The following is a 107,794-nucleotide window of genomic DNA, read 5'->3' as shown; positions in this document are numbered from 1 at the left end:
GGTTAGCAATGACAGTCTGTAGAGCAACGTAAGTTTATTTGTCACGGGGCTCCAGCAAAGCAGCGTTTTTAGACTGCCGTCTGACAGGAGCAGGGCTGGGGGACAAAACCAATTGAGTTCACTTCTAAAGGCAACTCTACCTAATTTTCACTTTCCAGAAAAGCACACAAACCCTCCGTCCCTTGAAATTCACACTTCTGTGAATTTTGGAGTGTTCTCCAGTCAAGCAATGTGTACCAAAACACATGTTAAGTGTGCGTAAGAATGCATAAGTTGGTGAAAATAATCAATTTTGGTTATTTTAATACTTATTAAATTTGCATACCGCTCTTCATCTGAAGAACACAGGGTGGTTCGAAAGATAAAAATACAAAATGAGAACACAAAATAGATAATAAAAGCAATAACAAACTAATAATCCCGTTCCCACAAACACATTTAAAAGAAAAGATGCTTGGCAAAAATGTGGATATTGGGAGAAATTGCTTACAAAAATTTCCCTGAGGAGGAATTTGCACTAAAAATGCTGATGACTTATTGTGAGGTCGTTTTAAAACAACAGCAAAAAATAAACCCCACTAACTGTGGTGGAAATGTGGAGAAGGGAACTTAAGACCATAAGAATGAGAAACAATGAGAAGCCAAAATTGACAGATTTGCCTATCCCGGCTTGACAGACACTTCAATCATTTGCTTCTCACTATACATTGCTGGTGTGATGGAAAATCCTCCCCGCCCCCATGGATGGCCTCAAATACCCATAGCAATTGACCCACAGTGTCAGGTGGTCCAGATTTTCTGGAGGTGATGGGCTCAATACCTGTTCCCCAGGAACGAAAAGACTCAGAGAAGAGGGAGCTGGGAGCCTTCAGGTAGAATCCACAAACATTTCATCCCAGAGACAGCCAGTGGAGGATATTCAAGTAGGTTAAATGGGGGCACAGTCTCAGCAACCCACTGCGTCCTAGTCAGTCTTGCGCCCCTTATTTACATCCAGCCTAGTGGGTAGAACTGACTGCCACCTCCCTCCACCTTCCTGCCCTTGTAGAGTTCTGCAGGGTGGAAGATGGGTACGTAGGAAACAAGAATTTCTTGGCTCTGCCTATCACTGACTCTGGCTCCCCCTACTGTTCATAGAATCATAGAATCGTAGAGTTGGAAGAGAACACAAGGGCCATCCAGTCCAACCCCCTACCAAGCAGGAAACACCATCAAAGCATTCTTGACATATGCCTGTCAAGCCTCTGCTTAAAGACTTCCAGAGAAGGAGACTCCACCACACTCCTTGGTAGCAAATTCCACTGCCGAACAGCTCTTACTGTCAGGAAGTTCTTCCTAATGTTTAGGTGGAATCTTCTTTCTTGAAGTTTGAATCCATTGCTCCGTGTCCGCTTCTCTGGAGCAGCAGAAAACAATCTTTCTCCCTCATCCATATGACATCCTTTCATATATTTGAACATGGCTATCATATCACTCCTTAACCTTCTCTTCTCCAGGCTAAACATACCCAGCTCCCTAAGCCGTTCCTCATAAGGCATCATTTCCAGGCCTTTGACCATTTGGTTGCCCTCTTCTGGACACGTTCCAGCTTGTCAGTATCCTTCTTGAACTGTGGTGCCCAGAACTCCAGGTGAGGTCTGACCAGAGCAGAATACAGTGGTACTATTACTTCCCTTGATCATCATCTAGATGCTATACTCCTATTGATGCATCCCATTGAAGCTGTTCCTCATAAGGCATCGTTTCCAGGCCTTTGACCTCCCCGCTTTTCACCCTGCCAGTCCAGCACCACTGGAGACAGCAACCCTCCCATCGGTTCCTTTAGCTTCCTTCTCTCTCTTGACTGATCATCTATATGCAGTTGAACAGCCACCGCCAAGGGTCTCGATGATGGAAGAATGGAATGTGTTCTGCCTAAATGGGGGAAACGGACATCATTTATGATAGGAACGGAAGGAAGGAAGAGAAGAGGAAGGTAATTTTAAGGAGGAAAGTTGAATGCATTTGTGGGAGGGACTCTTTTGAACTGTAGGCCCAAAGGAGAGGTCATAGGAGCGATCAGGTGCAGGGATACCAAAGAAGGATGTCAAAAAACCACCGCTGATCAGTTCTAGTGCTTTAATAAAGAAAGCGGTAGACTTAGGGTGGATCTGCACTCGTGGTCTAATGTTAATAAGGCATTATTAAAATGTGCTGGAGGAGACTCTTGAGAGTCCCATGGACTGCAAGAAGATCAAACCTACCCATTCTTGAGGAAATCAGCCCCGAGTGCTCACTGGAAGGACAGATCGTGAAGCTGAGGCTCCAATACTTTGGCCACCTCAGGAGAAGAGAAGACTCCCTGGAAAAGACCCTGATGCTGGGAAAGATGGAGGGCACAAGGAGAAGGGGACGAAAGAGGACGAGATGGTTGGACAGTGTTCTGGAAGCTACCAACATGAGTTTGACCAAACTGCGGGAGGCAGTGCAAGACAGGAGTGCCTGGCGTGCTCTGGTCCATGGGGTCACAAAGAGTTGGACACAACTAAATGACTAAACAACAAGAACAAAATGTGACATCAAAAGGCGCCTCAGAGCAACGAGCCCCTGGCAACAGGGAAAATGTGTTAAAGGCAAGGTGACGTTATAGAACGATACATCTAATATCATTCTAATAATGATTAAAAGATCAATGTAGATCCAGCCTTACAGCAAATCAGCCTGCCAGGTTTCCAAGCCTTTACTGATGAGGGACGGACGGATACCGTAGCAACGAGATGACTTGTCCACACCGAATCAAAAGTTCATACATTCTTTGTAAACAACGCAGCACAGTCAATTTCCCATTGCTTCACCTGCCCAGGTGACGGCATAGGTGGCAAATGCCCAAGTATTACAGAGAGTTCCTCTCTCTGGGCTCAGAGCCCAGCGCCCCAAGTCCCCAGATAAGGATAGCAGCAAATCAAGCCATATCAAAGCAAGTGTATATAAATATATATGAGCTCATTGCTGCAACAACTATCAATTAATTGTGGAGTTATCTTGACTATATCACCCTCGAATTAATAGATATCATTACAGAGGTAGTTTTAAAGTATGTGAGGGCATGCGCATGGTGCGTGTGCATGTGTACACATGATGTGGCCGAATGTATATGTGTTTTGTATTTGAAACGCTTAATGTAGAAACAAAAGGATTTGTGGTGTAAACACTGGGGTTAGTATTCAATGTTAGCCATGTGCAGGGTAAACCCACAGAAATCAACGCTCAAACATTTCAATTGGTCTGCTCTGAGTATAACTTAGTTGGAGATCACCCGGTGTCATTAATTTTCTTCTTTATTGATTTAAGAAAGTCATTAGCCTGCCTTGATAATTGTCTTCATGCCTTCTTGCATAATCATATGTAATTTTATGTTTTCTTATGCCTAAAGACACAGTTTCTAAGTTTCCTGTAATTTATGGCTGCGACATACATAGTAATGATCTGCATAGCTGCCAAGTTTTCCCTTTTCTCGCGAGGAAGCCTATTCAGCATAAGGGAAAATCCCTTTAAAAAAGGGATAACTTGGCAGCTATGATGATCTGTCATCATAAAAAATTATAATGGAGGGGCGGTGGGGGGGGGACCCAACTTGGAAGCTGCCTAAGGAGGGCTGAGCATGCTCAGTGGGCCTGGAATGCAGATGGACTCTTAGGTGAATGGGAAACAGAGGGGATAGAATGGAGTGTCCTGCGAAAGGGGCATGGCTGGCTGGCTGGCTGGCTGGCTGGCTGGCTGGCTGGCTGGCTGTCAACTGGAAAGGAGAGCAAAGAATTATTTGGTTACAGATCTCACTTGTTTCTTTTCTATGCTGTAAGTTAGCTTTACATAATATAAACCTTTTAAATATACATTTATTTAAAAAAATAATTAAGATGTATTCAAATTTTCAAATCTTGAGCCATAAACAAAAGTACGATCACGTTAAAAATTGCAATGGCTTTGCTGACATTGCCTTCATCTTCCAGGAGAACATAGCAGGAATGGGACAATCATTAAGTCACGTTCTGATAAAACAGGCCTTTTGCAATCATACAGCCCAAATCCTTATACCGTGTTTCTCCAAAAATAAGACACCGTCTTATATTTATTTTTCCTCCAAAAAACACACACATGGTGGCTTATTTTCAGGGGATGTCTTTTTTTTAATTAAGTATGGTACAGTTTAACCTACAAGGTTAAACCGCCTATCACTATGACTTATTTTCGGGGTATGGCTTATTTTCGGAGAAACACGGCAGATACTTCTTGAAGCTTTGTGTTGTCGCTTGACTCGCTGTATATAGTAAAGCTGTACCAGTCCACAGTGAAAGCATGCATTTCTGTCCTTTCAAAGCTTTGGGGTGGGCTTTTTGTTTAAAAGCAGTTTCGCACAGGAATAATCTAAGTTAGCACCCTTGAGCTCCTTCCAATAATGTGCTGCTACGATTCTCGCTGCCACTAGCGTGCACGCTATTAAATTCTTGAAGAGTCAGAGCAAAGGGGCAGCAGCGCTAGAAAAAGCTATCATTACAGTGAAGAAACTATAATTTCACGTACAGATGGAAAGAAGAGGCATGTCATCGGATCCCGCTATGGTGTGCAAACATCAGCTCCAAAAGTCACTTTCCGCACATTGCATACTGTTTCACACCTTGAAATGTTCCAAAGGTGTGCTGCCCTGAATTTTAATTAATTTTATGCACACAAACACACACAATGAAACAGCTGTGATTGAATCTGCCTTTTTTATGCATGAAGTATTTCAGATTTAAAATGCTGGCGAGCTTGAGCACATGGAAGGGAGAGGGGGAGAGAAGGAGGAGGAGGAGGTGGAAGAATTTGTGCTCCACCATACAGCGACTTCAGCTACAATTGTTTTGGTTTGGTTTGTTTGGTTTGTATGCCACCCTTCACCCATAGATCTCAGGGCCGTTCACAACATAAAATGACAATATAGAAAACAAAAACAAAATGCATAATAAATGTTGGACTATGCTCTTGGGTCAGCGTGGTGCTGCTTCAGACCGTGGCCCCTAGATGGCAGTAGAGAGAGAGAGGGAAAAAAAGAGCATCGGGCAAGGATAATGGAAGCAGTCAATAAGAGGGCAAGTTCTGGAGCACCAAGAGAAAGGCAATTCCTGGTAGCTCCAAGTTGCCCCCATCCCAGGCTCATGTGTGGGCTGTTCCTCCACCCACTCACCACCTAGCAGCTAGGTAGAAGGACAATTGCTTGGATTACTGCAATGCGCTCTACGTGGAGCTACCTTTGAAGGTGACCCGCAAAACTGCAATTAATCCAGAATGCGGCAGCAAGACTGGTGACTGGGAGCGGCCGCCGAGACCATATAACACCAGTCCTGAGAGATCTACATTGGCTCCCAGTATGTTTCCGAGCACAATTCAAAGTGTTGGTGTTGACCTTTAAAGCCCTAAACGGCCTTGGCCCAGTATACCTGAAGGAGCATCTCCACCCCCATCATTCAGCCCGGACACTGAGATCCAGCGCCGAGGGCCTTCTGGTGGTTCCCTCATTGCGAGAAGTGAGGTTGCAGGGAACCAGATAGAGGGCCTTCTCGGTAGTGCACCCGCCCTGTGGAGCGCCCTTCCAACAGATGTCAAGGCAATAAGCGGCTATCCTATTTTAAAAGACATTTGAAGGCAGCCCTGTTTATGGAAGTTTTTAATATTTAATGCTGTATTGTTTTAATATTCTATTGGGAGCCACCCAGAGTGACTGGGGAGACTCAGCCAGATGGGCGGGGTACAAATAATAGATTATATTATTGTTATTATATAGCCGGAGAGGAGCTTGTGCGTGAGTTGGAAGCAGGCTGGAAGCTGGAGACCCAGAGACCTGCTTCCTCTGTGCTGGATCCAAAGCCGAGACTAATGGAGAAGCAATATCTTTCAGGGTGTGGATGCTGTCAGCCTTTCCACCTTACGCTCTGGTTGTATATATGTGTGAATAACACCATGTATCCTAAATACATTGCAGTCTCTGTTGACCTTCATTCCAAGGAAACCAAACCTGAGTAAGAGCTGCAACCCTTGGAATCTCTCGCTGCTTGGAGACTAGGATGCTGTGTCACAATACTGAGCTAGATAGCCCACTGGTCAGAGTCGGTATAAAGCAGCTTTCTGGGGTAGTGCTGTAACATGGAAGGGGGCACAGGGGCAGTTGCCCCAGGTGCAAAAAAAAAAATCAACACCTGTTCCTGCCTCAATACAGCTGTATGCTTCTGTTGCTGGGCTCCTTTGAAATTGGCTTCTCCATGTGAACGAGGAAGTGACTTCTCCAGACAATGAAACGACTCTTCTTTTCTTATCTCTTTGGCTGCAATCTCCCGGGTGACATGGACACTGTTAGGAGTTGAATGCACATGTGTACTCCATCCATTTCCCTCCCTTCCACCCATCCCTCTGCGCGGTTCCGGGCACTGGCAACCCACGCTACGCCCCTGCCCTGTGGTCTTAGCTCCTTGATTTGTATAGTGAAGAGAAATGGGACATGGGACCCAGGAGATTATGTGGGGGGGGGGGAATAAGGGAATGGTGAGAAAAAGGCAGCTGCCAAGAGATTGAAGATTAGTAGGCCAAGCAGGAGGAAACTTTGGTAGTTCAACTGGCTTTTCTAGAAGGACTTGTGAACCAGGTGCATAAAGCTTGGAGGAGCCACTGGGCGATGAAGTTCTCAGCCCTGGGTAGATGGCATTAGCTAGCTGTCAGTGGCACTTTCATCCCCTCCTTCATATAGAAAAGGAGAAGACACACCCAGACTTATGAATGTAATAAATGACCTTACCTGCATCTCACCTGTCTTGTATTTATCGGTGACAGTGTGACCCAGAAGATGGAGTGGCCCCCAAGGTCTCACCCATAAGGCGGTCATTCTCATTCATTCAAGTATAAAGCCCTGAGCTTAAGAGACCAGTTCCTTGGAGATAAATCCACTCCACTCTGTCATGTGGATGAGGGAATGCAAACAGAGGCCCTGCAAATTTGCTAGTTGATTGCCTTTGGGAAGGCAGTTTTTGGCAATTTGAGAGTGCAGCCCGTTCTCTCATAGTTTAATCATTTGCCAACATTAACGCTCAAAAGAACTGCCATGAACGCTATTGATCAGTTGCTATAATTAGCTTTGTTCCCCCTGGTAATTTGTTTAGCAATACATTTCTGAAGGGCATTGCATGTAACAGAGACTCAATAGCAGGAGGTTATTAGAAAGTAAAGTTTCCCCAAAGAGCATTGGATCACGTTCGGGTTTTCACTAGCTCTGCGAATTCAGCCAGTGATCAAGATGGAGCAGTTGAAGACATATGCCAATGGGGTGACTTCCATGCATTGTTGGACTACAACTCCCAGAAGCCCCAGCCAGTATGGCCAATGACCAACCCTGGGATTAAGAATCTCACACACTCTGCCAATGGAGCTACTCAGCCTCATCATTCTGCCTGCTTCTCAGCATAGAAACCAATCCCTTTTGTGTTCTGGTGGGGGGGGGGGCTGGTTTCACCAGACAATATGATAAACTGCAAGCTGAAAATTACTCACTTGTGGCTCTTTTAACTATCTGTTTCAGAGGAAGAATTAATGCTTGCAAAATGTCACGGTAGGAATCGCAGCATCCAAATCTGCATCGATTTACACTTCAGCAAAACAAGGTGCCTCTCAGCAGGCAGCAAATGCATAATTTCAATATGCACAATAACCAGTGATTTACGGTTGTTTCTGCCAGCTATCACAATGCTGGCTCTGGGATTTTGAGGCCCTCAAGGAACCTCCAGGTGGTTCCCTTAAACTGGAAGGAGATAGGATGTACCGGTATGCACCAAGGACTATTTCGTAACCCCTGATCAGATGCAACAGGAAACTACGTGAAGGAGCACCAGACTCATCCATTCCCCATTCTTCATATTTTCCCATTAAGAGAAGACTGAACGCTCTCACTTTTTTTTTTTTTGCAAACCAACCACAGTTCCCTGTGATATCAGAACTTGGGGAACTGTGGCTTAAACTGCTCTTCTTTACAGAGGGCAGTCTTCTATATGAAGGGCTGTCTGGTCCAACCCAGTTTTTAGATAAAGGATCGTAAGAAGGCAAGTACCACACTGGACGTTTGTACCCTCCCAGCTCAGGGCTCAGGGCCAGTGTCTTGAGATGGAAGGCTAAGGTGTTCATGTGTCCTACTTAACAGATGATGTTCCTCTGTTTGAGAGAGACCTCCCTTTGAAGAGCTGCCCAGTCTGTCTGGTTAAATGGTAAAAAGACCCTAAGAATACAGAACAGGGTCCTTGATATTGCCCACCTGGACAGAAAACCATGCGATAAGACAAGCTACCCAGCCATGGTCTTCCCCACTGTAGTTAGATATATTGCATTTCTATTTAAATGATTTGTTTAAACCACAGTTGGTGAGAACAAGCCAGGATCTAAAACCCTTTCTTAACCTTCTACCCCTTCTTCCACAACCCCCCACCGGCTTCCCTGCCTCTCTAGGACCACAAAACTTTAACCAGTGACAGCCTGAGATCCTCCTGCTTGCTCTGCTCCTCTGTGACATCACAGCAGCTCAGCCAATCACTGCCAGAGGTTCTGCCACTATGGACCCCCACAGAATCCTTCACTTCGTTGCAATATAGATATTCATGGGGTATTTGGGTTTCCCCCCCACAAAACATTTTCCCCGGCCTCTTAAATAACTGGAAAAACAGAACAACATCGTGAGAGGCTAAAAGTGTCCCCCATTCCTCCCCCCCAATTGTTCCCAGTGTCTGTTAGGCTGTTTTGTCATCAGGAAATGTGCATGGCAGCAAGATGCTTCACATTGTCTCGTTGATGACAAAGGGATTTGACACAACAGATGGTTACATCTCCTTGCGGTGTGTTTACTATCTCTTTCTTCTGTCCGGACAGACATTTAGACTCGGGCCAATGTAGGTTTTGGCATTCTGTGAGGTCCTATTTAGCTGATGGAACATAACGAAGCCCAAGGTGTCAGAACCCATCATGTACACAGTTGCCGGAGCAGCCTTGTTTTGGAGAAGAGTTTTCCGTTGCTCCATAGCATTGGTTTCAACTCATTTTATTCTCCATGCTTTTTTCCCTTTAGCTTTGTATGATGTTTTAACAGAGCTGTTGTTCTTATCTTTTTCTTTTTAAGTTGTAAAGTGGTTTGCAAACCTTTTTCTGGAAAACAAGCATAAAAACACCAAAATATAATGAATGAGAAAAGGAATCCAAATCTGATACAGCAGATGACTAATAACAGAACTCATCTTTCTTTCTTTCTTTCTTTTGTTTTGGTGAACATTCCATGGCTTCACAGCAGTTCAACCAATCAGCAGCAGAGGCACCTTTATCATCAGCATCACAAGTGCAGTAGAGACCATGTAGAAAAATCCCTTGGAGATGCTGTTAGCAACTAAATGCACTATGTAATTGCTTATTCTTACCTGGCTAATAGCAGAAAGGGGTTCTGTTGAATCTGCTGCATGGTGCAAACATTCCCCTTGTGGGGAAAATAAATTGATTGCCATATTAGAGTAAACCCATAACTGCTGTTGAAACCATGCAGAGCGTATATAACTTAATTGTTCAGCATACGAGACAATTAAATCAGAAAGGGCTACAAGACAAAAGGAAAAGCTGCAGAGGAAATAGCAACACACAAAGAGCAAGTAGCTTTGTGGTAGGGAGGGAGGCATGAATTTCTAGGTCCTTAGAGACACAGCCAAATCGGCTCCATTCATTCATTCATTCATTCATTCAATACATTTGTTCAGAACACATTTAATACAATATGTGGCATTCATACAACAACAAGCATAATTCAGAAGTGTCAGAAAGGGGTAGGGTATGAATAAAGTGGGAAGAAGCCAGTTAGGGAATTAATGAGCAAAGAAGATTAGACAGGAGAGAACTAGAGTATCAAAGGCACTTATGTCAAAGCATCTGTAACAGAATCTGTGTTTAGTTTATCGCTCATTTCAATTACTTTTTCAATTGTTGATAACCATTTTTACAGATAATTTCATTCTTAACTGTTTCTTTCTTTCATTCTTCAGGGTTTTCTTTTAAACAATCAAGCGACATATAAATTCTATGGATTAAATTAATAAAGGAAGAAAATGACCGTTGCTTAGCACAGAATTGCAAGCTAACCATGTTGAGAAAATCAAATTAGAAAAACCAGACTTTCAAGAGAAATGAACAGGAATTCTTAGGGATCTTGATACTTGTCACATGCCATTTCATGAGAGGGCGAGGGATCACATTCTTCTGGGCATAGGGTGCTATAGAGGACAAATGGACAAACAGACAGACAAACCCCTTTTCCAAGAACTGGATCATAACACATGAAGCTCAGGATCCAGGAGTTGGCTGCAGGATCAGACCATTTCACTGAGGGATTTTCAACAATCAGATCCTTCAAGCAGCCCAAATCTTAACATTAATGGGATTGTATGTGCTGCTTCTCTGAGCCCAAGGGAAGAGAATTATAGCAATGCATCCCTTCCTCCTGTTCCCATTGCAAGAGAAAATAACTGGTCCTTGTTCTCCATACAGCACTGGTTTGGGGTTTCGGGAAAAAAGCTTATGCTTGCCCCTGTCACTCTTCAAGTCACAGGGAATATGTTTTTCTACTCCCTCGAGGGAACCCATGTTGTATGATGTTCTGTTTGCTAATTATCTTCCCATTCTCTGTGCTCTCTCCCGCCTCCAAAAGAATCCAAGCTTACAGACTGAATGAAGCATTTAAACATTCCAGGTGATTCAGGACCAAGGATAGCAACCCACCATCTCCCTTGGTTCATTCATGATATTCAAACTAATAACAACACAACACAACATCCAATCTGCCTTTGTCTCGGCGTGACATCCTTGCCTTGACATTCATGTTGTCATCTCCCCTCTTACGATCGGTTTCTAATATGCACCTTCTTTTTGTTCTCCAAGCAGCTCACACGGCAACACGTGTTTACAAAGAGATGGCAAAATTGCGGTGATTAAGAGTATCAGATTGATGTGTACATGTAGCTGGTCTCATTTGCGATGCTCTGCCGGGTTTGCTTTGTCCTTGCCCCATTAGGTGCCTGGCTCACACCCCCTTAAAAAACAAAGTTATCTCCCCAATGAGACTCTCCAGGCTGTGGGACGGCTGCAGGCCAGTGGCACATAATGCCACTACGAATACTCCCAGGTTCAATCCTCTGTATTTCCAGGTAGCACTGGGCATGGAAAGGAGGCAGAAACCCTGTCTATAGTTTTGAAGAGCTGCTGCCAGCCTGAGGCCTACTCTACATGGCTGGAAGGCACTCTTTGGGGCTTCAGGTACATTTTCTTCCTGTCTGAACAAGTTGTGGCAGCCTTTGCACAATGAGTTAAATGAAGACTTGCAACAGGCTTTTGGGAACTGACTGCTTTTAATGAAAGGGCTGGTGCCATGCTGTTTCTGTTGCAATTATCTGTATGTTTCAATAGATCAGAGAGAGAGAGAGAGAGAGAGAGAGAGAGAGAGAGAGAGAGAGAGAGAGAGAGAGAGAGCACGTTAGCAGCACGGAAGTGACCTTCCCAGGGTGCAAGCCTGGGCAGTGTGTATGGAAGTCCTGGGCTGCCCAGATGACAAGACCCCTCTCTTGGCTCCACTAATGTAGTCCAAAAAAAGCAGAGTGATACATTTAGCACCAGCTTGGCTGTGGGAGTTGCCAGAGGGAGGGATAGAAGGTGCCACCCAACTGTCTTAGGGACTCCACTCCGGATTTGAGTAAGGTCTACTCCTGAGCCTTTTCTTCTCTATAAAGAAAGCAAAACAGCATAAAGGACAGTCACAGTAAAGCAACTGACCTACTTCAGCAGAGGTCCTGCCTAGCGCTGGTCCCTTCAGGGGTCAAGTATCCCAGATTTAAAAATGGATTTTGAAGGCAGTATCTGGGTCAAGGGATTATCTCAGAACTTTGTGGGAGCGAGAGCTTGACATTATAGTACGGTAGATCCAGAAGACTGGGATCTTTTATGGAACAAGCAACCCTTCAAGAACAGATCTGCAAGTGATAGGGAGATGTTGCCTAAAGTTATTCTCAAAGGGTACCTTACTCCCAGAAAATGGTCATCTATATGTCCCAGGTTCCTCTCCCACATGTGTTGGTGGGGGGTGCCATTCAGGGCCGTGAGCTTCTTCTTAGGATCTTCACTGGCCCTCCTTTGCACATTGAGTGCCTGGCTGGAATGTCCCTTCAGTTCTGAAAATGCTTCTTGCTTCCTTGGAAGGACAATGGAGAAGGGGTGTGGATATGGGTGTACATAAGCTAGCCTACAGGGACCCAGGTGGCGCTGTGGGCTAAGCCACTGAGCCTAGGGCTTGCTGATCAGAAGGTCGGTGGTTCGAATCCCTGTGACGGGGTGAGCTCCCGTTGCTTGGTCCCAGCTCCTGCCAACCTAGCAGTTCGAAAGCACATTAAAATGCAAGTAGATAAATAGGAACCGCTATAGCGGGGAGGTAAATGCCGTTTCCATGTGCTGCTCTGGTTTGCCAGAAGCGGCTTTGTCATGCTGTCCACATGACCTGGAAGCTATACGATGGCTCCCTCGGCCAATAATGTGAGATGAGCGCGCAACCCCAGAGTCGGTCACGACTGGACCTAATGGTCAGGGGTCCCTTTACCTTTAAGCTAACCTACAGAATAACAGTGAAATTGAACCTCCGTCGCTATGTCCACTTTTGCCTCTGTCATGCACACCACTCGCATGTGGCCCCCCAGAAGATTCACCAGAAGCAAATGCTGCCTTTGAGGTTCCCAACCCCTGAGATAGATTGCCAAGTAAACCGACATTGCTCAACAAGAAGTTTGGAAACAGATTGTCTTCTGACTCTGCCCCACACAATAGCAGCGTTGGTAGAGTGAGCTCTTTCCTGTTGCTCACCTCTAATCTGCTGTCACCATGAAAAGAAAAGAAGACAACTGCAAAATTGTCTCCGCTAACACTTCTGCATTAAGATCATGCTTTCTGCATGATAGCTGGCAGCGGAGAGCACCTGCCCTTGCGGATAAATGGCAGGAATGAGATTGAAGTGTTAACGCTCGCCACTTACATGTGCAAGAAACAGATGAGGCAAATGAGCCCATTGACTTTTTTTTGAGATGTTTCTCATCACTGTCAGAAAAGCAGCTCAGGAGAGGAGATGGGAAAATGAAGGAGGAGGATGGGGCACCCAATGACCTAAAACAGAGGGGGGTGGGTTTCTTCCTGCCTAAGTGTCCCTGTTGGAATTAGTTTTGGCCTAGTTCAAACGCAGCCCTCTGACTGGCAAAGATTACGCCACCCCCTACAGTGTAAGGGAGACAAAACAAAATGTTGAAAATTATATGGCGCGTGTGTGTGTTTTAGAGGCGAGGATTGTGCTTTCCCAGTAGTGATGTCCAACCAGGTGCCTGAGATGGGCTCTGGTTGGAGCAGGAAACAGATTTACTTAGCAACCATTTGTCTTTCATGAGCATTCTGGAGAAATTGACAATGGAATGCAAGGAAAGGCACTTGCAGGCTCTGGAAGCAATTAATCACAGAGACAGCCTTATTTTCTTTTTTTGAAAAGCAAAACAAAAATGTAGCTGGAATTTCCATTAGAGAGACCCACTTGCTCTTAAAATCAAGACGTTACTCCCTTTTCACAACAAAGGAATTGGGGGCACTATTCATATAGCTCTGCTGTACTTTCACATTGAATTATCACACATACTGCAGTATATTTCCCTTCAGGTTTTCTTTCAACTCTCCACGAACCCAAACTTTGCTTTTTTCTTAAGGCCGTACAATTTCATTTATTTATTTTGCAAAGTCCTGCTCACTCATCCCTAGGAATCCAAACCAAATGGTTTTTCTGGGGGCTTTCCGAGGCAGAAAACCTGAGCTTTTAATCAAAACGCAGAGAGGAGATTTGGAATTTCCGGTTCTGTTTCCAACTGGAAATCAGCAGGAGTCATTTCAATCTGTGTCGCTCGTTTCATGAGTGAGCGCTTATGTCACGAATGTTCAGGCTGGCCAAAGCTACAGGAGCCTAGGAAGAGCTCTGCTAAATCCGGCCATGGGGCCAAACTGCTCCAGCATCCTGTTCTCACAGTGGACAGCCACCTAGAGGTGGCGCTGTGGTCTAAACCACTGAGCCTCTTGGGCTTGCCAATCAGAAGGTTGGCGGTTCAAATCCCCGTGACGGGGTGAGCTCCCATTGCTCTGTCCCAGCTTTTGCCAACCTAGCAATTTGAAAGCATACCAACACAAGTAGATAAATAGATACTACTGTGGCGGGAAGGTAAACAGCGTTTCCGTGCACTCTGGCTTCCGTCACGGTGTCCCGTCGTGCCAGAAGTGGTTTAGTCCTGCTAGCCACATGACCCGGAAAGCTGTCTATGGCTTTCCCTTGGCGTGAAAGCGAGATGAGGGCTGCAACCCCATGGATTTAACCGTCCAGGGGTTCTTTACCTTAGGCTATGGACTTTCCCCTAGTTTTGCCCCAGTTGTGAAACTCCCTCCCGCTACAGAAAGGAGGGGGGACCTTTAAACAACAGGCCAGACTTAACTGACCAGACCTTCCGATTTGGCCCACAAGGCCATTTTGGGAATTATTATTTTATTTTTTATTATTTATACCCCGCCCATCTGGCTGGGTTTCCCCCACCACTCTGGGCGGCTTCCAACAAATAAAAAAATACATTAAAATATCACAGATTAAAAACTTCCCTAAACAGGGCTGCCTTTAGGTGTTTTCTAAATGTCAGGTAGTTGTTCATCTCCCTGACCTCCGATGGAAGGGCGTTCCACAGGGCAGGCGCCACTACCGAGAAGGCCCTCTGCCTGGTTCCCTGTAGCTTTGCTTCTCGCAGTGAGGGAACCGCCAGAAGGCCCTCGGTGCTGGATCTCAGTGTCCGGGCTGAACAATAGGGGTGGAGATGCTCCTTCAGGTATATAGGACCGAGGCCGTTTAGGGCCATTTAGGGAAAGCCACACCTGATGCAATATATGACAATGGTGATCGGTTGACAAGGATGAGGATTCAAAAGAATGTATATGCAAGGAATGATTGCTGGATAGTGGAAGGGTATGGGAATTGTTTCTTTATGTATTTCCAGAAGCTGAAAAACAAAATTAAACACACACACACACACACACACACACTCCTTTTCCTGGGGAATTCTGGGAATTGCAGCTATCTGAGGGGCTCGGGGGTTCCCCGACAACTCCCAACACCCTTTACAAATCACAGTTCCCAGGATTCCTTGAGGCTGGTCAAGTCTGTTGAAAATAGTATGATACTGCTATAAAAATTTATAGCACAAACAGGCCCCTAGAACCTGTGGTTGTGGGCTATGAAGACCCTTGTCCAAGTTCTGGTGTTGTTGACATCAACCTTTGCTTGGTGGTTTGAGTAAAATAATAATAATAATAATAATAATAATAATAATAATAATAATAATAATAATAATAATTCCAAAAAAAATTCCAAAAAAAAATAAAATTAAAGGGGGAAAAATCTTCCCTTAAAGCAGGGAGCGGGAAAACACCACTGCAAACTATTTTTATACCAGGAATGCGGAAGAAACTTTTGAGCTGATGGAGATTCTCGATTAACATCATGCCTAAAAATAAATGCGGATTGATAAAGTTACCGTATTACGCCGAACAACCAGCCAGCTTGCTGACAAGTCTAATTTGCTTCCTCCCCAAGAGGCTACTGATCTGTTGCTTATCGGGAATTGCAGGGAGGGCGGAGGGCAAGGAATACAACCGCAATGTTTGACTTTCCTCCTCAAGTGTCATGTCATATTACCTCATGGGCCCATTAATATTTCAAGATGGCCATTTGGCGCACCATAGAATGACTTGCTTCTGGCGAATTTCACTCATAATTAGTTAGGGGAAGGTTACAAAGTTTTCGTTTGAAAGGTTTGAGGTCAAACTTCACGGCCTCTGGATTGCCAGGGTCCCCATATTTTTAACAGCAAGGCCCAAGCCTAACATATTCTTTCAAATTTCAGACATGTGAGCTGTGAGAGACTCTCCAAGCGTCCGGACAGTCCTGGATTTACAGAAGCCATCCCCGTTTCTGATTTGAATCCAGAATGTCCTGCTTTTCCTTAGGATGTCCCTATTTTCATTGGAGAAATGTTGGAGGGTATGGAGTTATGTGACTTCCGAGCCAAGGAGGTATAACCATTAGAAGTCATCTCTAACTCCATTAGAAGTCATTTTTAAGTTTGTTTAATTGTCTTTGTATATGTTGGAAACAGCCCAAAGTGGCTGGGGCAACCCAGTCAGATGGATGGGGAATAATAATAATAATAATAATAATAATAATAATAATAATAATACCACCACCAATGATGATGGAATAGGACGTCCCTATTTTCATCAGAGAAATGGGGTGGGGGATATGCTGTGGTTTCTTACAGGTTTGATGAAGACACTCTGCAGATGTTCAGAGGCAATGTCAGAGCCACAATTTTGTACTTTCAAGCCACTGAGGGCCATGTCTTGGGAGGCCATGTGTCCAGGGCAGACTGTGGTTTGAAAGAGTCCTCTGTTGTTGTTGTTTAGTCGTTTAGTCGTGTCCGACTCTTCGTGACCCCATGGACCATAGCACGCCAGGCACTCCTGTCTTCCACTGCCTCCCACAGTTTGGTCAGACTCATGTTTGTAGCTTCGAGAACACTGTCCAACCATCTCGTCCTCTGTCGTCCTCTTCTCCTTGTGCCCTCCATCTTTCCCAACATCAGGGTCTTTTCCAGGGAGTCTTCTCTTCTCATGAGGTGGAGCCTCAGCTTCAGGATCTGTCCTTCCAGTGAGCACTCAGGGCTGATTTCCTTCAGAATGGATAGGTTTGATCTTCTTGCAGTCCATGGGACTCTCAAGAGTCTCCTCCAGCACCATACGAAAGAGTCCTCTAGTTTTGTACTTGATGGGCTGTCCAGTCCAAGTCTCTTTTAAAGGTCAAGAACATTAAGAGCAAAGAGCAAAAGGACCCCAGGAAGGGAGAGAAGGAGTGGTCCAGAAGTCTCCCATCAACTGAACACCAGGAGAGCAGACTGAACAGCAGGGCCGGCCCACCCAGGGAGCAAGGTGAGACGACTGCCTTAGGCAGCAGGATTCACTTGGGCCACAGATCACAATATCAATCTTTCTCCCACCCTTGTTCCTGATGTAGATCTTCCCTTTCCCCTTCTTCCCTAGTGGCAAGAGGGGAGCCATTTTTGGATCTGCCTCAGGTGCATGGCTGAGTGGAGAGAAAGCAAAAATGTTTGCATGTCTCAGCATTCTCACATAAAGAAAAATGGGAAGCAAAGTTTCCTGATTCCTCCTCAAGTGAAATATCTGTGGGAGTTCAAGGGCAGCCAAGCAGAGACTCTAGAAGAAGAATGTGACCTTTCCCCTGGGGCCACTGGCTGTCATAACGGTTTGCCTAAATTGAAACAGGAGCAGATGGGGAAGTTCCTCCCACAGCAGAACCTCTGAAGAATTTTGAGGGTAGCCAAAAGTATGTGTGTGTGCAGATAAAAATGCACATGTGTGCATTTTAAAGGAAACACTTCTGAATTCAGAAACAAGGAATTTGCTTTTTAAAAGGTAGGTAGAGAGGAAAGCGGGCAGTTTAAGGAAAATGAAAACCAAAAGGTAGAAGACAAGACTTGTTCACCTTCTCCAAGATGCCCTCTACTTGAATATTGCCATATACTGAGCGCCTGAGGAAAAGAGATGGAATGATCAGTCCATTTCAGTTACCTAAGTTTTTCATTATTCCAATCCTACATTTTCTCTACATTTCTGCACCAGTTTGAAACTAAGTTGTTTCTTATGCAATTTGTGTGTTGCTTCAAACTGTTTTTAATGTTGTGTTTCAGTTGTTGCAACCTGCCCTGGGACCACAGGTGAAGGTTGATAAATTAACAACAGGACATTACTGTGAATTTCCCCCAATAAAAACATTTTTGTATGCTGTTCTGAGCAATGTGCACATTTTTGCAAGCAGTTTGCCCTACAGAATGTTATTTTCTGTATGTTATTTTCCAGGAATAGATTCCTTTTTATGCACACATTTTCCCCAAATATACAGTTTGGTTGGGGAACGGCATTGCAAAATTCAGATAACTGTAAATTGTTTCCTTGTGCACATTTGATAGATTTATTTTTCGGGTGAAATGAATCGAATGTTCATCCATTTGCTTATATATCAGAGCTGATGGGAGATATAATCATTTCCTCACACTGGACACTTTTTAGGGTTTACAGAGAAATCCTAATGTCTACTGCAGAACAGAATTCAATGGGGCTTACGCCCAGTCAGTTCACTCATCCTCACTTCCCCTTTTGTGAAATGGAACCAAGAGGAATTTGGACAGGCTTTGCACAATAAAAAAAAAACACTGTGTAAAAGTAGTAGTATTTTATTAATAATGATACTCAATGGCCCCTGGCAGGCTCAAAGTTTTTTTTGTTTTAGAAGTTTCTCCTAAGGGACAGTTGAGTGATAAATTCAAATTGAACAAAGGTACATCCAGACAGAATGAAATCAACCAAGAAAGACTCTTACACCGACAACAAATTGGCTCGGCAAAAGACACTGCTGTGTATCCTTCGTTTAGATGGAAGTTATCACTTAGAATGGTAAGAGTTGGAAGGGACCCCAAGGGCCATCTAAGTCCAACCCCCTGCAATGCAACTTGCTTATAGAAAGGGCCCTACATTCAATTCTGATATAATTTTTGTTTTACGCTCCCATGGTCTGTTCCAGCAATTCCCTGCAGGCAAGGAGTTCTGATGCCCATGCGGAGCTCTTCAACTTGCCAGGGTTCTCTCAGTCATCTTTGTGGGGGAGCTACATGCACGCTAAAATACATGCATGCAAGCAGCGAGGATCCATGCACACGATCTGCTAGCCCAGACACCATTGTGGGCTCCCCTGAGTTGCTTCACCTGGATACATGGAGCGGCCTGTCGTTGTAGGAGGGATCAAGACAGGTACACGAAGCGCTGTCTCAAGAGACCAGCTCCTCCGTTAGACTGAGTAGGGACAGAACAGTGTTCGTGTGGAGAACCATAGAGACAGAAGGCCCAATGGCATGGTGGGAATTAATAGTCCTACTTCATCGAACCCCCTCTTGCTGTAGATCAAGAAATTATTGGCCAACAGAATGTTCATTGTGGGCTGGTTCTAGCTTAGCATTGCCGCTGGAGACAATACCCACAAAATGCTTAGAAGCTGGGTGAAAGTTATCAAAAGAACTAGTGGGAGGCTCCTAAGTTTGGTCTGTGCAGGCATGCTCAAGCGCTTTTGCGCATGCGGTGGGGGAGTGCAAATTCCCCCCTCCCAGCAGCAGTCCCTCGTACCACAGTGAACATTCAAGCACTCTTAACTGTCAAGAGTAATGAAGGCTTGCCTACCCGTTCAATCGTACCCCTTCCCCAGTGCACAGCACTTTTCCAAGCCAAGGGTCGCGTTGCTTTCTGGCTAACATGGCAGCGTCAGGCAGGGACAGAGGCACGGGTCACCCGGAGCAAATATCACCCTTGCGCAGTAGGCTGCTTTCTACGTCCATTCACACAAACAAGGAGCCCTCTCTCTGCACTCCATCCGAGCAAGGAAGCAACAGGCATTGCCAAGAGCTCGAGGACACATTCCAGCCAGGCCTAAAAAGCTTGACGGGGAAAAGCAGAGACAGCGAGAAGTGTGGCTGGGGAAGGTGTGTAGCCCGAGGCTCAGAGATTCCTCCGCAAAAGCTTTCATTTATTAGTCTCCTAGGACTATTCTGTGCCTGTGTAAGAGTCAAAAATAAAACAGCCCTGTAGGCACCACGAACATCAGAGCAGCCACGGAAGAGGGTTCCTTATATAATTTGTTGATTGCAAAGTGAAGGGCTAACATTATGTAAGCTGCCAACATTTCATTTCTACTTTATTTTTTACATTTCACTTGCCTTGTAATTATCCCCCCCCCCTTCAAAAGCAGCCCTTAAGGGCTGCTTTATTTCTCTAATACAGTTTGGGCTGAGGATGATCAAAGAAAGAAAAGCCAATGATGGCAGTCTACAAAGACCGCAGTAAACGAAAGCAAAAAAGGAAAGAGGTGTGCATGTTCCCGAGTGAGAGAGGAGAATAAAAAATCTTCTTGGCTTGGAACATCAAAAACGAGAAAAAAAGGCATTTGGTCACCAGTTAGCATACTACATCGTTTCTTGTGTTACATCGTGGCATTAGCTACATTCAACAACACAGCTATGTACAGCTCTGGAAAATTTGGCCCAGTTCTCTCCCGAACACCACACAAGGGTGACCCTAAACCATTCTCAGCCTTTTGTGGCATCATCCTGCTTTCATACACCAGCATCTCCCATTTGCAATTCCCTACTTCCAGACTCAACAAGATGGTATGGTGAGCTGTGATCTTAGGGATGTGTGCAAATTATGGGCGAGATCCAAAGACTCCCTTCCTCTGGTGGAAAGAGGCTTCCTCCCAACAGGAACCCTTCTCCGAGAACATCTCACTTTTCGTTGACAGACGTGCTGCTTCTGCTGGAAGGAGGGGACCTTTAGATGCAACCTCCAAGCATGGCCCACCCCCCACTGGTTGAAGCCTGAAGCCTTTGCTTTCATAGTGTGTACACAAAACAATAACCAGGGCCACCCTGCACAACACCTTTAGATTACGATGATGCCACTTTGTCATGGCTTCTTCCAAAGGATCCCGGGAACTGTAGTGTGTTAAGGGTGCTCCCCTCAAAGAACTACCATTCCCAGAATTGTTTAGCAATAATCCTTCTTCCCAGGGAACTCTGGGAATTGTAGCTTTGTGAGGGGAATAAGAGTCTCTTAACAACTCTCAGCACCCTTACTGTTTCATTTGACGTTTGGAGATATATTTGTCCCTACATTGTTGCTCCAGGAACCTGTACATTTGCTCATCCACACTAAACAATGGTTTGGCTTTGCATTCCTTGTGAACTGGGCTTTATTCATATGCAAATGTATGCAGATTTAGATCAAGTAAAACTAAATAAATGGTTGTTTAATTCTGCACATGAATAAAGCTATATTTTTATTGTGAGGGTGGGGAAGCATATGCTCTTTGTTTTTCTTTAACAGAGGCTAAATCCCTAATTAATATTCAGTGGCGATTCAGAAAAATATGTGAGCATTCAGAGAATATTGGAAAGTATTCAACAACATAATTTGCAGATGCAAAACTACTGGGAATTTTGGGGAGCAATTTTCTTGCCCTGCTGTGCACCTGACTTACATGCGTTTCTGGGAATAAGCCCTTAGCTTTGTCTAACCGTCCGTTCACGCTCAGGGTCTGATTGGTTTGACGAACCCTAGATGTGGCTGTTTTCCAGTATGAAGAAATCACCGAAACGCTTCCCCTTTGCAAGCGCTGCTGAAATGAATGGCAGGTATTCAAGGGCTGGAAAAATGTGGGTGACATCATCGGCAGCTTGCGCCCACCTGACACTTAGGCAAAGTGTTGCAATGAGAAAACCATCCGTTTTGGCTTACGGCTCCTCACTGCAGCTACAAAGTTCACATATATAGTTTCGAACTGAATTGATCAGCTCTTGTCATTTTGCTGGGGGTGGCCAGGGAGAAGGAATGAGATGGATAATGTTTGGGTTAAGCACAAACCGTGGTCAAAATAAGACAGCATTGACATGAATCAAAGAAAGTTGCAATTGCAAAATGAAGTTTGTAGGCATTATACATGGCCAGGCCACCATTGCGGGTTTCACGTAAGAAGGTCCTTTCCTACTGCAACCCAGGACCCTCTATTTTGGAGAGATTGATCCTGGGAGATTGAACCTATGGTTCCCCCCCCCCCCAAAGTCTGTACAGCAGCTCTGACTCTTAAGTGCAACGCACCACCTTCTTGGTGGGCCCGGAATGCAAAGGAATGTAGAATGAAGCCCATATTGGAAACCCACCACGCAACTTTCAGGCATTGCAAAATTGGCTTTCAGTTAAGTGTCTACAAAAAACAGGAACTGACTGCCCAGGGTCTATCCACCAGGCCAGATTCTTGCTTATCAAATGTGCAGGTACTCGGCATTTTTGACAATGCGAGGCCAGCTCAGAATTGTGCCCAGTTCTGCACCGCGGGATCAAGTAGGTTTGGGTTTTATGACCGAGAGCAATCTGGACTGCCCGACAGCAACTGTTACCCTACAGCAATAGGCCTGTGTGGAAAGACTGGGCGATTGTTTCATCAAAAAAATAAATATTTTGCTTAAAAAACATTCACATTTCTTTAAAAAAAAGTTTCCCAGTTTATGCTACAAGGACTGGAGAATACTGCTATTGAAAGGAGTAACCTGTCATTTTCTTTAGAAACGAAACAAAAACAAACAAAGGAGAGAGAAATTGGCACTGTCCTATGACTTGTTCAAAACTCCCTGAAAGAAACAGGAATGGGTGACTCCAGGCACCTTTCAAAATCCAGCTTTGGAAACAAAAAAACAAAAAAAAGGAAACTGAAAAGAAACCATATCCCCAATTGAATGGGTTGTCAGTCTTAAATCTGAGCAATATGAAATACTCAGCAAAAGCCCTTTGTAACCCCCTCCCCCTCTTCAAACCACTTGATGCTCTTGAATCGCAACATTGGCAACACCCAGTCAAATCCCGCCATTTTGCTGAGTTAACATCCGATCACCTCATGAAACACTGCACATGAGGACTCCGATTCCTCTGTCCATCTTGAAGTTATCAATGGAGCAACTGCTATTGTAGCATTCCATGCAAATCCCATTTTAAGGTTGGGTTTTGAGTCGCCGCCGTGTCCCCTCCCCGCAACCTTTCCCCAGTTTGTTCATTTGGCGAGACACACAAACTCCCTCAGACCTTCTCCCAGGTTCTCAGGCTTCGCAATGTTCCAGCTGCATTCGCAACACGCCACTTTTGTGGAGAAACCACAGCTGTAGGAATTCCTCCGGCATAGCGTGAAACCACGAATCCGGCAAGATGTTATCGTAGTAGTGGTGACTGATAAACTTCCCATGCAGGTCCATCGAAAAGGGCCAGAACCCATAAATCGTTACTTCTTCACACAAGCCCAGGGCTGCACTGACCAGGAAGAGGCCCGTCGACAGCCGCCTTCCATGGATTCCTTTGTTCTTCCAAAACTTTCCGATGTTGCGCAAGAAGTTTGGGTTGGCGAAAATCACCTTTTGCCTGGCGCCAACATCTGCTAGGGTGTAGTAGACCCTGAGAGAGGGCTCTGTCCCCGCTTTCATGGAGAAGGCTGGCATATAGATGTAGCTCTGGTTGTAGACTTTAACACTGTCCACAAAGGCTTTTCGGGACCAAAGGAGGTTCTGGAACCTGTTCAAAAACAGAAAGGGGGGGGGAGAGGAACAAGTCAATACCTTAAAATCATTTCAAAACAGTTTGAAAAGGCCCTGCGAGTACTGATGGCGAAGGCTTCTTGAGACCAAAGATGATTTTGGACAAAAATATAGTACTTTCAAAAAAGCAAATGGTTTTTAACCTTAGAAGGTTAGATTCAAATGCTGATTTGGAAAGAAATGGCACATACTGATAGTTATGACTGAAATGTTTCTGCTCTATAAAACAGGTTGGTGTTTCTGTTTTCCTTTTTAAAAAATATATATATATATTTTATTTTCAAATTTTATCATCACAATATGCAATACTTTTCATAAAAACCCAACAATATAGACTCCCCCCCTCCCCTCCCCTGGTGTTTCTGTTTTCCTATTTCATCATGCTTACTGGGGCTGGGCGAGATGTATCAATATTTCATCCCAAACCAGATTGAAATCCATATTGTGATATCAGTTTCGTAATTTTTGAGCTGGCAATATATCGTGAATAATGATGTGTAGGGTGTGTGTGTGTGTGTGTGTGCGCGCGCGCGAGCGCTATGCAAAAATCACAACATGGGTAAAATGGTGCAGCCAGCCAATGCCTCTACATAGCTCCATTCTGATATATCAGTATACAGTTTAAGTACGGTTTCGGTTTGAGTACTTTCAGTTTAAGTACTCCGCGGACCTGTCTGGAATGGATTAATCCACTTTCCATTACTTTCAATGGGAAAGTTCGCTTCAGGTTAAGTACGCTTCAGGTTAAGTACAGACTTCCAGAAGCAATTACACTCATACTTCGGGTTAAATACGCTTCAGGTTGAGTAATCCGCAGACCCGTCTGGAACGGATTAATCCATTTTCCATTACTCCCAATGGGAAAGTTCGCTTCAGGTTAAGTACGTTTCAGGTTAAGTACAAACTTCCGGAACCAATTGTGTTCTTAGACCGAGGTACCACTGTATTGCAATGTTTAGCCAGTGATATATCACGATGTTGAAAAGCAGACATCTCCCAATCCTAAAGTTTACCCTTTGCAGAAATGGAGAACGTGAGAACACAAGCAGAGCCCTGCTCAACAGGTCCAGCATCCTGTTCTCACAGTGGCCAACCAGATCTCTGTGGGAAGTCTGCAAAGAGCGCTTTCGCCTCTCCTCCAGTTCCCAGCACCTGGTATTCAGACACATGCTGCCTCCAACAGTGGAGGCAGAACATCACTACTCTGGCTAGGAGCCACGGATAACTTATTCCCCATGCATGCCTCTGATCTTCTTCTAAAGCCATCCAAGTTGGTGGTCACCACTGGCACCCGAGGGAGCAAATTCTGTAAGTTAACACAGGAAGCTGATCCTTTTGTTCTCTTTCTTCCCCTGGCATTGGGGCTTTGCGTACAGTGGTACCTCGGTTTGCAAATGCAATCCGTTCCGCGGAGGCATTCACTCACCAAAGGCATGCTTCTGTGCGTGCGCAAAGCACCAATAAGAGCGCTTCTGCGCATGCTACGCATATCGCTTCTGTGCATCCGAGCACAGCGGAACCCGGGTGTAAACACTTCCGGGTCCGCGCGGCGTTTGTAAACGGAGGCGTTCATAAACGGAGGTAGGCGTAAACAGAGGTTCCACTGTACGGACTTTTGGTGTGACGGACTTTGGCATGAGCTGAATGCCCAGTGGATTACCATGGATTCTTGTCCTCGTCTCTTCACATCATTTGCCATCCTGGCAGAGGAACTGCAGCAGATGCAACCGAGAGCAAAGCACGTGGAAGTGCCAGCAGGTCAGCAATGCCACACAGAAGGGGCGTTTGCAATTATCTTAGACAAAAATGCTGGGAGCCAACTTTTCAACAGGCACAGGACCCAGTTCAGCAGATGGGAAGAAACACAGGCAGCCAAGAGGCCCCAGGGCTATGGGCCATCAGAGACTAAAAAGCCATACAGTCTATTCTGTCCAAACAAGGAAACTTTAGCCGTCACTCGGTATTCTCATTTTGTATTTTTCTGTTGTGAACCACCCTGGGAATTTTAAATGAAGGGTGTTATACTACTACTACTGGAAGGACAGATCATGAAGCTGAGGCTCCAATACTTTAGCCACCTCATGAGAAGAGAAGACTCCCTGGAAAAGACCCTGATGTTGGGAAAGATGGAGGGCACTAGGAGAAGGGGTCGACAGAGGACGAGATGGTTGGACAGTGTTTTCGAAGCTACCAACATGAGTCTGACCAAACCACAGGAGGCAGTGGAAGACAGGAGTGCCTGGCGTGCTCTGGTCCATGGGGTCACGAAGAGTCGGGCACGACTAAATGACTAAACAACTAATAATAATAATAATAATAATAATAATAGGCCTTTTCACTTCATCCCTCTGATATAAAAAATCATGGTGTTAAATATGATAAAGAACTACTTAGTAATGTTGTAGGTATGGCAACAGTAGAGCGTGCACGGCCATGGAATTCCTCAAAGAGTTCCTTAAGTCAGTATCAGTTCCTGTAATTCCCCACCCCTGGATCAAGGAAACTTCATATAACATGAGGTTGCTGTTGTTTTTACAACGCCTTACTAGGGAGAGAGGAGGAGGAGGAGAGACAGTTTGACTTCTGCTCTTGCTGATAGCCCTGTCATTTCCAGTTTTGCTCTATGTTGTTACAGGTAGACCAATGGTTGTCTCCATGATTCACCCAGTTGAAGATTTAAATCCGAATAGAGAGGAAGACAGCAGTTGGGGTGGCAGTTTTGTCACAAAGTAATGTGGGGCAGCTCAATACAGTGGTACCTCTGGTTCTGAACGTAATTCGTTCCGGAGGTCCATTCTTAACCTGAAACCGTTCTTAACCTGACGTACCACTTTAACTAATTGGGCCTCCTGCTGCTGCTGCGGCGCCGGCTCACGATTTCTGTTCTCAGGGCCGTCTTGAGCATATCTGGCGCCGTGGTGCGAAGATCCCTCCTGCGCCACCCAGCCTTGCTGTAGGGCCGGCCCTGTCTGTTCTCATCCTGAGGTAAAGTTCTTAACCCGAGGTACTACTTCCGGGTTAGCGGAGTCTGTAACCCGAGGTGTTTGTAACCCGAGGTACCACTGTACAGGCTTTGCAAGAGATAATAACTGGCAGCAAATCTATGAACCTGACATCTCCTCTTTGTAAGCCAGTGGTAGCCAATGCAGCAGCTTCCAGATATTGCACACCTACTTCCATCAGCTGCAGACAGCATGGTCAATAGTCAGGGATGATGGAAGTTGTAGTCTATTGACATCTGGAGGGCGACCCGTCGGCTATCCCTGCTATAAGCAAGAGAAAGTTGGCCGCTTTCCAAATATCCATTTAGGTTTCAACAAAACCAGCTGCGGCTTGCTTTGAGGCTGCTCATAGCTACCCCTTTTCCTCCTACATCAACTCATCCTGTAATTAACTATATGAAATGCTGAAATAGCGACTTTGCAAGTCATGTGTGCCATCAGAGTCTGGGGAGGCATCATAAGCCATGACATAAACATTATGCGAGGAAGATAAAAGAGAAACTGAGCTTAATAAGAAAACATTGCTACTAATATCCAAACAAGTGAACCAGAATTAGAAACACAGCTGGCTCGGGAGGGTACATTCCTTGCTTCTATTAAAATGCAAATGTCATATTCTCGGAATAGCTGGGTTTAACACATAAGAAGTGGGATTGGACTAATGGTAAATCCCTTTTTTGCCAATTAATTTTTATTCATTTTTCAAATTTATAACACGTCAACTCCAATTAAAACTAATTTAATACACACACCCCCCCAAAAAAACACCTGGCTCCCCACTCTCTCAGGTATTTCCATTTCTTCCCATTTTACATGCTGCTTATTTTACAGATTTATCTCTGATCAGCATTGGGTGGGGGAAACTAATGGTAAATTCAATCTAGCGTAGTATCTGGCTAGGTACTTGTGGGTTCACAAATCAAACCTGGTAGAGATTGCCACCCTCAATGAACAGCTTCTGGATGTGGAGGCTGTGCTAAGTTGCCATGGCTGGTGGATCCTTCACCAAACCCAGTTTCTGGCACTCTCCAGTAGGTATCCAAACTTTTGGATCCCACACAAGCAAGTCATGTGCATGGATGCCTAATTTCTCCCCTTCCATGGGTTTAATTGACATGCCTATGGCTTTCAAAACCAAGAAGTGGTGTCTGCGATGGGTTCATGTTCAATCACACAGGCGTCGTTCAGCTGGGGATGTGAGAATGGGCCAATATCAACAGGCATTTCGTATCTCACCTCAAATGTAACACATTTCAGGGAAGTCTGTTTATTTCGTTCTCCTGGCATCCAGTGCTATATACGCATGTGGGGCTGAGGTTGTTGTAATACTCAAGGTATAGACCAGAGCCAGCCAATGGGGCGCCCTCCAGATCTTTTGGACTGGTTCCCCACATTTCTGCACTGCAACCTCAATTTGTTAGTTGCTGCTTTTCTTTTTAAAAGGGTGGAAAGGAAGGTGGAACACCATTATATCGTATCACATGTCTCCTTTACCAGGCATCCACTGGAGGAGACTCAAGTTGCTGTTGACTGTACATTCACCTAGGGTGCTGCCTTATTCCGAGGCAGACTGTTGGACCATATACCTCACTATCTGACACTAGCTGGCAGCAGCTTGCCAGACTTCACACAGAGTTCCCTGCCAGCCGTCCCACCTGGAGATGCTGGGGATTGAACCTGGGAGCTTCTGCATGCAAAGCAGATGCTCTACCCCTGAGCTACAGGAAGCCAGTGGGGGGGGGAAGGGAGAACGACCCCCCCCAGGCATAACTCAGGAATGTTTCCAGCCTGGCTGTCCTTGACGTATTCGTGATCCGTGCCTTGGAGACCCCGGGCACATATTCAGATATCTTGCAGAGTAAAATGCAGAAGGACTGAGGCAGAGGTGTGTGCTACAAGCTACTTTTATTACTAAGTATAAGGCAGAACAAAAGAAAGCATGTCCGAAGAAGAAAACAACAAACAGAAACAGAATACAGCTAACATCCGCTCCCGTGATTCCAATGATCTGTGGAATGCATAAACACAGTCTTGCGACTGCACAGTGAGAGGAATAGAAACCAACACTTTCCTCATCAAATCCACAATGGCCTCTGCTTGACAGCCATCAACCAGGGCCGGCCCTACGGCCAGGCTGGGTGGCGCAGGGCACCGGCCCGCCAGCAGGGCGCCGCGAGCTGCGCCCGCCCGCTGGCCGCCCGGTCCGCCGCGCAGCTGCGCCCACGGCAACCGCACTGTGCCTGCCCACCCGCCGCGCAGCAGCGCTTGTGGCAGCCGCACTGGGAAACGGGGCGGGCGGCGCCGGAGGGATCCGTCGCTCCACGGCGCCAGGGGCACTTAAGACGGCCCTGCCACCAACTGTGTTGGCCTAGGTGGGCCAATGGTCTAATGCAGCATAAGGCAAATCCTTTCCTTGGAAAGCATTTACGGTGCATTCAGTCTTCCCCACTCAGTTCATCCTTACGATCCTCTCCCTTTTCCTCACTGTAAACTAATTTACCCAAGTAAGCACAAACAGTAGTTTATCCGTTTATCCACCCACATCTAGGCTCCTGCCTCTCCCAGTTGCTCTGTCTCAGGCTATTATCCCAGAACACTTATTTACTACAAAAACAGATAGTGTTGCAGTTACGTGGGTTCAGTTTCCACTTGTTTTGTCTGAGAGGAGGAACTCTTTCACCAGAACCACCTCCTCACTATTCTAGCCTGCCTCTGTTCCTTTGGGCATCGCTAAGCACAGCAAAAACACTCCAGAGTTTCTTTCTATGCACTTAGTACCCTTCGCAGGACAGGAATCCAGCCCAGCTTTGCAGTTCCTCGGTGAAATGATGCTCTCTGGGGTGAGACGCATTTCATTTTCAATCAAAGTGTACCGAGTCCAGCGGCAGAACAAGAATGCAGTTAAAATAAAAAGCATCCAGGGAAATAGCATGAGAAATGCATACAGTGAGTGGGAACAGCAAAAGAAAAAGAGGAAAAAAGAAATTGTTGCAGTGTGCGGGGTGTGTCATTTTTAAGGGATGAAACTTGTCTTTGTTTGCAAATTTGTTTGCAAATTTCTTCAGTGAGTGGTCTGTTTCTGGGTGTGAGGAACCTAAATCTGTTATTATTTCCATGGCTGGACAAATATTTCACTTGGTAAGTCTTCACTACATCTGATGAAGAAGCACATAAACTGCTTTAGGAAAACCGAAGAATTTTAATTTTTCCGTCTGAAAATGTCAGGTAATGCTAATAATAAAAAACAGCAAATAATGATATTCATATATAACTGGAAGTACTTGGCAATCATGTTTAATGGTTTCTTTGCAATTTTACACACATTTCACTTGCCAAGCAAAACCAAATCATATTAATTTAGCCCAAACAATGTTTGAATTTCCAAGTCATGTTAAAACTTTTTGGCACCCCTCATTTTGGGAATTTGAAAATTGCATTCCTTTTCTGGGATACTGCCGTTCCATCCTCTGTGGCCTTCCATTCCCCCTCTCCTCCTAAAGCCAGTATTCCATGGCCCCTGAGGATGCTCAGTCTTCATTTGATACCCACCTTTTATGGCTCCCCTCTCCAAATATGTTTTTAGATAACTTAGGGTTTCCTCAAGCCTGCCGATACCTTCCTCTTGCGTGTCGGTGGTGCTGTTTGGCTATGCAAGTACTGGCACCGCAAGAACGGAGAACATTATTGCCGAATATTGGGGCAGCCAACTTGGTGATTTCAAGATGTCACAGGACTCCAACGTCAAATAGCCCCAGCCAGCATGGCCAATGATAGGGGATGATGAGAAATGTAGTCCAACACCATCTTGTTGGCTGCTCCAACAACGATGATGATGATTTTATTGTTTGTAGCAGTGATCAGGTGTAAGATACATGACTTTCCAGAGCGAGGGTGAAGAGGAGGGGGAGGAAGGAGGAGAATTGCGTCTTTCCCATCTCGACAGAGGTGGAAGCCCAAAGGGGCCCCTCCCCAGGAGACGAGGCTGTAAATAATCAGGACAGAGCAGATCACGCTGACACAAGCCAGGTTCCAGAGAGTTTGCAGCCTCCAGCCTTAGCACTGGGGAAGAGGGAGAGTGTTTCAGAAGAAGACAGGGAAGTAGCTCCCGAGTCTCCCAAAACACACCAAAGGGGCAGAGTCCAGGCTTGGCGTCAGGCCAACAAGAGGCAGGCTGAACAGTGCCGGATTTCCTGCTGGAGAAAATGCCCGCCCTTCAGTCGTTTCAACATCTTTGTCAAATGAGTAGGGCTCAATGAGAGCTCTCAATATGACTACAGTGGTACCTCTACTTACGAATTTAATGCGTTCCGAACGCACATTTGTAAGTCAAAAAAAATTGTAAGTCAAATCCCATAGGAATGCATTGGGAGAAAAAATTCGTAAGTAGAAGCAACCCTATCTAAAAATTCGTAAGTAGAAAAAATCCTATCTAAACCGCATCCAAGATGGCGGACAGAGCTCCATTCGTAAGTAGAAACATTCGTAAGTAGAGTTATTCGTAAGTAGAGGTACCACTGTACTGTGTAAACTAATAATAGCCTAAGCTGTTGCCCAATTTTAGAGAGAAAGGGAAACAGACACTCACCCACAGATCTCTGGGGAAACCAACAGCCTCACTGAGTAAACCCCTTTCTCTCTAAAACTGGGCAACATCTTAGGCTTGAACTTCCCCAGAATGGGGCTTTCCTTCTCCCTAGAAAAAGCTCAACAACTTCGCCCTGAACCCCCCCCCCCAAAAAAGGGGGGTAGATCACTGCCAGTAGATTGGGACTAAACACTTGGGAGTTGGCCACCCCTGCTGTAAATGAACATGCTAAATAAAACACGGGATGCCCCACTGAAGGGGAATTGGATGGATGGATTCCTCTCAATTTCTGCTTTTGTTTCTCTTTCAGTCTAAGGACCAAAGAGACACTCAGATCTTTTAGGAATTTCCTGCCTAAAGGTCCTAACTCTATTTCCTGGCTGCTGTTTGATTTCCTCCCTAAAATGGCATTCTTTGACCTTACCTCTTTTGCTCATATATTTATAAGATCCATTGTTATCTTAGACAAATGCTGATAGCTACTTCCTGTTGTTCATCACTCACTTGACAGCTCCGTCTTCCGTTTTTCCAACTGGGATGCTGCTACTCTTAACAACATTGCTTCCCCTTCTCGCTTTTTTAATGCCCCCTTTTTATTAGAATAATAATAACAAAAAATAAATAATGCATGGAGTAAAGAAATGTGTGTGTAGATATAGATATATAGCATAACCAAACTACTATTATATTACAAGAAATTATACTGATAATACATTGTCCTGTGGGATGCAGGTGGCGCTGTGGGTTAAACCACAGAGCCTAGGGCTTGCCGATCAGAAGGTTGGCAGTTCGAATCCATGTGACGGGGTGAGCTCCCGTTGCTTGGTCCCTGCTCCTGCCAACCTAGCAGTTCGAAAGCACGTCAAAGTGCAAGTAGATAATTAGGTACCGCTCCAAGCAGGAAGGTAAACGGCGTTTCCATGCGCTGCTCTGGTTCACCAGAAGCAGCTTTGTCATGCTGACCACATGACCTGGAAGCTGTATGCTGGCTCCCTCTGCCAATAACGCGAGATGAGCGCGCAACCCCAGAGTCGGTCATGACTGGACCTAATGGTCAGGGGTCCCTTTACCATTACCTTTACCTTGTCCTGCACATTACTCATTCCAAAATGTAATTTAAAAATTCCACAGGAATTGCTAGAGGAACTGATTAAAAACAAGAAAGAACTTGTCAAAATACCCGGGAAGGAATCGATAAAGTATAATATTAAACTGATTCAAACCCAACTTTCAATGATAATGAATCAAGAAATAGAATGGAAGATTAAAACAAATTCAAGACAATTTATTTATTTATTTATTTATTTATTAGTTTGCTAATAAACCTGGAAGATTGTTAGCATGGCAGTTAAGAAGAATCAATAAGAGAGCACCATAAATAAATTAAACATTAATGGTAAAATTATAGATAATCCAAAAGAGATAAGAAACCAATTTGTAAGATATAATACAGAGCTATATCGAGGAAAGCAAGGTGATGTTACAATGATGGAAGAATGTTTAAAGGACAGCAAGTTACCTAAAATATCTTCCAGGTCCTTTTAAATTGATTTAAAATTGATGGTACTGTAATGAGTTTTTCTACAGTGCTTTAGCAATTATTGTTGTTGCTGTCAGTAAATTATAAACCACTTCCAAACCTAGCTCTGGAACTATTCATTGGAAACAATTCAGTGATAATATAATTGTATCATTTGGCAACAGATATCCAATCATTTCCAAAACAAAATTTTGAACAGCAGACCAGTGCATTTGCACCAGCAAACAGCTCCAAAATATATGCAGACAACTTAACTATTGCATCGCCAACATTAATCCCTTTCCCCTTTAATTACCCATCCACAATAAGGGGAAAATTATTTCTGACATTATCCACATCTTTAGCCTTGCCTTTAAAGACATGAACAAGCAGAGGGGGCACAGAGGGTGCCTGGATCCGTACCATGCCAATGGAGGAGGAAGGTTTTGATGCCACAGCAATCTCAGTTGGTTTCATGGGACTGGCTACACGCAGAGGAATTGTGGGTGGCACCAGCTGGGGAACCCCCAAGGGAAGAAGGCTCAGAGCCTGGGGAGAGGTGGTGGGATGACAATGAATGGTCAGAGGGAGACTACTGGCAGGGAGCGGAGCTTGTTGCATCAGAAGGGCTCCTCTGACCACTCTTCACCATGGCTGCCTCTTGGCCGCCTCCTCTCCTGCTTCTGCTTCTGAACTTCTCTCTGCCACAGACTCTCCCTGCTCACTAAACCCTGTTACCTCTTCAGCTTCCGACACCTTGTCCTCCTAGTCTTCTCCTTCTGACTACTTATCATTGCCCCACCACCACTCCCTGGGCTCTGAGCCTTCGTCCCATGGGGGTTCCTCACTTGGTGCCTCTCACTGCTCCTCTGGAATTCCACGACCCTATATAAATTTAGTAAATAAGTAATAAAATGGGGGGGGAGCCTGTTGCCAACAACCTGCTTGCAATATCAGCAACACTCCTGTTTGCAGGCATTCCCCCTGTCTGTTTCCATGTTATGGTGCAATGCCTAGGATCCTGCATGGTATTCAATACATCTAAAGTCTCCCCCTTTGCTTTAAAAAAAATAAAATTCCTAGAAATCCTTCCTTTTGAATGGAAACCCTGCTATGACTCCGTCGTTAATCATTTGGATCAGTCCGCTGGTGATAGGAGTCATTACAGAAACTCTGCATCTCCGGTGAGCAATGGCTGAATTTGTCGTGATGAGCTAAGCTGTGTTTGATTACTGTTATTATGTGGAAGAAGAGAGGAGGAGAGAGCAGCTCCTGTAAGCATTGCATCAGCTGGCTCTTACCACTCTCTGAATTTCAGAACCCAACAGGGTCAACTCAGGGGCAGGTTTAAAGCCACACAAGCTTTGTGGCTCAGTGCTAGGGCATCTGCCTTGCCTGCAGAAGGTCGCCGGTTTGATCCTTGGCATCCCTAAGTAGGGATGGGAGAGACCTCTGGCTGACACCCTGGAGTGCCACTGCCAGTAGGCAATACTGAGCTAGGTGGATCAATGATCTGAATCAATGTAAGGCAGCTGCCATGGTCTGGTTGGACACAGAGGAATGGTGGGAGGAATCAGCTGTGGAAACTCCAAGGGAAGAGGGCTCCAGAGCCAGGGGATTGGTGGTGGACAAACTGTGGGCAGAGGGAGATGAGGGAGAGGATGGGGAAGAGGAGGTGTCAGAAGCTGAAGAGGTAGCAAGATGTAGTGAGCTGCAAGAGTCTGTGGCAGAGAGAAATCCAGAATCAGGGGCAGAAGCTGAAGCGGGAGAGTGGGATGTGGAAGCCCAAGAGGAAGAGATGAGTCAGGCAGATGAAGAGTCACAGGTGTTGCCCCCTCCTGCTGCAACAAGCTCCCCTCCCCGCTTCCAGAACAAGAAGAGGCATGAAAGGGACGGAGGAGAGGTTGGCTGCACACAGGCACAGTCCCTGATTGCTTGGAAAAAGCCTTGGTGGGGAAGCAGGACTTTCAGCCTCAACAACTGGTTTTCATGGAGGAAGACCGCCGGGAATGAGTTGCCCTGCTCATTAGGCCTGACACCCAACCAATTCCATGGAGCTCGTGTTTTTGTAATAAAGAGTTAACTCCATCTTTGAGTTGTGTGATTACTGACTGAAGTCAGCTTTGTTTCTACGTGGTAATTTCACTTGAACAAACCTTGGGTTACCTCAGCATAATTCATGTCTACAAATTAAGCCATGAGTAGTGAAGATGGGGAAAGAAATCTATTTTGGGTCACAGCTTAATGCAAACCTTCCTAATTTCTGCTTCCAAAAACAAGACGTGAACTGAAATGCTGCTGCCCTTCAAAAATTTGCACTTCTCAGAATTTTGTGATGCAGCTCCCAAACCAAAACATGCGTCTGGGGTGGGAATGGCTGGCATGGTTAGCGCATCGGACTAGGACCTGGGAGACCAGGGTTCAAATCTTCCACTCGGCCATGAAGCTCACTAGGGTCAGTCACTGCCTCTCAGCCTAGCCTACATCACAGGGTTGTTGTGTGGATAAAATGGGGTGGAAGAGAACTATGTACGCCACCTTGAGCTCCTTGGAGGAAAGGTGGGGTATAGCTGCAATCGATAAATAAAATATATGAACAGTGTGAAAGTGGGGCACCAAGCCGCCAATTTCAGGGTCCCTTTCTTAAGCATTCTCCCCCATTTAGTGCAGTCCAGAGGTGGATGCTGGTGGTCTGTTGCCTAATCCACTTCTGGACAACAAAGGTCAAAATCAGCCTTCCTAAACTCACTGGCGGAGGAAGGCGGGTGCGGGGGGTGCGGTGAGCACCAGATGTTAGCCGTGAGGGCAAGTGACATCGCTGTGCCACCCCAACCCCCCACTCGCTGCACAGGCAGCACCCCCGGACGCTCGCCACACGGGCGGCAGACCACTAGGGACAAGGCTGCAGCGGGAGGCAAGCGGTGCCCCCCTGCGCTCGCCGCACGGGCGGCTGGCAGCACCCCTCCCGACGCTCTCTGTGTGGGCGGCAGGCAGCTAGGGACACTCACCATGTGGGCAGCTAGCCCTGCCCCCATGCCGCCACGGGTGCTGGGGCAGGTAGCTCCGCCCCTGCCTAAACTCTCCTATTTCTGCTTCCATGAAACCTGCCGAGCAGCAGAATCCAATGAAAGGATATCTCAGTTGGTAAGCATGAGATTCCTAATCCCTGGAAGGCCTTGGGTTGCCCTCTGCTGATCTCAAGAATCAGCCCCTTCTCTCACAAGGAATTATAATCTCAGTAAGGGCCTTTCCTGCAAGATGTGGACGAAAAGGTTTATTCATCAACAATACTGTGCTGCCCTTTCGAAAAAACCACCCATGTACCCAGCAGAGTATAAAGCGCTCAATTTATACAGGTGGGCTGGCATGTTTTCAGATGGAACAAACTGTACGTGTTTCATCACAGCTATTGATTTGAAATGCAGCTCCTGCTGAGATGCATAATTTTATTCATAGGGAAGGCTTGTCAGCACCAGTGGAAATAGTAATTATCGTGCGCGGGAAAATAACAATCTATCACAGTGCTGCAGTGGAGGCGCCGAATTGGAAATTCCGAAACAAACACATTTCCCTGAATAATTTTAAAGAAAGAGGAGATACTGGAAATTGGGGGGTGGGCTGGGGGATAGACCAAGTGGCAGAACGCTAACCCTTTTGCTTGCACCAAGTCTCTGGCCTTTGGTCCCCTGCATCTCCAGTTGGAACGAAATCTTTGGGGGGGGGGGGAGTGACCTCTTTCATGAGTTCCAGGCAGTGGCAAACCACAGTGGACAATACTGGGCTAGATGGATGCTGGTGCATTTTCAAGAATTGCAAACTGCTGCAGAAATGCGGAAAACTGAATGTGAGACCTGGAAAATGACAAACTGAGAGGACCAAAATTTACGGTTTCATCCAACTCTCTTCCAGCTGCTGGAATCTGAATTACTGGCACACTGGCTACTGAGGGGGCTGCCATCAACACCTCCCCACATCCCTGATTATATTGCCTTTTGGAAAGCCTCCTTGAGAGCCAACCTTGGCTGAAAAACTCAACAAAAGCAGCAAGTGGGACACACAACAACCATGTTGCAGGGCGATGCATTCCCTGTTCAAGATTCCAGACACGAAGGCAATTTCTCCCTTCTCTTTCTAATAGGCAAAGCCATCAACTTAGCCCACTCGAAATCTGTTTGCAACCTGGGCAAAGGCAGTAGTCCTCCTTTCCTTTATCTCCCAAAATTACCAGAAAATCTAATCAGCCCTGAAGTGACCCAAATAGTTATTGTCAAAATCAGTCCATGTTGCTGTGTTACTTAGCTTATTCAATTTGTTAATGTCTCTCTCTCTCTCTCTCTCTCTCTCTCTCTCTCTCTCTCTCTCTCTCTGTGTGTGTGTGTGTGTGTGTTCTTACTGTGGGTGGGAGGGCAACCTGCAACTGTTAACATGATTTCCTAAGACTGATTCAATATTGCCTCAGCTTGGCACAAGGTGCACAAAAACCCCTCCATTTTCGTCTACGATGAATTCAGAAGAAGCAATTCAAAAGAAGGGAGGCCATAAGGTATACAGGTACATCTTTGTTTGGGTTGTATGACCATAATGCAGTTTTATTCCTGTCAAAACAAAAATTTAAAAAAATCCTTCCAGTAGCACCTTAGAGACCAACTAAGTTTGTCATAGGTATGAGCTTTCGTGTGCATGCACACTTCTTCAGATACACTGAAACAGAAGTCACCAGACCCTTATGAATAGTCAGAGGGTGGGGGTATTACTCAGAAGGGTGGTGGGAATAGGTGATTGGCTGATAGGAGTGGTAAACCTGTTGATGACAGTTAGCGACTGTTAACGACTGCAATTGGTCTTGCAGGAAAAAGCAAGGGGTGAGGTGCTAAAGAAAGCTTTATCATGTATAATGAGATAAGAATCCAGTGTCCTTATTCAGACCAGGTCTCTCCATGGTTTTAAGCTTGGTAATGAGTTGCAATTCAGCAACTTCTCTTTCCAGTCTGTTTCTGAAATTCTTCTGTAATTTCACCCTCTGGCTATTCATAAGGGTCTGGTGACTTCTGTTTCAGTGTATCTGAAGAAGTGTGCATGCACACGAAAGCTCATACCTATGACAAACTTAGTTGGCCTCTAAGGTGCTACTGGAAGGATTTTTTATATTTTTGTTTTGACTATGTCAGACCAACATGGCTACCTACCTGTAACTTTTATTTCTGTGTTGACCAGGGGACGAGGAGTAGAAACAAACCCCTCATTTTCTGTCTACTGTTCCAAAAGATTCGTTCCCAACAGACGGCGAGCATAAATATGAGGTGGCCCTTGGAAGTGTCTGCCTCTAAACTAATTTCTCCTGCCTGTCTGCTCAATGCCTCACTCTCAAGGGGATCATTAAATGAGTCAGATAACCCAGTCACGTCCAACTCCCAAGCGACTGCGATCTACTCCCAGTATTTAAAAAAATGGCAGTGATCTACCCATCGTCAATGCCACGTGTTGTCGAGCTTTTTGGGGGAGAGTGTCCAAAGTTGAGTTGGACATGCCTGACGTAACTTCACAGACTGATGGGCCTGGCTATTTCAATGCTTAGATCTCTTAGCATCTTCAGGGAATTTAAACATGGGGGTGGGGAGCCTGAATAGGGTGGTCATTTGTCCTACGTTAAAAATCCTCTGTTTGAAGGACTGTGTCCAGTTCATCCCTTTTAAATATAAAGAACTGTGAAAAGAGAGACCAGGAATCCACATAGAATTGCCCATCAACAGTTAGCTCTGGGGCAGGTGACCGAGAAGGCACACCGGTCATCTTGTCACAGTATTTATTTTGGACAGCTCTTGCAAAATTTTGGAAAAATTAACACGTTAAAGGACGCACACAGAGAGAAAGAAACAACGGCTCACCCTAAGCTTGTTTTTTTTAGCAATGATCTGATCCTTCCTCTCCTTACTCAACATCCCTCAAATGGCACCAGTTTCTGAGTCAAACAGGGTACTGGGGAGATTGCATGGAGTTAGGACCCCAGTGCTTATGCCTTAGCAAGATAAAACATTTGAGATGAGATGTTTTTGCAGTACTACCTTGAATAGGGCGGGCAGGTGGGATCAAATACCATGTTCAAAATTCGACCACCAGCTGAAAATCACAGCAAGCAACTAGCCCTCCGAGCAATCAAAAGTACAGGCCGTCTAAAATTATCCTCTGCTAATTAGATAAAACAGGGGCAAATGCACTAATGTGTTTCCTATGTCTTGCACTCTTGATAGCTTAACTCGACGGAGCAGCTGGCTTGCATCTTAGTCATCCAGAATACGTGTGGAGACTTTACAAATAAGATGGCCATCCCCTGGGAGGATCTACGAAACAGAGGGTGAGGCACCGAAAATGATTTATAATGGGGGAGCCAACAGGATGTCCTTCAGATGTGTTGGATTGCAACTTCCTACAGCCCCAGCAAGCATGGCCCCTGGTCAGGAATGATAAGAGCTGCCATCTGAAACATCCAAAGGCACTACAAGTTGCCTCCCTCTGCTTTAGGAGGGCTGCCACATGACTGGATGCTAGGTTAACTGAAGAAGAAAAATATATTGGACATCAAATTATTTCAAACTATATGGGTCACAGTGTTAGAAACTCAGATATATAAGCTAATCGCCGAATGGCACCTTAAACCTGGGTTAGGGTTGCCACAACAGAATGTCTAGGTGCCATCTCCCTCCAATATGGTGGCTCCCAATTAGCTAATTACTGAGGACCCCCTATTTTTCAAATGCCAAGCCACAAAACCCCTCCATTTGAAAACATTGATTTCTCTGTGGTAGTTGCCTCTGCAAAGCAATTTTTTAAACAAAATGTGGGGTGGCCCCTAATAAGCAAAGGATTTTAGGTATACCAAAAAAAAAAACAGACTAGGGCTGAGCGATATCTGGTTTTCAACATCGTGATATATCAGCAGCTAAACATCGCAAATACCAGGCATGTCCAAAGTCAGTTTCGGGGGCCTAATCCGGCCCATCGGTCAGTTTAATCCGGCCCCTAGGCAGTTTATTTCCTGGGGTAAAGTCCTAAAAAAAAAACCTTCAATCCTAAAAAAAAGTCAACAACTTTGGTCGGCCCTCACGGCCCTTCACATCATCAAATCTGGCCCTCTTTGAAAAAAGTTTGGACACCACTGCTAGTCCAATATATCACAATGTCTGAAATTGGAAATCAGGCGTGGGGATGAGGGAAGGAGCAGTCATGGAGATCAGGAGGGTGGGGGGAGGAGAGGAAGTGGATGGCCATAGTGCGATATCGGTGATGCCTTGAAATTGGCTGCCCGCTCTCCCTCGCGTAAGGAGCAATATATTGCTGCGTTTTGCCAAGTCAAATTGTTATTGCAGTGTGATTTGGACCAATAAATTGAAAAATAGCACAGCGCTAGAACAGACCCTAAAATTTGTGATGCAAAAATGATGCAAAAATTTACAGTGGTACCTCGGGTTAAGAACTTAATTTGTTCTGGAGGTCCGTTCTTAACCTGAAACTGTTCTTAACCTGAGGCACCACTTTAGCTAATGGGGGCTCCCCCTGCCGCTGCACAATTTCTGTTCTCATCCTGAAGCAAAGTTCTTAACCCAAGGTACTATTTCTGGGTTAGCGGAGTCTGTAACCTGAAGCATCTGTAACCTGAAACGTCTGTAACCTGAGGTACCACTGTAGTTGGGGAGAGGCAAGGGATGGGGGCCACAGACCCCCGGATGCATTCGTTGGATCCCCCCGGGTCCACGGACCCCTAATTGGGAACTACTGTTCCAATGGATTCAGCCATAGTTTCGCCTTCTCCCAAGGCTTTATGCTCCCTTAGAGCAGGCATCCCCAAACTGCGGCCCACCAGATGTTTTGGCCTACAACTCCCATGATCCCTAGCTAACAGGACCAGTGGTTGGGGAAGATGGGAATTGTAGTCCAAAACATCTGGAGGGCCGAAGTTTGGGGATGCCTGCCTTAGTTCAAGCAGTCCCCCTTTTGAATGCTGGAAAATGTTATTATGTGCTGGTGCTGAACTTCTGAGCTGCCTTATTTGCCTTCAGCTGCAGCACATGGTAACAGCATCACAGATGAATCAACACCAAATGGGTAAATATACTAGGGGGTCAGGGGTCAGGTGACAAGTAGATTTAGCTGCTGCTAAATATAAGAAGGAATGAGCAAAATTATGTTGGGAAATAAATAAATCTCCACCTCGCTGCAAGTTGTTCAGTTTTCATCTCTCTCCCTCTCTTTCAGTTTGCAATCTGAAATTTGGAAATGAAAAATGCAAGGAGGGAGAGAACAGGAAGGAAGTGGGCTTTGGTTGGGAGGCTGTTTTCTCAGCTCCAGGCTGTCAACGAAGGGAAATGTGTGAGACAAATGGGAGAGGAAACCTGGAAATAAGCCCATCTCTTCCTTTAAATTTATGAATTAACAGAGCAGGGTTGCATCAAACTACTTAGTTATAGTCAACTAATTTCTACTCAGATTCGTTTAAACTAAAAGTACGATTAACTGAGGACCATTAATTTTAATGGGTTGAATACAACCCACAGCTTAGATACCACCTTGTGTTTCAAAATGAAATCCCAAGGCAGTCCACAAACAAATAAAATGGCAACGAAATATCTCAAGAATATCACACACACACACACACGGCCAAAGGTGGAGCCCAATGGTCCATTAGGACAAATGGGGCAATGTCTCAACAACCTCAGTGCCATGCACTGGTTGCATGTATAGTAGTGGCTGGAGGCAGCTGCTGGGGAACCCCCTGGGAACCCCCAGGGGAAGAAGGCTCAGAGCCCGGGGATTGGTGGTGGGATGACAATGCGTGGTCAGAGGGAGAAGACTGGGAAGAGGAGATGTTGGAAGCTGAAGGGGCAACAGGGTTTAGTGAGCAGGGAGAGTCTGTGGCAGAGAGCAGTCCAGATTCAGAGGCAGGAGAGGAAGAGGGCCAGGAGAGAGAGATGAGGCAGGCAGCTGAAGAAGCCAGGGAGTATCCCTCTCCTGCTGCAACCAACTCTCCTCCCTTCCTGGTCTCTCCAAACACTTAGAGCAGGCATGGCCAAACTTGGCCCTCCAGCTGTTTTGGGACTACAACTCCCATCATCCCTAGCTAACAGGAACAGTGGTCAGGGATGATGGGACTTGTAGTCCCAAAACAGCTGGAGGGCATGAGGAGACCAGAACAATGAGATGGCTACAGAGCATTTTGCTGGTGGGGAAGGAACAAGGAGAGGAGCCTTACAGCGTAGTGGGAAGGCAGGGACCTTCAGTCCTCGCAGCTGCCTCACTGGGGCAAGACCTACTGGGAAGAGTTGCTGTAACCACTAGGCCTGCCCAGTTTTGGTTTCTTTGAATAAAGAGTTAAGGTAATGGGCACTGGTGGCTTTGGGTGGATAAAAATCAAATATTTTTTATTTATTTAAATGGGATTTTTTAAAATAAAATGCTTTTGGAGGAAAAAGCTTTCTAAAGATAGTTTTCTATTTAAGTTACATTATGGCCTAAAGACTATTCATCAAGAAATAAGGATTTGTTTTTAATTGTATAGCATGAGGCTTTATATGCAATGTTTAAATTTTTTGGTAAATGAATTCCATTAATCCATTCACAATTTATGATATAACTGTAAAAACTACTCTGAAAATTTATTATTTCAAAAACGAAACCTTCATCTGGGTGTCAATATTAAGATTATACCAGCAAGAATTAGTCTTTCTGTAAAAAAAAAAAAAATTAAATCAAGTCTCACTGACTAGTGATTTAAATCATGATTTAAATCAAATCCACCCTGCTTTATTGCTGATGGGCACCTGACTCCAGCTCCCAACACTCAATATGCTCAAATGAGTATAATCTCAAGCCTTGAAATGAACAGCATAAGGAAAAATAATGTCTGATGGAACCACAATCCCTTGTTCGAAGTCTAGCATCAACATCAAGGGTCAAGGTTATAATATTTGTTTATTAATTGAGAACACCCACCAACTGCTTAATTAAATGATAGTTTGAATATGAGGCTGAGAGATACGGCGCAAAGATTCACTGAAACCAAATACTGCAAAGAGATTAAATTGAGCCAAGCTATCATTGATCAAATTAAACAAGTGTGTCTAGGCGTGAATGTTTCAACCAGCAAATAACAGAAAATGTTTTTTCCTCTGGATCAGATTCAGCAAAGCATTATTAATTGTTGTTAAACGACACACAGTTATTCCGAAGAGGAAATAAGATCTTATCCAAACTTAGTTCAAAGAAATTCGTTTTTCATGGACATTCAGCAAAGAGGAGGCTTAAAGACACACCATTATTCTTAATGTAAGTAGCTGGAACATCTTTCTTAACGCCTGCAATAATCTGTCTTCTTCCTGCTCTATGGTCACCTGTTCCTTCTCAACATTACTAAGTATTTATTTAAGGAGCAGAGCGGAGAATCCATTTCATGCTTTCTTCCAGACAAGGGCTGCAATTCTTTAATGTCACAGAATTTAAAGCTGTGCTGAATCGCCCGCTACATTTTCACCAGGTAATTATTATTATTATTCCTCATCATAAGAAATAAGGATAATTCGTTCTGACTTGGGAGGAGCACGGATCTCTACAGAGAACTGAGCTCTAACCCAAATTCACGGACAACTTATTAAGCCACCCTATGACTTCTGAAATTTCAATTTGCCGTCAAACATGTATTTGTAGCCATAAGGTCTAGAAACTTGTTTGAAAATAATATTTTATAAAAAGCTGAGACTAGGGCTGGGCAACATATTGACAAATTGTCCAAAACCGGCTTGAAGTCCGTATCGTGATACTGGTTTCATAATTTCTAACCTGGCAATATATCACGAATCATTATGTGTGTTTCCGTGTGTGTGCTATGCAGAAATCACAATGTGGGGGAAACTGTGAAGCCAGGTAATGCTTCTCTCGATTCCTGCAGCAGAGGGAAACAGATTAGAACAGGCACTGGCAGAACTCCCGAGGCAGGAAAAACCATGAAGCCAGCCATCCTCATTTCAGATATCGTGATATATCGGTATATCACTATGTTTGGATGGCGATATATCATGATGTTGAAAACCACGTATCACCCAGTCCTAGCTGAGATTCTAGGGAAATTAAGATATGGGTACTCATTTGTCTTGCACCTGATGCACTCTTGATATCCAGCAATGTATATGCTACCCTAACCATTCTGTCCTTGTGCCATAAACATGCCCGCCTACTTTTTGAGACACTTTGCTGCAAAGCAATTTAATGTTTGCTGAAGTGTAGCACAGCCATGCTAAGATTTATTAACTCATCAGATGAGAAATTGCTCTCGCCTTCAGTCTGCCGAGCTCTTCCAGCGCTGCCTGCAGAGGAATATAATTATTCTACTGCCAACACCGTGACCGTAAACGCCAACTCTCTCCCCACCAGCACCCTTTGCTCGGCATGCCAGTTCCCTTCAGAAGAAACAAACAATCTGCTTCCTACCTTTTCTTAATTATGCTGGGATTTGCAGTTACCAGCTGGGTTTTGGACCCAACGTCCTTGCTGTATTCACTGGTGAGAGGTGGAAGATTGCATCTGAAAGAAACAGAAACACACCATGCATTTTAACTTCTCTGCTGTTTCCCCCCTTCTCTCTTTCTCTCTTTCTTTCCGCTGTTTGAAAAGAAAAGAAAAACCCGATCAAGCACCAAAGACTGGCACGACTAAGCATGCAGGATCACTGAATTGTAGAGTTGGAAGAGACACACGAGAGTCATCTATTCCCAGGTACAATTCTTGGCATCTCTAGTTAAAGGGGAACTACTTGGGCAAGACTGCAGGGCCTTTCCTCAAAGGCCAGCAGAATTTGGCTCTTTTGAAATAATTCCACCCCAAGTGGTCATTACAAGAACTCTGGAACTAAGAAAGAGTGCCTGAGTTTCCTTCCTTCCTTCCTTCCTTCCTCCCTCCCTCCCTCCTCCCTCCCAGTCCCCTTTCCTCTTGCGCCTTTTGGATTGTCAAGCTGAGGGTACGGACCGCCTTCTCGATGACATTTCAGAGTCAGCACTCCTGATTTTGCTCTTAACCTGCTCTGGGAGCTTATGGCTGCAGAGCAGGGTAAGAATGCTTTAAAAAAATAACGTATAATAAATAGTGTCCCTTGTTGTTGTTTAGTCGTTTAGTCGTGTCCGACTCTTCGTGACCCCATGGACCAGAGCACGCCAGGCACTCCTGTCTTGCACTGCCTCCCGCAGTTTGGTCAAACTCATGTTCGTAGCTTCGAGAACACTGTCCCACCATCTCGTCCTCTGTCGTCCCCTTCTCCTAGTGCTCTCAATCTTTCCCAACATCAGGGTCTTTTCCAGGGAGTCTTCTCTTCTCATGAGGTGGCCAAGGTAGTGGAGCCTCAGCTTCACAATCTGTCCCTACCTGCCTGCAAAGAGTGAGAGGTCTGCAGGGTACCCTGGCCCCCTGAGATACCATCCCAAGGATTACTGGATTGCACCAATGAATGCTTGTCATTGTTTCAGTTACTTAATGCACATGTATCTCTGCCTTTGTTCAAAAATCTCGGTGTCGCTAGTTCTCCTGTCAACCTACCATGAAGATGTCGTCACCATATAGTCACTAGGTGGTGGTAGACTTAGTTGCATCTGTGTGGAGTCCAGAGCGGCCTGTTTTTGTCCTCTTTGAAGAGAGGCAATCAAGTTTTTGTTTAGATTCCTGACAGGTGTCTCATCTAAGCCCGCCATGTTTTCTCCCTTCCCAGCAAGATATAACAAGGTCTTGGCATCATCTGTAGACGTGCGTCATCTGGCCTTCTCTGACTCGTTGTTCAAATGACTGTCCTTCCCCTTTATTTTATTATTTTATCGATGGATTAAATTTATATCCTGCCCTCCATCCAAAGATCACAGGGTGGCTTACAGTATAAGAACACAAAAATACATAACATAATAACAAAACAAAAAACCACGCACCCCTCTGCAGCGTAGTAAGCCATAGGTTGTATAATCAGCCAAAGGCCAGGGAGAAGTGGAATGTAATGGTACCTGGCAAGCTTCCCCGGGGGAGAGCATTCCGCAAATGGGGAGCCACCACAGAAAAGGCTGTTCTTGTGTTGCCAACCTCTGTCCCTCATGACGAAGGGCCTCAGATGATGATCACAGGGTCTGGGGTTGGTTCATATGGGAAGGGGGGGGGTCCTTGAGATATTGTGATCTTGAGCCGTTTAAGGCTTTATAGGTCAAAACCAGCACTTTGAATTGGGACCAGAAATAAATTGGCATCCAGTGCAGTTGGGCCACCAGGACTGGAGTTGTATGCTCAAACCGTCTTGCCCCAGTGAGCAACCTGGCTGCTGAATCCTGCACCAGCTGAAGTTTCAGAACCATCATCAGAAGCATGTATAACACGCTGAAATAATCTAGCCTAGAGGTTACCAGAGCACAGGCAATAGAAGTTAAGCTATCCCTGACAGGGGCGCAGCTGGACCACCAACCAAAGCTGAGGGAAAGTATTCCGCTCCATTGAGGTCACCTGAGCTTCAAGCAACAACAATGGGCCCATAAGAACCTCGAAGCTGCCTTCAGAGCTTACCTTCCAACTTCCGGACTGCAGAATCCGGGACCGGCAGCCATTTGACACCGGAGGTTGCGTCGATGTAACTTCCGGTGTCGTTTTGCCCTTCTATGGGCACCCAAAATGGCCGCCGCCGGCTTCGAAAGTCGCTTGTACGCATGTCAGGAAGTGTGACGACACAACTTCTGGTGTCGCTCCACCCATCTATGGGCACCAAGAATGGCCGCCGCCAACACCGGAAGTTACGTCTATGCACTTCCGGACATGCGTAGATGCGACTTTTGAAGCTGGCGGCGGTCATTTTTGGTGCCCATAGAAGGGCAAATCCAAATCGGAAAGAAAAAAAATGGCCGCCGGCAGGAGAAAATAACGGAGAAAAACGGGAGACAAAGTGATACGGGGGACCACCAGGAAAAGGTAAGTAAAAAAAGGGGTTTTCCCAGGGAAAACGGGAGACTTGGCAGCTATGCTTCAGAGGCAGTGCAACCCCATCAAGAGCAGGCAACCTCCCATCCATCTGGTCTAGGGGACCACCCACTAACAGACCATCACTCTTATCTGGGTTGAGCATCAGTTTGTTGGCCCTCATGCAGCCCATTACCGAGGCAAGATAGCAGTCCAGCATATCCACTGCCTCACCTGCAGATGTAAAGGAGAAGTAGAGCTGTGTGTCGTCAGCATATTGCTGACAATGTACTCCAAACCTCCAGATAACCCCACCCAGCGGTTTCATGTAGTTGTAAAACAGCATGGGGGGGGGGGTTAAAACTGAACCCTGAAGAATTCCACGTTGAAGGCTCCACATGATCAAAAAAAGAGCACTCCCCAGTACTCGGTTTACTCCAAGAGTACTGAGATCTGATCCATGGCCACCCGCTCAAGAACCTTGCCCAAGAACAGGAGATTGGCAACTGGCCGGTAATTACATAGATTTAATATCATTACTTTATCTCAATACCGATCAGCCAAAAGATTCAAAGTACTGTATGTTCAAATCAGTCATGGATACTATTCCTTTGGGAACTCAAGTTTACTCCATCCCAGTAGGAGCTGTGTTTTGTTTTTTCTCACCAGGATAGCGTCATCAAACAATATTGCAGAAAACAAAGGATGTGGCTGAGCAGCCAGATGGAAACTCAGCAAGAACCCAGCTATTCAGACCAAACCCCGCGGCTTCTAGACAATGGAACAGGAGAAATATGCTGATTGGCTGCATGCATTTTAATGACACCAAACCCACAATCGTTGAAATATGGAATTTGTGACAGCAGTGATCATGCTAGTAGTTTAACATAATATTGAGGTTTCCACCTACAGAGGTGTGTGTGTGTGTGTGTGTGTACCTATGTATATTTATTATAATACGTATTTACTGTTTTAAAGTAGGGTATGTATGATTTGTTTCAGCACCTTGCACTCATTATGATAGCTATTTTAAAATGTGTGAGTTGCAAGGTAAAAGTTAGGTAAAGGAGCCCTGGTTAAGTCCAGTCAAAGGAGGCTATGGGGTTGTGGCGCTCATCTCACTTTCAGGCTGAGGGAGCTGGCCTTTGTCCACAGCTTTCCGGGTCATGTGGCCAGCAAGACTAAACCTCTTCTGGCGCAACGGAACACCGCGACAAGTGCTAGAGCGCACGGGAAAGCATTTACCTTCCCACCACTGGGGTGCTTTCGAACTGCTAGGTTGGCAGGAGCTGGGACAGAGCAATGGGAGCTTACCCCATTGCAGGGATTCAAACCGCCGACCTTCCAATTGGCAAGCCCAAGAGCCTCAGTGGTTTAGACCACAGCGCCAGTACTAGCCCTACTCAGAACAGACTCAATGAAATAACAGCCCATTAATTTCAATCAGTGTACAACTCAATGCCCTCCGTTGCCCTTGGGCTGAGACTGCAGGAGGCTGGACTTGGGGTCCCTTCCAACTCTCCAGTTCTATGATTGCATTTGTTTTAGTGCTGTAAGGGGGAGGGATTACAGAGAACCCCCCCTCTCATCAGTAGCAGCTCGTCTCCAAGCAGTCATGAAAGCGCGGGGTCTGAAGGGGTGAGTCAGGCGACGGAGAAGGAGTGCCAGGGCTCTGGCAGCATTGGAGAGCCCCTGCTCCACAGGCAGGAAGAGAGAGAGGCAGGAAGGGGGGACAGGCAGAAGGCAGACCGTAGACCCTTCCCCCCGACACTGATATTGAGGAGGAGGTGAAAGGGGAGGAGATTCACTGTCCTGAGGCTTTTATGTTGGTCAAAGTCGCGAAAAGGGGCAGTGCCGGATTCTGATTCGGAATGAGAAGACATGGAACCAGCAGCTCGTTACACTGTAAATAAGATGCACTAATAAAGACTTTTGAAAGACAAGCATGTGGAAGGTCGTTACTCAGGAGTAGTCGTAACAACCTTGACAAGTGCTGTCAAGGTAGACCTTCTGTTGAAATGCTCGAGATTAGGGTTTCCCAAACTTGGGTCTCCAGCCACAATCCCCATCATCTCTGACCACTGGTCCTGCTAGCTAGGGGTGATGGGAGTTGTAGTGCCAAAAACAGCCGGAGACCCAAGTTTGGGAAACCCTGCATTGGACAATCTACTCTTCGAGGAGTAGCTGGAGGCCTGCCTCTTCCTTTTGCTCTCACAACTCCTGTGTGACATTCATTCATTCATATACTGTATATTCCTGCGTATAAGACTACTTTTTAACCCTACTATACTGTGCAGAAAGTGCATAGAAAAAGGGTTCCCACACAATAATACCAGACCTTGGGACGAGTTGGGGGTTCAGGACAAAAGGAAGTACTTCCTCACATAGTAAATTTGCTCCCACAAGAGACAGTGATGGCCAACTTGGATTAGACCAGATGGGCGGTATAATAATAATAATAATAATAATAATAATAATAATAATAATAATAATAATAATAGAAGGTTAAGGGGTGATATGATAGCCATGTTCAAATATATAAAAGGATGTCATATAGAGGAGGGAGAAAGGTTGTTTTCTGCTGCTCCAGAGAAGCGGACACGGAGCAATTGATTCAAACTACAAGAAAGAAGATTCCACCTAAACATTAGGAAGAACTTCCTGACAGTAAGAGCTGTTCGGCAGTGGAATTTGCTGCCAAGGAGTGTGGTGGAGTCTCCTTCTTTGGAGGTCTTTAAGCAGAGGCTTGACAGGCATATGTCAAGAATGCTTTGATGGTGTTTCCTGCTCGGCAGGGGGTTGGACTTGATGGCCCTTGTGGTCTCTTCCAACTCTACGATTCTATGATTCTATTATTATTATTATTATTATTATTATTATTATTATTATTATTTATTATAAGGCTCTCAACCACTACTAGGCACAATGGCTATGCTCCACATCCACTGTTGGGAGGCAATATAGCTCTGAATACCACATGTTGAGAATCTCAAATGGGGAGAGGGCTGTTGTGTTTCAAGTCCTACTTGCAGGCTTCCCATGCAAGAACAAAGGGTTGGACTAGATGAGCCACTGGCCTCATCCTTCTTCTAAACTTAATGTGTTGCCCACCCAAATGGTGCAAGTGCATGAAAATGTGGCCACGACAATGAAAGACGTCTTGCAAATCCCTCCCTAGTGAGATCCACTGTGCTCCTTATCTTCCCACATCTAGAGATTTTAAATTTTAGGACCTGCTGTGAGATGGTTTTCTTCCTAGACTGCTTCCTTACACTCTTGTTTGGCTTCAATAGTCCCGTTCCATCCCCCATTTGAACTGAAATGTTGATATTGTGAGTTGGACGCATCTTACCATTTACTCGTGTTATTTTCTTTTCTTCTGCAAGTCACTTGGGAATCAAAGCACTTCTAGACAAGACAATACGATGTTGATGCCACTGTGGTGATGAATGGCAGTGACGACGCAGCCACTACTTTGCCATCCTCAGTTAGCTTCCCCCCTCCTGTCTTTTCCATGGCACTTGCATTCTCTAAAGTTGTTGTCCTTTCCTTCAAAAACTGTATGGCAACCAGAAATGTAACAGCTGCGGCTTCCTGCATGCCTGGATTTTAACGCTTGGAATGTTCCACTAATGTTTAATGCTGTTGTTGTTCTACCACTGCCTGCCAGTTTTTAAAACCTGTTCCTTGCTGGTTTTCCAGGTGAGGTGGGATACTGGGGTGCAGAGGGAAACTTTCCAGAATGTGGCAGCTAGACTAGTGACTGGGAGTGGCCGCCGGGACCACATAACACTGGTCCTGAGAGATCTACACTGGCTCCCAGTACGTTTCCGAGCACAATTCAAAGTGTTGGTACTGACCTTTGAAGCCCTAAACGGCCTTGGTCCTGTATACCTGAAGGAGCGTCTCCAGCCCCACCATTCAGCCCGGACACTGAGATCCAGCACCGAGGGCCTTCTGGCGGTTCCCTCGTTGCGAGAAGTGAGGTTACAGGGAACCAAACAGAGGGCCTTCTCGGTAGTGGCACCCGCCCTGTGGAACGTCCTCCCAGCAGATGTCAAGGCAATAAGTAACTATTTTACTTTTAGAAGACAACTGAAGGCAGCCCTGTTTAGGGACATTTTTAATGTTTGATGCTGTATTGTTTTTAATATTCGGTTGGAAGCTATTATTATTATTATTATTATTTATTTATTTATTATTATTATTATTATTATTATTATTATTATTATTATTATTATTATTATTTCTCACCCAGGTGAAAGCCAAGTGACTGAATTAAAGCAACTAGCAGGACATGTGAAAAGGATCTAGGGGTCTTATAATAATAATAATAATAATAATTTATTATTTATACCCCGCCCATCTGGCCGGGTTCCCCCAGCCACTCTGGGCGGCTTCCAAAAAAACAGAAATTCTAAAATACAGAAATCCATCAAACATTAAAAGCTTCCCTAAACAGGGCTGCCTTGAGATGCCTTCTAAAGGTCTGGTAATTGTTCTCTTTGACCTCTAGTGGGAGGGCATTCCACAGGGTGGGTGCCACTACCGAGAAGGCCCTCTGCCTGGTTCCCTGTAACTTGGCTTCTCGTAATGAGGGAACCGCCAGAAGGCCCTCGGAGCTGGACCTCAGTGTCCGGGCAGAACGATGGGGGTGGAGACGCTCCTTCAGGTATACCGGACCGAGGCCGTTTAGGGCTTTAAAGGTCAACACCAACACTTTGAATTGTGCTCGGAAACGTACTGGGAGCCAATGTAGGTCTTTTAGGACCGGTGTTATGTGATCTCGGCGGCCGCTCCCAGTCACCAGTCTAGCTGCCGCATTCTGGATTAGTTGTAGTTTCCGGGTCACCTTCAAAGGTAGCCCCACGTAGAGCGCATTGCAGTAGTCCAAGCGAGAGATAACTAGAGCATGCACCACTCTGGAGAGACAGTCAGTGGGCAGGTAAGGACTCAGCCTGCGTACCAGATGGAGCTGATAAACAGCTGCCCTGGACACGGAGTTGACCTGTGCCTCCATGGACAGCTGTGAGTCTAAAATGACTCCCAGGCTGCGCACCTGGTCTTTCAGGGGCACAGTTACCCCATTCAGGACCAGGGAGTCCTCCACACCCGCCCGCCTCCTGTCCCCCACAAACAGTACTTCTGTCTTGTCAGGATTCAATCTCAATCTGTTAGCCGCCATCCATCCTCCATCTTAGTGGACTGCAAGCTTAATATGAGTCAACAGTGTGATGAAGCAGCAAAAAAAGCTAATGCTATTGTAGGCTACATCAACAGAGATATAGTGGCCAGATCAAGGGAAGTCATAGTACTGCCCTATTCTGCCTTTGTCAGACCACAGCTGGAGCCCTGTTTCCAGTTCTGGGCACCACAATTTAAGAAGGACATCAACAAGCTGGAAGGTGTGCAGAGGATGGTAACCAAGATGATCAAGGGTATGGAAACCAATCCTTATGAGGAACAGTTGAAGGAGATGGGTATGTTTAGCCTGGAAAAGAGGGGACTGAGAGGAGATATGATGGCTATCTTCAAATATCTCATGGAAGATAGAGCAAGCTTGTTTTCTCCTGCTCTGGAGGGTAGGACTTGAACCAATGACTTCAAGTTACTTTCTTTCTGACAGTAAGAGCTGTTTGACATTGTAATGATCTCCCTCTGGAGGTTGTGGACTTTCATTCATTGGAGGTTTTTAAGCAGAGATTGTATGACCATCTGTCATGGATGCTTTAGCTGAGATTCCTGCATTGCAGGGGGTTGGGCTGGATGACCCTTGGGGGTCCCTTCCAGCTCTGTGATTCTAAAACCCATCTAAGCTTCGTAAAGAAGCCCTAGCAGGTATGTTCTGCAGGATGCAAGGGAAGGACAAGACACCAGATCAGTCTTCCCCAAACCTGGTGCCTTCCATTCCCATCAGCCCCAGTTAGCACGGCTAATGACCAGGGATGATAGAAGTTGTAGTCCAAGTTGGTGGCCATCTTGTGGTTACACATTATGGGTAGTCTGTGGGCTTCTCATAAGCACCTGGGTGGCCACTGTGAGAACAGGATTCAGGACTAGATAGGCTTTTGGTCTGACCCAACACAGCCTCTCTTATGTTCTTATGCTCAATTCCATAGTTTAAATGTGTGCCAAATGAGGAAGCTTTTCCTTTTGTCTGTTATCAATCTTTCCAATATTCAACTTCACCAAACGACTGCTATATTTTGAGAGGAGGGAGGAAATGTCTCCCTACCCGCTTTCTCTACCCGACTGTGTTTGACTGACATAGATAAAATGGGCCTGTAAAATGCACTTCTTTTCAGAAAGATCCCCCCTCCCGTTCCTCAGATCTCCTCCTGCTAAGAAGTGCCGTGAAATTTCACATTTCACTTCACCTTGATCTGTGGAACCCACTTGTCAGCTTGCTTGTACTCTCCTTTACACACATCACATCAATATCCTTTCCAGCACGGGGAACTGACAGAGAAGCAAGCGCAGGTCCCGGCTCTGCCGCCTTTGAAACCCTTTCAAAGCCTCAAAGTGACATTAGCGGTGCAAGGGCTAGGGGCCGAGTGAGCTCCAGTTTCTTCCTATCTGTGAGAGCTGTTAAACTCTTCCATTTATGCCTAAGTGAGCAACAGTCCTCCGCGGCTCCAAAATACCACGCTGGCAGAACTTAATAATTGAATACTCCAGGAGAAAACGGCCAGTGCTCCAGGGATAAGGAGCCTTTTGTCAACATCCATGGTCAGCAACTAGCTTTCTTGGGAAGCCATTTTGAAAACAAGGCCGAAGCAGGCACCCTTAAGACCCCAAACCCCATCCACCAAAGGCCCGTTCACAATTCCTCATGCCGCGGATTTCACTGTTCTTTTTGCCACTGAGTTGCCAACTCGGAGGCCAGGTTACATAGGCGATGGTCTCATGGCATTCAGACCACTGGTCCATTCGACTCGTTGTTGTCTACACTGACTGATAGCAGCGCTCTGGGGTTTCTGACAGGGGTGTCTCCCAGCCCTATTTGGAGATGCCATCATAGAGTGAACCTGAGGCCTGCTACATGGGAAGGAGATGCCCTGCCCCTTAGCGTCAGTCATTTCCATTTGATTTTTCTTAACTTTATCGGATTTTATCCTAGGAGCGTATTTCAAAAAGGCAATAGTAAGAGCACCGGGAACTGCCTTATGCCAAGTCTGACTACTGATTCATCTAACGTAGAATTGTCTATACCAGGGTTTCCCAAACGTGGATCTCCAGCTGTTGCTGGACTACAACTCCCATCATCCCTAGCTAGCAGGAACACTTGGTAGAGCATGAGACTCTTAATCTCAGGGATGTGGGTTTGAGCCTCACGTTGGGGAAAAGATCCCTTGCTGGACTAGATGGAACCAACTCTACAATTCTAACTTCACGGAGCTGTAGCTCTGTGAAGGGAATAGGGGCAGCCTAAGCACTCTCAGCAGCCTGTACAAACTACAGTTCCCAGGATCCATGGGGTGTGTGCAAGTGTTTCAAGCGGTATCATAGCGCTTTAAATGCATGGTGCAAATGGAGCCTGAGAAAACAGGATCCAAAGGTCTTCCGTGCAAGGAAAACAGAAGGGACCCGAGTCTCTTCCATCTCCCTTAGCTTTCCGTTTGATTAAAGCACCTTTACTTAGTCGTTTTCCCCTGATCCCTTTGAAGAGTGACATGCGCCTGCATTGTTAAGGGAGGGAAAAGGCCTATCTGCCACAGCTCTTTCCCACCCCTATAAATCACTCCGAGGGAGAAAAAAGAGACCATCTACGGTTAAACACAAACTAAAAGAAAAAACCCATATCGTTGGATGGTTGTGGTTGTGAAACGAGAGGGACGGAGGGGGCAGGGACGCCATGCCACAGCGGGGCCACTGTCTTACCGCATGACAAAGTCCGCTTGGTCTATCTGTCTGCCGCAGCCGCTGTTCTTCAGAATCCCACCATTTCCTACCACAGAGCATTTCTTCAATGGCAGCTGGAATGGCGTTGCCTGGCAACAGAAAACAAGGCCCGTTTTTATGGACGAGTTCACACAGGAGCTTCAGGTGGAGACCAGCTAAGCGGGAAGGGGTTTTAGGGAGAGGTTAGGCCAAGGCTAGGAGCCAAAAGCGGAGTCCTCCAGATGTTGTAGGCCTACAACTCCCATCGGGCCCTCTCCATGCTCCACGTTGGCCAGGAGGAGAGTTTGGAAGGCAACAACATCTGGAGGGACACGAGTTTCCTGCCACGGCAGTTTTGTTATCCATCGCAATAGGGAAGGTTTCCAACTTTTTATGGCAGAAAAAAACCACATCACATATAATCAGAGGAACAAACGGGACAAGAGCTAATCATCATAACAGATCTAAGAGATTTTACAACATTTGGATACATTGCCACCTCTTCGGTATTGGACTTAGGAAAAATACTCAGAGGATTGACCAGGGAACTGCCTCACAAAGTCATAAATTATGGTCTCTCTGCTTATTTAGTTTTGGTTTTGACCAGGCATCCCCAAACTGCGGTCCTCCAGATGTTTTGGCCTACAATTCCCATGATCCCTAGCTAACAGGACCAGTGGTCAGGGATGATGGGGGTTGTAGTCCAAAACATCTGGAGGGCCAAAGTTTGGGGGTGCCTGGTTTTGACTGTAGATCATAGAATCATAGAATGATAGAAGGGGCCTTGAGGGTCTAGTCTAGCCTTCTGCAATGCAGGAATCTCAACTAGAACATACATAACAGGTGGCTGTCAATCCAACTTCTGCTTAAGAACCTCCAAAGGAAGGAGAATCCACCACTTCTCGTGGGAATTTGTTCTACTGTCAAACACCTCCTACCACCAGAAAGTTCTTCCTGGTGTTTCAGTCGGAATCTGCAGAAGAATTTGCAGAAGAGGGAACTGAGAGTGCGAGAAAAGGCATTTGCGACTCTTATGGTGAGAGTCGGAGATTCCTCAGTTCAAGCTCATACCTATTATGCGGCAGCAATTCTCCATTGTTAATTATGCCAATTTCCCACAGAGACCAACAATATTGAATGAAAAATATAAACAATATTTATACTATTATAATCAAGGCTGAACAGAATTTGAAGCGCTTCGGTGCCTCGGGCAGTTAGATATTAATCCTGGCGCCCAGGAATGTAAATATCTTCTGGGTTCTTCAGCAAGCTGCTTTCTAAGAAACATCATGCAGGGGCCTAAGCAAACAAATCATCCTTTCTAGCCTGGCAAATGATCAGCATAATATAATTATGTCTGCACTGTAATTGTTAGATTTCACTGCCTTAGTAAAAATAGAATTTTATTGTTAGCAGAGTTATAGGAGCTCGCACACAAATCTAGGGAACTGTCTTCTGCTGAACCAGACCATGAGTCTATTTGGCAGGGGTGGGCAATCCCAGGTCTGGGGTTGCTTGTGGCCCCCCAGACTTCTCTATCTGGCCCTCATTATCCTCCCAAGACGACACCACTTCTTCCCAGGTTATATCCCTAGTTGGTTACTCGGTATACCCTCAAGTGCTTTTGCATGGCTGAAACTGGATAGCTCAGTCAGTAGAGCATGAGACACTTAATATCAGGGTCATGGGTTCGAATCCCACATTGAGCAAAAGATTCCTATATTGCAGGGGGTTGGACTAGATGACCCTCATGGACCCTTCCAACTCCACAATTCTATGAAATGTCCCATTTAACTTTGATATTGCCTCTTGGTTACCTGAATGGAAGGTAGAGGTGTGTGTGTGTGTGTGTGTGTGTGTGTGTGTGTGTGTGTGTGTGTGAAACCACCGACTTCTGCCTGGGCTGGAATGCAGGCCTGCTGGACAAAAGGTAAAAGTCTGAATCTGGTCTCAATCACCACTGGCCCCTGGCCCCCCAAAAGTTCACCATAAGAGAATGGGACCTGGGGCTGAAAACATTTCCCATCGTATTATCTACAAGGTCTTATCCCACGCCAGAACCTTAAAACCCTGGGATTTTCTGCATACAAAACTCTACCCCTAAAGCTCAGTCGGTACAGCAAGAGACTCATAACCTCAGGGTCATGGGTTCGAGCCCCATGTTGGGCAAAAGATCCCTGCATTGCAGGGGGCTAGGCTTCCTTCCAACTCTACAAATTCTATGGTTGCTCCAAAAAGCCATTGTCTTGATCATGGGTAGACAAACTATGGCCCGGGGGCAGGATCTGGACCAGTCACCTTCTAAATCCGGCCCGCAGACAGTCCAGGAACCGGTGTGTTTTTACATGAGTAGAATGTGTCCTTTTATTTAAAATGCATATCTGGGTTATTTGCAGGGCATAGGAATTCGTTCATATTTTTTTCCAAAATATAGTCCGCTCCCCCACAAGGTCTGAAGGACACTGGACTGGCCCCCTGCTGAAAAAGTTTGCTGAGCCCTGGTCTTGATTCAGGCCTGAATAAAGGGGGTCATTTCTTTGTAAGTCCTCATTCAGCAATGCTGCACTCCAAGCTGCCTTAGTGTTGTCTACTTTGACTGTGGTTCTTTGGGGTCTCGGGCAAAGGAGGTTCTTTTGCATCACCTGTTGACATCAGGTATGGAACCTAGGGCCTTCTGCATGCAAAAGCGTGTGATCTACTCTGATATTTCACCTGGGACTCATCAGCATGCAAGAGCTGCAGTCCATGGCGACACAGCAGCCCCTGCTAAATGCCACATGAGAAAGAGGGAGCTTCTCCTTTTTAAACCTTCACATATTTTTCATCTTTATTAAAAGCACACTGGATAAATCAGTAACTAACAGATCTGCCAACCTAGCAGTTCGAAAGCACGTCAAAATGCAAGTAGATAAATAGGAACCGCTACAGCGGGAAGGTAAACGGCGTTTCCATGTGCTGCTCTGGTTCGCCAGAAGCGGCTTTGTCATGCTGTCCACATGACCTGGAAGCTGTACGCCGGCTCCCTCGGCCAATAATGCGAGATGAGCGCGCAACCCCAGAGTCGGTCACGACTGGACCTAATGGTCAGGGGCCCCTTTACCTTTACCTTTACCTCTTTGGAGAATTTCCTTTGGAGGGTCCCAGGGGAACTCAATTGCTGGTTTTTGCTAGATGCTCTCCAACATAGCACACTTCATCCCATTGGACAGTGATAAAACACAATGCATGCAGTTGTGCTTTAGATGTGCAAGCAGGCAGCCTTGACTTCTTAATTTCTCAATACCCTGGACCGCCAAACAGTTAAAGCTTCAAAGGTCAGCGCCAGCAGTTTGCATTGGTCTCAGTAAACCAGCTGGTCCCAGCAAACCAAGATAGTGCTGCTATACAGTGGTACCTTGGTTCTCAAAACACCAAAAACCTGGAAGTGTGTGTTCCCGTTTTTGAAAGTTTTTTTGGAAGCCGAACGTCTGGTGCGGCTATCGGGTATTGTTTCCGGGGCGCCTGCACCAATCAGAAGCTGCGCCTTGGTTTTCGAACATTTCAGAAGTCAAACAGACTTCCGGAATGGATTGAGTTTGGCGCTTTTGTTTTTGCAATTTATTTTGCGTTTTTGTTTTTGATGCTTTTTCGGTTAATTTGTTTTCGTGACTGTGTGGAACCCAATTCAGCTACTGATTGATTGATTGATTGTGTGACTGTGGAAATGGATAAAAGCTCCCCATCCAAACACTGGCTCTCATCAGTGCAGGTAAGAAAAAAAATAATTTTAATTTTTATCATCTACAATACTGTCTTATTTTATAGTACAGTACTGTACATTGATTATTGCTTTCATTTTATAGATCAGTGGTCTTGTTACCGTGTTTCTCATATTATAAGACATGTCTTATATTTATTTTTTCCTCAAAAAAACACACTATGGCTTATTTTCAAGGGATGTCTTATTTTTTTCCTCCTCCTCCTGCCGCAGCCGGCATTGCTGCTGCGCCTATCACTATGTCTTATTTTCGGGGTATGGCTTATATGCCATGAATGCTTAAAAATCCTGCTATGGCTTATTTTATGGGTATGTCTTAAAATATGAGAAACAGGGTAGATCATAAAATTCATGTTAAATGGCTGTTTTAGGGGTTGTTTTTAAAAGTCTGGAACGGATTAATCCATTTTGCATTACTTTCTAAGGGAAAACATGCCTTGGTTTAGCAGCAGGATACAAGAGAGCCAGAAGGCAAGTGCTCCAACGTATAAGGGACGTGGAGCTGCAGTGCCATATGGGCAAGATGGACAAATACGCCACAATAAGAGATTTTGGGAGAGGGTTCTCATTTGCAAATTACCTGGCAAAATTGCAAATACCCAAGTATAGACATTCTTTTACCTTGGCCAGATTTAATGTGTTGCCCTCTGCACTGTTGCTAGGTAGATATGAGGGTAAACCATATGAGTCACGTGTTTGCCCATGTGGCTCATCGGAAGTGGAAACAAATTTGCATGTATTGCTGCACTGCAGTCTCTACGAGGATCTACGCTGGACCTTTATCGCCCCAGCCTTACAAAAGCTTAAAAATGAACCAGAATCCCAACGTTTGAGAGCCTTGGTAGAAGATAAGGTCCCTGAAATTACTGTCAATGTTGCCAAATTCTGCGTAGCTGCTATTAGATGCAGGAAACAAGAGCTTTCCAATACGCAGGCGAATGCGAATATTTGGTTTTATTTATGTCCTTTACAGTGTTATCATGGCCTAATTTGTATTGAAATTGTCCTCTGTTTATCCCTGTGTTATCCTTCTTTGATCAGTTGTATGAGTCGTTTTGGTCTGTGACCGTTTAATAAAATTTGATTTGATTTGAACATGCCTTGGTTTTGGAACGCTTTGGTTTTGGAACGGACTTCTGGAACAGATTAAGTTTGAGAACCAAGGTACCTCTGTATGTTCAATCTGCCTCTTAAAATAACCTGTGCATCATAATGACAGCCTTTTAGCTAGTGGAACACAAATGAAGCAACAGAAGGCGTCAGATCTAGAGATGCCCTTGGAAACATGATGAGGTTTGATGAAGTGGTTTGCCTCGCTTACAGGAGCATGTCAGGCCACAACACCAGAATGATATGGAAAGTATCAAACCTTAAACAGGAAGCTCGCTTAGATAGTAGCGATACAAAAAGAGGAAGTGATGGGGGGAAATAATTCAGTAAAGCTTTCTAGCTGCACTCATAAAACCAGTTGTTAATCCCCAAGATCTCTGGTACTCTTCCACAGTTTATTGTTGTGTGATTCACAAAAAGACATAGCCTTAAATCAGAAGGATGCTTTGGAAAAAGCCGTTTTGTATTAAAGACGTGTCTAATGTTGGCCATAAAACCTTACAGGCTCTGACTAATCGAAAAGATGTTGGAGTGATGCTTTACAATAGCAAGAGGAGAATAATGGATTCCATTCTGCTTTCCTGCACCCCCAAAATTCTATAAAAATGAGCGTTTGAGCTGGAAATGTGTTGCTGCTAAATGCCCCAAAGGGCTCTTTCTGGGATGTATAGCTTCTCCGATGTTTATCCTGAAACTGCTCGAGTGGAATTTTTCTTCTTCTTTTTATCGCATCAGTAACACATCTTAGGAGGTGGTGACGAAGGTGAGGGCTCCTTGACACATGACGAGAACAAAGCGGAAGATGGTTGGACACAGCCACAAATCTGCAGGTGCTCCATGCGCAAGTTATGAATGGCCGTTTATCATGCAGTTAGGACTTGCAATGGAATGTCACAGTGTAGGGTGGCTCCTGTTAAGGTGGCCGTGCCCTTTTCCAGGATACTCCATTCCACACCCCTTCCTACCAGTTCTCCATTCTGTCACCAACTCTGAACTCCTTAACCACTGAGCAACCGCCAGTCCCCTTTGGGCTATTCTGGTTCGTTTCAGTTTCCTTCCTTAAAAGCTTTTTGCACTTCGACAACCTTAGGGCTCCTCCTCCTTTTGCATGTAGATGGTGAGTTTTTTGCCTACGCAACGATCTGCACTCAGACTCGAAATGGACATTGCTAACAGAGGGAATGAGAGTCAGAGCCCCAACCTTCTCTCTGCACTTTTAGGGCACAGCTAGTCATTCATGTCCTGAACAGCTCCGTTGCTTACAGCGTGGTACTGATGACGCCAAGGTTGCAGGTTCAATCCCCATCATGGGACAGGTTACAAATCCATGCAATGGAGGAGGTTGGGCTAGATGATCCTCATGCTCCCTCCCAACTCTAAAATTCTACAGTTCTGTGATGGAGGGTGATGTTTGACCAGATCTCTGCTGGGTTCTTTCTAAAGGAGGGGCAAAGAAAAAGGGGCCGCCTGTGAGCTACCAGGCACTATTCAAAGTATCAGTTCCATTCCTGAACCCTGTGTATGTTGGCGGAGCACATATAAGTGCTTTCCACCCCACCCCAATTTTACCTGTTTCACCCTGTTCCGGATCCAGAAGTACCCGCATGTCAGTGATCATGTGTCAATTGGACATGCTTAAAATGGTCTTTAGGGACCCAGGTGGCACTGTGGGTTAAACCACAGAGTCTAGGGCTTGCTGATCAGAAGGTCGGCGGTTCGAATCCCTGCAACGGGGTGAGCTCCCGTTGCTCAGTCCCAGCTCCTGCCCACCTAGCAGTTCGAAAGCACATCAAAGTGCAAGTAGATAAATAGGGACCGCTCCGGTGGGAAGGTAAACGGCGTTTCCGTGCGCTGCTCTGGTTCGGCAGAAGCAGCTTTGTCATGCTGGCCACATGACCCGGAAAGCTGTCTGCGGACAAACGCCGGCACCCTCGGCCTATAGAGCGAGATGAGCGCCGCAACCCCAGAGTCGGACACGACTGGACCTGATGGTCAGGGGCCCCTTTACCTTTACCTTTAAAATGGTCTTTGCCTGTATAGCATAAAAAGCCCTAAATGGCTTGGGGTCCAAGTACCTGAAAGAGCACTTCCCCCAAGATCAAGCAGGATCAGCAGGATCAAACAAACAAACAACGGAGGTGGGGGCAAAAGCCCAGAGGGGACTAGGCATGCTCAATAGCTATGGAATGTGAAATGACAGCTGGACAAGAAAAATGGGAAGCTGGGGATCTTCTGCAAGAGGGCCTGGTTGGCTGGCTGCAGCACTAAACAGGAACACTTGCTATTACGAGGATGAGACTCTACTGCAACACATGGTTGCAGTTCCCACCTGTAATTACTGTATTAAAAGACCGATCTTTCACTCGGCAGCGCTCCACCTCGGGCAGATCCACAAAGCAAGGGTGCCAGAAGAGAAGAGGGGCGGGGGACAAGGTCTGGGGGTTTAGTACTGTGAAGGCTGACTTCATTATGTGAATAAACAAGTGAATGGATGTGGCTGCATGAGATCACAGCAAGCTGTAAAGACCCTTGGATACACTCATTGTTTCCTGGCGCCAATTAATACAGAGACACATTTTTCAGCGGCATCCAGGGATACATCTGATTAAATGTTATTTATTTCTGTGCGACTGAAGCCCCAGGGAAACAACTAGATCTTTCAGGGTTTGCTCAATCTCTGCATCAGATCAGGCACAAAGTTTGCAACCTTTAAAAACGGTGTTTTCTTTCTTTCTAGATCAGTGGTACAAAGGGACAACATTCAACTTTGAAGCATTTTAAAATTAAAATGTTTCATACTTTAGCATGAAGTATCATTTCCCATACTCAGGACTTCTCAGCTATCATCCTTCTTACCCCATGTTAAATCCAGCAAAGCATATGCATTTCGGGAGGAAAGTGGTTGTAAGGCACAGACACAACAGTCTCTAAATACTAACTACTGTACCTTGAAAGCAGAATGCTCATGCTTTGGAAACCAGCGATATGTGGAGAGTTTTTTGAACATACAGAGTGTTTTGGAAATAGTTTTGAATAAGAGCAGGCCAATAGCCATCTAGTCTCAAAGGTTGGAAAAGAGGATTAGACAAATTCATGGAAGATACGGCTATCAGTGAAAGATGGAGCAAGCTTGCTTTCTCCTGCTCTGGAGGATAGGACCCGATCCAATGGATTCAAGTTACAAGGAAGGAGATTCCAACTAAACATCAGGAAGAACGTTCTGACAGTAAGAGCTGTTTTGATAATGGAACGGTCTCCCTTGGGAGGTGGTGGACTCTACTTAGAATCATAGAGTTGGAAGAGACCACAAGGGCCATCCAGTCCAACTCCCTGCCAAGCAGGAAACACCATCAAAGCATTCCTGACAGATGGCTGTCAAGCCTCCACTTAAAGACCTCCAAAGAAGGAGACTCCACCACACTCCTTGGCAGCAAGTTCCACTGTCGAACAGCTCTTACTGTCAGGAAGTTCTTCCTAATGTTTAGGTGGAATCTTCTTTCTTGTAGCTTGAATCCATTGCTCCATGTCCGCTTCTCTGGGGCAGCAGAAAACAACCTTTCACCCTCTTCTATATGGCATCCTTTTGAACATAGCTATCATATCACCCCTTAACCTTCTCTTCTACTCTACTTCCTTGGAGATTTTAAGCAGACGTTGGATGGCCATCTGTCATGGATGCTTGAGCTGAGATTCCTGCATTGCAGGGGCAGTTTGAGGCAGCAATGCTTCTGAACACCATTTTCTGGAAACCACAGGACGGGAGAGGGCTCTTGTCTTTGACTCCTGCTTGCAGGTTTCCCACAGGAGAACAGGACTAGACGGGCCCTTTTCTTACGCTCTTAAAGTCATCTGTGCTGCAAACTACAGCGAGACCCAGGAGAACGCACAGGGTTGCATTCGCCACATCCTCTCTTCGGCGTCAGACCTCCCCACAGAAATTGTGTCAAGGACAGCTAAGCTACCTTTCTTCCTTAGGGCTTAACCACACAGTGCACACAAATGCACGTAATCAAAAACTCCCAGCAGCCAATTCTACTAATAAATAGTAGCATTGGTGGCGGCAGCAGCAGGGGAGTGGGATAATTTGGAACAGGGAAGCTACTGGGGGAGAGCTTAACTCTTTCCCAGCCCAAAGGTCCTCTGCTATAGTTCCTGGCGCCCAAACTAGGTACCCCAATCTTGCACATCATGGTGTTCCTAACATGCAAGATGCTGGATTATTATTATTTAACGTTAATTTTGTTAGGGGGGGGCGGAGAGCATTGAAACATGCCACCCACCCCACAGGCCAAAGTTTAGGACAGGCATAGGCAAACTCCGGCCCTCCAGGTGTTTGGGACTACAACTCCCATCATCCCTAGCTAACAGAACCAGTGGTCAGGGATGGTGGGAATTGTAGTCCCAAACATCTGGAGTTTGCTTATGCCTGGTCTAGGATCATTTTCACCACATTAGGGACATAGGAATCTGCCATATACTGAGTCAGGCTGTTTTTCCATCCAGCTGAATACTGTCCACACTGACTGGCAGCAGCTCCTCAGGGTTTCGGGCAAAGGACATTTGGAGATTGGATTTATGACTTTCTGCAAGCAATGCAGATGCTCTGCCACTGAGCTGCTGTGCATAAATTCAGGTTCGATGGTTCTATGCATTCGAGATAAAAGGGGCAACTTTTTGCTGGTTTCTGTTCATTTATCTACTGCAATGAATCCCTCAAAAGCATCAAAGAGTTTCACATAAAGGTGATGAAAGTCGTGATTTCTTCTTCCCAGGTACAGTGGTACCTCGGTTTTCAAACGTAATTCATTTGGGAAGACTGTTCGACTTCTAAAACGTTCGAAAACCAAACCATTCATTTCTGGAAATCCCAGAAAGCCACGTTTCCTGTTCAACTTCTGAGGCGCATTTGAAAACCAAAGCAGTTTATTTCCGGGTTTTCAGTGTTCGAAAACCGAAATGTTCGACTTCCAAGATGTTCGAAAACCAAGGTACCACTGTACCAATATTTCAGCCTCTCTCTCTCTCTCTCTCTCTCTCTCTCTCTCTCTCTCTCTCTCTCTCTCTCACACACACACACACACACACACACACACACACACACTCACTCACACACACACACACACTTGGGAGAGCAGGAGCATCACTTCGCAGCAATGGAGCAACCTGAAGGCTGGATTTGCCCCCCCCCCGAGCCGAAAATTATACGGTATCTAGACCTCGCTGCTAATCACTTTGTCACTTGCTGCTGAGAGGTCAAAGTGGGTGTCTGTTGCAAATCAATGATGGAAAGAAGCGGCGACAGAAGAGCCATCCCAAAGAGTGAGACAATGTGAAATCCATCTCACACCTTGGAAACCATGCTAGACAGGAGTGGGTGGTTGGGTGGACAGGATGGGGGAGAGGCATGCTTGGAGGAAAGCAGAGGACAAACCCCAAACGCAGAGAACATGGAACTAACTGACGGTGTGCAGCCCTATCTTTGAAAGCAATTTCCTATGGAGGTGTAGTCATATTACGGTACCATCACACTAAATTGACATAGTACAATGGACCCTCTGGTTACGTACCGTATTTTTCCATGTACAAGGCGCCCCCATGTATAAGACGCTCCCTATTTGGGGGGGACTCCAAATTAAGAAAAGACCCCTTATGCACCACCCGTGTATAAGACGAGGCCCAATTTTAAACCTAATTTTCAGTAAAAAAAGAAACTAGTCTTATACATGGAAAAATACGGTAACTTTCAAGTTATGAATGCGGCAAACCCGTGTATTCTTCCAGCTTTCACCCCGCGTGCATGCGCAGAAGTGCTCTATCGCGCCACACACATGCGCAGAAGTGGCGCCTCTGGTTGCGGATTTTTCGGGGTGCACATGGACCCCCGGAATGAATTAAATCCCTAATCAGAGGGTCCACTGTACGTATCCTCTTAGTTTTGGTTAGACAAGCCTATCCAGATACGCAACTCTGCCATAAGTGTTATTTTATAATGCTTTTCTTTTTTCTTTTTTAAAAAATAATTCCACTTGTTTTGAACATCTGCTTTTATTGGTATTTTTAATGTCTATATTTATCGCGTAAACTGCTTGCTTAGAGGTTTTGATTAAGAGGTATATCAATCCAGTTACTTAATCAATCAAATAAAAAAAATTCAGTAATGGATCATTTTTGTTGTATCTGTCTTTTGCGGTTGTTCTTTGTATTGAAAAAAATGATTAAATGATTTTTTTAAAAAAGTAATGGATCGTATGGCAAAAGATAAGGAAGGGGGGGGAGTCCTTTTGAAAAATCCCGTCAGATCGTAATTAAATTATATTTAATTCAACCACTTCACTTTACTTGTTGTCAAAGGGCTCAGTTTTCAAGGAGGTTGAAAAGACATATATATATATATATATATATATATATATATATATATATATATATATATATTCAGCCAGCGGGAATCTTGCAAGTGCTTTTTAATTAGCCCTGGAGATTTCCAAGGAAAGGTTTGTAACAGCATCCAAAATTGGATTTTGATCACACTGAAGATCCTGTTGGTATTAGCAACAGCAGCCCAAATGCTGCAACCGATGAAGTTATTTATCTTCTGGGGGGGGGGTGATCCTTCTCAAGGCTGGTTACCAAATCCCCTCAAATGAGGCCCATGAGAAGGAGGAGGAGGAGGAGGAGGAGGAGGAGGAGGAGGAGGAGGAGGAGGAGGAGGAGGAGGAGGAGGAGGAGGAGGAGGAGGAGGAGGAGGTCTGTTGGATTTTCCAGTGCCATCCTAGATTTTTATCTATCCCTGAACTCTGAGAAAATGCTGGATACCGTAGTTGCTAGATTAACAGCCATTTTACCTGTGTCTCCTGGGACCACTTCACACACCACACTCTATTTTTACACGTACACCTAAACCCAAAGTGTGAATGCAAGAACAAAACTGAGTGCAAGTAAAACGCATCATGCAGATGGAACTCCTTGAGAAGCTGGGATTTGCTGCAAGCTCTTTGCTATGTACTTATTTGTGTATTTATTTTCCACCCGTTTTTCAGATGGATTTCCCCCCCCCAAAAAAAAGCCTTTCAGGAAGTCCCTAAACATATGTAACTGATTTGTCCTGTTTTGCTCACAGAAAGATTATGCATAGGTTAGACTATGCCCAGTCTTCATGGAGCATTCGTCCTGATTTGCTCCAGATGTTGGAGGACATCAGGTTGGCCAAGGCTGCTCTATTTGCTCATGGTTTTGGGGAACCTGTGGGTGGGGGAACCTGTGGTTGGACTACAACTCCCATCTTCCTTGAGCAATGACTAGGTTGGCTGGGGCTGATGGGAGCTGGGATCCAAGCACATGCAGAGACCTAGTGCTCTATATAGCACTAGTGGGGGCATCCAGGAAACAGAAGGTTCAGGATTCTACCTGAATCACATCCCCTATCACTTGCCTTTTCTCTAAACTACCCCCCACAACCATTTCTCATAGGAGTCATTATGAACTGGAATTACAGTCATACCTCGGAAGTCGAACGGAATCCGTTCTGGAAGTCTGCCCAACTTCTAAAACGTTCGGAAACCAAAGCACGGCTTCTGATTGGCTGCAGGAAGCTCCTGCAGCCAATCGGAAGCCACGGAAGCCCCGTCAGATGTTCGGCTTCCGAAAGAACATTTGAAAACCGGAACACTCACTTCTGGTTTTCGATCGTTCGGGAGCCGGGACGTTTTCGACTCCCAAGGCGTTCGGGAGCTGAGGTACGACTGTAGTTCCTTTTCATACAACTTGAACATGAACTTGTTGCTGTTTAGTCGTTTAGTCGTGCCCGACTCTTCGTGACCCCATGGACCAGAGCACGCCAGGCACTCCTGTCTTGGTCAGACTCATGTTGGTAGCTTCGAGAACACCATCCAACCATCTTGTCCTCTGTTGTCCCCTTCTCCTTGTGCCCTCCATCTTTCCCAACGTCAGGGTCTTTTCCAGGGAGTCTTCTCTTCTCATGAGGTGGGCAAAGTATTGGAGCCTCAGCTTCAGGATCTGTCCTTCCAGTGAGCACTCAGGGCTGATTTCCTTCAGAATGGATAGGTTTGATCTACTTGCAGTCCATGGGACTGTCAAGAGTAGGCATCCCCAAACTGCGGCCCTCCAGATGTTTTGCCCTACAACTCCCATGAACCCTGGCTAACAGGACCAGTGGTCAGGGATGGTGGGAATTGTAGTCCAAAACATCTGGAGGGCCAAAGTTTGGGGGTGCCTGCTCAAGAGTCTCCTCCTGAACATGAACTAGTTACTCCTCAAAATAAACTTTCCGAAGCCAAAGAGCTGTTAAGGGCAGCCCCACGTGCAACATTAGCAGTAGTCTAGCCTCAAGGCTACAACGGCATGAGTGACACCCGGAACCTGACATCAACAAACCCATTTGGTCATGCTGCTTACGAACTTCCCCTGCAACAATGCTCTTGCAAAGTGGCATTTATTTATGTTAGGCAAACACTTAAAACAGACAGCTGACCTTTCAAAATGCCACCAAAGGGTGACGAGGCTTCAACTGAGAAAAGGGAGGAAGCAGGAATCTGCCTGGAAAGGGCCAGAATCTGCACTCGTGGCAGAAGACAACTGTCTTTAACAATGGAAGCATTGATGGGTAAGCACACAGGAAGAGCCTGCTGGATCAGGTCAAAGGCCCAACTAGCCCAGCATCATTGTTTTCCCAGTGGCCACGCAGATGCCTGTTGGAAACCAGTAAGCAGGATCCGAGCACAAGAGCTCGGATCCTCTGGTTCCCAGCAAATAGGAGCGCTGTTGCCTCCAACTGCAGAGACAGAGTACAGCCATTATAGCTAGTAGATATCAACAGCCTTTTCCTCCCTGAATCTGTCTAATCCTAAAAATAAATTTAAAAAACACCCAGATTCCATAGTTTAACTATATGAATAAATACTCTCTCCTATCTGCCCTGAATCTTTCAGCGGTCAGTTTCACTGTAAGGCCTCCCTCTTTTTAGATATGGGCTGCAATTTTCCGGAATGGGCAGCACTTTAGACCAAGCAGCATCTTCCCAATTTCAAGATGTGAGTAACAGCTGGAGTGTTTTCTTGTTGGCTGTGGGGTTGCTTGTCAAGCTTCAATATAACTTCCCTCTGTTTGGGTGCCTACCTTCTGGGGAAAAGCTTTATAGCCTTTGCTCCCCTTCTTTAAACCCTCTGTTCTCATTACAGTATTTCCCAGGACACAGTTCTCCTTTTGGGACTACAGGTGAAACTCGGAAAATTAGAATATCATCGAAAAGTGCATTTATTTCAGTAACGCAACTTAAAACATAAAACAGGCAACCCTGTTTAGGGAAGCTTTTAATGTTTAATAAATTAGTGTGTTTTAATATTTCTGTTGGAAGCCGCCCAGAGTGGCTGGGGAAACCCAGCCAGATGGGTGGGGTATAAATAAATTATTCTTCTTATTATTATTATTCTTATTATTCTTATTATTATTATTATTATTATTATTATTAAAGGTGAAACCAATATATGAGATAGATGTATGGCATGCAAAGCAAGATATGTCAAACCTTTATTTGTTGCAATTGTAATTATTTGTTGTTAGGCGGGTCAATTATAAATGGAAGGTAATTAATGAAATGTAATAGCGATGTTTATTTTCGTACTGTTGTAACTATTTGTTTTATTACTGTGGAATTTCCAAAAGAAAGCATTTGTAAAAATTAAAAGAAAAAATAATAAGTTGCATTACTGAAATAAATGCACTTTTCGACGATATTCTAATTTTCCGAGTTTCACCTGTATGTTGAGTGTGACTTGCCCCCGCCCCCTTCATCTGGGGAGTAATGTTCAGAAAGGAAACCATGATACAGGACAGACAAAAAAAGAGAAAAAAACTTTCCCCCCAGAGCATAGTTCAACTATGGAACTCACTTCCACAAAAGGCAACGACGGCCACCAACTCGGGTGGCTTTAAAAGAAAATTAGACAAATTCATGAAAGAATTACTAGTCATGATGACTATATGTTCAAGAGAGAACAAGCTTGTTTTCTCCTGCTCTGGAGGGCAGGGCTCAAAACCAATGGCTGAAAGTTGCAAGAAAGGCGATCCTGACTAAACATCAGGAAGAACTATTGAAGATGATGGACTTTGCATACCAACAAAAGAAGAGTAGCCAAAGATGATGATGGACTTTGCAGAACTGGCAAAGCTGTCAAGAAAAATCCGAAACCAGCATGATAAAGTATCCCAAAAGGACTGGAGGAAATTTATGCGCTATCTGAAAGTTCATTGTAAGCAATTAACATCACTAGCAGGGTTGTCTGAAGGGGTTGGACTAGATGATCCTCGAGGTCCCTTCCAACTCTACAATTCTGTGATTCCTCCACTATGTGAGGCATTATGCTTCTGAGTACCAGCTGCTGGAAACCACGAGAGGAGAGTGCGCTCTTGTGCCCGGGTCCTGCTTAAAATATTTTTGCTTGGCCATTGTGAGAACAGGATGCTGGACTAGATGGCCCAGTGGCTAGCAATTCTTACTGCATCTTTTTCCTTTTTTGCAGAAAAGTTAGCTGCTCATCTGGGACAATAAAACATCCCCTCCAACCACACAGAACACATTTCATATATTACAGCAGCAGCAAAACCGTTGTTTGTCCACAAATGGAAAATTTTAGTACTGGGAATATGGCAGATACATACATTTTTTGCTAAAGAACAGGAGAGTGATAGATTTAGGAAAAAAATATAGTTTCCTGCTACACAATTTCCCCCAAAGGAGTTTTTGCCTTCCAAATGCTCAATAAGGCTTTGATATATTTTAAGCAAAATGGTTATATTTATTGTACGTTTTCAGAATGCCATTATTTAACTCCATCCATCTGCTTGTTCAATGTTACTACAATCACAGAAATGGTGTGTGTGTGTGTGTGTGTGTGTGTGTGTGTATTTATCTACCATAAATTCAATTTAAGTAATCTCAAGATACTATTTTAATTCTAGATACATTTAGATGCTATTTTGAATCAAGATGGTGGACTGAATCTTCTTCTCTTTCTTTCTTTCTTTCTCAGAATTCCCAAGCAACCTTGGACACAAGCCTGCTAGTTAGTCCTTTAAAATTAGGAGAATAGCATCAATGCCTCGAGCTGGTGGTGAAGAAAAATTATTTATCTGCTGAAGAAATACTGCTGCTCTGATTAAATCAGCAGAGCAACAGCCCCTTCTGCAGCCTCGCCACATCCTCTGAGCATTTCAAAGCAGGACTTGTTTTTAGAAGAAGTTGCAAAGCTTTTGAAGACTTGCTGAAAGGAGCGTTTATCTTCCCCCAAATTCTCCGCTTATTGCTGGGAAGGTGGCAGTAATAGGTGCCATTCTTCAGAGTCCTCAATCCACGTTATTTTATGTTTTGAAAAATGAAAAGGGAGCTACAGAAAACAAAATAATCCCGTTACGAATTCAGAGCCAACAAACTTTCCAAGGCCTTTCCGGTCAAGGGTGGTTTCATCCGATAAAAACCTTAGGGCATTCCTCTTTGGCAAAACACAGAGGCAGAAAAAGATCTTGGAATACGTAGTTCTGAGGTCAGGCCCCCCCTCCCCATCTTGCTCCCCCTCTGTGAAGTGAAATATCTGAATTTTGCTCATATTTCATATAATCATTCAAGCAGAAAACCTGCAGGATTTCTAAGCCTTTTCAGAGGAGGGCCATGACCTCCAGAGAGTCTTGATGGCTGCATTTGACACCTGGGCATGACGTTCCTCACCCCTGCCTTAACGGATCAGCTCCACAACATTGTCACTAGAAGCTTTGTGCCTTGAACTCCCTTTTGTCAACTTTGGTTGACACACCGGCTGCGATCTCACTGGATAAAGGCAGCCTGGCTGCAGTTTCCCATGCTCTGGTGACTTCCTGGTTAGACTACTGCAAAGCGCTGCTCCTGGGGCTGCCTCTGAAAATGATCCGGAGGTGTGAAGCAAGAACTCTGACGAGGGAAGGATGGCAATCCAAACTGCTGGACTATGCTGAAATGGCAAAACTAACCGGGAGACTCGGGAACCAAGAAGACAAGGAGTTTAGAAAGGAATAGGGGAAATTATAACTTACTTAGGGAGACCATTGTGAGCAAATCAAAACTTCAGCTGGACTATAAGAATCACTTGTAAAGTAACGAAGATGATGGACAAGTTGGAAAAATGAAAATAGCGGCAAAACATATTGATATGTAGTTTTCATTATTGGAACAATAACCCATGTAGGGGGTGGGGGAGGGGGAGACACGAGTTTCAGAGAATCTCACAAAATTATTTAAATTACTTTTTAAAATATTTAAAAAATTGACCGTAAATTTCTATTGATAAAAACAAATAAAAATTATTTCAAAAAAGGAAGAAAAAATTATTTGGAGGTGTGATAGCTCAGTCTTAACTCTTAAACTCAGGGTCGAGAGTTCTCTCCACCCCACAACCCTTCCACACATCATCTCTCCAGGCGGCTTTGCACTTTCCTTGAGTGTTTTTGTTTATTTGTTTTGTTTGTTTGTTGTTGCCTGGCTAGACCAGGTATAGGCAAACTCGGCCCACCAGCTGTTTTGGGACTACAATTCCCATCATCCCTGACCACTGGTCCTGTTAGCTAGGGATGATGGAAGTTGCAGTCCCATAATATCTGGAGGGACAAGTTTGCCTATGCCTGGGCTAGACTGTACCCTTGAACTCTTAAAATGCCTTGTGTAATACCTGGCAGCTTAACTTGGCACCCTAAAGCACACAGAAATGGCAGCCAAGCAAGACTGTCTGTCAAGTCAGCTCGCTCTCGCTCTCGCCTAAATCCATCCTTCATGCTGGCTTTGCCTTTCTGTAACTATGGATCATGGAGAATTCCACCGGAAACAGGAGCAGAAATTGCCCACGGCTGTTTATTCGCCCCACAACCAGAACAGAAACCCAGCCAGTGACTACGAACAACACTTGCTGCTGCTATTGCTTTCAGTCCTCAAACAATACTTAATTGATTACAGCCATACCTCGGTTTGAGTATTTTCAGTTTAAGTACTCCACGGACCTGTCTGGAACGGATTAATCCACTTTCCGTTACTTTCAATGGGAAAGTTTGCTTCAGGTTAAGTACGCTTCAGGTTAAGTACAGACTTCCGGAACCAATTACACTCATGTTGTTGTTTAGTCGTTTAGTCGTGTCCGACTCTTCGTGACCCCATGGACCATAGCACGCCAGGCACTCCTGTCTTGCACTGCCTCCCGCAATTTGGTCAAACTCATGTTCGTAGCTTCGAGAACACTGTCCAACCATCTTGTCCTCTGTCGTCCCCTTCTCCTAGTGCCCTCAATCTTTCCCAACATCAGGGTCTTTTCCAAGGATTCTTCTCTTCTCATGAGGTGGCCAAAGTATTGGAGCCTGAGCTTCACGATCTGTCCTTCCAGGGAGCACCCAGGGCTGATTTCCTTAAGAATGGATAGGTTTGATCTTCTTGCAGTCCATGGGACTCTCAAGAGTCTCCTCCAGCACCATAATTCAAAAGCATCAATTCTTCGGCGATCAGCCTTCTTTATGGTCCAGCTCTCACTTCCATACATCACTACTGGGAAAACCATAGCTTTAACTATACGGACCTTTGTCGGCAAGGTGATGTCTCTGCTTTTTAAGATGATGTCTCTGCTTTTTAAGACTCATACCTCGGGTTAAGTAGTACACTTCAGGTTGAGTACTCCGCGGACCCGTCTGGAACAGATTAATCCACTTTCCGTTACTTTCAATGGGAAAGTTCCACTTCAGGTTAAGTACGCTTTAGGTTAAGTACAGACTTCCGGAACCAATTGTGTTTGTAAACCGAGGTACCACTGTACATATAGGGTGTTGGGGGGGGGGTAGTACCACTGGTGGATGACAAATCATGCTCTTTCTAGGGTAGTTTGTCCAATCTGGGCTCCAACCTGCCCTCAACTCTCACCTGTGGCTCCTAGGAGGTGTTGGCATGTGACAGCGGCTACACCTTGGGAATCAGCTTCAACTGGCCAGGTAAACCAGGTGAGGGTATCCAATGGGATTAGAGAAATAGTGGTCCAATGGCCAAGATGGCGGTTTCTGCACGTGCTGCAGAGGGAAGGCAGATGGGGCTCACTCACCTGGGAAGGGAGCCCATCTAGGAGAAGGAAAATTGATCCTAACCCTCTGCTGCCTTGCAGGAAATCTTGGGGGGGGCAGGTAAAGGCTCAGAATTAAACCCTACACAAATGTGGAATGGAGTCCCTAAGAGATGTTGTCTTGTATGCCTCTTTCTGGAACTCCTTGCAGCCCAGCTGGTGCCAAATGTATTGGTCTGCTTTCCGTTGGGCCACAATAGCAAGGGGGGGGGAGGTCTTATCGATTAGGCAGTCCAGGACCTCCAGACACAATGCCCAGGCTTATGCCCCATGGAGGTCACTTAGGTGCTGTTGATACAGCAGTTTGACTTCACCCCAAGAGGCACACTCCATTGTCAGACAGTTGCCAACAAAAACAACAACAACATTCTTAGTTGTAAGATGCTCAGACTTTCCTGGATGTTCCTAACCCCCGCCCACATGTTCCATGCTGGACATTGCATTTCTTTGTATATGGCATGTGGTGGAGAATCTCGGCAAAAAATGTCGCTCTTGGGACCTGCTAGTGGCCACTTCCTTACCCGGAACACATTACACAGTACACCTTTGTACCTTATGCTGCTAACTGAAACACTGCTGTTGATCTCTTGCAGGAAAAATAAAGGCTTAGCCATAGTTGGGGATTTTCTTTACATCTGAGAAGATGGTTGTGCAGAACACAGCTGTACAAAAAGGGGAAGGGACTGGGCAAAGCAGGAGGAGACTCCCATGATTAGTAGCTTATTGTGACCTTTGCTTTATTTATTTAAAACTATTTATTTATTGCCTTTCCTGAAAAGATTCAGGAGGGGTACATGGAAGTGTGTATGAACCCACTTGCACACCATAGGTGGTACTCAACCAGGTTGTACTCAAAAGTAGACCCAATAAAATTGATGGTCATGTTCACGGATTTCAATGGGTTGACTCTGAGAAAAGCTTGCTTGGATACAGCTCACATGAATATAATACAGATGCCAACAAAAACACATTTTTAAAAGCTCTTTAAGAGACAGACCAAAATTGTAAAACTGAAAGAGGATAGTTTGGGATTTCCAGCTCAATGTATGATTTAACACGCCTGGGCAAATATGGAAGTCTTAACCAGAATGGCAAGAACCGCCTTAGAGCAGAGATAGCCAATGTGAAGTCTTCCAGATGTTATCAACTACAATTCCCATCAGCCCAGCATGAGGAGGAATGATGGGAGTTGTAGTCCGCAATGGCTGGAGGACAAAATCAATGGACAGACCTCCTTCCTCAGGAATACACAACAGACCTCTGCTAAAGGAGGTTGTTTTAGGGAACCTCTTAACGCATGGCAGGCTGATATGGAAAACTCAAAATGAGTGAGCCCCATTCCTTTAATTCATTCTAGTCCTGAAAATGAATGGGGATTCAAAGGCGTATTCCGGGGGGGGGGGGAGATGCGTTCATTCCCCTCCCCCAATTTGTTTGATTCATTTTTCATTAGTTTCTCTTGGGATGATAAACTGAAATGATGAATTTTTCATTCATTTCAGCTGGGGCGGAAAAGAAAAAGGTCTGGAGCAGAAGGCACAGGTCATGGAAAGGTTACAGGGGAAAGAGAGCAGTGAAATTGACAAATGGAAACTATGATGTGGGAATCTGCACTCCTTTCTTCTGCCTCAGGGTGACATTAGAGGAGAGAAAGATTCACCCAGAGCTCTCTGCCCAAGCCTCTACCTCCGGCCCCACCTGAACCCTCCCTTGAAGATGGCAAAAGTTGCAGCGCCTTGGGAACAGAAGATGTACAGTGTCCATACTCCCAGTTCTTTCTCCTAAGCAGTTAAAGATAGCAGCAACCTAAAATGGGTCTTGTTCGTAATCATGCCAACATTTGTTGATACTGTGGTACCTCGGTTTATGAACACAATTGGTTCCAGAAGTCTGTTCATAAACTGAAGCGTTCATAAACTGAAGCGAACTTTCCCATTGAAAGTAATTGAAAGTGAATTAATCCGTTCCAGATGGGTCCGTGGCGTTCGTAAACCGAAAATTCGTAAACCGAGGTGTTCGTAAACCGAGGTTCCACTGTACAGTGGTGCCTCGCTAGACGAATTTAATTCGTTCCACAGGTCTTTTCTTATGACGAAAAATTTGTCTAGCGAATCCCATAGGAATGCATTGGATTTTTTTTGAATTTTTTTTGCCCATAGGAATGCATTAATTGAATTTCAATGCATTCCTATGGGAAACCGCGATTCGCTAGACGAATTTTTCGTAAAACAAATTCGTCTAGCGAGGCAACCTCCGCTCGAAAAATCCTTTCGTTAAGCGGAAATTTTGTTAAGCAGGGCATTCGTTAAGCGATGCACCACTGTACTATTCCTACTGTTTCTTTTTCATTTATGCATTGTAAAACCAAAAACCTCCAAGCAGCATGCAAATAGAATGCAATGTCTCCATCCCAAGTCAGATAGGAGAGGGGGCTACAGTTCCCATAGAACCATAGAGTTGTAAGGGAACCTGGGGATCATCTAGGCCAACCCCCCTGCAAAGCAGGCATATGCAGCTGTCCCTTAGGGGGATCGAACCTGCAGCCTTGGCATTGTCAGAAACCATGTTCTAATCAACTGAGCTGTCCAGAATGAAACAATAACAATTTTTGGTTAAAAAACAATATGAACATTCAAAAGGTAAAGCTAAAACAAGCAACAGGCTGAAAGCATATCAGAGTTCTAGGTATCTGGGTTAGGTTGTCCAAGCAAGAATGTTTTTAGCAAGTGCTGAAAAGAGTACAGTAGAGGCACCTAGGTAAAGGTAAAGGGATCCCTGACCATTAGGTCCAGTCACGGACGACTCTGGGGTTGCAGCGCTCATCTCGCTTTACTGGCCAAGGGAGCCGGCGTACAGCTTCCAGGTCATGTGGCCAGCATGACAAAGCCGCTTCTGGCGAACCAGAGCAGCACATGGAAATGCCGTTTACCTTCCTGCCGGAGCGGTACCTATTTATCTACGGTACTTGCACTTTGACATGCTTTCAAACTGCTAGGTTGGCAGGAGCAGGGACCGAGCAACGGGAGCTCACCCCGTCGCGGGGATTTGAACCGCCGACCTTCTGATCGGCAAGCCCTAGGCTCTGTGGTTTAACCCACAGCGCACCTACCTGGTATCAATATATTTATTCATCTATTTATTGCTGAATTTATACCCCAGCTTCTTTTTCCTCCAAGGAGCTCAAGATGGCATACATGGTTCCTCCCTACTTTTCATTCAATCCCCACAACAACCTTGTGAGGTAGGCCAGGCTGAGAGGCAGTGACTGCTCCAAGGTCACCCAGGGAGGGGCCAAGCGAGGATTTGAACCCTGCTCTCTCCAAAGTCCGAGTCCGGCACTCTAATCCCTACGCCACGCTGCCTCTCTACCAATCTCAACAGCGCTACTTTATGTGTGCACTGATAAAAGATGTCTTTGTCTGCAGGTGCTAGCAAGCAGCCTTTGGAGGCGGCAGGCGGGGGGAAGAATCAAAATACAGTCCTGGCAATGGTTGTTTGGGTTTCGACACGTCTCTTCTCCCTTAGGCATCTGCAACGCTGCGAGCTTCATTCATTAAACCGAAGGCAGATGTAAGAATGGTGGCGGCTGAATGTGAGATGTCACGAAACCAGAATGACAAAGGCCATGACTAAGTCTCAGGGCTGGACTCCTACGTGCAATTTATTTGAGAGCCAGCCTCGCTCATCATACTGGGGGCTTGATTCAGAATAAAAAGCGTGTTCAGTGCCTACACGTCCCCATTGTTTTCCCGTGCCTTGCCCCAACTGAAGAACAAATGGAAATTAAAAGAGCTTCCCCTTTGTTAAGGCATTTTTTAATCTGTTCTTATTATTTTGACTTTTGTAAGGTTTAAAGCAGGGCTGCAAATTTCCTTTGATTTTTATCGCCTCGCCTTTTTGTCGACCGCTGTGAGGTTTCCTACAACCAAGCGGCGTATAAATTTTATTGATGCCGCTGCTTGGAGAACATTCAAAAGAACACGGCGGATCCAGTGATAGGCTCACAGGTTGTAGAGCTGGAAGGGGTCCGAGGGTCATCTAGTCCAACCCCCGGGGCAATGCAAGAATCTCAGCTACAGCATCCATGACAGATGGCCATCCCACCTCTGCTTAAAAGCCTCCAAGGAAGGAGAGCCCATCAACTTCTGAGGGAGACCGCTCCACTGTTGAGCAGCTCTTACTATCAAAAAAGTCTTCCTGAATCTCACAGGGGCCAACCTGATGTCCGTGGGAAACCAGCAGGCAAGATTCCAACAAATAGTGTTCAGAAACATTGCTGCATCCAACTGTGTCACCACAGCATAGCCACCAATAGCCCTCTTTTCCACAAATTGGTCTTCTTCTTCTTCTTCGGCGATCAATCGTAGCCGAGTAAGATTGCCTTCCATAAACACTGTTTTAACAATGAGTCCGTAAGTGACTGTGGAGGCCAATTCTGGATCCACACGTCCTTCCACAGTGGAGTTTACAAATTGGTCTAACCCTCTTTTAAAGCCATTCAAGTCCGCAACAGACACCACCTCCTGCAGCAGCGAGTTCCACAGTGTGGCGCATGAAGGAGGACATTCTTTTTTCTGTCCTTATCTGTCCATTCTTATCTGACACATATAGAGGCAAAGGATGCGCAGCAGGAAAGGGGCCACAAGGAACGTTCTAGAACTATTGCTGTTAAAGGAAGAAAACAACAACAGCGAAAGCCCCCCAATTTTTCAGACCTGAAGGAGCTTTTAGTGATATTATTCAACAGGCCACGTCTCCTGTGTGTGTTGATGGTCACTGTGCCTGCAAATTGAACTGATGGTGGTCTGATGCTATTATTATTAGTGTGCTTGAGTGTATTTATCCTTTAATTTCCTTTTTTTCATCTCCTTGTTAAAAATAATAATTAAAAAGCAACATGCTACATCTGCACCATATATTTAAAGCATATTAATTTGTTCTGTTTTATTGTATTAATATCCCACCTTTCCAATGGGTCAGTGCGTATGGTTGTTAACCAGAAGGTTGGTGGTTGGTTGAAGCCTATTCAGGGGCACCAGTGCAGGGGGTTGAACTAAAGAGGGTTCCCATATTTTGAAAAGCAAAAAAGAAGACACATTTGACAACTCCTACTTTTACCTACTGTGGGACCCATGTGGCGCTGTGGTTAAACCACTGAGCCTAGGGCTTGCTGATCAGAAGGTCGGCGGTTCGAATCCCTGTGATGGGGTGAGCTCCCGTTGCTCAGTCCCAGCTCCTGCCAACCTAGCAGTTCGAAAGCACGTCAAAATGCAAGTAGATAAATAGGAACCACTACAGCGGGAAGGTAAACGGCGTTTCCATGTGCTGCTCTGGTTTGCCAGAAGCGGCTTTGTCATGCTGGCCACATGACCTGGAAGCCAATAATGCAAGATGAGCGCACAACCCCAGAGTCGGTCACGACTGGACCTAATGGTCAGGGGTCCCTTTACCTTTACCTTTACTTTTAACTACAGGAGACGTTTAGCACAAGGAGAAGGGGACGACAGAGGATGAGATGGTTGGACAGTGTTCTCGAAGTGACGAACATGAGTTTGACCAAACTGTGGGAGGCAGTGGAAGACAGGAGTGCCTGGCGTGCTATGGTCCATGGGGTCATGAAGAGTCAGACACCACTAAACAACTAAACAACAAAAACAGCTTTTAACTACGGATTGCTAGAACGACTCTCATTTGAAATGCCCCTACTATATGTAGGCTATAGAAGCTGTGATATATTGCTAGTAGCAATGTTCCTAACTTTCAACATAATAAATAATAATAATAATAATAATAAACCATATTGCTCCCTCACTTGCCACATGAAAGTATTTGGACTCATGTTCACATCTTTGTGAACATAAGTGTGCACAGAACAATTTATTAAACTGTTTAACATGTACATAGGGGCTCTCCTTAAGGGCAGGGGGGTGTTAACTCTTGCCCTCCCAGACTCCTCCTCCAAGATCTTGTGGCTGAGCCAGCGTCCTTTTACCGTAGTTCAGCCACAAGAGAAGGGATTTATACAGTACATAGTTGTTTAAAATGCTGCTCTGATTCTCTGCTGCAGACTAGCTTAGCCAGGTGTCTTAGATCCGAGTCTAACGCACTAGAAAAAATTTCTAGGGTTACTGGAAACAAAAAAAAACCCAGACATTTTGCCAAATTTTAAAAATGTACCACGACAGAAATTTTCATCCTGAAAAAGAGGACATGTAGTAAGGAAAAGAGGACATATGGCAACAAGACCTGGAAAAGAGGGTATGTCCTGGAAAAAGAGGAGATATGGCGACCCTATGTGGCCCTCAGGGTCCCTTCCAACTCTACAATTCCATGGCTCTCCAAGCAGCTCAAGGTGGTGTAGATGGTCCTCGCCCCCTCATTTAATTCCCACGAGAACCCTGCAAGGCGGGTTAGGCTGAGAGGCGATGCCTAGCCCAAGGCCACCCAGTGAGCTTCAAGGCCGAGTGGGGATTCGAACCCTGGTCTCCCAGGCCTTAGCCTGACACTCTAACCACTGCACCACACTGGCTGTTGCGGTTTGTGGCGCTGCTACACCTGCAGAATCCTGCGGACTGTCGTTTTTTCCGCATCTGGGTATTTCCATATCAGCAAAGGTGTTCCAGAAGAAATGAACAAATGCAGATAACAGATAAAAATAAACAAGAGAGTCACTGACCTTTGGGAAAAGGGAGAAGGTTTCGTTGTCAATGGTGAAGGAGTACAGAAATTCCCCGTCATACCAGAGGTTCTTCCCCACCGGAGAGTTCTCTTTAGTCATGGCAAAAAAGCGTCCAGGGTCACAGCAGTCTTTCAGTAGTTTCCTAACAGAGAAAGTTGAGTAAAGAAAAAAGAAAAGAAAAAAGACAACTGAACGAGACCAATTGATGAGAGCCCAACCGAGATATGCTAGGATTTGAACCCAGGACCTGCAAAGCCAGTGCTCTAAGGCTGAGCTACAGGCCTTCAGCGGACAGTCAGCATGGCCAAAGGGCAAAAAGGACGGGTGTTATGGTTCAACAGCAAATAGAGGGCTGCGGGATCTATAGAAAAATAAATCAGTACTGTCAGGGATTGCTCTAGCAGTGAGCATTCCCTGACAATCGCAGAAGTGAGACACCCTGGCTCAGGCAGCATCCCAGAGCCCTTACTGCAACCTCAGACAGGATATCAGGGGGAGGAGTCAGGGGAAGTGTCCAGCGGGGAAATGCCTTTTAAGTTCATGCCTGACTTAAGACATTCCAAGGTGCGCAGGCGCAAAGGGAGGAGGACAGGAATCCCACGTTTACTATGCTGGGGGAGGAGCAGGCGCAAGGCATTGGGAGAATCTTCGTCAGACTGGTCGGACATGTATTCTTGATACTGAATCACATTGTAAATATCAGGCAAAATAAAAGCCTTAAAGACAGAATGGCTGTGGTACTAGTTTCTCAGAAGTAGTCAAACAAGGACTGTGACAAGTACAATTTACTAACATGTTCCAAATGCCTGCCAACTCTACTCATAATAAGACTGCCACAAGACTGTCATTTACTAGCCTGCTGCTGGTTACAGACACCAGAATATCTGAAGTGCAATCCGGATAAGGCTAGATGGATAGTTCCCTAGACCAGGTGGACGGGAGGTGTCCTGCTCTGGATGTGGTGACAGTTCCTCTGAAGGAGCAGGTATGCAGTTTGGGGATCCCGCCGCAAATTGGATCTACTCCCCCCCTAAAAAACCTTTTGGTGAAAATCAGGGGTGCGGAACCTCTGCCCTGCCAGGCCCTGCTGAACTACAACTCCCATCATCCCTGGCCATTGGCCATGCTTACTGAAGCTGGTGGGAGTTGTAGCTCGGCAACGCCTGGAAGACCAAAGGTTCCCAACACCTGGGGAAGAGAGAGAGAAATATCCTGCTCATCAGCTGCGACAGGGAGAGGAGAGTATTCTGAGCGTCTCGGCGCCTGGTATATAATCGACAGCGTTCTATATGGGAGGAGCTGCTTGCATCCACTTACAAAACTCAAGAGGACATTTCCGCTCGATTCTATTCCAGTCTAAAGCCTGCCCTAGTGGTAACCTGCCGGGAACCCCAAAGCCAGCTTGCAGAGATGCCCGCTGGCTGCTGAACTTTCCCAGTTCCTGCCATCTGCTGCTACTGCCACACAAGCCCTTTGTCCTTCCCTCTTCCCTGCAGCTCTTCCCATGCGTCTCTTTGTCACAAAGCCTGCCCTTTGAAACAGCCCTCCTGCAGATAATGGAATTACTTCTTCATCATGCAACAAAATAGTACCCCAGGCACCCCACCCCACTTTCCTTTCTATTCTTGGTTCTCAGCTTCCTAGTACTACGGTAGAAAAAAGATATATAAATGGATTTCTTTTAAAAGCACCTGGAGATTTTAAACACCCCCCCCAAAAAAAAAACCCTACTGGTTAACACAGCAGTGGAGATTTGTGCCATGCTACTAAATTCAAAATGAAGGCATCAGTGCAATATTATATTCACCTGTACCTTCGCCCAAAATAGTTATTGTTGAGCAGTATGTAATGCAGAATAAAAGCCCTTATATATATCTGGATACTGTGATCTGTTCAGCTGTTTCTCACACAATGGTAATCCAAAGCATGGCTAGGCGTGAACAAGAGAAGAGGAATGCATGGAGGGAAATTTGAATCTATTTCACTCTTCCCCTGGTTGTCCTCCTCCTGCTGCGCTACTCACAGCTAAGCCATGGACTAGCTTAGTGTTCTGTCCAAACTCAAGTTGATGGTTTGTCTCACTTCAGACAAACCATGGGTTCTAACCAAAGTTTGTCATTGGCTTACCACTTGTTTATTTGTTGTTGGGAGCCCTTGAACCGCTGAACCTCTTGGGCTTGCCGATCAGAAGGTCGGCGGTTCGAATCCCCGCAACGGGGTGAGCTTCCTTTCCTCTGTCCCAGCTCCTGCCAATCTAGCAGTTCAAAAGCACACCAGCGCAAGCAGATAAATAGGTACCACTGCGTCGGGAAGGTAAACGGCATTTCTGTGCACTCTCGTTTCTGTCATGGTCCTCCATGCACCAGTAGTGGTTTAGTCATGCGGGCCACATGACCCGGAAAGCTGTCTGTGGACAAACACCAGCTCCCTCGGCCTGAAAGCGAGATGAGCGCCGCAACCCCATGGTCCCCTTTGACTGGACTTAACCGTCCAGGGGTCCTTTACCTTTTTTTACCTTTACTAGTTAAATACTGGTACAGTACTAGGTTAAGTTTACTTCTTGCAAATACTTTAATAAAATCCCAACTATTAGCTATGTATATAAATTTATTTAAAATGAATTGAATAAAACCCAAACCCCAATTTTTAGCTGTCTATGTAAATATATTATAAATAAATTGAACAAAACCCAAACCCAATGCTTGGCTATGCATCTAATGCAGGGAGGAAGAACCTGGTACCCTCCAGATATTTGCAGGACTACATCTCCCATCATTCCTGACCACTGGTCATAGCGGTTGAGGCTGATGAGAGCTGGAGTCCTGCAACATCTTGAGGGCGTTGGATTGCCTACCTCTAACCACGCGTGTCTCGTCTCAAACAGAACCACATACCAACCGCAGTGACATCATAGGACTTGAGGTGGACCTTCTTGACGCAGCACAGCTCCTCCTGCCACCAAGCTATGGCTCTGGGAAAATGTTGCAAGCTGTGCAATCACAGCTGAGCACCTATATTTGATTGGTTGTGACAGATTTACGATTTTATTAAGGGGAGCAGAGATCAGCATCTATCGGAGAGCAAACTGCAGCTCTATAAGTGCGAATCAGCAAGTCGTAATTAATGAGATGTTTCTCCTTGCCATTCTTTGGCCGCTCTGACGTATAATTTTCATGAAGCTAGGATTTTGCTGATAGCACAATGCATTCCCCACTTAAGTGATTGGGTGTTTAGGGGTCGCCTCATTCATTCCTTCCAGGATGCAGATTCAGGATCACTTGACAAGGACGAGCTATTCCTTAATGGTTTCCAGTCACCTTGACCAGAATGATCTGCAGCGGCACTTATGTGCCTTGAAACATGTGCAAGAGCTCAGCGTGGAAACTAACAGGCTTCCCAAGTCATACAGAAGTGTAAAGTGCTGGGTGTTATAATAATTTACAAGCTGCCTTGGCAGATTCGCAGGGTTAAAATGCAGGAGAACCACTCCAATTGTCAACACCAACGTTTTCTCTTTGCACCTGACATTTCCCCATCTGGAAAACAGATTCTCTAGCAGACTTAGATGTACTTTCATGCATTATCTCCCTTCTCGCTTGCTTTTCTTGCCCTCTATGGTCAGCACTGATGTGAATACTTTGTAACTTGGTCATGCCCAGAGATGCATATGGATTCATGGGGTGTTATATCACAGCAGCTCCTATTAGCCTGGTGCCCTCCAGAGGTTTTGGACTACAACTCCCATCAGCCACTGGGAGCTGAAGTCCAAAACATCTAGAGGGACACCAAGGTGGTCAATTGTCTCTACCTGCTTCACTGTTTTCTCTCGGCTGAAAACATCGATAAAGTTCTGGAGGTTTAAAATAACGAACCACCGCGTTCCCTGCCGCTACGTCCACAGGATAGCCATTGTCAAAGATCTAAAGCAGGGGTCAGCAAACTTTTTCAGCAGGGGGCCGGTCCACTGTCCCTCAGACCTTGTGGGGGGCCGGACTATATTTTGAAAAATATATATGAATGAATTCATATGCCCCACAAATAACCCAGAGATGCATTGTAAATAAAAGGACACATTCTACTCATCTAAAAACACCAGGCAGGCCCCACAAATAACCCAGAGATGCATTTTAAATAAAAGAACTCATTCTACTCATGTAAAAACATGCTGATTCCCGGACTGTCCACGGGCCGGATTTAGAAGGCAATTGGGCCACATCCGGCCCCCAGGCCTTAGTTTGGGGACCCCTGATCTAAAGGGCTGCCACATGGAAAGTGAAGAAAGATTGTTTTCTCCCGCTCCAGAGGGGTAGGACTCGAACCAATGGCTTCAAGTTACAAGAGATTCCAACTAAACATCAGGAAAAGCTGTTTGACAGTGGAACAATCTCCCTTGGGAGGTTGTAATGTGGACTCTCCTTCTTTGGAGGTTTCTAAGCCAAGGCTGGGTGGCTGCCTGCCATAGATGCTTTAGTTGAGATTCCTGCAATACAGGGGGTTGGATTAGAAGCCCCTGGGGGTCCTTTCCAACTCCTCAATTCTCTGATTCTATGATATGTTTGGATGGGGACAGCACCAATCTAGCAAGTTGGGAACTGTATGCCCCCTCCCACAAGCACAATGCAGATGACCAGCTGGATGAACCACACCCCACACATGGGCACTCGCTCACACAATGACTCAAACAATGCAGCTGCTGAGACGGATCACCCCCGAGCCAACTCTTCTTGGCAACTCTCCTCACGAGCAGGTGCTCGTGTCCCCACTTCACCTCTTGGAATGCAGCGAAATGGCAGGAAAACCCAGTTTTTGAAATACACACCTCCAGCAGGATGTCATATAGAGGGAGGGTGAAAGGTTGTTTTCTGCTGCTCCAGAGAAGCGGACACAGAGCAATGGGTTCAAACTACAAGAAAGAAGATTCCACCTAAACATTAGGAAGAACTTCCTGGCAGTAAGAGCTGTTTGGCAGTGGAATTTGCTACCAAGGAGTGTGGTGGAGTCTCCTTCTTTGGAGGTCTTTAAGCAGAGGCTTGACAGGCACATGTCAAGAATGCTTTGATGGTGTTTCCTGCTCGGCAGGGGGTTCTACTGGATGGCCCTTGTGGTCTCTTCCAACTCTACGATTCTACGATTCTAGCAACTCACACGAAATATATTGAAGGCGGTGTGCACAAGACAGCACAAAATAAACCCTTAAAATGTTTAAACAGCTGAGCAGGACTGTAGGCGTCAAAAGGTCTTCAAGATATGCCTGAAAGCCAATAGCGAGAAAGCCTGCCAAACCTCTGGTGGAAGAGCAATGCACAGCATTGGGCTGATGGACCTAAAGTTTTGCATGCTCTTTGCATTTAAAGCACACTCCCTCCTCCCCCAAGAATCCTGGGAGCTGCAGTTTGTTGTGGGTGCTGGGAATTGCAGCACCGTTGGCAGTAAATGGCAGTTCCCAGGGCTCTCGGTGTTGGTGGGAATGTGCTTCAAATGTATGGTTAGGTATGCAGACTGGAGCCAGGAGTCCTGGCAGCAAGATTTGCTCGAAACCTCTGCATCTAGGTCGTGCCAGAAGGGCAAGTCCACACAGCAGCTTTTGCAAATGTAAACACTGGGCGCGAGTATTGATTATGAAACAGTCTGCTGCGGAATATTACCATCATAAACACTTTAAGCAGAATGCAAACTACTCATCTAAACACACAGGCACGCAGTTTTAGGTGGAGAAACATTAGGAGGAGGGGCGGAAAGAAAGAGGCTTGTGTTAGAATTACAGTATAGAATCATGGCCTCTGTTTCGAAATACATTTCTCAGAGGGTGTGTGAGATCCAGAAATCTACACCAGCTTCAGGGTTCCCAACAGGTAAAAGAAGACAGGAATGCAATGCGAGTCCACCAAAGGATGCTGAAGCCAGCATCCTGATTTCTGGACCGTGATGGTTGGTCCATGAGGATGAATGGGGCAGCTGCTCCACCAGCCTCCGTTAAGCCCTCAACCAGCCTCCACCTGCCTGCCTTTCTTACAACCAGTCTAGGGGGTGGGACTTGCTGTCGGATTCCTCATCTTCTTCCTTCATCTCAGTGCTGTCCTAGAATCACAGAATTAAAGAGTTGGAAGGGACCACGAGGGCCATCTAGTCCAACCCCCTGCAATGCAGGGTTTTTTCTTTGCCCGACGTGGGGCTCGAACCCATGACCCTGAGATTAAGAGTTTTACGCTCTGAGGAGGATGGGGCAAAACCAGAATTAGGCCACATCCACACATTACATTTAAAGCACTATGATACCACGTTAACAGTCAAGGCTCCTCCCCCAAAGAATCCTAGGAACTGTAGTTTGTTGAGGGTACTTTATTTATTCTTTATTCTTTACTTATTACAATTATTATCCCACATTTTCTCCAAGTTGCTCAGGGTGGCATACGTGGTTCTCTCCCTCCTCATCTAATCCCCACAACAACCCTGTGAGGTAGGTTAGGCGGTTAGGCTCACCTAGTGAGCTGCACGGCCAAGTGGGAATTTGAACCCTGGTCTCCTGGGTCCAACATTCTAACCACTACACTTTTCACTCCGCTAAAATAGGAGGCCCCTATTTTCCTCACAGAGCAACAACTTCTAGAGTGCTTTAACAACCAATCTCTCTTTCCGGTGGACTCTGGGAATTTCGTTTACTGACTGTTTCACAAAATTTATACGCTGCTTGATTGTAAGAACCCCAAAGCGGTTTCCCAAAAGAATAAAACAATACAACTATCAGTAAAATAGCGAAGAACAACAGTTGCGGAGATTCAAAACATTAAGATCAGCAATAAACTAAACACAGATTAAAACACACAGCAATATTTAATAAAAAAAATTCCTTCAGTAGCACCTTAAAGACCAACTAAGTTTATATTTTGGTATGAGCTTTTGTGTGCATGCACACTTCGTCAGCTCATACCAAAATAAAAACTTAGTCTTTAAGGTGCTACTGAAGGATTTTTTTTATTTTGTTTCGACTCAGACCAACACGGCTACCTACCTGTAACTAGCAATATTTAAGACATCTGGGTAGTTTTGCCTAAGCAATTATGTACGTTATCTAGCACAAGCCAAAAAGGGGACAGTGAAGGTTCCTGATATCAAATTAGATCTTTGAAGGGAAGGGCAATAAAAAAGCACTGAGGTTAATTCCTTGAACCAATCTTATCTTCTGCAATTTGGCTTTTAGGAACATTTTGTTTGCTCAAATATCTTCCCTCAAAACTATTGGTCTAGAGAAGCAGGAGGAAACAACCCAAAAAAGACAGTCCTTGGGGAATCAAAATAGCACCGGCTCTGAGCTGCCCAAGGGATCTGCAGTGCAGGCGCGAGTTTACCTTGAAATGCATTGCAGGAAAGGTCTCTGTTATGTAACTGTCAGCGACTGCATCAGTACAGATGGGAGTGCAGAAAAACCTCTCTCTCTCTCTCTGTCTCTCTCTACGAGACACTTGCCACTGACATTGTTACAGCAAGTTCTGAAAGAGGGTGGCTGCTTGGGTGCACTATGTTTAGCAAAGCCTGCAGTCAAAATCCACTTGCATAACATTCTGCGTGTGTGTGAGAGAGACAGAGAGAGAAAGAGAGAGAGGGAGAGAGGGAGAGAGAGAAAGGGTAGAAGGCTTAATATTCTGTAGGGAGAACTGCTTTAAAAATGGGCTGGCTTCCAAAGAAAGTCAAACTGTGGAGGGTGCACTGATGCCAACATCCTGGGCCAGAACTTGCATTTGGTTTGCAAGCACACGCAAATAAAAAACGGGGCTAAGATCTTCAGCAAGTGACTACCAAACATCACAATAAGGACGTAAATCGAAAGAACTGGGGGGGAAATAGCGAATAACGTGAATAGTCAAGTTTAGCCTCTCACATACTGATTAGATTAAAAATAACATCACAACTGCTGACCAATTTAACTGCATTTATAGTATTTTTCAGCAAAATACGCCTCTGTTTTGGACAGACACACTGTCTGGGGAGGCTGGTGGGACTTGGCCATGGGAACCCTACCACAGTGGGAAACGACACAAACTATTATGAAATCCAATTTCTAAACACAATTTAAAACTTCTGATTCCTTTTCTTAAAAAAAAAAACATCTGCAGACCACGTGGGCTGAGAACTCCTCACCCATATCTCCTTGAAGCAGCTGCATTACAGAACTGGGAACAGACGTTCTCATGCACACTTAAAACTTCCATTGCGCATTATGCTCTCACATGGGAGCTGTATGACACAGTCGGCGTTGGAGGGAAGACACTTTGCTTAGCGCTTGCTTAGATTTCAACATATTTCTGCTGTTCGCCGGGCCAAAAGATCGAGTCAGGGAGTAGACTAGATGGTTACAGTAATTGTTTGTGGGCATTTATGAGCTGCCTCCCTGCTTTGCAGGAGTGGCCAGGTTGAGGAGAAGGAACCCAAAGCAATGCAAGATAAAAAACAACAACAACACTGGGGTTACATATATTTAGACTTGGTTTTTGTTCGCAGTAGCTGCTTTCCAGCCACATCTCAGGCTGACGGACAGCTTGAATAGATGCCCTCATCCTCTCTCCTCAGGCAATGAGGTTATTTGATCTCAGACTGCCTTCTCTCTAGCAGTCTCGGGCAAGACATCTCTTCTTCAGCAGCCTCATGACAGCATTAGCGAGGGAGAAAGAGCTACCTTAGGAGCCCAAAGTTCTCTGTAGTCAACATTTAGCTCAAAGATCCAAGCCTTGGATCAATATTATTTAATACTTATTTCATTTACTCCATTACTCCATCCGGCCCTCCAAATGTCCTTATTTTCCAGGGATATTCCTGGATTTACAGAAGCTGCCCTGGTTTCTGATTTGATCCCATAATGTCCTGCTTTTCCTTAGGATGTCCTTGTTTTCATCGGATAAATGTTGAAGGGTATGGAGTTATGGGACCCCCGAGCCAAGGAGATAAGTAACTATGCAACCTTTTGAAGACATCTGAAGGCAGCCCTACTAGGGGTATGGGGAAGTTTTTAATGTTTAATGTTTTGTTATGTTTTTATACATATTGAAAGCCAGAGTGGGGTATATTTTATTATTATTATTATTATTATCATCATCATCATCATCATTATGGGATAGGGTGTCCCTACTTCATCAGAGAAATGTTGGAGAGTATGCTGCAAGGAGCTCAATGTGGTGTACAAGATTCCCCCCTCCTCGTTTAATCCCCACAACAACCCTGTGAGGTAGGTTAGGCTGAGAGGCAGTGAGTGGCCCAAGGTCACCCAGTGAGCCCCATGGCGGGGATTTGAACCCTGGTCTCCCAGGCCCTAGTCCGAAACTCTAACCACTACAACACACTGGCTCAGTGGTCCTGTTGCATGGGAAAGTACAAGATTTGTAATTTTTTTAAAAAACGAAACCAATTGTGCCAACTACCAATGTCAGCTTTCATTTGATGGTAGTTTTTTTTTGGGGGGGGAGACTCTATGTAAAGTAATGCAAATTCCAGAGGATCTGTTTCGATTCTGCTGCACCAAATAGAAAAGCAGAGAGAGAGAGAGAGAGAGAGAGAGAGAGAGAGAGAGAGAGAGAGAGAGAGAGTGTACACTCTCTTTCTTTCCGTCTGTCAAAAGGGGATGGGAGCCCACAGCAATCTCCAAATTCTAGACGTGCCCATAGCTCCCCAAAAGAGACAGTAAGTTTTAAAATTTAAAAGGCCCTTAAACTGTACCTTGGGAAGGAAGGAAGGAAGGAAGGAAGGAAGGAAGGAAGGAAGGAAGGAAGGAAGGAAGGAAGGAAAGAGGGAGGGAGGGAGGGAGGGAGAGAGGGAGGAATAGAGGCAGAGAAAAAGAAATACAGACAGATGAAGGCTTTCCGCTCCAAGAATCTGGATAACTTCTGGTCAGCTCTCCACAAAATGGCAATTCATTGGTTGGGTTCCCCAGCATCCATACAAAGGCCTCTTTATTTTGGCCTTCCTCTTCATAATATAGATATTATATGCCTGGCTCTCGTTTCACATGCCACTCTCCCACTAGAATTAGGCATAATGAGAAAGGGCCAGTGTATAATTACTTTCGGAGCTGAATTGCCCCTTTTCTTGCAAAGCCCTTGCCTTTAATAAACAGAGAGGTAGTTCTGGGGTGGGGAGGGAGAAGGCGAGACTTGTTTCTCAAAGGCCATTTGTAAAGGAGATCGTGGCTGGAGCAAGGCTGGAGCTGGGCACTCAAACATCTAGCCATTACACTGCAGAGGATGCATGAGAGAGAGTCATCAGTGCACATCACTGCAGGCATGTGGGACATTTCAGGAGTCAGGTGGCTCCCTTTTGCTGGAGATGCGCCAAGGCACAGCTTGACCAGGTCAGAACAGCCCCAGCTAGCAATGGACCAATCTGCCTGTTTCTGTTTCTCATTTTTCCATGCTTAAGTTCAGTTCTCCATATTTGCACATCAGTTTGTGAAACAGCTCACAAAAGAGCGGGAAAACGTCTAGCAATCCCAGGAGCCTTTGCAACTGCAATCCCATGACCTTTCAGCTCCCACTATCCCTGACCAATGGTCCTGGCTAGCAAGGGATGATGGGAGTTGTAGTCCAGAAACAGCTGGAGACCCAAGTTTTAGGAAACACTGGACTAGATGATCCTCGGGGGTCCCTTCCAACTCTACAATCATCACTGCACCCCAGAGCCCAGGATCAGCAAGCTCTGCTTCAGGGGGTAGGAAGAGCTCTCTGCTCCCCTTTCCAAACTCGCCAAGGCAGGTGGAGTATTGAGAGCAGGGCATGGCTCCTGGCACTCCTAGATGTGATCCCTGGCAATCGGGGCCTCATGCTCCACTACACTGTTTTATGGGACCTACTGCCACATCTTGGCATGGGGGGCAGCAGCGAGGGCTCCCAAGTATCTGCTTTCACAGATGATTTAAGTCTGTCTTTCCATGGCTAAGACTATGGGATTGTTTGCTGCATGCTTTGGTTTTGATAGTCATCTGGAAACTCAAGGGCTGAGTAGGTTAAAAAAAATCCCCAAATAAATCATCAGGCCAAGTCACAATGGCTGAGGCACTCAGAGCTGGAAAACATTATCAGGAAGCTTCCCTTCCTTATCTTGGACAGGCATATTTTTTCTTAAATATCCAAGCACGGAAATCGATGTGTGCAAGGTCCCCTTTTAGAGCTCAAGAGCAGAGGTTTGCTTCCGATTCAGCTGATGCAGCTCATAGACCAATCTAGATATTGAATCTTTGCCTTAAATGTGCAAGTATTTTAATTTTTTTAAAAAAAAATGCAGCCTCAAGGGGCCTGAAAAAAGCAGGTGTGGAAGGGGGTGAGCGGGAAAAGAAGGGAAGGATTTAACTCGGGCATCCCCAAACTGCGGCCCTCCAGATGTTTTGGCCTACAACTCCCATGATCCCTAGCTAACAGGACCAGTGGTCAGGGATGATGGGAATTGTAGTCCAAAACCTCTGGAGGGCCGAAGTTTGGGGTTGCCTGATTTAACTCTTTACTTTCCTGCTGTGGACTTCACAAAGATCCTGTTCCCTGAAGCTGGCATTTGCTTTGGAAGGAAATTCCCACACTGGTGCCAATGGGGATTTCTTCTCATGCAAACACCAGCCAGCTTCAAAGGAATTTCCCCAGGAGCACAACCGGGAAGGAATGGGTTAAATCATGGGTAGGCAAACTAAGGCCTGGGGGCTGGATCCAGCCCAATTGCCTTCTAAATCTGGCCCACAGATGGTCCGGGAATCAGCGTGTTTTTACATGAGTAGAATGTGTGCTTTTATTTAAAATGCATCTCTGCGTTATTTGTGGGGCACAGGAATTCATTCATTATTTTCCCCCCAAAATATAGTCCTGCCCCCCACAAGGTCTGAGGGACGGTGGACCGACACCCTGCTGAAAAAGTTTGCTGACCCCTGGGTTAAACACACACCCACACACACACACACCCTGAGTCTGAAAGTTTGGCCTTGCATCTCCCCCTTATTATAAAACATCACTTTGACAAGACAGGTTTGAAGGCTTCCTGTTGAAAACTACTGTATTTTTCACAAGGGTTGCCAATTTTTTTCTGCTAAAGAGCTGGAGGGGGGGGCAAAGACTCTGGACCCCTCCAGATTGGAGTTTCCTGGCAGGTGTCATCTTCAGCACGTCACCAGCACAGTAATACTGCATTAGTGGTGGGTTTGTGTGGGACCGTCCACACATCATTCTTGCTTCAATAGTTTTTCAGCGATGCTTCCCCAACGTTATTCCATTATTCCCATCTAGAAGGGCACGTCTTTGCTGTTGACGTTATTATTCAGCATCTGGTCAGTGGCAAACCAGCCATACATCTCTCCTGCCAACCCCGCTAGCAGTCACGGCAGGGTTGCTAACTCTTTAGCTGGGCTTTTGACAGCGGTTTGGGTGACACCAGTTTCTGGGCATAGAGATCCATGTTATCAACTGGTCTTCGCAGCTCACGGTTAAGACACAGGAATCATGTGGCACAGCTGTCATGTGGAAGGTGGATCGAGCTTGCTTTCTCCAGCTCCGGAGGGTAGGACTCAAACCAATGGCTTCAAGTTACAAGAAAGGAGATTCCGACACAACATCAGGAAGAACTTTCCGACAGGATTATTTGACAGTGGAACGGTCTCCCTAGGGAGGTGGTGGACTCTCCTTCCTTGGAGGTTTTTAAGCAGAGGTTGGATGGCCATCTGTCAAGGATGTTTTAGCTGAGATTCCTGCCTAGATGACCCTTGGGGTCCCTTCCAACCCTACAATTCTATGATTCTATGGTTTGACTTCACCCCCAGAGGCACACTCCACTGTCTCTCGAGACAGACAGATGCGAACAGGTAAGGGATGACTCAGTCATTCTTTGGGAATGCAGGGCGTGGAAGCTCCAGGTGTTGTTGGATTACAACCGCCATCAACCCTGACCACTGGGGCTAGTGGGAGTTGTAGCCGCAGAATCTGGAGCCACAAGTTCCCCCAGCCCCATGCATTGTCTCCCCAAAATAAAACGTTAGTGATATGGGAAATTGCCCCTAAAATGCACAGCCTTTTAGGAAGGACAGACGTGGGTCTGAAGCTCCAAAATTTGCACTAAGTTCAGCTCCGCCGGGAAATGACAGAGACCACACGATGCTGTCAGGAAAAACAAACTGATCCTTTTATTACAGAAAAGAAAGAACTACAGCTGTAGGGTCCCTGCCTCAAAGAATGTAGGAAGGAACCCCAGGAAATGGTGAATCTCCCTTTTATACCTTTCTGTCCCCACATGGAAATCCCTGGACTGGGAGGGATGAGAAAGACAAGGAAAATGGGTGCTGATGGGATTAACTGGGTGTTGATACGACTATTTCTTCATATGTGAAATGTCAATTGTTCTCCTCCGTTGCTGATGGGTTTCCCTTTGTTTGATCAGTCTAGATGGGAGTTGAGGTGGGGCCATTCCTGGCAATTGCAGAGGGGTTGGGGTCCATCCGGCAGGTGTTTTCCCCCAGGTCACGCAAGGATGATCCTGGGGTCATGCACGGGTTATGCAGCATTTCCTTTTACAGGAGACATATCTAATACAGAGAATTCTATGCAAAAGGTAGTAGTCCTGATATATAAAGGTTCTGAGACATAAAACAGCAATTCTAATACAGAGAGAATCTAGCATAATTTAAGGCAAAATGTTCTGTAGTGATAATCTAAAGGAGTCTGGAGCGGAGGGGAAGGTGGAGAAGGGAAATGTGTGAGCTTATGCTAACTGTTGTGCATATGCAGATCCTTAAGCCTTCCTTAAGGCAGGGTTGCGTCCAAGCAGGAGGGGTGAAGGTCTTTGAAGCAGAGTGGAGACTGGGAAGATGGCGTTGAACAGGATTCTGGGTATTGCAACTGTCAAATTCTGTCACCCCTCTCTGTTCATCAAGAATGGTGTCCTGCTCCCCCCCCCATATAATTTTCTATAACATTAGCATAGCCAATGAAAGGAGATCAGAAAGAACCAAGGCGATTACAACAAACACATTCAGAAAAAGGTGAGCTTGAACTTAATTTACACCATTCAGCAAGCCTTCCATCCTACAGCCAGCAAGGGGCTGTGCAAATTTAAAGCACAGTTTAAAGGCAGAGTGAGAAACCAAGATATATAAGCTAGGCACCAAATGACACCTTAATGCTAGGTTACGGTCCCAACAATGGAATGCCTATTCACTTGGGGTCCCTTTCCAACCCTATGATTCTATGATCTCAACTACACCATCATCATCATCATAATCATACATGATCAAGCTTTCCTTAGCACCTCAGCCCTTGCTCCCCCCCCCGCAAGACCAATTGCAGTCATTAACAGTCGTTAACAGTCATCAACAGGTTTACCACTCCTATCAGCCCATCACCCATTCCCATCACACACACCTCCCACACACACCCTCTGAATATACATAAGGGTCTGGTTACTTCTGTTTCAGTGTATCTGAAGAAGTGTGCATGCACACGAAAGCTCATACCAAAATAAACACTTAGTTGGTCTTTAAGGTGCTACTGAAGGAATTTTTTTATTTTGTTTCGACTCTGTGAGGGACAGGGGATATCGCGAAGTCCCTCCCCTCCTGAGTTCAAGCCAATCACCGAGCACAGGGGAAAGCAGAGAGAGTTCCGATTCCAGTAGGGAAGCAGGAAGTCGGGTCCGAGGCTCAGGCAAGGTAGAGGAGCCAGGGTCCCAGGCGGGACAGGAAGGGGCGAATAAGGGAGGGAGACCCATCCCCCCAACGCCAGAACTACGCAGAAAGAGGAGGGGAAAGAGGATGGGTCTGCCAAAGCTTTTGTGTTGGAGAAAGACGCGCCAAAAGCCATTAGGAGGTTCTGAAACCGACTGATCACATCACTCCGTGTAAATAGCAATGACTTTAGCACTGTAAATACGCAGCACCAATAAAAGAATAAAATGCAGAGCTGCGTAGCGTCGTTACTCTGAAGTAGTCCGCTCCGGCCACTGTGACAGCAACCTCCTAATCCTTTTTGGGCTACTTTGGAGTTGCCGGGATGAGCATGTCAGAGGCGGAGAAATGGCGGCAGATCGCGGAGCAAGCCCAGCAAGAACTGCAGCAGCTGTCGCTGCAGGCGCAGGGGGAATTGAAGGCAGCTAAAGAAGAGACTAGGAAGGTCCAGGACGACCGGCTACAACTTGCGGAACAGGTGAGAGCGCTACAGGAAAGAGAGCAAGAATTAAGGGCGGTGGCGGTAGACCTCCAAAACAAGCTGGATGCAGAGAAAAACAAGGCGGGAGGGGCACCCCAAGTCCAAGTGCTGCCAGGAAGGAGAGCCGGGACCCTAGTAAGCAAGTTCAATGGAGACCCGAGGGAATATCAGGGCTTTGAGACTGAGATTGTGTATGCTCTTGAGCTGCACCACGCTGAGTTCCCTGATGATGAGCACAGGGTAGCGTTTATTGTGGAGCACCTTACCGGGGCAGCCAGGGAGTGGCTAAGACCGTTAATCGCAACAAAGAATCCTTGCATGAAGAATGTCAAACTATTTCTAGAAGGTTTGAAAACGATGTATTCGTCCGATAGTCATATGGACCAGACTAAGGAGGAACTTCATAATTTACGCCAAGGAAATATGACAGTTCGCGCGTATTGGGCGAAATTCACCATGCTGGTGCACAGATTGGGGTGGGAACTCGAGTCACCCCCAATGCAAGCGGCGTTCTACTTGGGGTTGCATGAGGAGGTGAAGGATGAGCTCTCAAGAGGTCCAAAGCCCAGTAATATGGATCAGCTGAGCAAAGCGGCTCTGGCGGTGGGGGTGAGACAGGAATCCCGGTGGAGCGACAAGCAAGCAACGCGCGCAAAGCGGGCTTGGTTCCCACGGTCGCAGGAGAAGCCACTCCCCCAACAACCCTTTCAAGCCACGCCTGGGGCCAGTCAGGACCAGGAACCCATGCAGATTGATAGCGCGCGCGCGCGGGCTTTTCAAACCCCAGCGGCGCCAAGACGCAAGGAGGGAAGGGGCGGGAATTGCTTTCTCTGCAACTCCCCCCAGCATCTCGTCAGAGACTGCCCACATCGCAGGGAGTGGCAAGGAAAGGCGGGAACGGTTGTGCCCTCCCCCACTGACGCAGCACCACAGCAGGGAAACGGGAAAGCCTGGCTGCAGGAGACAAGGGGCAGCAGCCAGGCACAGTCAGCAGACAACAGCCCCAGCCCACCCACCCGCACAGAGAGGAGCAGAGCCAGCCCACCCCTCCCAGAGCAGGAGTGGTTCTAGAAGTGACGCTCACGCTCCCAAATGGCTATCCCCTGACAGTCCTCGCCTTAATTGACAGTGGGGCGTCAGCGAACTTCTTCTCGAGAAACTTTGCAGAAGAGCACCAGATCCAGCTTCTGCAGCTGGATTTTCCTCTGCACGTGGCAACCATTGACGGCAGAGAGCTGCTGGGAGGGGCCATCACTCATCAAACCCCCCCCATGAGAATGACGGTGGGGAGGCACTCAGAGACACTGGCATTCAACGTCACCACCATCTCAGACCCCCCCATCGTCTTGGGCATGAGCTGGCTGGCGCGCCACGACCCCTCCATCAGTTGGCACCAGAGATGCATCACTTTTGGATCGGACTTTTGCCTGGAACATTGCATGCAGCACCAACCAGGGGAGGGGCCTCCGATAGCCACGGTGGCCACCATGCACGTCAAAGGGGGTGAGGCGATACCCAAGCCGTACTGGGACCTGCAGGAGGTCTTCAGCGAAGCGGAGTCCGACCACCTACCCCCACACAGGCCTTTTGACTGCCAGATCAACCTGGTGCCAGGGGCAACTATACCCCCAGCCAAGCTGTACGCCATGTCAGACCAGGAACTGGAGGATCTGCGCGCTTTCATCGACAAGAACCTCAAGCGGGGGTTCATCAGAGAAAGCAAGGCAGCAGGGGGCAGCCCGGTCTTCTGGGTGGACAAGAAAGACACGCAACAGCGCCGTCTTGTGGTGGATTTTAGACGGCTGAATTCAGTGACAGAGCCAGTGGCTTTCCCCATGCCCAGAGTGGATGATCTCCTGACAGCGGCACGCAGGGGCAAGATTTTCACCAAGCTAGACCTGAGGGGGGCGTACAACTTGATCAGGATCCGGGAAGGCGATGAATGGAAAACCACGATGTTCACGCCTCTGGGCTCCTTTGAATATCTCGTGATGCCCTTCGGGTTGCAAGGGGGCTCAGCATGCTTCCAGGCCTTCATGCACCACGTCCTGGGGTCCCTCCTTTTCAGGAAATGCTTGGTCTTCCTGGATGACATCCTTATCTACTCCGATGACCCAGTGCAGCATGTGAAGGATGTCAGGGAGGTGTTGCAGCGCCTGAAGGAGAACCACCTGTATGTGAAGCTGGAGAAGTGCAAGTTTCACACCAAGGAGGTGGACTTCCTAGGCTACAAGCTGTCAGACAAGGGGCTGGCGATGGACAAGGACAAGGTGCAGGCCATCCTGGACTGGCACAGCCCCAGGACGCGCAAAGATGCCCAATGCCTACTAGGCTTCGCCAACTTCTACAGGAAGTTCATCAAGAACTTCTCTCGCGTTACGGCTCCCATCACTGACTGCCTGAGAGGCAAGCAGAAGTTCAGGTGGACACCAGAGGCGCAAGCAGCGTTTGAAAGCCTCAAGAGGGTGTTCGCCTCAGACCAGAACCTGTTCCACGTGGTTCAGGACGCGCCCCTACGCGTGGAGACAGATGCTTCTGATAAAGCTGTGGGCGCCATTTTGTTGCAACTGGACGCCAACAGAGAGTGGAGACCCTGTGCCTTCTTCTCCAGGAAGTTGACCCAGCCAGAGCGAAACTACACGGTGTTTGATCGGGAACTTCTTGCGATCCACGCTGCGTTCCAGCACTGGAGACACTTCCTGGTGGGCGCCAAGCACCCCATCCAGGTGTGCACAGACCACAAGAACCTGGAGTTCTGGAGAACTGCCAGGGTGCTCAACCAGCGGCAGATACGGTGGGCAGAGTTCTTCTCGAACTTCAACTTCTCCATACACTACATCCCGGGAGAGCAGAATGTCAGGGCGGATGCCCTCTCCCGCAAGCCAGAGTACATGGAGGAGGAGGCGCCACCGGCACCCAGGCACATCTTCCCCCCGTCAGCTTGGTCCTGCGGAGCAGCAGTGGTAAGCGAGGCAGAACTCACAGCACTGACGGCAGCAGATGAATTTGCCAACCGCATCTTCAGAGAACTGAGAAGGGGGGGGGAGCAGGCAACAGACTTTGCAGAACGCAGGGGGCTGCTTTTCTACAAGGGTGCACTGTACCTGCCCACCACCCAGCTCAGACGTACGGTCCTCAAGCAGATGCACGACAACCCAACGGCGGGTCATTTTGGGAGGGATAAAACCACTCACCTAGTCATGAGACACTTCTGGTGGCCAGGGGTGCGGGAGGATGTGAGGGATTATGTAAGGGGCTGTGACACCTGCCAGCGGGCAAAGGTGGTCAGAGCGCCACCAGCAGGTTTGCTGGAGCCCTTAGCCACACCGCACAGGCCGTGGGAAGTAGTGTCCATGGACTTCATCACAGACCTGCCCTCATCCAGGGGCAAGACCGCAGTGTTGGTGGTGGTGGACCTCATGTCCAAAATGTGCCACTTTATACCGTGTGCCAGGGCGGTCTCTGCAGAAGAGACAGCCAAACTGTTTGTGGATCACGTATTCAGACTGCATGGATTACCTTTAAGGGTTATTTCGGATCGTGGCCGCCAATTTGTTTCCAGGTTCTGGCGGCGGCTCATGAACCTCCTGCAGGTGGAGGTCAGCTTGTCGACGGCTAGACACCCGCAGACCAATGGACAGGCGGAGAGGGTCAACGCCATTCTGCAGCAGTACCTGAGATGCTACGTCAGCCAGCGGCAAACGGACTGGGTGGATCGCCTGCCACTGGCAGAATTTGCCTACAACAATGCGGTGCACGTCTCCACAGGGGTGTCGCCCTTTAAGGCCAATTACGGGCGTGACCTCAGATCTTTCCCAGAGAGGGAGGGGGAGGAGGAGGAGGAGGGCCCACAGGCTGAGGATTGGGCAGAGGAACTGGAGACGGTGCACCAGCAGCTCAGAGAACACTTGGAGAGAGCCAAGGAAGCGTACAAGAAGGGGGCAGATCGCCACAGGCGACCGGGGGAGGTCATTAGGGTGGGGGACAAAGTGTGGTTGTCCTCGGAGGGCCTTCCCATCAGAGGGCGATGCAAAAAGCTGGCGCCCAGAAGGTTGGGCCCCTTCACGGTCACGCAACAGGTAAACCCGGTGGCATACAGGCTGGCACTGCCAGAGGACATGAGGGTGCACCCTGTGTTTCATAGATCGCTGCTGTCGCCGTACAGGGAAAGCAGCAGGCTCCGAGACAGCGAACAAACCCCTGAGGGAGGGGGGGAGAGGGAAGGCAGGGAGCAACTCAATGAGGCCACGGCCATCCTGGATTCAAGGTGGGGGGTGGGGGGACTGGAGTACCTCATGGCATGGGAGGATGCTCCACCGTCCCAGAATGAATGGGTCCCAGCCACTCAGATACAGGAGGAATTCCTGGTAGAAGAATTTCACGCCCTCTTTCCCCATAGACCCAAGCCCTGGCACATGGAAAGGGAGGGGGAGGGGGAGGAAGCACGGGAGAGCAGTTCACCATGGCGCTGGGAAGCGGAGTTTGAGGAACCAGAGGATGAGGTATGGGTGTCACCGAGATCCACCCAGTCAGAGGAAGGAGCAGATTGGCAGAACATTTTTACCCCCACCAGCTCTGACGCCACGGACTTTTTGGGATTCCCATCCTCCCAGGCGGAAGGGGGGGGGCTTGCAGGACTGGGGGGAGGTGTTCACACCAACGGGCTCGGAAAGCACTGAGTTCTTAGGCTTCCAGTCGTCACCGACACCTGGGGGGGACCTGGGGAGGGGTGAAGGAGAGCTTGGGAGGGGGGTGGATGTGAGGGACAGGGGATATCGCGAAGTCCCTCCCCTCCTGAGTTCAAGCCAATCACCGAGCACAGGGGAAAGCAGAGAGAGTTCCGATTCCAGTAGGGAAGCAGGAAGTCGGGTCCGAGGCTCAGGCAAGGTAGAGGAGCCAGGGTCCCAGGCGGGACAGGAAGGGGCGAATAAGGGAGGGAGACCCATCCCCCCAACGCCAGAACTACGCAGAAAGAGGAGGGGAAAGAGGATGGGTCTGCCAAAGCTTTTGTGTTGGAGAAAGACGCGCCAAAAGCCATTAGGAGGTTCTGAAACCGACTGATCACATCACTCCGTGTAAATAGCAATGACTTTAGCACTGTAAATACGCAGCACCAATAAAAGAATAAAATGCAGAGCTGCGTAGCGTCGTTACTCTGAAGTAGTCCGCTCCGGCCACTGTGACAGACTCAGACCAACACGGCTACCTACCTGTAACTATCATCATAATTTATTATTTATACCCCACCCATCTGACTGGGTTTCCTCAACCACTCTGGGCAGCTTCCGGCAGAATATTAAAACACAATGATTCATCAAATATTAAAAGCTTCCCTAAACAGGGCTGCTTTCAGATGTCTTCTAAAAATCCGATAGTTGTTTATTTCTTTGACATCTGATGGGAGAGCGTTCCACAGGGCGGGTGCCACTACTGAGAAGGCCCTCCGCTTGGTTCCCTGTAACTTCGCTTCTCGCCAGGAGACCCTCAGATCTGGACCTCAGTTTCCGTACGTTACTTGACTGTAGCTTGCTCTTACAACAATTCACTCGTCCCAGTATGCAAGAAGGAGAAACACACACAAGGGAAATAGACATGCTATTAAGTATGGACTAAGGCAGAGGTTTTTAAACTAAGGCTGCCAACCCGACGCCCAGGAATCTCCACGTAATCGCAAGTTGAACCGTGCCTGTAGCAAAACGCGCCTGGCTAGTTTCGAACGCTGGTGAATGTGAGACCCTCCAGACCTGGATGGACTCCAACCAGCACAGCCAACGGGCAGGGGTGATGGGAGGCTGAACTGAGCAACATCCATAAAGTGCGCAGTTGGCAGAGGCTGGTTTGAAGGGCTTCAGAGGCATCTGACTGAGGGAATTTGGAAACAAAAGTACAGGGCTCCATAGAAAACACACCATCACAGGCCACTGTTGCACCATGCATTTAAAGCACTTTTATGATACCGTGTGTGACACAATGTGCTTTTATGGTTATCACAGCCCTTTTAAGCATATGGTGTGATTATGGCCATAACATATAATCAAAACATCTTACGCATTATAGCAAGTTGTGACTTGAATGTTTGGAAGCCAAGATTATTTATAAATACATTGTTTCTTGCATGAAACCCTTCATGTTTTCTAAAAGTAGAGTTTCAAGAAGAAGAATTATGGAGATTATCCTTCTTCTCTCTCTTTTAAAGGAGGAGTGTGAAGAAAAGGCAGTTGAGGAGAGGTGAAAAAGAAAAGTTAGAAAGAGATAAAGAGAATTCTCAGAACTGTAGTTTGAATTGTAGCTTTGTAGAGGATGAACTATGGTATTATGTATTGTATTGTATTGTATTGTATTGTATTGGATTGGATTGGATTGGATTGGATTGGATTGGATTTTTTTGCTGTAAGTCGCTTGGAGACCTTCGGGTGACAAGCAACTAATACTGTAAGTTTAATGAATCATCACCCTTTGTGACAGACTCAACCTGCATATAAGAGGCAGCCGCTACTCAGTTCTGCATGTGTCCATCATGTGTTCTTGCAAGCACGCAGGACATGCATAAGTTCCTCCAAGAAACTGGTACCCACATCCAAGATGCATTCAGTGTAAACAGCCCTTAGGAATCTCACCTTTATCCATGTGTACGAAGGACAAATTGTGCAGTGGAGTAGAAAACAATGCAATAATTAAAACATGCCAAAGATCAAGTGCCATGGATTTAAATCCCTATCATCTAGTTCAACCAGTGTGCGGTGGCATCCTTGGGTGCCTTGAATGATGGTCAGGGGTGCCGTGGCTGACCCTGGTCTCTGTCCCTCTTTCTTCCCTTCCCTCCTCTGATGTCCTCTCAGGTCTCTGCCTCCCAAAGGCTTGCACAGCTGTTTGTTGCAGCAGCTCTGGCTACAAGCTCCCCAGGCGAATGGTGCCTCTGGGGCTGGCCAGGGGGTGCTTCCCAGGCCCCTGTGGGGCAGTGTGAGGAGGCACCTCTCTTTGTGGCAGGGGTAGCAGCTCACAAGGAGAGGGTTCAGCTTTCCCAGCTATCTAACTGCGCAGCCTCTGGCAAGACACTTTTCTATGCCGGCCTCAGTTTCTCATCTGTAAAATAGGAATGTCTGGGGGCCTGCCTTGCAGATGGACTGCAGGGTGTGAACGTGGAACATTCTTGTAAAACGCTGTTTGCAAAGCACTTCATTGCTTTGTTGTTTTAAAATGGGCCCACCCCATAAAAATCCTATGTTGTTTTCTATTGCTCCCATTTTACAGGTAAGGGAACTGAGGATGAGAGTGGGAATGAGAATGTGACTCGCCTAAGGCCGCAGAATGACCCAGATGAGCCTCTATTCAACGGACCCTGATAGCTTTCACTTTAATTGAAAACACATGGGATGAGGGTCTGTTCCTAATTAATGCAACACTTTGTCATGCTGGCCACATGACCCGGAAGCTATACGCTGGCTCCCTCGGCCAATGAGTGCCGCAACCCCAGAGTCGACCAGGGGTCAGGGGTCTTTTTACCGTTTACCTGCTTTATAAGTTGTGCACAATTGCTTTACAGTTTGAACTGCTGTTTTTGTGCCCATTTTACAGAGTGATCCTGCATGGCCAAAGGCTAACTAGGAAGGATCTGTGGCAGAGGTGAGGTCTGGACACAGGAGATTAAAAATAATAAATTGGATGTATTGAGGCTGGGTTGGAAGCATGTGGAGCAGGGGAGAGAGATCTTCCAGCAACATCTGGAGGAGGGCAATTGTAGAAGAAATAGAAAGGAAAGGAAAACAAAGCAGACTTGAATCAGCTCAGGACTGTCATTTCCTCTTGGGGGGGGGGAGAAGGACTGCTCTCTGGGGAGGAGGGAGTGAATGACGTGGAGAGAATCAGGAGGGAGAGTCAAGGGAGATGCTAATAGAGACATTGAATGCACTTTTATTACTTAAGGAAAATATTTCAATAAAAACATAGTTATCAAAAAAGATATAGGGATAAATGAATTAGAAACGGGATGATATATGCAGATATGTATTTAGATATAGGGATAAATGTAAAAAGGTAAAGGTAAAGGACCCCTGGATGGTTAAGTCCAGTCAAAGGCGGCTATGGGGTTGCGGTGCTCATCTCGCTTTCAGGCCGTAGGAAAGTCAGAGCTGGTCCTGTCCCACCGTGGGGCAGAAGATTAACCAAAGCCTAAGGCCAACACTCAAATTAATTTGTAATTTGAATAAAGTTGTGGCCAAAACTATGCCAAAAACAAAACCTAAAATGATGTGCCTGTCTGAGTTATTGGGGGGAATTTTCTGGGGGCCTCGACACACAAATGTATTTCGATACAGACAACGTGCTATTGTTTATATAGACCATGAGTTGTGGGGGGTGGCTGGGCGAAAAATCCAACAACGTATATATTATGAATTACTGAAAAAGGAGGAGGAGGGCAACATTGAGAAACTCCAAAACCCCATCTGGCCAAACCCTCTGCCCACAACCCAAGCAAGACAATTACGCTTCAACGTCTCCCTTCCCCAGCAATTCTCTGCCACTTTCACACAACCGGGGCAGCAGCTGGGGACAGGGACGTAATCCCTGCAATTTTGCCAGTACTGAATGTGGCAAACTTCAGAGGTGGGTACCAAGTAAGAAAATGTACATGTAGAGACAGTGGCACAGACAAGAAAGGAGGGAGACAGAGAGAACAAAAGAAGGGACCTGTATCGAAGAAGGCGTATCCGAGCTCCAGTGCGGTATAGCCGTTATCGAGTGTGGCACTACAACCTGGGAGTCCAAGGCATTAAATAAATATGAACCAGAGGTCAGGGAAATAAAGAGGGGGCAGCAATAATCTTTGCATCCAGCTTGTGAAGGCAGCACGTGGCTAGTGGAAACCAGCCACACAATTGTAGGCCAGACAGAATAGATCGGAAATTCTTGCAACCAGCTTTCCCTTCCTCCTGCGCCCACCCACCCACCCCCCCAGCAAAAAACAAGATCTCCAATATTTCTCTATGTATCTCTGTTATTCAGACTTGGCACAAGGGCAATACAGGAAGATGACAGCAGCAAACAAAAGAGAGGGATTGCAGTCTCAAGGCAAAACATTTTGGCCTCTGTCTTCTCCAGCTGCTCTGATGTGTAATCAAAGGGTGTTGTGTGGTCAAGGCGGCCTTCCTGACACCCTTTGATTGACAGCACAGCAGCACATTCTGCTCTTTATGACTTTAATATCTTTGCTTTGTAAATACCGATAACAGCATTCTAGCTTAACTTGCCCAGCATGTCCTTCTCGATGCTTTGAAAATTATCTCTCTTGCACGACAACAGCACAGGATTGCAGCCTGGAGAGTATTTATAAAAGGTCACATGCTCTGATACAGAAAAGCCCATCATTTTCATCCGCTCAGGCTGCCATCCTGCGGGAGTTCCTTCTGCAAAGCTGCAGTGTCACAACTTGACTTCGCTTGTTATGCCGACGAATTAGCTCTCGATTCCTATTTTGGGGGGAGAGGGTCTCCAATAAAGGCGATGTAAAAATAATGCCACCCTACCAAAAAATTGACGCGTCCTTGCCTGTTTGGAAATCAGTATCTACTGAAGCCAGGAAGGAAGCTAGAAGGAAAGCTCTGCAGGGGGACATGTCCTATGCTCTATCAAGTTTTTAATTTCTTCTTATCAATAAAGGAGCGTGACGAAGGGGAGGCAGGATTCATGCAGAGGACTAGCCACGGCCTCCTGCGAAGGGGAGGCAAGCGGCGCCCTCACCCGCTGCTGGGTGTCCCTGTGTGCCCTTGGGCTGCCCAGCCGCGCAGCCCGCCAGGGCTGCCCGGCTGGCACTCACTCACTCACCTGAATCCGGCGACAGCGCTGCGGTTCCTCCGCCAGGCTCTGCCTTGCTGCAGCAGGACTCCCTGCACGACCTCCTTCTCGTCCGGCAGCCGGTACACGGGGAAGATGTACAGCCAGCAGAGGACAAAGAAGCCCAGGGCGCTGGCGCCCACCGGCAGCCGGGTGCGGGGGCCTTTGCAAGCCAGGAGACCCGCCGCCATCCTCCGATGCCGTTTCCAGTCGCTCATCAGGAGCCAGCGGGCAGCTCCCGGCGCCGCAGGAGCCGCAGTCCCAACCACCACCTCATCCTCCGGGGGCGAAGAAGCGCCCCATGGCCAGGGCGCCGCCGACAATAGCAGCTGCAGCAGCAGCAACGCGTTCCCCTTCCTCGGCGATGCGCCCAGGCGCGCCGTTCCTCCTCCTTCTGCCGCCGCTGCTGCTAAAGATGCCGAAGAAAGGGGTGGGGGCTGCGAGGAGGAGGGAGGTCGGGCAAGCCCACGGGCCCCCCCACGGCTCGTATGGCCTTGCAAAGCATCCGCCGCCTCCCTCCCCGATTTCTAAAGAGAGAACCGTGCAGGGAGGGAGATCCGAGAGAGAGAGAGAGAGAGAGAGAGAAAAAGCAGAGCGCAGCTCGCATGTGCTTCGCGGCTCGCTTTGCAAAAGCTGTGCAAAGCGCAGCGGCCCCCAGACGGAGCGGCAATCCTTGTCGGCTGCGAGTCTGGGGAGGAGGGGGGGGCTTGGGGTCGTCGAGGCTGAAAAGCAGCGGAAGAAAAAGGGGGAGGGGGACAGAAGGGGGTGTGGCGGCGGAGACAGCGTCTGGCTACGACTTGCGGAGGCTCTGCCGGGTTCCTGCGCAGCACAAGCGCTCCCTAGCCAAAATTAAAATGATCTTCTTTTCCCCTGTGCATTCACCCAGAAATCACCCCTACCCCCACCCATATAGAAAGGGAACAGGAGAGGGGTGGGCTTGGCCACTTCGTCCCTCCGCTTTTCTCTTTCTTTTGTTGCTCTGTTTTGAGCATCCTGCCGCAGGCAAAATAAAATTAAATGAAAGATTTGGAGCAGCCAGTAAAGGAAAACGAAAGAGGCAAAGCGATAGGTATTCCTAAAGAAAGGAAACGAGGATTTCTAAGGGGGTGGGGGTGGGGTTGATGAAATCAAAAGCTTCTATTGTTTTCCGAAGACAAAGCGGTCAGGGGGGAGGCCGAGTTGATGTTTAACAATAAATACACTTCGAATGGGGGGGGAGGCCGAGAAGATCGCGCCTTCTTGAGGATTTGGGAGGATAAACGGGGCAGCTGGAAATCTTGGGCGAGGTGAAAGCGCCGCTGGGGAACACGGGCAGCCTTCTGCTGAATCAGATGCCTGGTCCGTCTAGCTCAGCACTGTCTACAAAGGGAGGGTTGCTGGGGGCGCTTCAGAGCGAGGGCCACATCCCTGTCTCTGCGACCTTCCGCGGGCCGCAAGCCTGGGCTGGCCGGCGTTTAGTGCAAATTAAAGTATGTGATGGAAGTGTTACCTTGGTGCAGTAGGCTAATTTACACACACACACACACACACACACACACACACACACACACACACTTCTCCAGGAAACACCAGGTAAGTTCAAGGACACTGTCCAGCCTGGGGAAAAGCACCCGATGAAGGTATAGGGTAGGGTGGCTTAGGGGGTGTGATCTGGGTGTGGCTCAGGAAGCATCATTTAGCCCCAGCCTGAGGTTTCCCCACCTGTGGTCTGCCTTGACTGATAGTAGCTCTCCATGATATTATTCAGGGGATAATCCTAGCCCTACCTGAAGACACCTGGGATTGGATTTTCTGTTTCCTCCACCTTGGTTACAAGCACACCAGGTGTGCTGCAGACCTTGTACCAATGCAATGCAGTCTTTGTGCACCAGCAGTCTTTGGGGTTCCAGCCCCACATTGGGCAAAAAGATTCCTGCACTGCAGGAGGTTGGGCTAGATGACCCCTGTGGTCCCTTCCAACTCTACACTTCTATGATTCTATGAACCTGAAACCCACATAGCCCCCTAACAGACCCTAATTTAGTTACAGTGAGGGGGGGAAAGTATTTTGATCCCCTGCTAAATTTGCCCGTTTGCCCTCTGACGAAGAAATGACCAGTCCATAATTTTAATGGTAGGTTTATTGTAGCTGTGAGAGACAGAATAACAACAGGAAAAACCCCAGAAACCCAGAAGACGGCCCTGCATCCTTGGACAGCTCTTTGGTCTTGGTCATGGTGGCTACTTTGGAATCTGCTGGATTGATTGCTTCTGTCGACAGATGTCTTTTGTACAGGTGCTGTAATGAGCTGGGATTACAGGTACAAAAGACACCTATAGCGGGAAGGTAAACGGCGTTTCCATGTGCTGCTCTGGTTTGCCAGAAGCGGCTTTGTCATGCTGGCCACATGACCTGGAAGCTATACGCCGGCTCCCTTGGCCAATAATGCGAGATGAGCGTGCAACCCCAGAGTCGGTCACGACTGGACCTAATGGTCAGGGGTCCCTTTACCTTTACCTTTTAGGTACTAAGTCATCTTTTGCAAAGGGATCAAATACTTATTTCACTCATTATAATGCACATCAATCTCTGACTTTCGTCTCCTGGGGTTCTGGGGGTTTTCCTGTTGTTATTCTGTCTCTCACAGCTACAATAAACCTACCATTAAAATTATGGACTGGTCATTTCTTCGTTAGAGGGCAAACGGGCAAATTTGGCAGGGGAACTCCATGACTTCAAGGTAAGTCAAACTTCCCCCTGGCACACAAACATCTATGCTATGTTTTAACCATTAACCTCATGAGCTATGGGGTACCTGAAAGC

General features: G+C 46.4%; 1 protein-coding gene across 1 annotated transcript; it reads right to left on the bottom strand.

Moving 5' to 3' along the window:
• Positions 1-21,054: 21,054 nt before the first annotated feature.
• ST8SIA1 (ST8 alpha-N-acetyl-neuraminide alpha-2,8-sialyltransferase 1) lies at positions 21,055-105,515 on the bottom strand. Its single transcript, XM_035127872.3, has 5 exons — positions 104,983-105,515; positions 80,003-80,147; positions 54,328-54,437; positions 43,963-44,055; positions 21,055-23,358 (listed from the first exon to the last, which is right to left on the bottom strand). Exons 1-5 carry the CDS (start codon positions 105,207-105,209, stop codon positions 22,893-22,895), a joined length of 1,041 nt encoding a protein of 346 aa, XP_034983763.2. The 5' UTR covers positions 105,210-105,515; the 3' UTR covers positions 21,055-22,892.
• Between the last annotated feature and the right edge of the window lie 2,279 nt (positions 105,516-107,794).

Source organism: Zootoca vivipara, chromosome 9 (genome assembly GCF_965207765.1).
Source record: "Zootoca vivipara chromosome 9, rZooViv2.hap1.1, whole genome shotgun sequence".
NCBI lineage: Eukaryota > Metazoa > Chordata > Lepidosauria > Squamata > Lacertidae > Zootoca > Zootoca vivipara.
Note: the sequence above shows the minus strand (reverse complement) of the source record. Positions and strands in the feature narration are given on the sequence as shown.

Coding starts and splice junctions, on each gene's coding strand:
- ST8SIA1 (XM_035127872.3), bottom strand. CDS start 105,209: ATGAGCGACTGGAAACGGCATCGGAGGATGGCGGCGGGTCTCCTGGCT. Junction 54,438..80,002: donor CCTTCTCCCTTTTCCCAAAG/GTCAGTGACTCT, acceptor TTCTGTTGCCAG/GCAACGCCATTCCAGCTGCC. Junction 23,359..43,962: donor CCCAGCATAATTAAGAAAAG/GTAGGAAGCAGA, acceptor GTTTTTGAACAG/GTTCCAGAACCTCCTTTGGT.